The sequence below is a fragment of the Fopius arisanus genome, unplaced genomic scaffold (genome assembly GCF_000806365.1).
Source record: "Fopius arisanus strain USDA-PBARC FA_bdor unplaced genomic scaffold, ASM80636v1 scaffold00031, whole genome shotgun sequence".
NCBI classification, from domain to species: Eukaryota; Metazoa; Arthropoda; class Insecta; order Hymenoptera; family Braconidae; genus Fopius; species Fopius arisanus.
In genome coordinates, this window is record NW_011887770.1 from 255,246 (window position 1) to 388,719 (window position 133,474).

General features: G+C 41.2%; 22 protein-coding genes and 2 long non-coding RNA genes across 29 annotated transcripts in view; 10 read left to right on the plus strand and 14 right to left on the minus strand.

Annotated features, from left to right (window-relative positions):
- Window positions 1-1,816, plus strand: part of LOC105265605 (acidic mammalian chitinase) — a 2,566-nt gene extending 750 nt beyond the window's left edge. Inside the window, exons 3-4 of the mRNA XM_011303179.1 lie at window positions 325-1,318; window positions 1,389-1,816. Coding sequence (XP_011301481.1) covers window positions 325-1,318; window positions 1,389-1,547 — 1,153 coding nt within the window. The 3' untranslated portion in view covers window positions 1,548-1,816. The remainder of the gene's footprint in view (window positions 1-324; window positions 1,319-1,388) is intronic.
- Window positions 1,767-5,421, minus strand: LOC105265604 (protein FAM188A homolog). The gene is made up of 5 exons (XM_011303178.1): window positions 5,034-5,421; window positions 4,525-4,855; window positions 3,900-4,168; window positions 3,363-3,660; window positions 1,767-3,149 (listed from the first exon to the last, which is right to left on the minus strand). Exons 1-5 carry the CDS (start codon window positions 5,134-5,136, stop codon window positions 2,843-2,845), a joined length of 1,308 nt encoding a protein of 435 aa, XP_011301480.1. The 5' UTR covers window positions 5,137-5,421; the 3' UTR covers window positions 1,767-2,842.
- A 546-nt stretch (window positions 5,422-5,967) lies between these two features.
- Window positions 5,968-9,015, minus strand: fest (wurstfest). Its single transcript, XM_011303184.1, has 6 exons — window positions 8,814-9,015; window positions 7,924-8,118; window positions 7,058-7,348; window positions 6,662-6,786; window positions 6,489-6,606; window positions 5,968-6,419 (listed from the first exon to the last, which is right to left on the minus strand). The coding sequence occupies exons 2-6, from the start codon at window positions 8,107-8,109 to the stop codon at window positions 6,027-6,029; spliced, it is 1,113 nt and encodes a 370-aa protein (XP_011301486.1). The 5' UTR covers window positions 8,110-8,118; window positions 8,814-9,015; the 3' UTR covers window positions 5,968-6,026.
- LOC105265607 (venom acid phosphatase Acph-1) lies at window positions 8,073-14,227 on the plus strand. 3 transcript variants are annotated; one of them, XM_011303181.1, is made up of 8 exons: window positions 8,073-8,159; window positions 10,486-10,662; window positions 11,694-11,773; window positions 12,276-12,374; window positions 12,560-12,799; window positions 12,953-13,138; window positions 13,406-13,744; window positions 13,827-14,227. In XM_011303181.1, the coding sequence occupies exons 2-8, from the start codon at window positions 10,518-10,520 to the stop codon at window positions 14,004-14,006; spliced, it is 1,269 nt and encodes a 422-aa protein (XP_011301483.1). In that variant the 5' UTR covers window positions 8,073-8,159; window positions 10,486-10,517; the 3' UTR covers window positions 14,007-14,227. The 3 variants fall into 3 exon arrangements, with proteins under 3 accessions (XP_011301483.1, XP_011301484.1, XP_011301485.1); XM_011303182.1 differs by lacking the exon at window positions 8,073-8,159 and adding an exon at window positions 10,181-10,358; XM_011303183.1 differs by lacking the exons at window positions 8,073-8,159; window positions 10,486-10,662 and having other exon boundaries at window positions 11,691-11,773; window positions 12,244-12,374.
- LOC105265606 (probable ATP-dependent RNA helicase DDX23) lies at window positions 12,731-16,944 on the minus strand. The gene is made up of 2 exons (XM_011303180.1): window positions 14,229-16,944; window positions 12,731-12,819 (listed from the first exon to the last, which is right to left on the minus strand). Exon 1 carries the CDS (start codon window positions 16,626-16,628, stop codon window positions 14,241-14,243), a length of 2,388 nt encoding a protein of 795 aa, XP_011301482.1. The 5' UTR covers window positions 16,629-16,944; the 3' UTR covers window positions 12,731-12,819; window positions 14,229-14,240.
- Window positions 16,945-17,007: 63 nt separating this feature from the next.
- On the minus strand, window positions 17,008-21,671 carry LOC105265612 (serine/threonine-protein phosphatase 6 regulatory ankyrin repeat subunit A). The gene is made up of 4 exons (XM_011303187.1): window positions 21,392-21,671; window positions 17,906-20,836; window positions 17,703-17,832; window positions 17,008-17,568 (listed from the first exon to the last, which is right to left on the minus strand). The coding sequence occupies exons 1-4, from the start codon at window positions 21,464-21,466 to the stop codon at window positions 17,462-17,464; spliced, it is 3,243 nt and encodes a 1,080-aa protein (XP_011301489.1). The 5' UTR covers window positions 21,467-21,671; the 3' UTR covers window positions 17,008-17,461.
- Window positions 21,672-21,745: 74 nt separating this feature from the next.
- LOC105265611 (protein MMS22-like) lies at window positions 21,746-25,736 on the plus strand. Its single transcript, XM_011303186.1, has 2 exons — window positions 21,746-21,848; window positions 21,992-25,736. Exon 2 carries the CDS (start codon window positions 21,997-21,999, stop codon window positions 25,336-25,338), a length of 3,342 nt encoding a protein of 1,113 aa, XP_011301488.1. The 5' UTR covers window positions 21,746-21,848; window positions 21,992-21,996; the 3' UTR covers window positions 25,339-25,736.
- Window positions 25,590-27,121, minus strand: Hmg-2 (High mobility group protein 2). The gene is made up of 4 exons (XM_011303185.1): window positions 26,924-27,121; window positions 26,456-26,858; window positions 26,077-26,377; window positions 25,590-25,991 (listed from the first exon to the last, which is right to left on the minus strand). The coding sequence occupies exons 1-4, from the start codon at window positions 27,049-27,051 to the stop codon at window positions 25,855-25,857; spliced, it is 969 nt and encodes a 322-aa protein (XP_011301487.1). The 5' UTR covers window positions 27,052-27,121; the 3' UTR covers window positions 25,590-25,854.
- Window positions 27,122-27,404: 283 nt separating this feature from the next.
- LOC105265613 (DET1- and DDB1-associated protein 1) lies at window positions 27,405-28,810 on the minus strand. Of its 2 annotated transcripts, XR_892089.1 has the most exons (5): window positions 28,493-28,810; window positions 28,186-28,324; window positions 27,949-28,010; window positions 27,704-27,871; window positions 27,405-27,619 (listed from the first exon to the last, which is right to left on the minus strand). XR_892089.1 is itself a non-coding variant. In XM_011303189.1 (4 exons), exons 1-4 carry the CDS (start codon window positions 28,493-28,495, stop codon window positions 27,764-27,766), a joined length of 312 nt encoding a protein of 103 aa, XP_011301491.1. In that variant the 5' UTR covers window positions 28,496-28,810; the 3' UTR covers window positions 27,405-27,763. The 2 variants fall into 2 exon arrangements, 1 of the variants encoding a protein (XP_011301491.1); XM_011303189.1 differs by having other exon boundaries at window positions 27,405-27,871.
- A 92-nt stretch (window positions 28,811-28,902) lies between these two features.
- Window positions 28,903-30,939, minus strand: LOC105265614 (UDP-glucuronosyltransferase 2A3-like). Its single transcript, XM_011303190.1, has 5 exons — window positions 30,444-30,939; window positions 29,919-30,338; window positions 29,629-29,860; window positions 29,339-29,564; window positions 28,903-29,284 (listed from the first exon to the last, which is right to left on the minus strand). The coding sequence occupies exons 1-5, from the start codon at window positions 30,849-30,851 to the stop codon at window positions 29,002-29,004; spliced, it is 1,569 nt and encodes a 522-aa protein (XP_011301492.1). The 5' UTR covers window positions 30,852-30,939; the 3' UTR covers window positions 28,903-29,001.
- An 894-nt stretch (window positions 30,940-31,833) lies between these two features.
- Window positions 31,834-43,158, minus strand: LOC105265617 (zinc finger CCCH domain-containing protein 18). The gene is made up of 9 exons (XM_011303192.1): window positions 43,043-43,158; window positions 41,792-42,322; window positions 37,690-37,737; window positions 36,322-36,431; window positions 35,623-35,835; window positions 34,340-34,977; window positions 33,946-34,145; window positions 33,707-33,878; window positions 31,834-33,560 (listed from the first exon to the last, which is right to left on the minus strand). Exons 3-9 carry the CDS (start codon window positions 37,724-37,726, stop codon window positions 32,273-32,275), a joined length of 2,658 nt encoding a protein of 885 aa, XP_011301494.1. The 5' UTR covers window positions 37,727-37,737; window positions 41,792-42,322; window positions 43,043-43,158; the 3' UTR covers window positions 31,834-32,272.
- LOC105265616 (uncharacterized) lies at window positions 34,988-36,392 on the plus strand. Its single transcript, XR_892091.1, has 3 exons — window positions 34,988-35,099; window positions 35,183-35,342; window positions 36,307-36,392. It is a non-coding gene; the product is annotated as an uncharacterized lncRNA (long non-coding RNA).
- LOC105265615 (uncharacterized) lies at window positions 36,438-37,875 on the plus strand. Its single transcript, XR_892090.1, has 3 exons — window positions 36,438-36,622; window positions 36,965-37,152; window positions 37,527-37,875. It is a non-coding gene; the product is annotated as an uncharacterized lncRNA (long non-coding RNA).
- Window positions 43,159-44,158: 1,000 nt separating the features above from the next.
- Tgt (tRNA-guanine transglycosylase) lies at window positions 44,159-45,597 on the plus strand. Its single transcript, XM_011303196.1, has 3 exons — window positions 44,159-44,365; window positions 44,472-44,561; window positions 44,621-45,597. Exons 1-3 carry the CDS (start codon window positions 44,192-44,194, stop codon window positions 45,581-45,583), a joined length of 1,227 nt encoding a protein of 408 aa, XP_011301498.1. The 5' UTR covers window positions 44,159-44,191; the 3' UTR covers window positions 45,584-45,597.
- On the minus strand, window positions 45,539-46,901 carry LOC105265618 (coiled-coil domain-containing protein 25). 2 transcript variants are annotated; one of them, XM_011303194.1, is made up of 6 exons: window positions 46,767-46,901; window positions 46,568-46,615; window positions 46,398-46,489; window positions 45,911-46,293; window positions 45,704-45,815; window positions 45,539-45,615 (listed from the first exon to the last, which is right to left on the minus strand). In XM_011303194.1, the coding sequence occupies exons 1-5, from the start codon at window positions 46,789-46,791 to the stop codon at window positions 45,734-45,736; spliced, it is 630 nt and encodes a 209-aa protein (XP_011301496.1). In that variant the 5' UTR covers window positions 46,792-46,901; the 3' UTR covers window positions 45,539-45,615; window positions 45,704-45,733. The 2 variants fall into 2 exon arrangements, with proteins under 2 accessions (XP_011301496.1, XP_011301495.1); XM_011303193.1 differs by lacking the exon at window positions 45,539-45,615 and having other exon boundaries at window positions 45,688-45,815.
- A 195-nt stretch (window positions 46,902-47,096) lies between these two features.
- Window positions 47,097-49,700, minus strand: Kpc2 (Kip1 ubiquitination-promoting complex subunit 2). Its single transcript, XM_011303199.1, has 3 exons — window positions 49,623-49,700; window positions 49,284-49,468; window positions 47,097-49,198 (listed from the first exon to the last, which is right to left on the minus strand). The coding sequence occupies exons 2-3, from the start codon at window positions 49,457-49,459 to the stop codon at window positions 47,974-47,976; spliced, it is 1,401 nt and encodes a 466-aa protein (XP_011301501.1). The 5' UTR covers window positions 49,460-49,468; window positions 49,623-49,700; the 3' UTR covers window positions 47,097-47,973.
- Window positions 49,701-49,948: 248 nt separating this feature from the next.
- On the plus strand, window positions 49,949-51,180 carry LOC105265620 (coiled-coil domain-containing protein 28B). 2 transcript variants are annotated; one of them, XM_011303197.1, is made up of 4 exons: window positions 49,949-50,117; window positions 50,216-50,432; window positions 50,627-50,749; window positions 50,961-51,180. In XM_011303197.1, the coding sequence occupies exons 1-4, from the start codon at window positions 49,962-49,964 to the stop codon at window positions 51,161-51,163; spliced, it is 699 nt and encodes a 232-aa protein (XP_011301499.1). In that variant the 5' UTR covers window positions 49,949-49,961; the 3' UTR covers window positions 51,164-51,180. The 2 variants fall into 2 exon arrangements, with proteins under 2 accessions (XP_011301499.1, XP_011301500.1); XM_011303198.1 differs by having other exon boundaries at window positions 50,669-50,749.
- A 44-nt stretch (window positions 51,181-51,224) lies between these two features.
- c11.1 (maestro heat like repeat family protein c11.1) lies at window positions 51,225-56,658 on the minus strand. The gene is made up of 3 exons (XM_011303202.1): window positions 56,582-56,658; window positions 56,304-56,451; window positions 51,225-56,220 (listed from the first exon to the last, which is right to left on the minus strand). The coding sequence occupies exons 2-3, from the start codon at window positions 56,344-56,346 to the stop codon at window positions 51,545-51,547; spliced, it is 4,719 nt and encodes a 1,572-aa protein (XP_011301504.1). The 5' UTR covers window positions 56,347-56,451; window positions 56,582-56,658; the 3' UTR covers window positions 51,225-51,544.
- Window positions 56,659-56,715: 57 nt separating this feature from the next.
- Window positions 56,716-58,251, plus strand: Txl (Thioredoxin-like). The gene is made up of 4 exons (XM_011303201.1): window positions 56,716-56,917; window positions 57,105-57,369; window positions 57,602-57,885; window positions 57,972-58,251. The coding sequence occupies exons 1-4, from the start codon at window positions 56,820-56,822 to the stop codon at window positions 58,183-58,185; spliced, it is 861 nt and encodes a 286-aa protein (XP_011301503.1). The 5' UTR covers window positions 56,716-56,819; the 3' UTR covers window positions 58,186-58,251.
- Window positions 58,252-58,390: 139 nt separating this feature from the next.
- Window positions 58,391-63,552, minus strand: MED16 (mediator complex subunit 16). Its single transcript, XM_011303200.1, has 3 exons — window positions 61,093-63,552; window positions 58,613-58,868; window positions 58,391-58,529 (listed from the first exon to the last, which is right to left on the minus strand). Exons 1-3 carry the CDS (start codon window positions 63,146-63,148, stop codon window positions 58,406-58,408), a joined length of 2,436 nt encoding a protein of 811 aa, XP_011301502.1. The 5' UTR covers window positions 63,149-63,552; the 3' UTR covers window positions 58,391-58,405.
- Window positions 63,553-64,170: 618 nt separating this feature from the next.
- LOC105265625 (centrosomal protein of 162 kDa) lies at window positions 64,171-69,702 on the plus strand. The gene is made up of 4 exons (XM_011303203.1): window positions 64,171-64,331; window positions 64,475-64,741; window positions 64,946-65,045; window positions 65,160-69,702. The coding sequence occupies exons 1-4, from the start codon at window positions 64,293-64,295 to the stop codon at window positions 69,029-69,031; spliced, it is 4,278 nt and encodes a 1,425-aa protein (XP_011301505.1). The 5' UTR covers window positions 64,171-64,292; the 3' UTR covers window positions 69,032-69,702.
- Window positions 69,703-69,752: 50 nt separating this feature from the next.
- Window positions 69,753-72,491, minus strand: LOC105265627 (micronuclear linker histone polyprotein). Its single transcript, XM_011303204.1, has 4 exons — window positions 72,326-72,491; window positions 72,071-72,249; window positions 70,146-71,639; window positions 69,753-70,055 (listed from the first exon to the last, which is right to left on the minus strand). The coding sequence occupies exons 2-4, from the start codon at window positions 72,232-72,234 to the stop codon at window positions 70,016-70,018; spliced, it is 1,698 nt and encodes a 565-aa protein (XP_011301506.1). The 5' UTR covers window positions 72,235-72,249; window positions 72,326-72,491; the 3' UTR covers window positions 69,753-70,015.
- Window positions 72,492-72,965: 474 nt separating this feature from the next.
- LOC105265628 (MOXD1 homolog 1) lies at window positions 72,966-82,790 on the minus strand. Its single transcript, XM_011303205.1, has 9 exons — window positions 81,805-82,790; window positions 76,862-77,014; window positions 76,085-76,258; window positions 75,913-75,999; window positions 75,615-75,804; window positions 75,184-75,446; window positions 74,649-75,067; window positions 73,859-74,189; window positions 72,966-73,527 (listed from the first exon to the last, which is right to left on the minus strand). The coding sequence occupies exons 1-9, from the start codon at window positions 82,561-82,563 to the stop codon at window positions 73,375-73,377; spliced, it is 2,529 nt and encodes an 842-aa protein (XP_011301507.1). The 5' UTR covers window positions 82,564-82,790; the 3' UTR covers window positions 72,966-73,374.
- A 17,818-nt stretch (window positions 82,791-100,608) lies between these two features.
- Window positions 100,609-117,155, plus strand: LOC105265629 (runt-related transcription factor 3-like). The gene is made up of 7 exons (XM_011303206.1): window positions 100,609-101,624; window positions 102,010-102,240; window positions 109,303-109,416; window positions 109,885-109,971; window positions 115,553-115,762; window positions 115,831-116,010; window positions 116,080-117,155. The coding sequence occupies exons 1-7, from the start codon at window positions 101,318-101,320 to the stop codon at window positions 116,787-116,789; spliced, it is 1,839 nt and encodes a 612-aa protein (XP_011301508.1). The 5' UTR covers window positions 100,609-101,317; the 3' UTR covers window positions 116,790-117,155.
- The last annotated feature ends 16,319 nt before the right edge of the window (window positions 117,156-133,474 follow it).

Below are 133,474 nucleotides of genomic sequence, written 5' to 3' on the forward strand. Positions count from 1 at the left end.
GGGAACAAGAGCTACAAAAAAGGTCATAACCAAAATTCGGCTATCCCTCGAAAATTCCTCGCTATTGCCGTTAATCTTATCTTATAATAAAAACGAGATAAGTGAGCCCAAGTCCCCGACGAGTTCTTGGGGAATACCTCCGGAAGGGACGGAGATAGTGAGATTTTTATAATAACCTTTTTTGTAATTGTGACTTAGGTCTTCAAAAAAGATTTTCATGAAAATTCCGCTATCTGCCTTAATTTCGGAGATATTTTTGATACACTCTCTGGAGACTCCAGAATTTTTCCAGAGAGGTTGTTATTTTGATTATGTTCGCTCTAGGAACTCAACCCTTGACGCAATGCCGAACATCTCACCCCACAGCCCCTCTGACCCGCTCGTCGTCTGCTACTACACATTACCGAGATTCCTGAACGCGTCGGGAGATCTCCGTCCGTCGGACCTTGACCCTCGTATTTGTACGCATATTATCGTGGGTTTTGCGAGCGTGGTGAACAGCAGATTGTCCCCAGGTCCCTTTCCCAGTATCTACACCGAGATATCTGCCCTGAAGAAGCAATTTCCGAAGCTCAAGACGATGATATCAGCCGGTGGCATCAACGAAATTGACTCTGGCTTCCCCGAGATGGTGAAGACCCACGCAAATCGAAAGATCTTCATCAATTCGATCCTCAACATCACCAGGATGTACAACCTGGATGGGCTCGACGTCGATTGGGAATTCCCTGCATGGCTAGGGGGCAAGGAACGAGAGAGAATTTATTTCGTTCAGCTTCTGCAGGAGCTGAGACGAGCTTTTGACAAAAGTGGTAGAGAATTAATTCTCTCGGTAGCAGTTGCTGCACCTGCAGCAATCATCGACGAGAGCTACAATGTACCCCAGATCGCAGAACACGTGGACTTCATCAACTTGATGTCTTATGATTATCATTATTATGTATGGTATCTTCCAATAACTGGGCTGAATGCTCCTCTGTACGCTAATCCCCTGGAGATGGGATACTCTGCTACCCTGAACGTCAATTACTCGGCGTTTTACTGGATCTCCAAGGGAATGCCCCGGGAGAAAATTGTGATGGGCATTCCCACGTATGGCCACTCATTCCAGCTGGATAACGAGCAGAATCACGGGATAATGGCACCTGCTAAGGGTTTTGGAAGCCTCGGGGAAATGGGATTTACCAATTACCGAGAAGTTTGTGAGTTCATCAGGAAAGGGGGCTCCAAAGTTTTTGATGAGGACAGCAGAACTCCTTATGCATATGGCAAGCATGACTGGGTCAGCTTTGATGATCAAGTCAGCGTCATGGAGAAGGTGAGATAATTGAATAAATTATTCATGAATTTATGAACTAGTATTTGAATTATTATCAATTTTATTCTAGGTGGAATGGATTAAGCTGAACGGCTTCAGGGGAGCGATGATCCTCTCCCTGAATACTGACGACTGGAATGGCACGTGCCACGATAACGAAACATTCCCATTGACGAGAGTTGTAGCGAATAATCTTCTGAGCTCTCGAGAATTGCCTCTAGATAATTAAAAACATATTATTGATTGTTAAAGTTTTAGGCGAATGACGAAGAGCTTTTGCCGAATGTTACCAAAGATCTTTCTCTAGGTAATACGTATACGATACCTCGTTCAATAGTTCCTGATGATTTCGAGTGAATAATTGCACTGTTGAGTAAAAGATGAGGAATTTTAATTAATTTATCGCTGAGCAAAAACCATTCCAGGGTGAATAATCACACAAAAAGCATTGATATTAAACTAGTTTTAATAACTTTCTCATCATGACAATTCCAAAAACAATTAACAAAATACGAGATTAATCTCGTCTTCATCCTCTGAATGTGCAATAGACCCACTAACTACTGAATTAAGCACTGAATGTTCAAATAATTAAACCAAAATGGTGATCAGTTAATACCTCGATATATGAAAATAAAGAAAATGTACACGAGAGTTGAATAAATAAACTACGAGGAGAGTTTGATCCTTGAAAGCTACGATCCGACACTGGTTCAAAACATGGAATAGCATGTTCTCGTATTATTTAAATAATTCAGTGAATAATTGATCATTTACTTAACGATAATTATCAATTACGAAGGCTCCCTTTCATATTTTTTCTATTCTTTATGTACTATATGTATATTTATCATGTATGTATTAATTAATTTATTAATTTAATAAATCTATGCAATTAAGCATTCGACGATATTCACAGTTCATTATTTTCCATCGATTTTTTTCTATCGTTCTCAGCGAAAGTAAAATTCTTAAATGTGTCTTTTCGTGAATTAATCAGGGAGTAGAACTGTTTATTTTCTGTTCCACTGAATATTCAATTGTCCATGAATTATTGCAATTTCGATGCGTGATTTTTTAATTTTCAAAAAATATCCTCCAGTCCACCGAGTGAAGAAAACATTCCTCAATTCGATTTATGCAATTTGATTTATGCAAGATTTTCGTTAATATCCAGTAAACACTCGGTTTTGTCAAAAAAATGTGGAGAAACTTTCCGGAGAAAATAGATTTCCAATTAAAAGATATTCAACACGTTCCCCAATTGGAATCCTCGGTACTGAGGTAATATTGAAATCAATTGAACGTCATATACACGAAATCGATAAGTTTTCGTCAATTATCTCAGAAAAGGATGGATAAGAGAATAAAAATGAAGATTAAAATTCCCACAAGAAATCATCAATATTTTTTTCATCTTAATCCATCGATTTCCGAGACAATGACACATATCAGGATATGTAAAAACAAATTGAATCAGTCAAACGAACAAAAAAAAAGATGAAACCTCCTGGATTAATCGAATTAATTAAGACTTGGTGTTCTACCGATGTCCCACTGGACCTCGATGCTCGGCCACTTGGTCTGGAGGACTGTGAGCATGGGATTGCTGTCCAGAATGCACTTCACTGTGCACTCGAGGAGTACAGCATCGCCAGTGTGGTAACGTACACGATTATCTGGGTTTGAACGAGGTAAACCATTGTAGTGATAGAGTGTGAAGGTGTCTGGACACGTGCGAGGCTCTTCAGGGAAAAATTCGTCCATGAACGAGGCAAGGAGGATAATCCCAAGGGACTCATTGTCCAGTTTTTTCTTCATTATGTCAACACTGAAGTCAAAAAAATATTCATTGCATTAAAACATTTCCACAACCATTAAAAAATTATTTCTACCATCCAATTAGCCAATTATCCATCAATTTCCCATGAATTGAATGGATAATTGAAAATAATTAAAGGTCGAATGATAATCAACGATTGAATGAAAAGGAAATAATTTTCAGTTTTATCGAAATTGAATGAAGTGAAATGAGAATACGCACTATTCGTCATCAGCAACGAGTTCTAGGTCAGCCAGAACGTCCTGGAGTAGATTAGCGGGTATGAAATTATTCCCCTCAGGGTCGTACTTCTTGAAGACTCTCCTGGCGTACTCTGCTAGTGTCTCAGGGCTCACAAGCCTTCGGTCCGATGAGAACAGAACTGTGAGGTGTGTCTCAGATCCCAGCACCCAGACTGGGTGGGACGGGGATTTGAGGAATGCTCCAACTTCGCAGTAGCGGAGGTGCTCCAGGAGGGCCAGAAAACCCACCGTATTTTGCTTGTCAATCCCTCGTAATTCTACAGAACATCAAATCAAACAAAATCATTTCTATAAGATATTACCATTTCTCCCCCATTTTATTTTATATTACATTAATTATAATTTCATATCATTTTATATCATTTGATTTAATAGGAAAAAGTTGTACCGAAGGCCTTTGGATTCAATTTTGTCATGCGTGAGACAAAATGTGGGTTAATTTTTAAAAATTCTGATTAATTGAATGATTTTAATTATTTGGATTTTGTGGACTCACGTAGTCCTCCAATATCTTGATCATGATCCCAGACATAACTGACAGCCCTTCCTGTGAGCATCAGATTGATGAGACTCTGACTGCCATACCCATAAATCGAATCAATCACTGGTTCAGTGGGATCTGACATTTCACCCTTCATCCCATTGATTCCTTTGGTACAAACGACAGTATAAAGCAGGAGTAACACCCCGAACGGCTCCTTGAGGCTCTCTATCCTCTGGGACAAGTATTTTTTCACTTCGTCGAGGGAAACTACTGCGGATATCCTGAAAGAGCCACCAAAAACCCCCAGAAATTCAGTAACGAAAGAATAAAGTGTAACAGATCGATTCCCCAATTACTCAAGTACAAATATATCTTCATCCATCAGAAATACCGAAATTTTCATAAAGACATCTTCCATAGTCCTCATTCCACTTTACAAAATAGGTCATAAGAACAATTTCGATATTTCCATTAGATCCAGAGATATCCCTCGAAAACTAACTGAAGAACGAATCGAATCGTCAATCTTTATTTCTTTGCTCCTGAATTGTACAAAAGAGGTAAAAAAAAAATTGGAGGAAGGAATTCTTGTTGTACTGAGGACTTGAGGACTTTAGTGGACTTTCCATGGTTTTACCTGAGGCGAGAGTGGAAATAATCTGCGTTAAAGGGTTGTGCCTCCTCAGTCGATACCTCTCCATTAACCATTGGGTTGTCCCCATTATCATTATCAAGATAAATCAGAGAGTAGGATTGATTGATAGGATCTGCTGCCTGTCCGATGATCTCGGTGGCAGCTCTGACGAGCAGACGATTCTGTTTCTCAGTCGTTATATTTTTCCACGTGTCTAGAGGCCCCTCCAGCAACAGATCCTTGAGAATGAAGGCCTGAACAGGTGCTATAACTGCACAGGGTCCTCCCTCCACCTGAACAAGGGCGGTTGGCTCGTCCTGGGAGAATTGAAAACCTGAAATCAACAAAAGCCCATGAATACCAAATAAATATAATCAGAGTAATTTATGGTGGGGTTGAATGGAGACGCTCAATAATTTCGGAGGAATTTTAATGGAAAAAGGCTGGATGATGGAAGGATGATGGGTGAACATTTTTTTTTTCTCAGCCGAAGCCCCAGCCCAACCTCTCACCTTGTGCCCATCTCTGAAAAACATCATCTTTGGGGCAATTTCCCCACAGCAGTGTCCTGATCTCCTTGACAACCTCTTCCTGGAAATTTTTCTGCTGTGCCATGATGATGACTCTCCTCGATACCGCCCTCAACACCAAAAGTCCACCGCAAATAACCCCAAATCTACTCTCCACTTGTCATACTACCTCGACACCTCAGAAATCACAGGAATAAAATTCCCCCGATTTGTTTTAATCCTCGGAATGCCTCCCCTGACCTTTAACAATACTTTATTATTGGTATACTCCCCTAAAACTTCATGTATCGAGGATTATGAACACAATTGTGCGGGGAACTGGATAAATAACAAACGGACAAGTCGATTTAACCTTAAAATTTTGTTGACCATTTGAAGACAACTTCAGGGGGTACCATTGTCCTAGTTGTTGTTGAAATTGTTTTTTTTTTCTTGTTGGTTTTTGTTTTGTGGATTGCTCAGAATTTCTGCCACTACCATCGGAGATTTTACCGGATATCTGTAATTTGTAGACAATTTGTTGATATTTTTTTGTCTAGGTATTTAGTAGTTGTTTTTTATCATTTTTTTTTTAAATTTCGCATTTTGTAGTTTTAATTTTTTGTATTGAATATTTTAACACAGAGTTTGTATTTGAGAAATAAAATGAAAAGTTGATAGAACAAAATTAGTTTATTGATAATCCCTCATCCGTAATATTAATTAACATTTTCAGAAAAATCTAGAGGTCCAGTAATGCATAATTCACGATAATTTCTTCGTACAATTATAATATTTTTCTTATTTTTCCCGTAGAGAATAAAATAGCCAAAAATTGAACAGAAAATTTCACTGCAATTTTCATAAGAATTCCACTAAAAGATTCCCTTTGTGAGAAATTTCTATAGAAATCCAGTAAAATTTCTAATAAAAATTCTCTAGGTTTCAGTGAATCTTTTCAGAGAGAGGATGGGTTGACCACTGAGCCCTGGGGCCTCAATAAACCTTGAGCTGATTGTTGTCATCGAAGCCGGCACTGTGGCCAGCATTTCTGACGATGAAGCTCGTGCCATCGTAATGCATTCTCCTTTCACCCCTTCTGACGAAGAGATGAGATGTCTGACCGAGGGATGCTGTGCAGTGGAGGAAAGGCGTCGTCAAGGAAGCAGTTCCATTGCTGGGAGAAGTTCTCAGTTGATACTTGTTGCTGTTACGAGCGATCCTGACGAGACCATCAGGTGTCTGAGAGATCCTCACGTTATTTATCATCCAATTCTCGACACCCTCATCTGTCAGCCAGTACTGGGCCGCACCCAGGGCTGCTGTCGCCTCCTGAAGACATCCTGGACCATGACGAGACTCTGAGTAGAAGACACTCAGGGAGAAATCCTGGAGAAAAAATTGATAAATTGAAGTCCAACGCCTTCACCACGAAATTCGTTTCCGTTTCCATTTTACCTGACTCATATCGGAGAAGGAATCAGTGGTTGTCCTCGTGCCTGCAGAATCCACGAGGTAGACCAGAGCGCACTGTTCAGAGGTAAAACTCACACCCTTGTACCACATCTTCGCGTACCTGGATAATCAAATCGATTAGAATCGATGGAATTTGATAATTGAGGGTAACGAACTTGTTGTTCCCGTGGGAATCGTGTGCCAATATCTCCACACGTGATCCGTACTGATAGATTCGTCCATTCGGATGCAGCAAAGCTGCTGCGGAACCCGAACCGTTCAGGGACAGCACGATGTTGTTCTGAAGATAATCCACTGTTACTCGAACAATCAATCATCGACAATATCCCGATTATCTCAGAAACAATCATTTCTACAAAAAGTATTATTCCACCTTTTTTGTGACTGGCGAAATTTCCTAATTAAAATTTTTTATCACTTTTTATCCTAGAGTCATTCCTTCATCAGGAAAATCTCGTTGAAAATGAGAAATTGAGGATGACTACTTGAGTTTTTGATATTTTTCTCAGGGAAGTGGATAGATTTTTTTTCTCATGTTTCCTGATGATTACCTTGAAGTTGATGACCCTGACAGCTCTATCAATGGTCATATCCACTCGGATCCTGTTATGAAGTCGAAGGGAAATGGTTCCATGTGGCGTGGCAACAGCTCCAACAGTTCCTTCGGACGTCTCAGGATCCCTCCAGTTCTCCTGGTAATTATCCTCCGGGTAATACTGCGACGTCTTGGAGTTCCTGGAACGCCAAGGAAGTGCATTGGGGTACGACCCCACACCCCCAGGTACATTGTGCCACTGCTCCCCAGGAGGCGTCTCCAGGAACTTGGAGAACTCTGGATAACGCTGGAGAACAAATTTTTAAAAAATTCCTAAGATTCAGATATACTCGGAAAACAAATTCCCCCAATTAATCCATCAACAACAAATCCATTAACAAAAGAGATAAAAACAAATCGAAAGGAACTAGTAAAAAAAATAATTGCAAGGAAATTTATTCAATTCGTCATTTCCGTTGAAATAATTCCTCCCACCTGTAATTTCCCCGAATTCATCCTACCCCAGATCCATAATAAATCCATAAATAATTCCTTGACACGATGATAAACAAAGATAAACAACAATCGCGGCAGGTGCCGTTGACCACCCGACAAAAACGTGATTTCCTCGCTACTATTTACTCCAGATGATAGCACGCAGCGATAAGTTATCATTCAATTATCCACGTCTTTACGTAATTCTCGAGTGATTAATGATGATCCTGATAAACATCAATTCCCTGAATCGATCAATTACGAATAATAGATTAATTCCCCGGAGATGACGCGTTCCTCAGACTTAATCTCCCTCTTGAATTTTTGGGAGCCACTGGGGGGGGTGAGATAAATGATAAATGTATAAATAAATAAATTGGCACTAACTTGAAAATTAGTATTATCCGCTTGTGGTGTAAAGCTGTGAGTGGTGTACAGGGATCTGGGTCGCATCGTGGTATGTCCATAGGTAGTGCTGTTTCGTGTCTGTATGTGATGAGCTGAATTGGAGATCGCTGGATGATCACTCGATTTCGATGTCTCACGAACACCTTCCCCTGAGGAATTCGTCATTGCTCGGGCCTGGATCCAATTGACGTCATTTATCAATCAATTTTTTTCAGGTAATATTTATTTACATTTTTATTTAATTTTAGGTCTTCGAAAAATTCATTTTCGTCACATGAATGCATGAATATTTTTTTTAAATTAGTTTTATCGCATGATTTTTAGGATTTGATTAATTAATTAATTGGAGTAAATTAAGAAAAATGTGTATTGTTTATTTATTTTAAATATTCTGGGGAGGGAGAGGTATTTATATTTTTTTTATGAAATATAATATATTCAGTTTTTTAAATCCAATTTTAATTAGTTTTAAGTTATTTTATTCATTTTTAAATCCGATTTTTTTTGTTAGTTAAGTGGAAAATTGAGGACATTAATTAAACTAATTCATCTGTATCGATTCGATTTTTAAATTGATAATAAAATAAAAATTTTAATTCCCTTTCGGGTGATTGAGGCAATTCTCTAGATCCATTTTAACTCAAGGTTTTCCGTGATTTAATTGGAGTAATCAATTAATTACTTTTGATAAAGAATAATAATTGCCGTCAATTAATGTTTTTTCGTCGCAATTTCCTCCAGATTTAATCCAATCCTCTAAATCCGCGGGACGACGTGTGCAATTGCCAGAGAATTTCATAATTGAAATGGGGAAAAATCATGAAAAAATCAATTTTTAATTAATGCTATGATAAAATCGTTGGATTGACCTTGGAGCTGGTGCTGCGAGGTTTGCGTCGTCGCGATTTCCTGGTGGTCTTGGAGGCCAAGTTCTGACCTCCTGTATCACTCGGCCGATCCACGATTGATGGATTTAATGAACTACCCCTCAATTTGTAATCAATTAATTGGGGAGTGAGATTATTCGATTGAAATTAATCGACTGGTGTGCGGATGCCTCGTGTTGCCAGGGCAATTAATAGACAAGTGAGGATCGAATTTTCTCTGTGGAATTGACGATCGCATCGATTTTTTTTAAATATTAATAATAACATTTCGATTCCATCGAACACTAACAATAATTCTTCCATAAATGAATGAATCATTAATCAATGATTCATTAATTATTTTCTCCTATTCACTAGATTACTTGATAACTAAAATGAATTGTTAATAATTAATTGATTAGTAATGAAATTATCTGCGAAATTCTGTTGGAATTTTCGGGGAAACTGAATTTTTATCAAATGTTTATAGTTTTTTAGAAATATTATTTGACTCTGAATTATTTAAATAAAAATCAACATTTACAGACACTTTTTTTATAAATAAATATTCGTTTCAACACTCGGGGTGAATTAATTAATTTCGCGATTGAAAATCATTCCAACCGCGATTTTCCTCTGATAATTTTCGTAATGATTAAAATTTTTAATGTCGGAATAAACGGAGAATAAGATTTTTTCTTGAATCCAGACTCGACGCGATTAATCAATCTCTGAATAACAATTCCAGTTATAAATATTTAAAAAGATGTGGGAAGTGTCTTGTCTCATCCTCTCGTAAATAGAAATTTTTATTTGTCTCACGTCCCATATTTCATTTAACCATTCATATTCACGTGTCCGATGACCAAATAATTTATAGTCAATAAACAATTAAAAAACCGGAATTTTTTCCACTTTTACCGCAATTTTTATGTTTATTTTTACGCCGTTTATCAATTTTTTTATCCACAAAGACAAATTTATATTTCAATTAAAAATTACTCCATTTATTTCTACATCTCCACTATCTTTAATTAATAACAAAGATAAATTTTCTTTTCACAATAATAATTTAATCATAAACAATGATACAATTAATAAATTGAAGAAATGTATGAAATTGTTTGATATTGAGTATTTATTTATATTTTTTAATTGAATTATTATCCAGAGACAATTACCCTCTGGAGAAAAAAAATTCAAGTACTGTGCAATTACCCCCACAGCGAGTGCTGGTAATTGTCCCAGTCACGAGTACTTGTCCACGTGCTCATGAACCGAACTGACACGATGACTCGAATATGTCCATTGAAAAAAATATTGACAATTATCATTGAATTATGTCCATTGAATAATTCATCGAGATATTTCTGGTCGAGCAGTCGAGATGAATGAGTTCTTTGTGCATCACTTTAAAAATCCCAGGCAATTCAGACATGAGCTGAAAATATACAAATTCTCCATACATTTATACATTCTTGTTTACGATAAGAACAATTTTACTTGCATAACTGTTGTTACGTCAGATGGGATTGTTTATTAAAAATGGTGAGTGCAGGAAAGACTCGGTTCAGTGGAATCGTTTTGTTGTCAGTTTTCATTTTTATTTCGCTCTTCGGATTAGAATTTATTCGATCTCTCAAGATTTATTGATTCTGGATATTCTCCCCTCCAGGGATAGACTGGTGATAAATACTGGAAGGAATAATGGAGAAGTCTGATTGTCGTACCAGTGGATTTTGCGGGAAAAAGATTCATTCTGAGGGTAAGAGGATCATGTACAGGGGCCTCTCGTCGCTTTGGGGGGCTGGGGTTGTCTACACGTGGCTTGCAGTTATTAATATTGCTGAAGGTCAGTGATTTTTTATTTATTTAAATGAATTTCAAAACTCAGAGATTAAAAAACTGTCGCACACCCAAGTGTCTCGGCTCCTTCACCGCTCCCTCACCGCTTTTTTCAAAATATCTGCGAAACCAAGGGAGGTAGCGAAAAAATAGTTATCACAGTTTTTCTAGCTCTCGATTGGCTCTACAAAAAAGAATTTAACGAAAATTTCGGTATCTGGAGTAGTTCCGGAGATATTTCCCTCTGAACTTGACGATTTTTAATACTTACCTACAGATTTCGATTTGTAAAATCAATTGATGGAATTGAATAATAAATTAATTAATTGTTTCATTAATAGATCGGAATCTCTCTGGGAATTCTGGAGAATTAGAAATTTAAATAATAGAATTTTATTGACAAATTACGTTTATTTATTAAATTTTTGTTTTTAATTAAAAGTCGTCACATCGAGAGTTTAAATTTTGATTTTTTAATAAGAATTCTTTGGAGTCGTTTATCGGTTTTTCTTCGGATTATGTTATGAGAAGCGGATGAAAATACAGTAGGAGAACTCAGCAAAAATAAATAACGAATTGTTGGCACTCCAGAAGTGCAATGATTTCTTATCCAATTAGCAATGATTATTCGGTTTCAGAGTATTCCCTTATAATTTATTCACAAACAATCATCTACCACTCGTTCAAGTATCGAATCTCGACCCCAGTGAACTTTTTATCGAATCCCCGGCGTCATTGAATGCGGAAAATCGCAATTTTTTTTGGCTTTCAATTATTGGCGATTGCACTCGTCTCCAGAGTCCATCAGAGGCATAATTATTGATAAAGTTCGCTGAAGCTCCGGCTGCGCCGATTTCTCCCATTTATTAATAAATTTTCGAATGAAAATTGTGTTTTCATGTTCAAAAAATTCGAAAAACTCTATTTCGCAGTTTTTGGTACTACCTGCGGGCAATTCCAGACACTTTTAGTCAAAATAATTAAGAAATTGACACTTAAAATAGAATAATTAAGACAATAATTAATTAATCACTTCAGGGGCTCCAGCAGCGGTTTCTCGAGACCCAGACCCTCGAGGGGGTTCGGTAGACCAAGAAACATTGCGACAAGTGACAATTGTAAGTAAAAAATCATTAATCTCGAGGATATAATTAATTACCGAACAGGTGCGAGTAACAACATGACATTTCGAGGATTATCTCTGAATCTATTAGAGATAGGAGAATTTTTCATAAGATCATTTTTATGGAGCAGATCCAGAGCTGCCGAAAAGGTGATAACGAAAATTTCGGTATCTCTCTTAGATCCAGAGATATCCCGCGACAACTTCCCGATCAGGCGAATCGACTCGTCATCTTTCAGATTTGTGTTGCTGTTTTATTAATGAAACAACGTCCACTCATTGTTTATTCAATTGGGGCAATATTCGCAGTATTGGAGGGACTATAAACCGAAATGTTTTTCCTGTTACTGGGATTCGCTCGTTATATTATCCTGACCGTTTTGATAGTAGTTGTGATAACTGTTGTGATATATTACGTCGTCCACTTGTTTAACTGATTATTTCATGTTCTTTGATTTTTTGAAGAAAATGCAAAAATGCAGAAATTTTGATTAAAGCTGATGCGACATGGGGAGAGGGCACCTGTCGATACTTATCCCGAGGATCCTTACATCAATAATTCCATGGCACCTTATGGATGGGGTCAATTAACTAATGTAAGTCAATTAATTACCAAATTCCATGAATTTTTCTATAAAATTTATTCAAATGCCTTTTTTTGAAAATCAAATTCATTGGAGTTAGTGATTTTTAAGGATTTTCAAGCAGTTTTTTACTTTTGGAAGAATCATTGAGGTATAATTGAATTTATTGAATGTAATTAATGATTTACACATTGCAGAAAGGTAGATTAAACGTATACAACAGTGGTGCGTTTCTCCGCCACCGTTACGACCACTTCCTGGGTGAATCCTACAGTCCAAATAAATTCTGGCTGCAAAGTACATCATCAGACCGAACGATCATGACAGCAATGATTTTGTCCTCTGCCCTCTGGAAGCCCTCAGAGAAGCAGATGTTCAAGCCAGAGCTGTCCTGGCAGCCAGTGGTCCTCCATTACTGGACAAGGATCGATGATCAGGTGATTAATCATCGAATTTTCTACAAATAATTCCAAAAATGTAAAAGGAACTATCAGTTTTCGCCTCAAAAAAAATGTTCAACTGCTGAATTCATGAAATACGTTAATTAACATAATTATTAACATTATCAACAATTTATCGATCATCTGTAGTTATTAATAATCTGGAACGCGTGTCCAAAATTGACATTGGAACGATTGCGAGTGGACAATTCCACGAAAGTTCGTCAATTCAACGAGAAAAATCGAGAAATGTACGAGGAAATCGAGATCTTGACAGGAAAATCTATAAAAACAGCTGAGGATATCGCTGATCTGTACGGCACATTGCACGCTGAGGTGAGAAAATCCTCATCAATTCGATAATTAATCATTCCACAATTAATTAAATCACCAACTAAATGAAACACCGAAAACTACAATTTTCCACTGACCCCAAACTTCACTGGATTTCGAAAACTATCGACTCCACCGAAAAACCGTAAGAGACCCTTTTTCCCAGAAATTTAATCATCTCCAAAAAAGTTCTCTTGCGTTTTCCTGTGAAATCGATGGTTTTCGAGATAAAGTCACAGATTCAATTTTCCAAATTTTTTGATTTGGAAGGAGCAAATGGACAATCTGGTGCTCCCCCCGTGGACTGAAGAGTACTTCCCCGACAGAATGCTGCCTGCAGTGATCATGAGTTACGGAATGAATGTATTCACCGAGGAATTGCAAAAACTGGCTGGTGGACCCTTCGTTAAAAAAGTCCTGAGGACGATGGAGCAGAAACGAGATGGCACCCTGACCCCAGCAGACAGGAGAATGTTCGCTTATGTGGCTCACGACAGTACAGTCGTCAATGTCCTGAGTGCTCTGGAGTTATGGGATGGAAAAGCACCCGGATATTCCTGCATGATTATCCTGGAACTCCACGAGGAGAACAACAGATGGAATGTCCAGGTAAAATCCAAAAAATGCCTCCCCAAAATCCACAAAAGAGCTCCAACCCCGTTCCCTACAAAATTAATTCCTCTTCTACCAGATATTCCAGAGAAACGCCCCCGACTACGAGACCCAGCCCCTGAAGCTGAGAAACTGTGATATCGCCTGTCCACTGGAGAAATTCGCCAAAATAGTGGCAAATGTCCTACCGGGAGATTACTCCGAGGACTGCAGAGTACCTGACCCCAACTACATCATCCCACCACCTCCACCAGCCTAACTAAACCAAAGAAAATCTTAAAATAGATCTAGTAACCAAATCCCATCCAAATAACCCTTGAATTCTTTACCTCAAGTGAATTTAATCTAGAGCAGTAATCAACAGCAAGAGTTGACGACAAAACGCAACGAATTATTAAATTATTCATGAAACGTGTAAGATTTATAATTAAGTTTCATTAATTAATTGAATAATTAAATAAAAAGAAAACTATAAACTCACTAAGGAACAAGCTCACGCGAATATCTTCTCCTCCCTCCTCTTCTTGGTGACGACAGTGCCAGGTTTGTGCTGTGCATCAGGATGATTGAGCAATTCAGGTGGACACGTGCTGATGGGACTGCTGAGGATGGTCTGCTTGAGATCGTAGAACAGATGGCTGTCGTCCTTAGTGCAAAATGATATAGCAAGTCCAGCCTTTCCAGCTCTCCCAGTCCTTCCAATTCTGTGTGTGTAATCCTCGATTGTCTTGGCCATATCATAATTAATAACCATAGACACATCTTTGATGTCAATACCCCTTCCAGCGACATCAGTAGCAACGAGAATGTCCTTGCTTCCTCCCTTGAGACTAGCCAGTGCATATTCTCTCTGCTCCTGTCCCTTGCCACCATGAAGTGTGCATGCATTGTACCCAAGTTTCTCAAGACCTCTTGCCAACACATCAGCTCCTTTCTTCTGATTAACAAAAATGATAATTGGTGGTTCAACACCCCTCGACAATATCTCCATGAGTTTTCTCCTCTTGTCAGCCTCTCCCATTATATGGACGATCTGCTCAGTCCTCTCTGTTGGCTTTCCAACACTTCCAATGTAGACAACAGCTGGTCTTCTCAGATAAGTTCTGGCGAGTCTCTCGACAGCTGCTGGCATTGTTGCTGTGAACATGACTGTTTGTCGGAATTTTTTTTTAGTGTTGTAGTTAGCTAGGAGCTTCTCCTCGTTCTCTGCATCCTCGTTGTCTGGTTTTAAATTTGTAACAGGCATGTACTCGAGGATCTTCTGGACGTCTGGCTCGAAACCCATGTCGATCATTCTGTCGGCCTCGTCGAGGACGATGTATGTGCATTGATTGAGAACGAGATATCGGTTCTCGAGAACGTCGATGAGACGTCCTGGGGTTGCAATCACAATTTCACATCCCATACGCAGGCGAAATCCCTGTTCCTCCCTGGAGAGACCACCAACAACGACTACTGTTCGAATACCCAGGGGTTGACCGAATTTATTTGTCTCCTCCTCGATTTGTTGGGCGAGTTCACGTGTTGGTGCCAGGATTATGCTGTAAGGGCCCTGATCTGCCTCCTCGAGGCGTTCAATTTTGGGGAGAGAGGTGATCCAGAGGAGTAAAGGAATGAGAAAGGCCAGAGTTTTTCCAGAGCCTGTCTCAGCTACTCCAATGATATCGCGATTCTGGAGGCCTATGGGTATGGCCTGACGCTGAATTGGCGTAAGATCCTTGTACCCGACCTTATCGATGATATCAAGTATCTCCTTGGGGAATCCTGACTCCTTCCACGATCGTATTGGATCTGGAATCCTTCCACCTTTGATGGTGATGTTGTAGTCCTCCCTGAATATTCTCCAATCCCTCTCTGTCATCTCCTCGATTCCCTTCTCAGACCAGTGCCTGTCGTCCCACTTTTGCTTCTCCTCCTTCCTCTTGACTTTCTTCAGTCGCATCTTCTCCTGCTCCTTCTCAGCCTCTGTCCTCCTCTTCTCGAGGAGCTCCCCATAGAATTTACTCTGGTCCCTCTTCTGGGCCTTGATGTCAATCCCCGCTAGATTTCCACGACCGAAAAACTGCACCTGGTGGCGCTCCTTGTAGATGTTGTTGTAGTCCACTGATGTGTCCTCCGACGTATCCCAATCGAAGACAAATTTGCGATCATTCAGACGACGAACTCGCCTCTTCTTCTTGATCAGCCCCAGGTACCTCTCCTTGATCGCCTCAACCTCTTTCTCCTTGTCCTTGTCCTTCACCTCATCGTTGTCCCGTTTTTCCCTTCGTTTCTCCCGATTTTCTTCCCAGTCTCGGTCTTTACTTGGGGTTGACGACGACCCAGATGGGTGTGAGGCCATCTCCGTGGAGGGACTCTGAGATGTAAAAAGGGCTTTTCGTTCTGATTCCTGTGCCTGACGCAGAGCGTTCACCTCCTGCTGTCGTTTCTCGAGTGCTTGGGCAGCTCTCTCCTCTTTCGTCAGGAACTTGGGCTTCGCCCTGGCCTCTTCCTCCGCCTTCTTCTTCGCCAGAATCTCCTCGAGACTCAACGGCTCCTTCTTCGGGGTCTTCTTGTCGACCTCTTGCTCATTATCCTCAGGACTCTGCTGCAAATTTTTCGTCTTATCATCTTTTTTCTCCTTTTCCCTGTCCTCCAAGTTGAAAATTGGACTCTGCTTTCGTTTCTTGGAGTCGTGAGGCGCTGATGATGACTTGGAGGCATTAGTGGAAGTCCTGGTGTCGTGGGTTCGATCACGAGATCTCGATCTAGATCTCTTCCTCGAGGGCTTTCTCTCTTTAGATCGACTTCTCGATCGTCGACGATCTCGACGATCCCTGTGAGGATCTCGTTCACGCTCTCGAGATCTACTCCGACGAGCTGCTTTCTTATCGTGTGCCATTATCACTCAGTAATCACCGGGTAATCCCCCGAAAAAAGTACTTATCCTAATTTCCTTCTTAACAATGGAATTTTTACAAATAATATTAAATGCTAATTCAACCCATTTAACCACAAAAATTCAAATTGCAGGTTAAGTTTGAATGCTCTTCAATATTTTTGTTCATCTCTCACATTTTGGGGAATTTAATAGGTCAAGGCCTTTTAAGACCTTTAAATACAGTAATTAAATTAAATTCTTAATTATTTATCGATATTTAATAACTTTTTGGTTTTCACTTTGTGACAAAACGTTTTCCTCCGTTTTTTGTATTTACTCGACTGAAAATTTCTGATGAAATGCGCATGACGGGAGAGTGGCGGGAAAAAAAAAAATCATGAATTTTCAAAATGTTTTATTCATAAAGCCAATCGTTACGACATGAAACGATACAACCACTGATTGCAGTCATCCTCTCGATAAAAATTAAACAATCGAAGAGCCTTCATTGAGCACGCCGGTGTCGTCAATTAAGTATCAATAATTATTTTGATTCATATAAAAAATTTAACCGGCTATTTAAATTCCACATTATTCACATTGCTACGACGATTATTCATTCGTGCTCTAGTATAGAAAATTATTAAAACGAGAAAACAAAATAATTGTCATTACCTTATAGAAAATATCTCCATTCTTACATATTTACGTTAAAAAACATACCAATTCCATCCGCACAAATGGCAGGCGTCGAAAGCACTTAGACCGATTACAAAGCTAAGAGCTGAATCTCCAATTATCTCAATTGTCTCATTTACTCATAAAAAATCAGCGTGTGAACGCATTAGTTGGCGTCAGTAGAATTCCGAGTCTGAACTGTGTTGTGAATCACCAACTCGACCATTTACCTCAGACGTTTGCTGGATGGATGGAGTTTGCTGGGTTGCTTCCGAATTTTTTCCTTCAAATAAATGAAATGTCATATTCGAACATCAAATATTCAGTCCTAACAAGAAAACCATTCTGAACCATTCAGAATTATGAAAATATAAAAAGTGAAAAATAAAATTGATTAAAATAAAATTCGCAACTCACCATGTGCGATTAAAATGGTCTCTAAACACTTGGCAACAGCGAGATTAGGAGCACATGCAAGTGCAGGTGTGAGGCCCTCAGAATCCACAGCGAAAACACTGGCCCCGAACTGAATAAGTCTCCTGGTCACCTATAGAATGATTAAAAAAAGGATAAAAAAAATGTTAACAAACAGTGCTGAGAGTCCAACTTCATGAACTCACCCCAACAAGTCCATTCCTCGCAGCGAGATGCAGAGGAGTCTTCATCTGCTTATTAACCATATTAACAATCTGCATCATCTGCACGACCTGTCCAGTCTGATTCTCCTTGACCATTGCCTCAATTCTATCAAGGAGCAACGAAGCCACAGTGTAGTGTCGCCTCTGACAAGCGAGATGAAGTGCAGTATTACCCCCGGAATCGACAGCCCTGACATCAGATCCTCTGCTGAGTAGCATTTCCACAGTTGCATTTTGTCCAGCAACAGCAGCACTGAGGAGAGGTGTCCTACCAGCATAATCCTGTGCCTCGAGGCCTCCAGCATCAGGCCCAAAAGACGTAAGAATGAATTTAACACAAGCCACAGAACCAGCAGCAGCTGCAATATGGAGAGGTAGTCTACCCCCAGGTGTATCCCTGAGTGCAGCTACTTGTTCGCCAAATTTTTTAATCAATAGCTCGAGGCAATACGCCGATCCTTGATGCGCTGCACAGTGAACTGGTGAAAATGGATTGCCCTCGAGGGTGTCAATGAGGCCAGACTCAAGAAGAAATTCCACACAGAGATGATTGTCATTGTAACAAGCCCAGTGAAGTACATTGCATCCCTGATCGTCCTTGAGGGCAACAGCTGTGGGATCAGCCTTGACGAGGGCAGCTAGTGCAGCAACATTGCCACACGCTGCTGCCAAATGCATGGGAGTTTTTCCATTGGAGTCCTGGGGGGATACCCTGGCACCGTGCTGCAGTAGCATCTCCATAACTGATAAATCCACGTCGTGAATAACAGCCCTGAAGAGGGGTGTGTGCTTGTTGACATCTGGCAGATTGCAATCGGCCTTATACTTGAGGAGGAGAAACGAGCACTCGGTGTAGTGATTGGCGACAGCTAGAGTCAGTGGTGTTCTCTGTTTGGCGTCACATCTGTCCACTACTGAAGTATCCTCTGATGATTTTAAAAGTAATCGCAGACACTCAGCGTGTCCCATCGCTGCTGCACAGTGAACGGGTGTTCTACGTGTTACATTGTCCTGCACTGATACGAGTGCTGCATACCTCAGCAGCAGGCGAACGCACTGCTCGTGTCCTCGGTAGCTAGCAAGGTCCAGAGGTGTTTTACCAGTGTCCTCGCGGATATTTGTGCTGGGGAATAGAGGAAGCAGTTGACGGAGGATCTCTGCGTGTCCATGGTAGGCTGCAAGATGGAGGGGAGTTAGAGCAGGAGCTGGGGGATTGAGGGATGTCTGGGGTGGCAGCACGGGCTGAGGTGGCAGGAGGCTTCCCAGGGGTGGTAAAGAGGGCGAGGGAACTGAGGATGGAGAAGACGAGGTAGCACCTCCCACTGTTGGACACAGGTTTGAATCGTGGAGGAGAGCCTCCAGAGCTGGCTGATTGCCACCTGCCACTGCATAATGAATCGACGTGAAACCACGTTTGTCGCGCACCTGGGGATCAGCTCGATGGTCCAGGAGATACCTGACACACTGGCCAGAGTTATTGGCAGGATTGGTAGCAGCAGCAGCGAGATGAAGACAAGTGGCTCCATTGACGTCCTGGGCATTGGGATCACTGCCGTACCCCACGAGAGTAAAAACACATGGATAATGCCCCTGACTAGCAGCATAATGCAGAGGAAGTCTATTATCATTATCCGACAGCCTGAAATTAGCACCACTGGAGAGCAAAAGATCCAGACAATCGACTGAACCCTTGAAAGCAGCAGAGTGAAGAGGAGTTCTGCCCCCAATATCCCTCGAGTCGATTTTCCTGCTGTCGACCTGGAGTAGCTTCCGACATACTTCGATGTGTCCAGCGAGACAGCTGAGATGCAGTGGAGTCCTCTGCTCTGCATTCCTAGCACCAGGTGATGCTCCGCACTCAAGTAAAGTCGTTGTCAGACACTCGTGGCCAAACCATGCAGCAATGTGAAGAGCAGTATTGCCATTTTTGTCGCGAGTGTCTGGTGATGCGCCAGCATCGAGAAGACTCTTTGATCGAGTGAAACGACCGTGAATGGCTGTCATGTGGAGTGGAGTTCTTCCATCCTCGGATTGTACATTGATACCAGCACCAGCACGAAGAAGACTCTCCAGACAGTCGACACCTTGTGTACTGGCAGCTGCAACGTGCAGTGGTGTCTCACCCCTGTAATTGGCAGCTTCTATGTTTGATCCACATCTGACGAGTTCAGCAACAGCGTCCACGTGGCCATTGAGACAGGCAACGTGCAACGGTGTATTCCCGTAGACATTCTGCGCTTCGATGTCAGATCCAGCTTCAATCAATATCCTGATGCTCTCAACTTTTCCTGCTGCCACAGCAGCGTGCAGAGGTGTGTACAAATCACGATCCCCAACCCCTACCTCAGCACCCTTCTGGAGGAGGAGTTTTACGATGCCATCGTGGCCCATGTGGCTGGCATAGTGCAGGGCTCGACGATCTTTTTTATCAGTGGCATCCACAACGCAGTTGTGATGGGACAGAAATAATTTTGTCATCTCCACGTGACCATTGAATGCTGCATGATGCCAGCACGTTCTACCACCCCTGTCTGTCAGATTTATGTTCACTAGGCGTGGCATTATCAGCTTTGCACACTGCACTGCATTGTTGGCTGCTGCAATGTGCAGGGGTGTCTGCCAATTTCTATCGCGTGCGTTCACTGCTGCTTTGTGCTTCAGCAGTACCTCCACCACTAATTCATTCCCGGAACAGCACGCACGGTGGAGAGGTGTCAGCCAACGTCTGTCTTTTTTATTGACACCCGCACCATTTTCGATGAGGGTTTTTACGATATCTGGGTCACCGATGAATGCTGCTGCGTGCAGGAGGGTACGTTGTTGGTCGTCTTGCCAGTGGATGTCCTCCTGGTGGGACAACAGGGCACGAATCTCCTGCACATTACCCAGGAATATCGCTTGCAGCAACGGAGGCTGGGAATTAATATTGACTATTATTTTATGAAAATTCTCAGGGAATGTTTTTCTCAAGTTTTACACTGCAATCAATTAATTCTCGAGTTGCACCACGTGGTTGATAAATGTATTTTTAATTCAATTAGGTAATGATTATTCTCTTTCGTAACTTCGAATCAATCGCAATCAATGATGAATCATTAAAAAATATCGGAAAAAAATCCCAAGGCACGAGGAAAATTGCTGCATAATTCCTAAAGCTTTTCATTTTCTTCCCTGTTTTCCTTGACTCAAGGGTACAATCAGGACGATCAAAAGAATCAAGAGGGTCATCTCCTGGACAACAATTCCGCACACTTGTCCCCCCTAAAGTCAAAGAAAACGGGAATAAATAATTTCGTGGAAGTAATTCGCTCTAATAAAAACCAACAGCCGAATATTAAACGGATAAATTTTTTTATTCGAAAAGAATTTTTCCGAAGGACCTCTCCACCGGGAATCTAACCTCACTCTCTCCCTTGGATCCCCGAAATCCCAAGAGGAAGATGAAAAAAATGAATTCCAAAGGTTTACCTCGCTGAGGAGCTCCCGGAGGTTCATCATGCTGTCATCGACCTCCTGGTGTTCGCCCCCGAATTTCTGCTGCATCAGAATGACGTTGAGATGACGACTGGCAATTCAATCTGTCATTCTCAGGTGCCACTTGACGCCACAACAAGACACATCCAATTAATATTTAAATCTACCAATCGAGACTTCTTCTCATTGTCTTGAGATTTTTTTATTGTTGGAACACGTGCAGTTATTTATTTGTTAATTGTTACGAGGGGTGGAATAGGGACCCAGCACTCACACACACACACACACACATTGGAATTTGAGGGAATATGTGGACAACTTCATGGATAAATAGACCTCCCGCCGAAATTTCTGTCATGTCTGCCAACAAATAGGTATTTGCAGGTTATTGTTTGTTGTCAAAGGCGACATTAATTGGCATGGGAATTAATTGATCCTGTCGATCCAACAGGTGATTACTTCACTTTTCTGTCATTATTTTTTTACCAATTGGGAAAAAGATGAATTCATTACTTTAATTATTCGTCGAGGAAATAGTCGTGATGAATTTTCGATTGGCTCATCAAAAAACTCCTATGGAAAAATTGTTTTCAGAGCCAATGGAGAAGAATACCTTCATGTGCCTGGGGAAGGTGTCCCCGAATGATTCAGACCTTCCAGAATCCAGTCTAGTGTATCAGCACCACCTGAATCCCATTCTGCATCCATCCTCAGATTCCACATTCCCCACCTCGAGGCCAGTGCTCTTCGGGTGTCAACATCCTGCGTCCTCAGCGATTCTTCACCTGAAACACCTGCTGAAACAGCTGGAGATGAATCTGCGAATTCTGATTCGTTTCGAGAATCCAGAGATTATCAATTCAGAGATTTCTCCACAGCTAGATTATTTTCTCCTACGGAAGGAAGTCGTGGATTTTGTCTGCTACATCCGCAAGTACTTTCTCTCGATTCAGCCACAGCTGTCAGATCTGCAGCATCCCCTGGTGACTGAACTTAAGGCTGGGTACGACGAGGTGCTGTTCACTCTTCGTAAATTTCACTCACGCCTGAAGAATATCTCGTTTCACTCGGCCTCGATCCTGGGGAACAGAACACCTCAGCCAGTGTTTCACCTGTTTCATGTGCACCTGGAGCTTCGCTGGCAGATGCTGTGTCTGGTGCACCAGCAGATTCTCCAGGATCAGAGCCAGGAGCAAAATGATCGGTTTAATCGAGCCCTGGAATTGCTGATCCAGGATCTCGTTTTCATATCTCTGAAGGCCTTTCAACGAATTGATCCCCCAGATCTCATGCTGAAGACCCCCTTCAGCTGCTCGTGTCTTCGAGACCTCTGGCTCGCCCTCCAGCTGACGATCCCCAGGATATCCGAGCACCTGGACAATCGCACCTTCTGGAGCTATGTAAACCCCAGCCTGGACAGAGTAATTCACGCGAATGGAGGAAATACCACCGAGAAAGTCCTGTCCTGGAGCAGTTCAGAGAAATCTCCTTACAAACTCGACACGAAGAGCCCAGAGATCTTCTGCCTGTGGATGATTTTTCACCTGACTCTTCTCCAGAGCACCTTCAGCCCCTCGACGTTAAAATCCAACTGCCAACAGTCTGAGAAGATTCTAAAATCATTTCTGGAAAGGGGAGGAAAGGAAGGGGAACGCGATGAGATTGACGAGGAGCTGAAGATCATGATTCCAATCCTGAAGATTATGATTCTGGAATTCTGGAAGGAGAGGGACTCCTCTGTGAGGATTCTCAGTTATTTATGGGACTGTTTCCACAGACGACTGGATCAGCCATTTCTCGTTCAAACTGGGGGCCCCTGGAGTCTCTCCCTGGAGAAGAAGACCCCTAGGGACATCCTCAGACAGACTAGGGAAAGAATATTCGGAGATAATCCCAAGGAGTCGAGCTTTGGGATGTTCCTGAAACTCCTGGGGATTGTTCTCAAGGAGAATCACGAGAAGGGTGAGATGAAGGTGTGGAATCAGATCCGAGGAAAGATTTACTCCAAGTTCTCCAAGAGTAAAGTGAAGGAATTCTCGGAGGTGAGGCTCTTCAATCTGATATCATTGCTGCTGACGATGGGGATCACAGCTGATCCTGAGGGTGTCGTCAAGGTGATGATGGAGTTGCTCCCCAGTGCTCTTGGTGGTGGGGAAGAGAGTGTTCGAAGGGCGAGTCTGTCTTTCAAGGGGCAATTGTGTGGCGCTGTTCTGCTGATGGAGAAGGGCCTGGACATGAGTGCCACTGGAGAAGAACTGAAGGAAGTGGTGGGTGTTCTCAGTACCAGGAGGGACGAGGCTACCAGGGGTATGATGAGTATCTTTGTGGAGACGATAAAGGAGTCACTCGAAAAATCAAAACTCCTGAACAATGAGCACCACCTCATCGGGGGTTGGGTTGATCGTTATCTACTGGAGTGCCCCAAGAGCCGGGCTGGGACTGTCCTGAAGATGCTGCTAGTTCTTCTCCAGGGCTCACGCGCCCTCGACATTCAAAATACCGGTGGAAAAGAGATGCTCGAGGTGCTGTGGTCGTCAGCAGCTGCCAGGGTGCGAGCCCTCGTATATGACAACGACCTGACAGTGGAAAATTGCGAGGACATTGGAAAATTGGCAGCTGACTTCACCCTGGAGGCTCTCAGGCGTCCCAGAATGGCTGAGAGCCATAAACACTCAGCCCTGTCCCTCTTCAGGCACTTCACATCAACGATTTATGTCAAAGACGTCAACATCTCCAGGACTTATTTGTCGATAATTCTGGAGGATAAAGCAGCAGTCAATGATTTGAAGCAACTCCTGGAGAACTTTGATCACCTGATGATCCAGGTGTGGCTGAAGTGCTCCATCTCCGATCTGGACTCATCCTCGAAGACCTTGAAGTCGTATTTAGTGGACGTCGAGCCTATCCGCACGCTCTTCCCTTCCTGGCGTGAGTCTGTGGACTTTAAAACATCGAACACATCTTTTCTTCTCTTTCTTAATACTCTGAACACCTATCGGGCATCCCTGGCTCCCTCGGAGCTTCCACCTCTGGACAAACAGATTTGGGGAATGTTCCTGACACTCGACAAATGGGTCCTCAACCCCATTAAACCCTCCACCGTGGACTCACCCCTTTCTCTCCTGATCTATCGTTGCCTGGGGACGATTATTCTCACGTGTGCACCAATCCTCTACACCTCGACCCCGAGTAATCCCCTCCGCATCCTCATCACCAAGATGATGCTACCTGGAGACGAGAATTTCCACCTGAAGCAACTGGGGAAAAAAGTATTTTCGATGATTCTTCTGGGGCTGCAAACCATCCCCTACAGACAGGACCGAATCCTTCAGAAGATCATCGTCGATCTCTTTGACGTCTACCTTCCCCTCCTCATTACCGAACACAAGAGCTTCAGAGTCGCTGATCAGCTGATAAATCTCTTCAGAGAGGTAACAGACGACTTCTTGGACGTAATTTTTGACAAGTTGTCTGGGAATTATCTGGTCGTCGAGGGTAACGAGTTGAGGAAAAATTCCTACCTGCTGATGGAGATGATGAGGGGACTCTTGAGAGAGGGCGGAAAAAAATCGTTGGTGGAGGTTATTGCGGGTAAAGTGCTGAGGGCGGTAATCGAGGGTTTCCTCAGGGTTCACGATCTTCATCCTCACAGGAAGCAGACCCTCGACCTCCTCCAGGAGCTCAGGGCCAATAACTTTTACAGCGAGGAGGTGGTGAGGCGAGTTATTTGTGGGGTGATTTGTGGGAGGGTGAGGGAAATGACGAAAGGATGTTTCGAATTTTTGCGCGAATTGCTCAAGGTCGATAGGGCACTGGCCCTGAAGATTAAGGACGGGGTGGAGGACGTTGTTGCTGAGGCTGAGAGAGGTGGAATGATTCATGCTGGGGCACTGAGATATGCCCTGGCGAGATTCAACGAAACATTGGCCTTAAACCTGTGAATAATTTTAATATATTAAAGAAAATCTACAGCAAAACACTAAAAAGATAATTCTATTGAATTAATCTATAGAAAATATTCTGTACAAATAGAATCCAATTTTTATGTACATCACATTTTTGCTACTTTTTTATGTATCGACATTTTCGGGGTTTTGCTATGAAATTTTCAATTTATGTAGATTTTAATTTGAGAAAATGGTTTAGTCATAAGCATTGAATTTATTGGCTCTTATATAACTGATTGACTCGATGAAATCGAAGAAATCGTTTATTCATCTGTACTAAATTAATTGAGTCCTGTGTAAGTAATTGAATTAATGTACGTGGAAGAAGTCTGAAGTTCCAAATATTTTTTATAGAACACTGTTTTTACAATTAAATGTGTCTGGCTGTTTAATTAATACCCAAAAGAGGGGCATTTATATTTAATTAACTCGCGAATGATGAGTGATTTATTTACGATGGGAATGACGAGAACGATGTTTGGGAGGTGGACTAGCACCTGTGGGTGAATGTCATCCCAGCAGCTCCAGTCGTGAAACAGCTGATCGAAGAGCGTTTCGTAGAGAAGGCTCTGCATTTCCATTCAGCAGAGTCTCCAGTTTTTCCACATAATTATCGATATTCTGCGGTGTTGCTCCTTCGTTGGTGCCTGACAATCAGTGAAAAATGTTTCAATTCAAAATGAAACGCGTTGATAAAAATCGGAATTGACATTCTCAAAAGAGTATCAATACCTGGCAGGGGAACAGTAGCAAAACACCCAGCAAGCTGACCCCTGAGGGCATCCAGGTGCCGCTGCAATGACTGATTAGTTGTCCTTTGCTGATTAGTCTCAGACTCCAGTCTATTAACAGCAGCATGAAGACTGTCCACATGTCGCTGGAGGACAGCATTCTGGGCTTCATAATCAGAAGTGGCTTTCCTGAGCTGACGCAGCTCAGACTCGCAGGCTTTATTATGATCGAGAAATTCCTCAGTGAATATTGGAATATCGAATCCAGAGAAATCCGTGTCTTTCTCAGTTACCGGTGGTTCCTGAATCACGAAATAATCACTAAAGAGTAAAAAATAATTCCAATTTTTAAAGAGAATTCTAACTGAAGAGAGACCCACCACAGGCTCGTTATTCTCAGCAGTTCCATTCCTCTCCTTCTTGCCCTCAGTGCTCTGCCTCTCAGTGAACAATTTGTAGGCCTCAGTCTGCTTGTAATCGCTGAACTCCTTATTGTACCTCTCCTTGTCTTGTTCAGCAGCATCTAGGTACAGCTGTTTCTGTTCGGCAGGAAGAGAACTCCACTCGGAGGCCAGGAGTTTCGTCAGTTCAGCAAACGACATATTTGGATTTTCTGCTCTGACCTTCTCCCTCCTGTCATTTAGAAATCGAAAATACCCGGTGAGAGGCTGTTTAGGGGCTGTTGCATCCCTTGGGGCTTTCTTCCTCTTCTTCGAACGATTTCCACTTCCTGGGGTCGACTTCTTCGAGGCATTCTCTGATACAGAGTCTGGGCCGATTCGTCTGCAAATAAATAGGCATTGAATTAATAGAAAATTCATTTGAAGTAATTTGCAGTTGGGACTGACTCTGTGGTCTTGTCTTCAGCACTTCCTGGTGACTTCTGGAGATGCTCGTCAGCTTCTCCATTGAAGGAGGGTTGTCCTCCATCTCCATTCGTCTCCGTAGCCTCGGAAACACCAGCAGATTCACTCATATTCACTCCGAGAAGATAATTAATAACTCTCTATCGTTTCTTTGAGGTTAACTCTTAGGTTTTTGTTTTTGAGGCGAACAAACTGAAGTTGACGACAGTCGAATATAATCGATCACTGGCATTTCGTTGCTGATAATTCGGCGGTTCGTTTGAAATTATTGTAGGGGAATTAATTTTTAAAGGCGTAAATCATAGAATTTTATCATTTCATTACACAATTTTATTAATCAGTAAATTCAATGGAAAAAAAATTAAACGAGAGATCCCGAGAGGTCTTCAAGGATTCACACGGAATGTATTTAAAAAAAAATCCAGAAAATAAATTCCAGAATCATTAAAGACGAATGCACAAGCTCGAAAAGATCTCAATTCTTGGAGAAGAAAAATTCCAATAATTAGTCGTTAAAAAACAGTTTTAAGCCAATCAAAGGCTTCAGTACACTCATACGTCATACTCCAAAAAAAAAATCTTAACTAACGATATCATCGATTTCGTTGATAGTCTCATTCTTACGACAAACGATAATTTTCAATCCAAACGAAATGAAATGAAATAGACGTCAAATACCTGAAACGAAATATTTACACGTTTATGATTATCGAAGAGGAAAATAACTGATTAGATGTACTCGAATGATGGACAAATAATTACGATGAGGTAATTGTGATTCTTTCGTTCGTTTCGGTACTTATTTTCTTTTATTTATTTGGTTTAGATTGTGTTGTTAAGATCAAGACGTGGCCTCTTGCAGCGTCTCACTGCTACATCGTCTGGGGAATCACCATTGACGGACAGGAGCTCTCGTTTTCTTTCAGAGTTCTGGTAAAAACAAATAAATAGAATCATTTGCCCTTTCTCCAAATTCTCCTCTTCCCATGTAACTTTTTAATTCTCACTTTTTTGTCCCACTGCTGGTGAAGGTACCTCAGCAGTATCGTCGTCTTTTCGGTCACAATAACTGGAAGTATAATTTTTTTGAATAATCGAATCTCTTAACTATTTACTCTTCAACTAAGAAACTTGGATTTACATTTGGATCAGGCCAATAGACTAGGTCTCATTTAATATGAAAATAATCAAATGTCTCTGGTATATTTCTTATAAATATTCTTATAAATATTTAAAATACGTACTTTGCTCGGAGGGATAGTCTTTCGTAGGTAAATACACAGAAGGTCTCTTGACACAGGTACGATTCCCATTGTCCGTATGAAAATTGGCGAAATTATTTTCATTGTGGGAGGGCAGACCCTTCAGAAATTCCGCAACAGACTGGAAAGAAAAAAACAATTACCCCATGACTCAGTGAAAAAATTAAAAAAATCCTACAAGAGATAATTCAACGGACAAACGAGCACGAAAATCTCCAAACAAAATAGATAACCTAGAAATTTTTTCCCAAGACAATCATATCTCTCTTTATTATTCATTGCCACTTACCATTGCAAATCGATGGAAATAGAAAATTCTACTTTATTATTACAAATGTTGGATGTCAGGAATACGTTAGTGAGGGCCTGATAAAATAATTTCAATGGAGTGAGTGACGATAACTCAAACAGACTGAAGAAAAATATGTCATTTATAGTTTTCAGTGCACCACCCTTTTTTTGTTTGGTTAATCGTAATTGATTACAGGGGATGATTGCAGATGGCGTTTGGTATTTCTCCGAAGTAATTCCGAATTGAAGTCGTGGAGTCTCGGTTATTTGAAAGTCGCAAAAAGCCAGACAACAACGACATACGATAATAATAATAAAATCAAGAGATCATTGCATGAAATAAGAGTAATCAACCCACAACTCCCACTCATCGAGATCTCATCAACTCCTAGACTATACGTTCAAAAATTATCTCCACAATTTCTATTTTATTCAATTCTTCTAGTAAAAATGATTCTATGAGTCACAGAAGAGAAGGGGACATGTCACTCAATCGATTTGATAACGTCAATTTTTTTTCTTAATATCCAAATGCTTTTCGTCAGGTTTTTTATAGAGTGATCTCCCCAGGAGTCTTAAAATCTTGAAGACGAGGAAGAGAGTCAAGAGGAGACAAACGAGGAGAAAGCCATAAACATCTAAAAGATAAAATTGCCACCAGGATAAACTCTTCACTGGATGTTTGAGAATTGTTGGATGTCTTGCTGTGTGTTCAACCCAGTAGACAGCAGTGTCCATGGCACTCATTGGTCGATCCAAAAATAGATCATGCAGTTCATCCATGTTCTGTCTAAAATCACAAAAAAATAATAGCAATAAAGGAATGATTGATAGAATTACGTACCTGTAACTCGGGTCATTGAGAACAGTCTTAACAGCAGACGTCAACGAATCCGCAGTGATACTATCAAGATCCAAATTAATAGCAACTCCCTTGCTGACATAGCCTTCCATATTCGAGGGTTGATCAATAAAAACAGGCAGTCCCACCATAGGCACCTTAAATACCACAGCCTCCTGAGTCCCCATGAGACCCCCATGAGTGATAAATAATCTTACGTTCCTGTGCTCTGGAAAAAACCATCAAAGACCAAAAATTAATCTGTCAATTTCACGCAGATGAGATTGACTCACTCAAAACAGCAATTTGTGGCATCCAACGAGCTGTCTTAACGTTCTCTGGAAGACCAGGAACAAGTGCCTGAGGATTCATTATTTTAACGAGAACCCTGACAGGAGCAATTCTCCGGAACATTTCGTAGAATATTTTCACGGTTTTTGTCGGAAATGTTTCGATCTGTATCATCGATCCAAACGTGAAATAGACACAGCCATGAGTGCTCTCGTCCAACCACTTTTGCAATTCCTGAAGAGATCGATGGGTCAGATTGATTAATTGATCAGATTATTTATGAATAACTCACTGGAGTCAATTGGTCCCCGTCGTCTATCACGTGGAGTCCACCAACTCCAATGACATTAGGTGGTGTAGGTCTTATATCGTTCATGGTGAAGTACTCATTGACGAGCAATAAAGACACATCATCACGCAGCTCTCGGATGGATGCCAATTTTCGATTGAAATGCTTCTCCACGTACGGTAATTCAGCCTCGAGGTTATAATGCACCTGAGCAGTTAGGTAATGTGTTATCAGAGTGTTCTTCAGTCTCTCCCAGAAGGTCATGTACTGACTGGCCCTTGAATATATACTGGGTATGTACGAGGGATTCATTGGGAGGCCGAAATCCTCGAGTATCCAATCAAGAGCACGGAGGGATATTATCCCAACAACCGGTGCATCGATGTATTTTCCAATGGCTGTAAAGCAATCAGCGAGGAACACCTAGATGTCAACGGAATATTCAATTAACTCATCCCTAAAAATGTCTTTTCAGTAAAATAATTAATTAATATACGAAATATAAAATTATATTTAATGAAGACTTACCTCGACAATCATAACGTCGTATGATCCCTTTTTTGTCTTGAAAAATTTCTGCATATTTGGATGATTCAATGAATTGCAGAGTGGAGCTGCACAGAGTTCTATCAGATGAGTTACTGTCAGTCTTCGGAGCTCCATGGCTTCGGGGTAACTCATATTGTTGAAGAGATAGGATTGTTTTGTTGCTCTGATGTCAATATCCGTGTAGTTGGGCATTGGTTTTTCCAGGGGGAACATACCAATGACATCAACCTGATGCCCTCGTCTCGCTAATTCTCTCATGAGAGCTCCAAACATGGCGAAATGACTTCTTCCTGGGAATGGAAATACCCCCAGAATCTTCAGGGAGCTTGATACCTCACTCTGACAATACAGAACAATAAAAAACAATGTTAAAGCCTTGAGGTGCATGTTGGTGATGACGGGATTTGAGTTTTACACTCAAATTCTCGTATCAAAACTCGTGTTTTTATAGTTTTAACCTGCGTTATTTAGACTAACTGAAATTCCAGCTCATTTATAAATGTTATCGTCTGTTAATTTGAGGTAATTTATTCACTCACGAGACAAGTTAAGAGATTATAATTTTTAGAGATAGCAATTTGGAATTTGAAATGAATCAACAGCCTTCACAACTTCGCAGATGTACTACATATACATTATGTATTGTCAATGGAAAGTACGACCAGATGGATATTATTGTCATCTGTACGTGAGCATTACAGTAATTAAATATTTTAGCAACAAACATTGAATATTTATTCACGAAAATTCGGGAGACATTACGATTGCAATAATTAGGAATCAGTACTCGTTTTTTTTTATCCCACAGGAAGACTTCAGTTATTTCTCTGATGCGTGACTGAATTTATCCTGGGGTACAGTAATTGGAGGATTTTTTTGGTCGTGTAGGGACGAGGAGACGACAAATTAACGAAAATTAATAAACAATTAGGAGGTAAAATTGCTATCAGGTGAATTTTTGCAAAACTCATTGGTCGATCCAATCAGGAATTCTCATCGATGTCTCCATCAGAGATGCCTCAAGATATTCAAAGGACAGGTGCTAAAAATGAATTTTTATTCCCAATGGAAATACTACCCCGAGAATTTTTCGATTTCTTCAATTTTTTCGATTTTTTCGATTCGATTGCATAGACACGAGTGTAACGACAAAATTGTTATTCATATTGAATTGAATTATAATATAAAAATGAATGATAAAAAAAAATGAACACCATTAATATGTTCAAGAGTCGTTGGTTTACTGAAATACTAGGATTAACCCACCAATATCTCAATCTAATTTGCAGTCGTTATCGCCACGTGTTAACCAATACATGATAATTTAATTTGACAGTCCAAGATACTCACAAATCAAAAGACGCAACTGTAGAGACGATATTAAATTTTATTATCATATTAACATAATTTACATGGATAAATTGACATACATCATGACAGTGCTCTCGAGGAGCAAGAGGAGTAAAAATAATTTAAGCGAGGAAGAGAAAGGTGACAGAAATAAGAGAGAACTAATAATTAATCATCGGATGATTGAGTATTTACAAGGATTCAATTTCCTTCCACAAGTTGTCACTGGAGGTATCTCTCAAAGAAATTGAAAATAAAAAGAGAAAAAATCTTCAAAAAGACAGACCTTAAGAACTTATCAACTAGAAGTCGAAGGAAAAAAAATTATCACCGATAGTATTTCACTTTAAAATGAGAATAGATGAGTGCCAAATGCTCCAACGCAATACTTTTTCCCCAGTAGTTTCACTCACGATTCATTTAGAACGAATTAATAAAGATTAATCAAGTTATTCCAATCAGTATCCAGTGTAGTCTTGCCAGGATGTCCTGGACTGCCTGTAGACATTTCCAACGGGTTCAGGTGTTCTATAGTACTGGACAGATCCAGATCTCTCATTGTTTTCAGGGATCCTGGGAAGAGGAATAAACTGAGGGCTTGGAACAAAACTCTTTTGCTGATTTCCCTGTGGATTATAGGGCCCCGATACTTTGTAATTATTCTCAGACGACTGGATAATGGGCTCTCGATTCAACTGTCGATGAAGTGGCAGAACAAAACCACTGGGAAGACTCGATTCCTGATTGAATGATGGTGTCAGCGCCTCATTGAGTGTCACATCGTACTCACTCTCTGGAATATCCTGCAGTCTATGAGATACTTCATTGATCCTCTGCTTTCCAGGTCCACTGGGTCCAGTGACATCAACTCTATTGGCCTCTGTCGTAAAACTCTCGTGTCCAATCTCCTCTGCATTCCAAGGTACCGCAGGTTTCTTCTCACTCTCGTCGTCATCAGGTCTCCTCTGTAGCCCATTGAATCCTGCACTGTCCACCTGAATATTATCAGGAGCTTCACCAGGTCTTCTTATTGAACCCGCATCAGGCCTCTTCTGGACATCAGTCTGAATGACCTTGTATGCGTCGTAAACTCGTTTATCATCGACTCCTGCATTTGATTCCTGTAAATTCGTTGTGTAAATCTCTTTTCGAATGTCCGGTGATTTACCACCGACTGAATACAATCCTCGGGGATTTGGATTACCACCACGAGACGGTAGGAATGGACGTTTTACTATTCTAACGGCAGTCCTGGGTGGTGGAGAGGGTGGATACTCCGGCTCATCGTAGTAATCATCGTACTCAGCCTCTGGTTTTCCACCAGGTGCTTTACCTCGATCATCACTTGATGTATCTAATTTCTGAGGATTTTTTTTCACTGTAAATTCATGATCCTCTATGATAGGATGGGTCACACGTTTCTCAGACTCTTCAGGCGGTCTCGTACTTTCTGGACGAGATGTTGTAGACGTTGTCGTGGTAGTTGTGGTGGTCTCCACCGATTTATAATTTTTCCTGAGTTCTTTAACTTCGTCTAGGACATCTTTATCCCCTAGTGGTGGCCCACGATCATCTTTCTCGTCTCTGTCCAGGGGACGTCTTCCCAGTGGTCTAGATTCTCGCTCTGGCAGTCTATCTTTACCCCTGTCCAGTGCTCGATCTCTGCTTCTCTCGTAATATCTGTCCCTGGGGCGTTCCTGGTGCTTCCTCGGTCTTATCTCCTCCTCCTCGTCTCGGTATCGACTCCTTTTAGACACATTTGAAAGAATAAAATAATGACCATTCATTTGATTTTAATCTGACACTTGAAGCATGAGTCGTGATGTGTCTTCGTGTTCGAATGGATTTAGATGATTTCTCTTTCTCTGTGTATTGTGTGTACGTTACCTTACCTGAAGGGTCGGTCACGTTCACGATCTCGCATGTCCCTAGGTGAATCGTAGAATGTTCTCTCTCTGTAGGGTCTTCTGGGTCGCATTGGTCGACGTGGACGGATATCTTCCAGGTCATCGTCGTAGTAATCGTCATCGAGAGATCCATCGCTCGGTCGCTTACGGGATTCCCCTGATTATTCATTACATTACAATTAGATTATAATAATCGTTAAGGGTGAATTAATAGCCATGATTACCAGTGCTTGGTTGCATCGATGTTGCTTTGTAAGCGAATCTGTCTTGTTCCGACAATGGAACGGGCCGTCGGATTTTCGGTGGTGTCCGTGGACGTCCGTAGACTGAGGATAATGGAGCTGCTGGTTTCACTAAACTGTCTCCAGAGGATGGACCCGTTGGGGCCGTCGGCGGCTCCTCGTCGTAATCATCTTTAGTGGGACTGAAAATCAAAAGAAACATTTCTTATTTCGTTTTTATAATTCCCTCGTACCTTGTGATTTTTCAGGATTTGACTCATAAATCGTCCCCTGGGACTGGGGATCTATCAATGACAGAATAAAAATGAACTTGCAGTTCCTGGAGTTATTGGTACTCATAAAAAAAATATTAATTCTCTCAATGAATAATTTGTACCGGCGATCCTCGAGACGTCTGTCATCTTCTTGATCGTCAGGATCTCGACCTGGTCGATTGGGTTCCCTCCTGTTACTCCTGGGATGAAATCGCTCCCTGGGGCTGATCACCGGGGGCTCTCGTTCATCCCTAGGTGGTCTATCAGGTCTATCAGGTCTATCAGATCTATCAGAATCTCTACGTGGCACATCGCGCTCCCTGTACTCCCTCTCACGTTCCCTGAACTCACGATCACGATCTCTATCTCGTCTCATGTACTTTCGTTCCTCATACTCGTAATCGTCTCGCCTGTCGTAACTACCACGACCCCTGGGCCGTTCAAAATCATCATCGTAGTACTCATCCTCGTAGTAATCGTAAGCCGGACGTCTCCTGAATGGACGTCTTCTTCTCGTTGGACGGATCGCTTCAATCGTCGATGATGTGGTCGTCGTTGTTCTCACGGTTGTCGTCGAGGATGTGGGCGGTGGTGTGGTACTCGCTGCTTTGTAAAGGGCATCATTCCTGTGCCAGTACTTCTTGGAATTGGCGCAGTCAACCTCCGATGCAAAATGACATATGAATGTCTTCTGATCGAATGCCGTGAAGTTCGCGCAGAGGAAGTCATAGCGCGTACCGTAAAGACAATGGTGATACACCTGAAAACAATAGGATTTTTCAAATGAATATTTTAATGTCGGGGATTCCTGGGGGAAAATGAACAAAAGAGAATTTCAACACACTTTTCACTCGTTTAGCTTTCACACTGGCATTTGCTGGGGTAATTGCACATACTATAACACATATTGTTCCTTTCGTGAATGGTTACGGTGGAGAATTAATTTTTTTCTCTTTTCTTTTCAGGCCGAATACCAGAAGTGCGTGTGTGATAGGTTGTGGTGCTTATGGCATTCAGAGCGCGTCGAAATGTAACTGAGTAAAAGGGATTTCTTGGGGAGAAAATTGGTCTTCGGAATGTTTTTAATTGCTCTTAACATTTTTGGTGTTTCTACCCACGCACTAGGTATTTTGCATGTAATTCAATTTAATTACTTTTACATTCGTGAAATATCGATTGGCGATTTTTATCTATTATTATTGTTATCGCTTTGCGGTTTTCAGTGACGGATTTTATGGGTTTGTCGGTAGAAAAAAAAATAATCTAGAAATATAATTTATTTATGCAGTTTTCCTGAAGCTATTAGCTGTTCTCGCTATTAAGAGTTCTGAACTCTTTGATATTTCTTTATTATTTAAAATTCATTTAAATACCTGTCGATGAATTTCTCAATCAATGGAATTACCTGGCACTTGTGTGGAACACTAGCGTAAAATCCGTCATGCAATCCGTCACACTTGAAGTCAATTTCCTTGGGGATACTATCGTAGAATGGATATTCACTGAGATTGTAACCATTTAGTTCGCGCGGTAAATTTGGATCCCATATGTAATCAATCTGTGGTATACCAGTCAAGGTGTGACCAGTCGTTGCATTAACATCTGACAGTGTTGTTGCCTGTTAAACCATTAATATTAATTATTATCATCAAACGTCGGAAAACCAGTTGGTTACGTCTTCATCAAGGATGACCCTGACATATTGAAATTTTTCAACTGACAATTCATTTCAATCTTTCCGGTGGCTCTTCATGTTGAGAATCAAAATTTTTTTTTCCAAATATCATCCACTCTTCATTAGTTTTTAATTACGATAATTACCTCTCGAATATGATTTTATTCATTACAGGTTTCAGTTAATCATCTTTATAATTAGTTATATTTAAATAATTTTGGTTTTTTTTAATGAAAACATTGAAAATTAATAATTAATGGAGAGTCCACACAAGGTCATATCCAGTTTAATCATCCTCGAGAGCAATATGATCATGATAATTAAAATCTCGTCAGATAATTCGACCTGTTTCGTCACTTGAAAAATTAATTGACTGTGAAATGTCTGTCTGTATTTTTTTTTTTTCATTTACAGAAGGGGATTTTTCACCTCTACATCATCGCTCTCCGGTTCTTCAGTCGTTGTGCTAGTTGTTGCAATTTTAAATTTTTGCCTGCTTGCCTTCACAGCGTCTGACACAGCGAAGACCAGGGAAATACCTTTTGAAAGAAAAAAAAAAATCATCAATCGTGAATTCACGTGGGGAAAATCTTCTCCGGGGTATTGCGAAAATAGTGAAGAAGAGTCTATTGCAAAATCAGAGCTAGAAGGCATTAATGATGTAACCTGTCTCGGGAAGAGGAAGGAAAATGTTGGAAGGGAGAGTCTGAGAGTTTAGAAAATCCATTGGGTAATTGTATGAAAATCGGATCAAGGCTGTATCCTCAATGTATATAACTTTGACATTACGTGAAAGACTCGCGTTAATATTGCATTACATACTCTCACGATAATCCCGCGAATTTTCCTTGAATTTTAAATTATTTTGCAATTATTTATTTTATCATTTTATTGATATTCACATTAATCTTCATTTATCGTTTTTACGTTTATTCTTTTTACTCAATTCATTCATCTTGTAAAGAGGAACTGCAGATGAAAAATAGCCTAATTATTTAAATAAATGACAATTCCGGTGAAATTAATTGATAATTAAAAAATGGAAATCACGAATAGAAATATATTCTTCCAGAATGAGAACGGCACCAGATGCGAAGAGAAAGAAACGGGATAAACCCTGAGGCTTTGAGTTTTAATCGACATCTCGATGAATCAAGAACCCCATAAAAATCCATCACCCAACGAGAAAGCGATCACCATCTTCATTCTGGCGAACAAGTCCAACCACTCGTGACGGATGACAAATAGAATAAAAAAAAGGTATTTATTGTTTTCGAAAAAAGCGACAAAACGTGAAAAATAAAAGGCAATGGCGAAGGCTCGGGTGAGTGGATGGCCTCGAATGAAAAACACGTTCACAAGTTTTGTCGGCTCTTGTAACGGGATCATGTTTCAAATTTATCTATTTTTCTTCCAGTCGTAGGCGATAAGCCACATAAAATTGCACTCATAGCGCACAGAGGTAAATGAAAAAAAAAAAAATCATACGCCTTGGAATGAGTGGGCAATAACGAGAAGTTTGTTACGATATGGGCGTGTCGGTTAAACAAGAAATGTACCTTTCGCATCGGTCAATTGCCAAATCCCCTCCCCTCATTTTGTTTTATCATGTTAATTTTTTTATTTGTTTGCAGTTTTTTTTCAACTGGGAGAGGACAAGAAGGCGGATTTTAGTATGCCCCGGGAGTTGACGATTTATGCAAAGTGCACTGCGTTCCAGGGGAAGTGTTGACCTTCGTATCGACGAGGGACATCCGAACAAAGAATAAACATCGTGTACAGGGATTTTTTATTTACCGTAGAGTGTCAGCAGGAGCCATCGCCTCTCGAGCATGTTTGGAACTTCTGCAATTTAAAAAATTGTGATTAATATCGATTAATATCGATTCTAGAACTCTTATATGCAATACCACAAGTTCTAACGAAATATCTGTACAAATTGTAATAAACAAATTGCACATTAAATTATTATAACATTGTAAATCGTACCATTAATACTGTAAGTTGTAAAAATAAAAATTTTATGTACTCTGCACAAATCTTTTTTATCCAATTTGATTTATTTATTAGATTTTTAATGCAAATCTTGTTACTTTATGATCAAACTTTAGAAAATAGCAGCTTTTATTAAATGCAACTATCATCATTTTGTAATCTTCTGCATGAAAAAGCGGAAATTGAAAGATAGCGGATGATTTGAATAATAAACAACTGCAAATAAACAATATCAACATTCACGTTGACCTTCTCTAATTAATTAATGGATGAAAACAAAACGTAAAATATGAATCTAATGGCCATGACATGTAAATTCTTGTAAATATAATAATAATATTCCCACAGATTCATACATCTGAAAAAATGATGATGTAATTATATTGTCATTATTGCTATTATTATTATGTATTGGATCGTTCCCCATTGATTCACCGTGGGTTGAATCGAAATAATTAAGTCTGATTAACCCGATGTGCATCAATAACAAAAGCTGCACAAAAAAATACATTCGCCACTTAATTATTCATCAAATGCAATAGACCAAGACGATTTTATAACCGACACTTTGAAGATGAATAGGAGATTTAATGACCAATTCAGCATCTCCAGCTCGTACGTTACCGCAATAATGAGCTGTTGGATGCGACCTAGACAAGAGGTTTTTTTTTTTAAACTCCACACCAGTAACTGGTGATACCCCAAGCTATAATCCACCAATGGGAATAGGTGAAAACTTTCTCTGGTGCTGTCACCACTGCTAACCATATAATGCAAAAGGATAATGTGGGTGTTATATAAATCGCGATATCACGTAATAACGGGCGTGACTTTGGATTAATTTTTTTCCCAATTAGTTCAATAATTTTATGATTGATGTATTAATTCTGTAATTAATTCTGCAACAGCTGTAGCTGCATGTGCTAAAGGTGTTGATGATACTGATGGTCTTGATGATGCTGATGGTCTTGATGATGCTGATGGTCTTGATGATGCTGATGGTCTTGATGATGTTGGACAAATCTCCGCGGATTGTGGCCTTGTTTATTTATTTTATGGAGTAATCCAGATAAATTTTCATTTACTTCCGCATTACGACAGTTGATCAGACGCGTTTTTAACATCCGAAACGAATGCTGGATATACAGTTTACCCAGCACCTTCCACGGTGTGGTCAATGGTGAAAGTAACCTTGCGGACAGGCCGCATGTATCCGATTTATTTCTATCCAATGGACAAACAAACCAGAATTGTACTAATCAAACTGTCAATTTGCGAAGAACTTTTTCAGATTGCATTCTTCAAAATCCTACTTTGTCGGCTTTTTCTTTGTCAAATTCTCCATTGATGTTCACTGGGAATTCCTCTAGCAATCTTTCCACTCTTCCTCTAGAGATCTTCATTCAAATTGACTCCAAAGTATTTTTATTTATTTATTCATCCTCCAAAATCCTTTATTCAACATCCTGCAGTGGAAAATTCCTTCTCTCTAATTGTAAATCATAAATTACTTTTATTTTCATGACTTTTACATCATAAATTGATGAATTAACTCTATCTCCTGTTTTCAATAATATAATCTCATAAATTGTTCTCCATTTATTTATTCATCACCATATCTCCCCCAGTCTTGCCCATCCATAAATAAAAAATTGCTTCAATATTTATATCTCAATAAATCGATAAATCGATGGATTGATAAATTAGGTTTAACAACGCATGTCTTAAATTCCTGTTTAAACATTATTATTGTTAATTAATTAAGGTATCATCCAAATGTATCGCCCGTTGATTTCATAAACAAAATAAATCCCATGATTTTCCGTTACATTTTTCAATTGCAGCTGTCCCGTTACCCCAAAACGTGACATGCGACATGAATCAATTGGGACGTAAAAAATAAAAGAAAAACGAGGAAGTGGCATTACCGTTGATGATTTTATGCTGATTGGTTACCTCACTGTTCGTTACATTACGTCTTGGAAGTAGCGGTACCCATCAGTCTTCAAAGGTCAAATGTTGTGTAAGAATTTATAAATATTATCTTAAAAAACTGAATTTTCGGTGAAACGGTTAATTATCCATTCTAGGTGATGACTTTTCGTGTCAAGGCGCCATCATTAGCGGATATTAAGGACGTGGGGTACCAAATCGACGAGTGATTTCTTTCCTTTTTCCGACGATCATCTGGGCATTTAGTTTTTGATGTCCGCCGGAAATTGCACGCCACGTGAAATCGCTGCGGATTTTTCTCTCTCTTCCTGTCTCGATCCTCGGGATTATAGAGAGTTCTTTTTTTTTTATGGACTTCATGTTTGATGCAGAACATTGTGCTCGACGTGCCGAGACGCTGAGTGCATTGAACCGTGGATTACACGCTAATTTGTTGAATAAATTTTACAGTTTTGGGTTGAATGGTGATTTAATAATTTTCTGCAGTTCGATTTGTCAATTTTTTAATGAGAATTTTCATCTCGAAATTGTGGAATTGATATCAAATGTGGGGGAACGATTGAATATATTTTCACTCTCGATAGTCTACAGTCGTTCAACCACAACCGTGGGCTTATGCTGATCCTGGGATTTTATTGTGTAAGGTACATTGCAACAGCGTTACTACGTCATGTTGATTTTTATCAATTTATTTCATTTCTCCAGTTGTTTTTATCGACAAGATCTGATCAATATCCCAGCGATTTTCAATTATCTCGAATGATTTCAAATGATTTCGAATAATTTCAAATACTTTCAAATAATTTCAAATAATTTCAAATAATTTCAAATAATTTCAAATAATTTCAAATAATTTCAAATAATTTCAAATAATTTCAAAATTCTTCTCCACCAGTTAAATTCAATCTGAACTCATTATTTCATCTTTTAATAATTAATACTAATAATGAATTAATCAATTAATATTTAACTAAAACGAATATTTTGCTCCACAAATGATTGAATAATTATTATCGTATAATTTGATAATCAATTCCATTAAGAAAATTTCTAATTGCCCTTCCGCTATCGATTGGTAATTAATCCCTGGGGAGTGATTGACTCCTATTACTCAATGCTATAATTATTTTTCAGGTGGTGGAGGTTCTGGAGATGCTTCTGGTGATTTTTGAATCTGGATTCAATTGCGAAGATACGGATATCAAAATGGAGACGTCCCTCGAGAAACGAATAGACTCGAGAATGAAAAGTAAAAAATAGAAGAGAATTATGTCAATTGGAATCTCTGGATGGACTGATGGAGCGAGTCTTTATGGCCCGCGGCGTTTCAGCATGTCGAGGCCGGAATGCCGCATGTAACGTAATGCCCTGTTGAAAAATCATATCCTCCCCCTCGTCACACCCCTCAAACAGATAAAATCCAAGAATTTATCATTTTGAAAGTGAACGCGAACCCATTAGAATACGCATACTGGTTTGCAACAACTTGTCGCTGATTAATTCCACTGACATGCCTAAATGAATGGTGAGACCCAACGAGACACTTTTCCAGATTGAAAATCAATTGGATATCCGAGAAATTTTCTTTTCCTCATTCACCAAATTATTGACGATTTCCATTAACTTTTTGATCGCCATTACCTCCATAAGTGGGACAAAATGAAAGTTTTTTTTTTCAACAGAAAACTGTTACATTTCTTCTCTCCCCAAAATATCATCATCATAATCTCCCACAACTCTCTGGCTTTCCCGTTTCGATTTTTATATTAAAAAATCCACGAGTTCAGAACTCATAATAATTTTTCCATTACTTAATTTCACCTTCTCCAATTGACAAACTCTTCACGTGACCAATGGGCTGTCAACTTTCCCAAGAAACCGAGGATTTCCTCGTGAAAAATCAGGAAACAATTATTTAAAAAACCCAAACAACATTGAAATAACAATTTACCGTCTAATGAAAATTCCGCCGAGATCTCCTCCAGAATTCCCAAAAGTTTACATGAATCCTCACTTGATTCCACTATTAGCACAATCTCCGGAGGAACTGACGATTTAAAAAAAAATCACCACCTGTCAATCACCACAATGACAATTATTAAAACAACAGACACACAGACTGAATGAACAAATGAATCATGAGGTAGTGTTTAGAAAATATATTGGATAAATTGGTGTTTGGGTCCGGCTGTGGAACTGAACAAGTGGAAGTGGGGAAAACACCAGGAGCACTTGTCCCCCTCCGTCGGCTCTTCAACTACCACTTGAGAGCTTTCTACAACGATGGATTCGAGAGAAGTTGTTATAGTGGGGATAAAGAAACCCCATTGGCGTATTTCAACATCTTTTGTATCTCTGTTGGACTTCTGGCCTTTCTCTCGTGTTGTATATCAGCAATAGCGTAGAGTTGTTGAACAATTTTTTTACCAACACGAGCTTTTCAGGGAAGATCATCCTCTGGCGTTCCACTCTCCACCAGGATCTGAAAATTAATCCATCATCAAACAAAATAGCACATGATGACGCAGGTGTTCCTGAAGATGAGGGGACAGGATTCCATGAATAATTTACATCCACAAATACACATCCACTCATGGCACAAGATGTTCATAAATATTTGCTGTTGAAATAGCTGAATTTTCTTGGCAGTTGGGGATTTTATTTGGCAGATCTGATGATTATTCCCGGTGCAATATCGATTCTTGAATAATTTCCTTGGAAATGTCACAATGGAGTAGTTATAAGTGGCTTTGAATTTATAATTAACTGGAGAATGAAAAGAGAAAGGTTCTCGCTTTTAAAATTATTTATGGATAAAAAAATTAAAAAAGGTAATATCTTATTACGAAATGTGTATATGATTACCGAGAGATTCACTAATGTTCGATATTATAGTGAAAAATTGAGTAAAAAGGTGGGACATCCTGTTTTTACCAACGACACGACTTTCTTCCAGTGCCTTTGGCCTCCAAAGGACGTCGAGTCCTTTTTTTCTTTCATTACGCGTTTTTTTCCGCTTCACGATTGACTTTTTGCTGGAGTTGTCAAGGCTGTTGGGGGAAGACCTGTCTTGAGGGGTTTTTCTGGGAGAGATTGAGAAAGAATTTCACGAAGTGGATAATTTATGGTCCCCAGGAATTCCCCAAAAATAATCTCTACTTTATCCCCTCGTGATGGAGATTCATTGGAATTCTCTTCTCACCTCCAGCTGTCAATGACAGCTCTCCCAGACAGGACGTGACTGAAATCCTCGAGGCGATTTTAAATGTCCGAAGCGAACGCGCCCCGTCTTGAGATAAAATCCCCCGCATCCTTATCGACAAAAATAAATAAATCGATGAAAAACATTTTATTTTATCGAATTTACAATTTTCTTACGATTTTCCCACAATTTTTAATGGATGAACAATCAACCGTTAAACACAAAAAAAAACCTCCAATTACGTGTCGCGAGTTAATCGAACGAGTGCGCAGGCGCGTGTGCGAGTGTCGCGCGTTTGAAAATTTGAATCGGTGGAATCGATGTGTCTCGATCATTTTTTTTCCGCTTCGGGAAAAAGACTTTCACTATGATTGACCGTTGGGTGAGAGGGAGGAGTGGATCAGCGTAACAAATGGCGCATGTAAAACATGTACCGAGAGCCTAAACGGAAAGTGTAGCGAACGGGAGAGGTTTCGGTTTTGAACACTGGGGCGAGGCGAACCGATCACTTAACATCGAGCTGGGCCACTCACTTTCTATTGCCCAATCATGCCAAGAAATCGCCAACATCACAACAGGGATACACATTATACTGTACAATACGACCTCGATCGACATTCACGATTTCATTTACACTTAATGTCACCCTAGCAGCCATTTTCAGTATTTATCATCATTACCTAATTATTATTGCAAATATCCTTGCTATCTCTCCTTATCGATCATCTCTATCGATATTTCATAATCGCTCCATCGCCCGGAGAATCTCGCGCGAAATCCCGACGAGAAAAATGAAACGGAAGTTGCGCAATCGATCGGTGCGCAGGGGCGGGGTATCCCCGGAAGAATCGAATATTAATTGTAATTGTAAATGATTTATAATAAAAAAAAAACGAATTTGACAATCCGTTTAATCGATCAGAGGTAATTTTTATAATAATTATTACCATTATAATAGACCGCCCTTTTTTGAATTCGAAATTGAATTTTTTAAGTATTTAAAAAATGTATTTATTTATTGCTGAGGCTTTAGGGGGGAAATTTATGAAACGATTTCATACTTCAATTCAGACGTTGAGTCTCTTCTCTTCCCCTTCTCCCTCGCCAACTCCCTCCATTTTCTGGTGCTTCCAATCAGCTGTTGACGGCATGGCACATGCTTTACCACGAAACATACAAAAGACAACAAAAATGTCAGGCATGCTGAAACCTCTCACCTTCGAGGTGATAACAGAGTGCAAAACAACAAAAGCGAGGACCGGAAAAATGGTACTGGTACATCATCACGTTGACACACCAGTCTTCATGCCTGTTGGCACTCAAGTACGTTCACTCTCAATTAAACTATTACAATTTTTTATTTTGGTAGGATCAATACTTCGACGGGACTCATCACCCACATATATGTTTATTTATGATAAATTTTCAGGGAACCCTCAAGGGATTACTGCCACAACAATTAGAAGATTTGAATTGCCAGATAATGTTGAGCAATACTTATCACTTGGGGACACGTCCAGTGAGTCTAATGAAATATTTCGAATGAATGAGAATGAGGATTATATTTGAAAATTCCAGGGGCCAGAGATCCTGAAGAAAGCCGGAGGCCTCCACAAATTCATGAACTGGAAGAGAGCCCTGTTGACGGATTCTGGAGGTTTTCAGATGGTGTCTCTCCTGAAATTAGCTGAAATAACAGAGGAAGGTGTGAAATTCAGTTCACCTTACGATGGATCGGAGTGCATGCTGACCCCTGAGCACTCGATAGAGATTCAAAATGCTATTGGTGCTGACATAATAATGCAGCTTGATGATGTGGTAGCGAGTACCACCACTGGTCCAAGAGTTGAGGAGGCAATGCATCGAACAACGAGATGGTTGGATCGATGTTTGAGTGCCCATCAACGACCCACAGAGCAGAGTGTCTTTCCAATAGTCCAGGGAGCTCTGGATTCAAACCTGCGTAGTCAAAGTGCACAGAAGCAATCGCAGAGGGAAGTCAATGGATTTGCTGTTGGTGGTCTGAGCGGTGGCGAGAGTAAAGATAATTTCTGGAAAATGGTGCATTTATCCACTGACATTCTACCCAAAGACAAGCCGAGGTACCTCATGGGTGTGGGATTTGCTGTTGATCTAGTAGTATGCACTGCACTGGGGATTGACATGTATGATTGTGTATTTCCATCGAGAACAGCTAGATTTGGATGTGCATTAGTGAGATCTGGACAGCTGCCTCTTCGTCAGAGAATTTACAAATACGACAAACGCCCAATCGATGACAACTGCAACTGCACCACCTGTAGTACTTACACCAGAGCCTATCTCCATCATCTCGTGACGATGGAGACTGTCGCCTGTCATTCATTAACTGTTCACAATATTGCATTCCAAATGAGACTCATGGGGGACATCCGGGAGAGTATTAACAATCAAAAATTTCCAGAGTTCATTCGAGAATTCATGCTCAATGTTTATCCTGATAAAAATTATCCAGAGTGGATTGTCAGTTCTCTCAGAGCTGTCAACGTCGAGCTGTCGTGATTCTGGGCTGAATTTTCAACCAAAAATTAATCCTACGCATTAATTATTTATTTTAGTATTCAATATTCAATACTTAATGGTCAGTCAATGGGGGGATCGATTAGTAAATAAAAAATGTACATTTATTCCGGATTTATTCACCAGGTGACATCACATGAAGTCGTCTGAGTCATAGCCCGATGCCTCTGTGTTCGTCGTCATTTTACTCTCTTGGAATAGAGAAGAGTAATTCCTGAAAGTAAAGTTTTTCAGTTTGTATTTGAGTACTTGAGACTTACGATTTGGCATTTTTGGAATATATAGTATTGATTTTTGAATGTTGATTACTTTATTTCAGCTTCTTCCTCTCGTCTCTTCACCTCCGCCTTCTCCTGCTCCTTCTGGAGTCGCAGTAATTTTTTCTTGTCCTCACGTTCACGTCTGTCTCTGTCCTCCTTTTCAAGTCTAAAATTCGGCTCGGCAGATCTCTTGGTCTTGTTCAAACGATTCACTACAGCGTTAATCCGTTTTGACACGTGAATTTTACGCACTTCCTTCTCCTTGTGAAAACCAACTTGACCCACTTCCATACCCTGAGTCTTCTTCAGATTTGCCCACATCGTGTAGACGACGTCCACGTCGTTTACTTTGTTTCCCTCGATGCTGTTGGCTTTCACCAGTTGGGCTGCGTCCTCCAGGACTGATCCTGGAATGTCATCGATTGTCTGACCCTGGAAAGATCATTAGTCATCATTTCTGACTTGAATAAATTTGCCAGACGTAAAATTCGAAAATCAATCAACCACTGGCACTTTTTACTCAGCATTTTACTCACTGGACGGAGTCGCAGGTAAACATGAGCCGACGAGAACTTGTCGACGTGAAACCAGACGTCCTCAGGCCATCCCCATTTTATCAAATCCTCATCTGCACAGAAAATTAACATTTAACATTCGAAAAAATTTGATAGATTTCATTGTTATCAAAATTAATGCAAAAACTCACTCTCGTGTTTGTCGATTCCCATGAATAAAGTCACCGGTGGCTGTACCACTGCAAGAATTTTAAAACAATTCAATTATAACAACAATTGCATTTAACATAACCTAAAAGACAGGGAATGGAAAGGGAAATCGGTTTAATGAATGGGTTTTGTTTATTGGTGAACTAGGAGGTGATGGCTGTTGGTTAATGAAATAATTACCGTCACTCTCGAAATAAAACACCATTTTTCAGGAGAACCTGGGGAAAACACGTGGGTCAAGACGTTCTTGTGCTGTCAAAAAAACAGATTGTTAAGTCGGCAAGATAGCATTTGGCATTTTTTAAATTCTGAATATTCTGTGATGAACATCGTCAGAGTCGAAATTAATCGAAATATCTCGAAGCGCTGAATACTATTTTCTGATTGGTTAATCATGGGTACATGTTCACATTTTAAATATCAATATTTGAATTTTTCTGAATTTATCGAGAGTCTAATGGTTTTATTATCGTCCACCAATTGAATAAATAGAAAAAATCCATCTTCAGATCATGGGAAAAATATTTTATTTTTTCTTTCACTTTCTAAATTCATCTCTACAATTTCGATACAAGTGAGTAACATCTTTTAATGTGCGTCTCTGCACGGAGAATTTTTACAAATAAAAGAGAAATAATAAAAAATTACAGTTTCGCTTCAGAAAAAGAACAATTCTTCCACTAATCGATATTTCTACTTTCATTTGAGATCGTAATTTTTATAATCCTCCCGGTGCATATTACCCAGAAAATTATTCAATCGGAAATAAAATTCTCCCTGTCAACCAAAATATCGAACGTATATGAAAGCCTCGAAGCACAATCAAATCCCCGACTCCATTTCCACCCCAGACACTCCCTCAATCACGCAAACGGAAAATCTGATAAATCAATGCAATCAATCCAGTAAAAACAGAAAGCCCTGAATTTTCATGCAACACGAAAACTCGTGTTGCCCTTCGAAAATCCTCTCCTCATTCCTAAAAAAATGTATTAATCAATACCGTACAATATTCTTCACAATATTCTTCACATCGACGTTTAACAAGCAATCAATTTATCTAATTTTCATATAATAGCATCAACTTTCAACATTGCGATAAGCAATAAATTCTTAATTTTTAATCTCTACTATTGATCTATTTCGATTGAACTGGGCAATCCTAGACCAGATTCTCCTCCAAAATTCGTAAGAAAATATGTCAGCTTCATCCCCTAGTTATCCACCCAACTCGCCTACCCCAGATGCTGGACCTGCGAAATGTATCCCACCTCCTGCCGTTACCCAATCCCCTGGCCTCACCATCGCCCATAAATTCCTCAATATCTTCACCATCCCAAATCCTATCAAGATCCCCATTGTCCCATCCAACATCCTCACCCCTTCGCTAGCTATTTTCATACCGATTCATATGAATCACATGTTTCTCCGAGTGATAAGTCTTAAAAATTTGACTCAACACCGGCGATACCTCAGGATCATTGATCCAAATACTGGTAGACGATGGTGTCTCCAAAATCGACAAATAAGCCATCATCATCTTTGGATTAGTCAAGCTCAACTGTATGTGTGGATTCATCATGATAGCCTGATAAATTGGCCCAGTCTCATCGAGCCCCTCATCGAGATCCTGGAGACTCCGTCTCCTGGCCCCAAGAAGCCACTCGCAGGCGCTGTTTTGATTATTTCCCGTTATTTTCAGGGTCTCCACTACCTTCTTCTCCTCGAAGCCCATCTCCACGAGGCTCTCCTTGATTCTGGAGCTGGGCCTGAACTCCAGGCGTTTGTACTGCCTGAAACTCTGGAGAAGAACACTAACCAGAGTCACAAGATTCTCCCTGGAACCCTCTGGGGTCTTGATTTTGAAGAAATCACTGAAGCCAGATTTGAAGGATTTCCTCCGCTCCGTCGATGGGCCGGACCCTGACGGCTCATGTGAGCCCTCTGGTGGATTCTCCACGGGTGCAGGCAGCCCCAAATCCTCTTCCTCGTCGTCCTCTTCGTCTTGATGATCTATCAACCAATCCAGGGCCTCGGAGGTGTTCATCTTCTTGATTTTCAGGGCCTTGAGGACTTGCCCTTCTGGAAATCCAATGTCTGTCAGGTATTTAACGGTTTTTGGATCGTTCGGTGGTTGTGATCGTTGCTGCAATTTTTCTCGGATTATTTCCGAGAGCTTTGGTGCCTCCGGCGATTGACTCAGAATTTTCGCTGACGCCTGGACGAGGGTTATCAGGATCTTTCGAATTTCCGTTTGGAAATCGGCGGGACAGTCGGTGGATGGTGAGGGTCTTGGAGGGGCTGGTGGTGGCAGGTGGGAAGTCGCTTTGTTTATGGCCTCGAGGCTGGGCCCCTTGAGGAGCTCCTCGGGATGATCTTCCGAGGGTGGAGGGCGAATTAACGTCAGCAGGAGCTCATCGGAAGGCTTTATCTCCTCCTCAAGCAACTGTTTTGAATCTAGAAGGGGCTTTGAGTCACGTGGACGGACCAGACGGAGAGTAGAAGGTGAATGGGTGTGTTCGACCCCGTAGAAGTGCCTCGTGGCGAGCAATTTGAGTTTATCAATCGTGTACCATGGCTTCGACGGTATCTGCAGAATTTCACCTTCGAGGCTGTCATTTCAAGGACAATTGATGATAATAAGTAATTAAATTGATTGTTTATGAGAGTCAAATAATACCCAGTGCTGAGATTCACCTGATGACGTTGACGTTGAATGTATCCGATGATGTTGATGGGGCCATAAACATTGGTATATCACTCTTGCTATCACTTCCAGGAGTAGAAAGAGCCAAGGACCCCCTTTCGGATGTCCTTGAGCTCTTTCTGCTATGCCAGGCCTCCGCAATCTGCTCTCGCACCCATGGGATCATCAATCTCACCTGAAATCCATTATAGGTTATTCAAATACTCAATGAAAGTTAATAAAAAATTAATCTCCCTGAGAGTTATTGGCAATTTCAATAAAAAACATCAGTAAAGAGGAATTAAATGAAGCTTCAGGTATTTTTATGGTGCACAAAATCCTGAATTCACCTTTTTTATGACTTTCGGAGTGATTTTGAGGTAGAATTCACCCGATGGCGATCTGCCAGTTAATTTCTGACGTTTCCCCCGTCACCAACAGCTGATACCACAAATCTCGGGACAGTTTCCATAATATCAATCACAAATCATTACTGGAAGCGAGGGAATTCGTTTATTTCACTGGAGATTTTATTGTTTTGGGGATGAGTTGACGGGTTGATTTTTTTTTTTGGTGGATGTGGGGTCAAACGAATTGCGCAGGCTTTTTATTGGTCGAGCATAACCTCCGATGTTTGACAAGGGATTTTGTTGATTTGTTTTTCTTGTTTTTCACGTGAATTTTTGGGAATGAATGTGGAGGCTGGGTGCGGGGAACTTCAACAGCTCGTGCAAGAGGAAGAGGGCGAGGAACCCCTCAGTCGTGGTGGAGAGGCAACTCCACCTTTGACACCTGCCAGGTCACACAGGACAAGTAAAGTTGAGGGAAATGCCTCCCAGAATTCTGTAAGATCATTAATTATTCTCAATCAGCTGTTCTCTGCTCACTTCAATTTGATTATGAAAACAAATTGTTTATGGGATTATTTGTTTTATTTTTTCAGCAACAAGTTTTGTGGGGCAGCAATGCCCAGACGTCTCCCATCATCAGCAAGGCGAGTTCTGGACAGGGGACTGCAAGTCAGGGCTCGATGGTCTCGGGAAGGGCCCAGAATTCATCGGCTGGATATGGAGTCAATCACGCTAGACATGTTTATCTGAATGAGAAGGAAAAACACAAACCGACTAGACCAGATCCACCGAGACGAGGACAACACAGAGGTACATATCAGATTTAATTTTTAAATAATTAATATCTCGTCAATTTGCACATTTCAGTTATTCTGTTTGAATCGTTCTATTATTTATGTTCCATTTATTTTTTGAGCACTGGTTTTTTATTTGTTGGTGTTTTATTTTATTTCGTTTATTTTCTTCATTTTCGTTTTTTTTTCTGCACTTTTTTTGAATAATAGTGGTCACAGCACCTCCATGCAGGCATCATTGCTTTTTGTCAGAGGTACCTGATGTTAGGAGAATGGAACAAGCGCTATTGCAGCTATTGAAGGATTTTCACAGTGGAAATCTTCAAGCTTTTGGTAATTACTGAATTACATTTTCCCCGGCTTCAAATCGATGAATATCTTACGAATTAGGAGAGATGGCGAAATTTTTATAGATACCTTTTTTTTAGTGCGCCTATTGCTCTACAAAAAAGGTATTCATAAAAATTTCTGTATCTGTCTTCATTTACGAGATGTCCATGAATGAAGGAAATGAAAAAAAAATTTTTTACGTGAAAAAATTCAGGAAAAGACTGTACAATGGAGCAGATGATAGAAATTCGGGAGCAGCAGGAGAAACTCGCGAGATTGCATTTTGAATTGGGCCAGCGTCAGGATGGGGTTGGAAATGAAACAGCAGGTTTGAGACAGTCCAGTGCCAACATGCGGCATCTTCTCCACAAGCTCCAGCAGCTGAGTGTCTGCATAGAGAAACTCCACAGCAAATAAATTCCCTCTCGACAAAAGTTCAACGAATTGTCAATTTAATAATCTAGCTGTAAGCAATAAATTGATTACTAAAATCCAGTCTTTATTCTTTCACGGCTAGAAAAATACAACCAATTCGCATTCATTCAGTCAAAATAGAATCTCTAAAAAACACTTCATTATCCACAACTTCACATCCACCCCATTCCCCAATAATCAATTTTTCAAATATAAATCGTTCCTAAAAACAAAACACATCATCATCACTTGGATCAATTACTAACAATAATAACAGGAAGGAATAACATAAAATAAAGCTATCAATATTTCAATCATTTGTAAAAGTGAAAATTATTGCACACAATAAAATTGATTTTTGATTCAGTGATTAATTTCTGATGACTAACTAGTAAATCCAAGAGCAAGAGCTTCAGCAGCCCTAGCTCTGACTTCTCCCTCTTTGTCCCTCAGCAACTGGAGCATTCTTTGTACATCCTCAGCCCTGGGTTTCCCAAAGAGCCCGAGGATGAGAACAGCTGTGGCCCTGGTAAAATGTACCTCCGACCTGGAGTAGCCCCTGACAACAGCATTTCTCAATTCCTCAGCCCTCTGCGGCAATTCGCCCATCAAACAGGCGACCAAATCCTTCAGAAAGCCCTCAACATTGACCTGAACCCCCGGTGCCAGATGTCCCCTCAACACCTGAGCCAACCCCTCACTCTGGAGAAGATTTGCAGCCTCGAAGAGAGTCTCCCTGGCAGCTTTAGCCACCAGAGAATTATTGTCCTCAATTTTAATAGTCAGGCACGGTAGACACCCCAGGAGATGATCACTGACGTCATCATCAGGGTCCCTAATGGACTTGATCCAGCCTCTGACCAGAGCCCCCAGTGCAGAGATAGCTGCAAGCCTTATCTCCCAGTTTTCCTTCTCCACAAAAGGTTTCAGTGCTAAAACAACCCTGGGACTCACTGGTTTCTCTGTTCTCATGCCAAGAAGAAGGGAGAGACCTCTGAGAGACTCAAGGACAACGTCGTGACCCCCTTCCCCAGAGGATGGCTCCTCCAGGCCCTCTAGTAGAGCCCCTGTGCAATTATCGAAGTATTCGTCCACCTGTCTCTGCTCCAAATACGCTATTCTAGTGAGTCCAATGGTCGCTAGCTTCCGCACAAGCCCTGAGGAGTCTGCCTTGGCCTCATGCAGAGTATTGATGATAGCATCCAGCCAAACCTCTCCACAATCTACTCTGCCAATTAATTCAGCATAAAAAGCAGCAGCCACTGCTCTCTGGGCAGATATGGGACTGGTGATCATCTTTCCCAGGGTCTGAGCAATATTAGCCAGTAGTTCGTTTTTATTTCCGAGGCATCGTATCACTGACCTCACGGTGGATACGAGATTCTCGTCGGCTTGGCTCTCAGAGGCTGTGGAGACTTCATTCAAGAGACTGGATGCCACGTGAATATTCACGACAGTCAAGACATTTGTTAGGACTGAGTAGACTTCCCCGTGGGGATCGAGTTTGCACGCCTCTCTGTTCGGTACAAAACCAAATTTCGTTGATATAACAGACACAGGGGCGTCCACGTGCAGCCAACCAGCGAGATACTTCAACAAGACACTCAGGATCACCGCCAGCCGTTTTTCAATCAATTCCTCGGCATTGGGGCACTGCAGAAGATGCCGAAGAGCTACGACAGCTGCCAGTGATGGAAATGAAGCTGTGAAATTCATCGATGAATGCCTTCCATCTTTGCTAACAGCTGACTCCGCCAGCAGCTGATTATTCTCAAGTCGATTCAGAAGAAAATCCAGTGTTCTGATCCCAAAATCATCAACTCCAAGTTTTTTCCAACACTCTTCGGTCCCTCGGTCCAAAGGGAGCGGTTGATGCAGCAGATGCTCGAATACTTCCTCTGGATGATGAATAGTCAGGATTTTGATGGCTTCGGCGGAGGTCTGTCGACAGCTGGAGTTCTCCATCTGTCTCATCTGGGTGATGATGTTGTCGACGAGGTAGAGGTCAGACCGAGGGATATCTGCTCCACGTGTTTTGAATAGTTGAATGAGAGAGACTCCTGCTGCTACACTTTCTCCCCGAAATAATAATCCCTCGATGAGGCCCTCGGCGAGACTGGGCACTTCCCCAGATGAGATTCTCTCGCAAGCAGCAGTGGCTAATGTCCTCACACCTTCATAAAGCGTATTGTCATCACCGGACGTGAGAATCTTTTTGGAATCGGTTAAATCCTGATTGAGATTATTGTCTGGTAGAGTGGATCGATGTCTGGCGTTGATACCGAGGGCCAGAGCAACGCAGTCCACCACCAGAGGTCTGAGGACTTTCTCTCCATCAGCTGACCACGACAGGATCCTTCCAAGCAGTCGTCCAGGCTCCAGCTTACCACCGGGATAAGTGTACTTCAATGAATCATGATATGACCGCAAACTGTACCGAAGAACCAGTAGAGTCATTCGTCTCTCGATAGCTGATTTGGACTGCATCCAGGGGATGAGAACGTCAACGAGTTCTGCCAGAGCATCTGCCGAGTCACCGATGACCTCACCACAGATAACACCCAGTCCATCAACGACTCGTTGCATTCCTTCGACCTGAAGTATAAGATCAACTTCACAACTTGCGCCAATGACTTTATCGAGGATTGTGCTGAGGAGGACGAATCTCTCCTCAGGGTTGAGGGCCGGTGGTATCCTCAGGAGGGAGATCATGGCGTCGAGGAGATTTGGATATATCTGCAGAGGTCGATACCCACTGTGTGACTGCAGAAGATTGAGTAGAGACGCTAGACAACTGGCTCTGGCTTTCAATCCTGAAGAATTTGCCAGACGATTTGGATGAACTGCCCCTCCAACCTGCTCCAGGGCGATCAGGCCGGCCTCCTTTGTGGTCGTTTCTCTGGAGTCGTTCAGGTGTTTGATGATCCAGGGGAGAATGTGCCGTTCGATGTGGGGGAATAGAATGAGAGAATCAGATCTCTTACTGATCTCTGCGTAGCATCTCAGGAGAGCGGCTTTCGAGGCTTCTGCAGAGGCAGCAGCTTTGCTGTCACGAACGAGTCCTAGGAGACGTGTTGGGTGCTTTCGAGAGTCCTCTACCTCGCAGGCAGCCTCCATCAGGGAGAGAATCACTGAGAGATGCCTCTTGGAAGCGATACCGATGGATCTTGGATACTCATCAACAAATGGTTGAGATCTGGCGGAATGAATTAACAGTGTCAAGTGCTCTGGCTCCTCAGTGACTGCTGCCAGATAGGCGGCCACCTTGGGAGAGCACTCCAGGATCAACTCCTTCGACAATTTCGATGCCCACTCCTTTCCCTCGAGATCCACAGATTTCTCCAAAAACTCCACCATCTGCTCCTCCCAAATAATCAACTTGGTTTGATGATTCTGGGGTCCTTCCTCGTCCTCCAGGAGTCTGGAGATATCCAGGAGTCGACCATCCCACTCTGGCTTCAACTGATGTCCAAGTAATGGTGCAGAGGATCTCAAGAATATGACAACAGCCAATCGATTCTTCTCGTCGCCACACAGCTCCAAGCATTTCGCCAGGATCTTCGTTCCAGAGAACTCCTTGAAGGGATTCCCCGAGTCCGCTCGTATGATTTTCACAGCTAGGGCTGACAATGATCTGAGAATTGGTACAGCTGAGGCTGAGAATGTGGAGTCCAGGAGGGATCTCAGGAGTGCAGGCCACAGCCACGTCTCAGCCCCATCAACAGTTGTTGCGAGGAGAAACAAGGCCTCCTCGTAGGCCTGTGGCTCCTCACTAGAGGCTCCACACCTGATGACAAGGTACCTGATGAAAGTGGCTCTCTGTGAGGGCAGGAGGGGAAGAGTTTGGTGGGCAGCCAGGGCTACGATAGCTCCGACCATCTGCTTTGCATTGCCGTCACTCAGTGAATTCTGAAGACTCAGGGCAATTCTCTGGAGGGACGCGTCATCATCCGATGGCAGAGTATTGATCAAATGCCTCAGGACGACTAGGGATCGAGCCCGATAAGTCCCCGATGGATTCTTCAAGTGCTGGAGTATCCTGTCAAGTCCCTCCTCAGGGTACAGGACGACCAGACTCCTGAAGCACTGAAGGACCTCGTAATGAGTCAGTAGTGCGTCCCTGAATGCCTCAAAAGGTGTAACATTGACGAGATCAAAGAGAATCGTCTGCAGTTGCTCGAGGAAGGGCCTTAGGGCCTCTCTGTTCTCCTCTAATGTGTTATTCAGTAATATCGCGATGGCTCTTGCTCCTGCCAGTCGACAATTCGGGTACTTGCAGAGCTGGAGAAGCATTGGAATTAATTTGACAGCTCTCTGTCCACAATTCTGCTCAGGGAGGAGTGACAAAATCGGACAAAGAGCACTGACACTCGCCTCCAGGAGTTTCACGTTTCTCGAGGTCTTCATCCAGTTGTTCGTGAGAATATCAAAGGACTTGGACATCTCCTCGGTGAAGCTGTCCTTGGAGATGGCGGGATCTGGGGCCTCATCGAGATTCATAATGTAATCGTTGATGGCCTCTGCAAATTTACCAAGGAGAAAGCAGAAGGCGAGCTTCTGCGTGTCCTCGTGGACCTGGGGAAGAAGGGGAAGGACTATCGAGAGGGTGAGCTTGATGAAGGGAACCATTCCGAAGGGATTGCAGGAGGCAATGAGACCCATTGCCCTTACAACTGGGGGAGGTGGAATGAGACTCGGTTGGAATTTCGACAGAAGACCTCCCATCGATTGCGTGCAGTGGAGACGACTCAGGGAGACGAGCAGCTCCGAGGACTCTTGTTCTGATTCCTGAGTCAGATGTGACACTGATAATTCAGCGACGGAGGTCGCCAGGTCCTCAGCCAGGGGTGAGGACGAATCACGAAGGGTTTCTGACATTGTGCGAAGAACCGACGAAGTGTGTACCTGTGGCAGCTTGCGATGGAGCTCCAGGAAATAAACTGCTGCGTGGATGAGGGTCGAGGGTGAGTGATGGGAAATACTCCGGAGGGCTGAGAGGATCGAGGATTGGGCAGCTGGGGATCGGTCTTCGAGGGAGTCCAGAAGGGCTCCTATCACCGCTGGAAAAAATAATGATAAGAGGTTTCAAAAATTTTACCAAAATAAAATCCGATTTTACTCAATTATTCAAATGCTGTCGTACCTGACAATTCATCGCTACCACTGGACTCCATATCTTCCTTCATTGTGGGAAACAATAGTTCATTCAATTATTTCAATAATTAAAACAATCATTATCTCCTCATCGTCATTATTGTGAGAATTAGGATGTCTCTGATAAACGGCAGCATCTGGTGATAATGATAAAATGTGATTAGTGCGGTGAATAATGATTCAGTAGTGGAATGTTGATTGAATATTTAATGTACATCAAACCTCCGATTTTTATTTTTTACATTTACTGGTGATAATTGTACTTACGATTTGACAATTGTTTCAGGTTAGCTGCGGATTATCTGACAGTTTACAATTTTCCAGAGATTTCCAGAATATCTTTTTACCCCCTCCTCAGTATAATTTCACAGAGAGGGGCGGCAGCCATGTAAATGCATGCAAACTGCCAGTCATTCGTTCGTGAGCATTTCCTCCGCATTTCCGAAGTTTACTCCATTTTTTTTTTGTATTTCAATTGATAATTTTAAGGATTTGAGGGATAATTATGGGTCTAGTACGCGTTGTGAATGATGACAGAGGATTTCCCGGGGAATTGTCGAGTGCTGGAACAAAACTCGTCGTTGTTGACTTCACAGCTACTTGGTGAGTGATTTCTAGGTTAAAAGATGCTTGAAAATTTCGAGAACCCGTGAGGCTTTTCTGGAAAACTTCAATTTTCCCATTCAAATGCGCACCAATGGCATTTCAATGAGATCGCCATTTCCAAAATATAAAAAACACTGAAATATCTGGAGAAATATTATTCGATATCTTGAATTATCACCTCCAGGTGCGGTCCCTGCCAGAGAATAGCCCCGATATTCGAGCAGTTATCAACAAAATACCCAAACGCAGTTTTCCTGAAGGTGGACGTTGACAAAAGCCCAGAGACAGCCGCTGGCGAGGGTGTGAGTGCCATGCCGACGTTTATATTCTACCGAAATCAGACAAAACTGGCGATGTGCAGAGGTGCAAATGCCGAGGCCCTTGAGAATAAAATAATCGAGTATTATGGAGCTGGTGATGGAGACGACGAGGGACCTGTTGCTGGACATGTACGAGAATCCAAAGATAACGCATATTACCACATAATCGGCATGATTTTACTAGCTATCATCCTCTACATCTGGACTAAGAATGAGAACGCATGATTAATGATTTTTTCACGGCTGAGATGTGTTATCGCTCGATTAATAAACAAGAATTCCAACCGATAAAATATAAATTTATTAATTCAATCAATCAAGCAGATTGAGTCCTCTCAAAAATGAATTCCTGTTATTTCAGATGGATCTGAACAGTTTCATCATGAAGGGCCAGTGCGAGTCCTTGAACGAGTCCGACGACCACTGCCTCGAGCACTGTTTAACCGCTGAAGGTGGATACCTGGAGAGTGACTGTGACGAACAGCTGATAATGTCAATAACATTCAGACAAGCCGTCAAAGTGCACTCGCTGAAATTCAAGGGACCCAGTGACAAGGGCCCGAAGAATATAAAGATTTTCATCAATCAACCGAGAACCATTGACTTCGATATGGCTGACTCCAACACCAGTGTTCAAGATATTGAGTAATAACAATGATAAATTGTTACTAGAAGATATTGAGAAGTAATTACAATTAATTACAATTAGTAATGATTAATTATAATTGCAGATTATCAGGGAAAGACGTGGAGGAGGGTAATCCAGTGCCCCTGCGTTACGTCAAGTTCCAAAATGTCCTAAACCTCCAAATATTCGTCAAGGACAATCAAGGGGGCACTGAAACCACCCAGATCGATCATCTAGCCATCATCGGTTCTCCAATTTCCACCACCAACATGGGAGATTTCAGAAGAGTAGCGGGAAAAAAGGGAGAGAGCCACTGACACCTTCCCTCCACTATTATTCACTATTTTCCATTCTATTAATTAAATATTATTTGTCCATCGAAATAGTCAATGATTTATCCTTCACCCTCGTTTATTTTTCCTCAATATTAATTATTCTTGAATAATAAATTCAAAGTATTCAGTTTCTTGTCATTTACATAAAAATTGATATTTCCCAAGTTTTTCACGGAACCGATCGTACGAGTCTCGGGATATCTCAGGAAATTGCTTTTGAGATTCTCCAGATGCCACCGCATCTGCAGGTACGTGTCCATCGTTGGTCCCAGGCTCTTATCGCTGCTGTTCTCGTCATATTTTGGATTTGAGCTTTTCCTCCGCATCTGGAGAGATAAGAGATTATTTAATGTCTTTGATTTTTATGGGAATGTATTTATGAGATTTGAAAATTATTCGCGGAAATTACCTGGTGCATTGTTTGAATACTGATGGATCTTTTCCCAAGTAAACGTGCCTTATTTTATCGACTACTTGACCTGAGTGCATGCATCCCTCCACGGGATTCAACTCAGGAACAAAAAACAAATGATCAGGACTCATTCCGTATTCAAACTGTTGTGGAAGATTTTGCCAGTGAAGAATAGGAGTTGCCACTGCTGTGAATCCATTCGCCTGATGCAATTGTGGAATTATTATCTGATTTGGCAAGAGGCAGCAATCATCTGAGAAGAAAAAAAAATTCATTTTCATCATGACAGAGAAAATTCCATACAAAATAATAAATCTGAATGAAGAAATTATTACTTCGCTCGATTCCTCAATTCTCCTGAATTTTTCAGACTACTAAAACCCTTTTATTCATTTCCGATTAATTATTTCGAATTTATTATTCAAGTGTTTTCAATCGATTTCTTAATTTCTGATTTTTCTAGATTTAGAGTTATTATCTAAAATAATATTAAACGACTGTTAGAAGATTTTTTCGTTTTAATTTGAATTTCTGGGTGTTTCTTCTTTTTCGGATATCTGGGGAAGAGTTGTCTCGGATTTCGACAGTCTCCTGCTGTTCGATTGTCCCAGAAGATCCTTGAAAGCCGCTGATCCCAACGTATATCTCCTGGTGTCGCTCTTATTCCTCAGAATGTCCTCCTCCCCCCTCGATGTCGAGTAATCCCGATCAAAATTCGGATTTCTTCTCGCGGCAATTTCTCCATAAGTCGCTCTATGCGGAGATGAATGCGGTTTACGTGGTCTCACTTCCGGTACCTCTGGAAATTCTCCACCGATTTTTTTTTTACTCGAGACAATCTTCAAGTTTTCTATTCTCTCCATTTCTTCTCTGATGTCTTCACCCTCAGGCGTTTCCTTCTCATTATCACCTGTTTCATCAGGTGAATCATCTTCGAGAGCTGTAGATCCATCAGAGCTCTCAGATTTTCTATCAATTTCTTTCCCTGAGGTTTCACCTGCCCCTTGGATTTCTTCCTCCGAAGATGATTCACTTCTTCGCGACTGCAATCCATAAAAATCCCCGGATTTCTGTTTCCGTTTCATTTCATCAATCAAATCGCTCTCCAATTTCGACATTTTCACCAGTTTCGCCTTCTTATCCTCACGTTCTCGAATCTCCTCATTATTTCTTCGTTCCGTCCCCCCAGGGCTTTCAGATTTCTCATCCTCATCTCCTCGACTCTCTCCCCCAACGTCATCATACTTGAAGACATTTCCACTGTCTTCTGCTCTGAGTCCCTTTTCTTCCGCTTTCTCCGCATTTTTAATTAAATCTATGAAGAAGAGGTCCCTAGGAGTCATCGGTGTTCCACAGGTTTTCCCAGGAGATGGTGTCTCCACAGTAACAATTTTCAAATACTCCTTGATGGAGCTTCTATTAATTTCCTGCGACACCCTCGATAGACTATCCCCTCTCACCTCAATGGGATCCTCTTCATCGGTTTTCTTCTCCTTCTCGATGACAAGAGGTGGTGGAGGTTTTTTCAAGGTCGCTGGATCGGTCTCTTCCTCGATGGAGTCCAGTGATTTCAGATTTTTGCTCCTCTCTAGGGCCATTCCCTCGGGATTTCCGAGTTCCTGACCTCTTTTAGCTTTTCTCCTCCTCCAAAGGATCAGGAAGATCATCATAGTGACGATATAAAGGAACAGAGCAGTCATCCAGAATAACTGGGGCCAGTACTGGGGCCAATTCTTCGAGTAGATCGTACGGTAGAGCATCCCGAAGGTCAAGGGACAGATGATGATCCAGTGACCAACGAAAATGCCGAAGCAAATTGGAAGGAAGAACGAACACTTCGGGGATTTCTCCATGCTCCTCTGGGAGGCAAAACTTTCCGAGTATTTTCGCTTTGCGAAGGAATTTTTAATTCGCGATTTTTCCGACATTTTACTGATTTCTATGAATTAAATTATTTGTTTCATGTCTCTAAACACTTGATGAACATCAAGCTCGTTAATTATTAATTGATTTTTGATATTGTCAAGATTTTTTTACATTCATTTTCACTCATTACGATTTATTTTCAGTGAATTGAGGACTTCGAGTCTCGAGGAGCATTTTAAAACTGAATGTAAAACCCGTGTAAACCAGAAGGAAGTGGCGACTCTTATCAAATCCTGTACGATAGCCTGAACGGAACAGAGCAAAAGCCCTCGAGGAAAAATTCAACGCAGCGGTAAAAGATCTAGATTAAAAAGAGAAATAGCAAAAACTCGTTTCTGTGATGAAGTGCTGAAACGCTGTAAATTAATGGCAAATATCACCGTAATTAAAAGAGATAGCGAAATTTCTACTGAAATCTTTTTTATAGAATGAAGAGAGACCTACAAAAATGATTTTTACCGAAATTTCCCTATCTCCATCGGCTACCGAGATATTTCCAAAAAATCCAGGCAAATCACTTCATCACTACAGAATAAATTTCTTCAACTCACCAATGACTCCATCATCGATTTGCTGTCCTGCATCGCCCTTTCCCTGCACCAGCTTCGAGAGCAGTCGAAATAAAAGCGCGAGTACATCAACACTGTCGACAGTTCTCTGAAAAGCCGGAAGACATGTCGGCCTGAGAAGTCCCCAAATCCTGATGATAACGAGAAGTTCTCTGACGATATTGAGAGCCTTGTGATCCTTGAGGAGTTCATACCCCCCAGGTTTCATCTGCATCCTCTGCTCAGGGAGTCTCGCCAGTAGATTGAGAGCGAGATCAGCCACCCACTGGATGAGCTGATGAAGACTCTGCAGAGTGCTGGGTTCCACAGTGAACTCCTTGGGATCAAGATGAAGCAATACTTTATCAACATCAGTAATATTGAGATTGACATCATTGATAGCAGCACTGAGGCTCTCAGCAGGGCCTTTATCATGACTGATAAGATCACTGGGCCTGAGGAGTCCTTTGAAGGCAGTTGCAACCGAGTGAATCATGAGGAGAGCACTGAGATCTGCAGCTCTTCCCTGTCCATTGCCCAGCATTCTGTACAGAGAGGTTTTTATGCAGAGAAATTGAATATAATGATACTGCTGAGTTGCTAGACTCTGTCTGCTGTATGATGCATCGAGCCTCTCGCACAGTGTCTCGATCATCGATGTTCTTATGCATAATAGAAGATCCAGCCAATCTAGACCGGTTACGAGACAGTACTCCAGCATCGTGCAGGCGTAGTTGAGCGTGATCTGAGTGCCACCATCAGGGAGTAATTTATAGACGTAAAAATTACCCTGGGTGTCCACAGCCATCATGACAAAACCCAGCCATGATAAATCGATGTGGGAGATTGTGACGGATCTCTTGGAGTATTTAGCGGAAGGCTCGTGTCCCCAGCCTCTTGATAATGATGAGGAATTTATCTCCTTGAGGCCCTCTCGACTCAGACAGTGCACCGAAGAGTCCGCCAGCGTTACAATGACGAAGCTAGGAGGTGGTAATGTTGTCACTAGGGAGACTTTAGTCGTGCCAATGGCAGTGACAGCTGCAGAACATCTGTACTGCGACTGATGCTGCCAGACAACAGTCTTGAAAGGATCAGAGGACTTGAGCTGGAAGAGCTTGTGAACCGGTTGGGTTTTTTCCCTGAGTTCCCACACGTCGACGAAACCCTCGCCCTCGCCGGAGGCTGCCACCACCAGGGAATCTGCATCCTCTCGAACTACGAATTTCAGGTGTGTTATGTCGGTGCAGTTCTCCCTGAGCTGCCCATCCTGAAGGAAAAAACTTGGCAGAGCGAGGGATTTTATGGAACATTTGTCGTCTTTTTTGGTGACTAGAACTCGGTAGCAACGAATGGGGGCGGCTGTTGTACCACTGGACACTGCAACCAGGAAGTGACCATTTTTCCCATAGCAGAGGTCGACTGAGGAGATTCTCTGACGAATTGAGGAGAGACTCTCGGTTGCTATGCAGATCGGCGAGGTGATATCACGGGTAATCAGAATTGCACCGATCATTCCCGTGGAGGACACAACTAGCACTCCCTCAGCAGCTGTTCCCCCGAATTGTCTGACAGATGGTGCAAACAGCAGATTAGTGAATTTATCGGAGTAATGAATGCTGTCCTTTTTGTCAGTGACTAGGGCAGTCTTCTTTCCATTGTGAAACCACGCAGCACCCAGGATGTGCTCACCAGGGAAAGTCGTGGATCCCAGGAGAGTCCAGTCATTGAGGATGTGCTCCTTGAACATCCAGAGTTGAACAGTCCCTGAACGATCTGCAACAACCAGTCTGTCACCAGGTAGATCCCATTCCAGGGCTGTTATTGGAGAAGATCGGTTCGACGTGACCCTGTGGGGATGCCAGGGCATGTTCAGGTCGCAGACGTAGACGTGAGAGCCCCAGGTTTTCCCAACAGGATCATCGAAGAGAACTGTCGTTGTGAAAGCTGCGATATTTCTCGAGGAAAGGGAACATAGACAGTAACCCTCCAGCAATGTTTCATTCGAGGGGAAGAACCTCGACGAAGACTTCCTGTTGATCGTGTACAGAAGGTCCATCTCTTCCGTTTATAATAACATAAATAATTCTAACTAGATCAAATATCCGATAGTTGATTATCCCCGGAGGGTCTGGCACCAGACACGAATGACAGGGAGTCAATCCGCGATGGTATCGAAGACAATTTATCAGTTGATACCATAAAAATGCACTTGTCCCCGATTCTCTTCACTCCTTTTGTTATAAACAAATAAACAAACCACTGTAAACACTAGGTTTTAGGTTAAGAACACAAACTTTAATTGTTCTATTGAGTTCTCAACTTCTTTAATGATTAGGACACAGTCTTATTCACTTCTCCTGGAATGTTGGCACTTTGACATTTTGCATTAACCACTACCTGCCATTTTGCATTAACTACAACATCAGTATTTACATTCGATGCATTCAATGTAATGTGCAATCAGAGATTATAGAGGGAATACGTGTGCTTCTTCGAAACTTCGAGATTGCGGTGGCGTGGGAAGCAATTGAGAAAAATATTTCCTGTAGATAAGGAAAAGTACGAGAATGCAGCCGTCGATAACGATTTTCAACAGGTGATTTTTCCTCCCGGTGGAAAGTTTTCGTGCTCAGACGCATAGGAAACGAGATAATTCCAATTTTTTCTTTTGTCAATGGTTAATCAATGGAAATATCGTTTAAAAACTGAATACTTGAAAATTGACGAGATATCTAGTGCAATTGAAAAATGAGAAATTTTTGAAAACGGTACTTTTTCAAAATATATACTTCTAATGAAAATACATTTTTATAGTGAGCGCGTTATCTATACTAAAGTTACCATAAGTTTTTACTTCTCTGGGTGCCCCCACTCCACGTAGTTACCACTTGTAACCATGTCCCCCACTCCTAAAATCAATGTTAAAACTTATGCTGACTTCAGTATAGTCGGTAACGTGATGGACACCCCAGCATTGCGTGGGACGCCCTCTCCTGGGGTGCAGTACTACGATGCCGTTGGGGTCACTCAAACCCCCAGAACTGAGCCTCTACTTCAGTCAATCCTCCTTGGTCTCAACCGTTTTTTCTGTACTTACCTCTCACCGCAAAAAAACAAACAAACAAGTAGGTGATGTCAACTGACGCCGTGACGATGATCCCTCGATCGTTGACTCCTAGTGTTTTTAATAATAATTGAGCATGACGGAGGATAATGAGGACGCGGGGCCGACCGAGGACGTAAGTTCTCCGATAATCTCTATTCCTCTATAACCTCAATCACTGGAATTCTGTACTAGTCTCAGATCACAAATAGTATTAATTTTGTAATTAATACCATTTACAAATTCTTCTAAAAAAATTATTGGAATTTGTTTGGGTAGGTGACAATCAGTGAAGAAGACACTGTGCCGTCATCCTTGAGTCGTAGCCCGGGCGAATGTTCGGTTCTTCTGAAAGAATCTTGGAAACCCCTTGAGGATGTGGGTACAGGGGCTCGTGTCGAGCATCCTGAGAGGCAGTGGTGGTTGAAACGTCCGGAAACTCGACTTGGTTCCTCTTCGTCTAGAAAATCGAGAGTTAAATCTGTCCACTCGCCAGAAGGCACTTCGTCCATGAGAGAGTTCCTAGAGAAGGAGAGATACTGCAGGGTAAAGCCACAAAATATAATTATAAAATTCATGGAACTACCACTGATTTCATATTATAAACATTTAATAATTTGAAACGAAACCAATTTAATGATTCTTTAATTTTTATCTGATTATTTTATCTATTAGACTATTTTCAATTTTTAGAAATGATTGGAATAATTTTTTTATAGTGTCAGGAGAAATATTTGTCTTGGGTTTCAGGTGGTGCACAAAAATGAGGCCGAGGGGAGAGATAAAGACGACACTCTCTGTGATATTTTGGCATCGGCTGCATTCGACAAGTACCCAGAGGATTTCGAGAGTACGTAGTGACGTAATTCAACCCGTAAAATTCAATTAATTACATCCCCCACCGAAAATTGGAGTAAGGGCGATTTTCTCAATACTGACTTAAATAAATTATCGATTCTTCCAGACGCTACAGACGAGGACATCGGGAGTTTCCTCGAGGAGATGAGTAAAATCGCCGGTGCCCTCTCTCCGAATTCCACCCGTGAGCGCTCAAAGTCCCTTTCCTCGAAGAATCCCACCGAGGAGGAAAAATCCGTCGAGGAGTTGCTGCAAGAAGCTGAGAAATTAGTCCGCGAAAATGTAAGCCTATCAAAAAGTTCCTCTCGCTCCGAAACTCTAATTCCATCCCCAGACAATTCCAAAATCTCTAAAGCCTTAAAACCCCCGAAATCGCGAGCGCAAAATCTCGAAGACGACATATTCGATCTGATTCAACAAGAGGTCTACAAAGAGACTGAGAAAATTCGAAAGAGTCCGAGAAATGAGAAACGTCCCGTGAGTCCGGACCATAATGCGTACAATATTTTGAAACCGACGCCCTTGGAACTTCAGAAGAAACACTTCGAGGAGGAAAAAGTGGAAGTTTCGAGTAGTTCGGACCTGGACGATCCTATCGAGCGTCACTCGAACTCGGAGGATCTCAAGTCCCTGAAGAAGGCTCAGGAGGACAAAGTCAATCTCCAAAAAGAGATAACAGATGTCGACAAAGACTTTTTCGACGACTTGTTAAAGAAATCGCGAGAGAAAATGGAGGGAGGAATATCTGGAAGCTCGAGCTTCGGTCAGGAGGACTTTTCTCACTTCCTTAAGCTTCTCCAGGGAAAGTCTGACCCCGAGGGCTCCAAAAATTTCTCTCACCAGATTGACGTCATTGTCGGTGTTCCAAACGATCCGAGCGCCACCCGCGGCTTTTCAACCGATTCTAGTGCGATCCGGGACTTTCCAGGCAACACTGGCACCATTCGGGGCTTCCCGGGTGATCCTAGTCCGATTTTCCCCGAGAGAGAGATCGCAGAGATTCTCGAAAAAGAATTCCCTAAGATACAGAAATCTCCCAGATCAAAAAACACTCACGAGATAGTAGATTCCGACTCTAGCGCCAGTAATGAACAGTCAAAGCCACATGAGGCCGAATCGAGACGAGACGCAGCGCTATCTCGGAACTCAAGTCGAGATAGATCGAACAAAGCGGAAATCCGAAAAGTTCCGAATTCGGAGACTGAATTGTACACAGTTGGTCTCACACCGAGACTCGAATTATTTGCTGACGCGATTCCGAAACTTCTGGCGGAGAGATCCGAAGTCATTTCTCAGAAGTCTCCCCAGGTGACTCCGCGAAAGTCCGGCGAATCACCAGGAGATGATAAGAAGCTTCCAAAAGAGCCCGAACCCCTCGAAGATCGTGAGACCTGTGACCTGCCTCCGAAGCCTCTAAGGCCCCCAGAGAGGAAGGTCCCCACCCGCACTAGCACTATAGGGCCTTCGCGTAGCTGTGATCAACTCTCGCGACCAACAGCGTCTTTTCGTTCGTCTCTGGACGACGTTAGGAAGCCGAAGTCACCTGAGACCGCGAAAAAACCGCCCCTCGGTGTAAGAGCCGGCCCAAAAAATCCTAAGGCTCCCCTGAGGTCTCAGGCGCCTTCTCCAAAAGTCAAATTGTCTTTGAAACCGACGGTTCAGAAGCAGCCGTTGACCTCTCGTGGTAGAACACCTGAGAATATCCTGAAACGGACCTTAGCTGGTGGTGACAACCGTCGAAACTTCTCGAAGAACGACTTCGAGACGCTCTACCTGGAGGAAAAGCATAAAACAGCACTCATGCGCGATCAGATCGAATCCGAGGCGAAATTGTACAAGCAACAGATTCACAACATGCGTGAATGCTTCGAGAAGGAGCTTTTCGCCTTGAAGAAGCAGAACATCATTCTGACGGCCAGAGTCGACGAACTTACTCTCAAGGAAGCGAGCGAAAGACGAATAGAGGTGCCTGGATCAAGAGTGGAGACGAGGGTTGGTCTGTTGGAGAAGGAGCTGGAGAAGCAGGAGAGCTTGATAAGAACTTATGAGACTGAGAACAAAAAGCTGATGATCGAAACAAAACGTCAGCAAGAAGAGATCAGGAGTCTTGAGCAGAAGCACAAGATCAAGGATGTTCCTACGTCGTCTGAAGAAGTTCAGAAACTCAATGACATCATCAAGGATCTGCGTGAGGAGATCCTGACGATTAATTTGGAAGTTTCCGATCTTCGGCAGAAGAATTCTGATTTGGTTTTGAAGCACGATGATGTTGTCCAGCAGAACAGTCTTCTGGAGGACGAGCTCAGCTTGTTCAAGAAGCAATTGAAGTCTAAAGACAAGTTCATCACTGATAGGCTGCAGTCCATGAGGACCGAGGAAGTCGATATGCGGAGGAAGATGGAGGAGATGAGGCTCGAGCTTTCGTCGAAGACGGAGAAGCTTAGAATCACGAATGAAGAATTCGACAAGTTCCAGGAGGCGATAGCACCACTTGAGCGGGAGCTCCTAGAGCTTCGAGTTAAGGAGCAGAACTTGCAGGAGAAGCTCCAGGTGGCGAGGAGTCACGTGGAGCGTGAAAAAGTGCTGACGCTAAAACTCAAAGATCAAGTGATTCTGGATAACAAGAAGATTTTGGATTTAAATCGTCAAGTTCGCGAGATGGAGAGAATTCTTAAACGAAAGAACCCGGATTCGGTATCCGCTTTGATCCTCACCGCCAAGTCTGATCACGAGAGAGTGAATTTGGAGAAAATCAAGCTCCTGGAGGACAGGATTGCATCGTTGGAGGGCGAGTTGCGAGCAAAGGAAGAGATCGGGCAAGAAAAGTTGTCGGATTTGCAGCAGAAGTTCGCGGAGATGAAGGACAAGTACTCGTTGCAAGTGTCCGAGCTCGAGCAGAAACTTCAAGACGCTTTGGCCAGGGTCCACAAGAGCCTGTCCACGGTTTCCACGCAGACAATGACTAAAAGCGTGGAGAATAAAAGCGTCGAGGCGAAACGAGACGAGGAGAGGCTACAGAAGTCTTCAGACAAAGAGATTAGAAATGGAAAGCCTAATCTGAAGTCTCAGAATCCTAAAGAGGATGCTCACTTGATCGCCACGATAAGAGGGTTGAAGCTCGAGCTTGCGACCAAAGACAAGAGTGTCCAGAAGTTCACGAAGGAGCTGCAGGAGCTCCAGAAGACCAACCGCCGCCTGCAGAAGGAGCGGGAGAGGCTTCTGAATGATCGTCGAAGCTTTCGAACGGGTGATGAGAGAATTAAGAGCTCGAAGTCGGAAGCAAGTGATCAGAATTCTAATGTATGTCAGAATGGGCATTTGACCAATGGACAGAAGCTCTCCGGTTCGGCGCAGAGACTTTACGATCCTCTGCAGTTCTCGGAGGACGGTGAGGGCTCTGTTGTCAAGCGATTGACGGGTGAGAACGAGATCCTGAAGGAAGAGTTGAGTAAAATGAACAAGGACTACATGACGCTGAAGAACAAGCGGTTGCACGATTTGAATCTGCTACAGGAGGAGCACGAACGAGAGATAGCGGCTCTCGTTAAAGAGTACAGCGTCAAATTTGGGGATTCCAAGGTTGTCAAGCTTCAGGGACAGATCAACACGCAGGGAGCGATCATCGCGCACCTGAAGGAGCAGATCGATAAGCTGCAAGATTACAAGGAACAGGTGATTGTTCTCAAAGTGGAGCGTGAACATCTGGAGAACAAGGTGAAGATTCTGAATGAAAAGGTTAAGTATTTAAGCACACCGGGGACTGAGCAGCTACAACTACTTCAGGACAAGATAACGATTCTTCAGCAGAGGCACGAGAGCAGGGAGATGACACTTCAGAATCTGGTGAGGGATCTGCTGAGGAACAAGACATTGTGCCGCGACTGCAAAGGGGAAAAAGGAAAGAACAAACAGCTCTGCTATTTCAGACAGGAGTTAGATCATATTTTGGGAATGCTACAGGAGATTGCCAATGTCTAGAGTACTTTTTTTAGAATTCTGTGATGTGGTCTCGACAGTTCATTTGGTAGCGGCTATCGCAGTCTTTTTATCGAGATTTTACCTGAGTTTCCGTATATTTGGAGGCATTATCTCCTTCGATTTGTACAAATAGCCAAATACTGATGTCCAATCGATCTTCCTCAGTAGTTATCGAAATATCAATTACAAGTTATTTTAAATGATTGATAGTTGATCGATTGGGATCACTGCCAAAGATATTACCGCTGGAGTTGAACCAAAAACTTTAGCATTTATTTTAATGAATTTGTCTCTCTAAATGTCGCTGAGATCTTGCCAGACGAAAGGAACAAAGAAATCTTCCGTGAAATGAGGAGAGGCCTCAGAACCCTCGAACGTATTTTTTCGCTGATATTGCTCGTTGTAAATAGATTATACTCATTCTGATAATTATAGCGTGTATTCACGGTAGGCATCACAGTCAACGAATTCTTTTGTATAGATTAAAATATGTACGTCATAATCATCATTTATTTATTGATATACTTCGGGGAAGATATCGTCTTGAGATAATTCCATTGGATACAGTATTGCACGAAAAATGTACTCATTTTTTACATGACACTTTTTAGCTTTAAACTGCAAGACAATGTACAAAATAATCTTGAATAAATCGATCTCTTTCGTCCAGAGTTCCGTTGTCTTTCGTTTTGTGACTGGTCGACTAAGTGAAACTACGGAGTGCCACGAAAAATAGTTTTTATTGAATGAACATCTTTAACAACATCAGGATAAGGTAATGAGGCAGCGCACATCAAGTAACAGGTAAGTACATATTTAGTTCTACACTATTTTAAAACTTTTCTACTCTATTTACCAGGCAGAGTGCACGGTTCTACAAAGCTACAGGAAAATTTCACGAGAAGTTAACTAGAGCTACTTGCAGATTGCAATTGGATTATTCAATTAGGACTGCCATTGAGTGTCAGTAAATAACTGCTGATTTTACCAGACGAGGAGACGAGCTGCGTGAGCGAAAGTGTTTCTGCAACAGAGGAAAGAAAGAAGATTGTTTATTTGATTCAAATGGAGACCGAGTCATTTTTTCAGGAAATAACTCTTGAGAAAAACTTACTTGATAAATCCGCTTTTCTGTTTGAAAAGGGATGCGGTATATACTGTGCAGAGCGCCAACACGAAAATTTGTCGCAAAGTCTCGTAATTAGGGCTTCTTGCGATTATTTTGTTGTCGATTACATTAGGTACTGTTGCGAGGTAGTTTTGGTTGCGTTTGCTCTGATCCGTCCTCTTCTCCCTCACAATTCTTCGCTCCTCCGCGTTTTCCAGACGCGATGTTCTGCGCCGGTCTTCCGGTTCGATTTTCTCGCGCTTGTCGTGACGGTTGGTATCAGGAATAGATCGCCTTTCGTCGTGGGAACGAGTGCGACGGATGTGACTGCGTTCGGATCGTCGATCGTCGGTTCGAATGTTGATTCTCTCAGTGACGAGACGATCTGACGATCGTCGGCTGGAGTCCCGGCGGTTTTGAGGATCTAGAGTTCGCTCTGATGATCTCCGATCATTCGATCGATCGCTGGATCGTCGAGTGTCGACGCGGTCCACAGATCGTCGGTCGTTTGAACGGATAGATCGTCGCGACTCGATCCTCGCGTCCGTCGATCGCTCGCGATTATTAGATCGTTGAGCGGCGCTCGATCGTTTCTCTTCCAGGCGGTTTTCCATGGTTCTGCGTTCTCGGGCATCTACTCCAGGAGCAGTACGATGTTCTGTTCTCGATCTTTGAAGCCGTTCCGTTGATTTCCGATCTTCGGACCGGATACTGGATCGTCGAACGTCGAATCTCGAATCTGCAACACGCGCCCGACGCTCTGAACTCCTGATATCGTCCCGTTCCACAGATCGTCGCTCGTCAGACCTGATGCTTCTCCTAGTCTCAATCCTCGCGTCCGCCGATCGCTCGCGATTATGAAATCGCAGGCCGGCATTCGATTTTCTCCCCTCCACATCTCGAACTCGATTCTCCGCGATTCTCCGCTCTCGGGCGTCTACTTCCGGTGCTGTACGCTCCACGCGCCTTCGCTCGACGGACCGAAGATTTCTATCGATAGGATGGACTCGTCGATCGGCAGAATCGATAGATCGAGATCGGATCGTGCGGTCGACACGTCTCAAATCCCGTCTCTCCTGATTCTCGCGGTTAGAGGATCGTCTCTCCGCAATTTCGCGGTGCAACAGTCGCGACGGATCGGTCCGTCGAATCAGAACCTCTCGCACTCGCTCCGACCTCGAAATGCGATCGAGGGACATAGATCGACGATCGCCGGAACGATTACTTAATTGTCGTCGCTCCGATCTCGCGTCGCGTGATGGCATCAGTCTTTCACTCTCCAGAGCTCGATGGTCTCTAGTTTCTCCGCGACGTTCGGTGCGCGAATCTCGGACGATTCGACGATCTCCCGATCGATCGAGGGTCCTTCTCGATTCTCGCTGACGCGGATGGTCCAGGGATTTCGAGGCTCGTGTCATCGGATCAAACCCTACGGGTGCCATGTCGTCAGCGGAAGGCAATCGGTGAGCGAATGGAGTGTCGTTAGGACATGCGTCCACTCTAAATGAAGAAAAAAAGAATTTTAATTTATAGTTAAGCCTCTACATATCGAATGTGCAGGTTCTGCGAACAATCTTCGATTGTTCAATGAACGATTAGTCGTAAAAGGACCGGCCCCTTTCCTGACGGTCAAAATGGCGGAAAAAATCGGGCACGTCTTCAATTTCTCTGTGATCCTGTTAAATATTTAATAAAATTGACGAAAAAATAAAGTATATTTCGTTAAATTTGAATTATCCGCCATTTTATGAACCATTCTAGCAACCAAAATGGCGGGAAAACAACGTAACTCTTCAATTCAATTATATTATGACCGATTTTCAACGCTAAAGCCCTAATTATTCATGGACATGTACAACTGCATACATCTCAAAATTAATTTCTATTATCTAGAATTAATTTTTTATCTCAGTGAAAAAATTTGTATTCACTCGTGGGGAGCAGTATGCTTCAACTCCGGTCCGGCGAGACTGCCAGCTCTTCCTTCTCGATCTCGAGAGACAAGTCCAAGGGTTAGACAAGCTAATGAGACAATCATCAAGCCGATGTACTGCCAGGACTTGACAGGCAGCACCATGTGCCTAGTGCGTCTCATGATCCTGACAAAATCCTGGGGAAAAATATGAATTCCTCCACCGTTCCGTTTCAATTGCACAATAATAAATCATTAGATCTTTATTACTTACCGGAAGCGCCTGAGATGTTGGAAAAGAGCGAAAGATTACTGGTAATTGGATTTATCTTGTGATCGCTGATGGATTAGGAACTCTTCACCTCCGGTTTGGACCGCACAATTTCTTTTTCTTTGAGATAAAGGTACTCCGGAGCACTTCTGGACCCTGCGGTGTCTCCAGCGAGTCTGGTACCGCACCCTCGCGACTCCCGTTTTATACAGCCTAGGCTGAACTCGAGATAATTCGATTCGAGTGCAATCTGTGGTTATCAGCAACCGCCACATGGGCACCTCCTCGGTCTGACGTACGTCGGTAAATTCGAAGCGCAGGGATGTGTAATGTCCTGGGGGTTGAAGAGAAAAAGTGTGACCGCAACTCCTCGAATGAAGCATTCAACTGAGTGGAAAATTAAACTGTAACTGAATCGTTCGTGATAACACGAGATGAATCGTATGAAAGAAGAAATCAATAGAAAAAAAATCACCGCATTTTATTAAAATTCTATTTCAAATTACAATCGCGATAAAACGAGAAAAATACACAAATCTTTTGACTTTTGAACATCCAGTGAAATTGCGACAACAAATGATTCAAGTTTAATGAGAATTGAGTATTTAATTTTGGGTCGGGGTGGGGGGAATAAAAAGACAAATTCCTGAATGATTTCTTTATACACAAATTAAAAATATGCTCCGCAAAAGCTCTCAGTTCTCAATCCATAAAAAATTACAAAATACATCTTATAAATATTATGTACATCGTTCAATTTCTCCGTTATATTATCTCATAGAAATTTCGGCACCACACGTGTTCTCAAAATTTCAAAAAAAACTGCGTAACGTTACATTAAAATAATAACTAGACAAGGAATAATTATTCTCACTACGTGACGATCAATGTCCAACGGTCGATCGATGGATAACGTGTGAAAAACGGAGTAGAAAAATATTTGAAAACAGTTGTTGATAAATAAATAATTTGAGCCAATTAATACAACTTCTTTTTTTTTGCAGTAGATTCCGAATGTACAGCTTTGGAGAAGCTTCGGGGATTTATTTCCATCAGCAGAGGGAAATGCTCAAAGCGATAATGTAAAGAGCAGCTGTGAGGGTGACTGAGATCGCTCCAGAGGACATCGTTCTTCTTTCACGACAGACTGTCTGATTCTTCTCGGGTAATCTCGTGAAGTTTGGAAAGCTCTGGATGTCCGAAGGCTGCAATTAAAATATAAAAACGCATTTATCAACCTGTAGATGATGGACAATTTATAAAACGTTCATCGTCATAACGTCATAGGGAATCGGATAGAATTTTTAATTAGGTAAAAAAACAATTCCCGATTTCTAATTCTCGATATAATTTGACTATAAAAATTTAGTGAAGAAATGGAGTGTCCAGACCGGGATTTGAACCCGGGACCTTCCAGTTCATCATTCCCTCCGAGAATTATGTCTTTAGATATTTCTTTAATACTTGCGATTGTTTTTATGATAGATTTTGAAAGGATTTAATGAAGATTTGGAATTAATATGAAAATAATCTTACAATCGCCAATTTGTCGTCCCTCTTTCTGCAGAAAGTCATGTGCCTCCCATGGTAGAGTGTATTCTCGATGGGTCTCGTAAGCAACTCGTCAGTCCAGGCTAACGCCGACATATGTTCTGCCAGAGTTCGCCCCTTAAATTCCTTCGGCTCCTCGATAACAAGCCTCGCGAAGACATTGTCATCCGTAACCTGTTCCGTGAATTCTTTTATAGCTTTTATCGCGGTCTCAGTTTCTTTTATGACCGTCTCGTCGATCTCCTCGCTGGGTCTCGTTGCTGGATACACCGGAAGTTGCTGTTGCACTATCGTAGGAAGAGTTACAGCCTCCACCCTAAAACAATTTAAAAAAAACTCTGAAGATCTCTCATTCCCGATAACAATGCTGTGTATCTTTCCTTTTCACATTCTACTAAATTCACGCGCGAATTGTCTTTCTGGAAATTGTCATTCTTTCATTTTGCGTCTCCGGTCTTATCGTATTCGCTTTAAAAAATTCCCCTGAATGAATTAATTTAATAAGAAACTAATAAACTAAGAGAAGTCAAGAAAGAACTGGGTCGAATTCAATGACGTGAATTTGTGGGGTTCACACTAGCTGAATTATTTAACGCGCCCTTATTCAACAATTTTTTGACAATAGCCCAGTAGGGGTTCGGTGACAAGAGGGCAGCAAATGCCTATCCGTATTTTTAACCATAACCATAACCATATTCAACAATTTTGTTTGTTATTCCCCAATGGGAGAAGAATAAAAAAAGGGAAGAAATTCATTAGAATAGATGATTCTCACCCTGTGGTCAGGAAGAGCTTCTCCAGGTTATCGAGACTGACCCCTTTGAAATTTGAGACCCCAAGGGTTTTGAAGAGATCAGTAGCTGGTGTCATTGAATAGCATCCAGCAAGTTCTGTCCTCGGATAATAAACAACGAAGGATAGACACATTTCTTGTGATGCGGCGTAACCACCGAGCGTTGGATTCGGCCGGTCGTGAGTGTCGTAGACGCACTCGGTTACGAGCTCATCGCCTGGGAGGATTTTCACTTCCTCTGCGAGACTGTGCGACTGCTGATAATCAAAGTCAAAGTGATTCTCGTGGGCGATGTGTGGGAGCTCCTGGCCGTTACGAATGTGTTTCAAACTCAGTCGGCGACCCGCCAGGTGAGAGTGAAGGACCACTGATATCACGTTGACACCGTCCTCAGGGAGAAGCTGCAGGGGTAAATAACAAGCGTGAAGAACTGTTGCAACATTTTTTTACCCGTAACTATTGTAACCCCAGAGGAAGGTATTGGAGTTCAGAATTCTCTTGATTATCCTGGATTTACCTTTTCGGTGCAATCCGGACTGCAGTACCCCGCAGTGGCGTACTCCCTTTGTCGCGGGGGTATGAGGTGTAGAGGACTGACGGCTACACCAGCGACGAAAATGCCGGCTTCGTTGGGCCTCAGGACGGGTGTCAGGTGGAGTCGAATTCCACTGCTGTCGATTGCCTTTTTGAGGGTCGGATTGTTGTAGTGGACCTCCAGCATGTAGGACCCCTCCTTGTGCTCAGCTACAGGAATCCCCACGTGCTCTGCAAACCACTCCCCTGGAAATGGAACATCAACATAAAAATCTAGTCAGTCCTCGAATTATTGAGATTTAATTTATTTATTCGAGAAGAATGACTTATTTCGAATGGATAATTGTCACGGGTGGATTATCCTGGAAGGAATGATTTTTTCGTGAGTCAAGGTGAGTCAGGGTGGAGACGAACCTTTACTTCCTCGGGCCCATGCGACGATCGGGCGAATGCACGTTTCCCACTCCTTCGGCATCGTTGGATCATAGCAGTAGCTTCCAACAATTCTCGAGTATTTTCCTAGCTCCGAAGACGTGGAGGCACATTCGTAGAGGATCATATGATGCACCAATCCCTCATTGCCCTTCTCCACCAGCGGCTCGTACTGGTCAGTAAATAAATAATTATTATTGTTGATTAATTTGGAAAATTTACTGGGAACATATCTTAGGATATATATTTTGTTGATTTATTCATTTATCTTCATAATTACCCCGATCATGTGATGCTTCTTGTTGAATGGTGGGGCCTTGAATATTTTGCACCAGTAAATTGTGTCCTGCTTATCATCGACAGCGAACTGCAATCAAGATTGCAAATGAAGACGTTTTATCTCGAATTTTTCGTGTTAATTGTCGATTTTGTTGGGTTAATTGATTGCAAACCTGATTTAATTTGACGTCCCAGTGTCTGATGTCGGGGTTATGGGGTGGTGGGGGCTTTGGGACTGCTCCACCGAGTCTTAGGGGCCTTGCTCCCCTCCTTTCGCCATGCCAGAGAGGGGTATTTAGTTCTGGGTCGGTATCTTGTAAGGCCCAGAGCACCCGCACGTTGTCTTCCTGCGGATAATTCATTGGAAAATTTTCTATTAAGACCCAATAATTCATTTTTAGGACCCGAAGGCTCTATAAAATTCTAGCGATAGATAGGCTGCAATCATTTATTTCTGATCACAGAATGAACAAGAGGGGTGATTTTCAGAGATGTGTAAGGCCCATGAGGCCCTGTTTTAGGTCTCGGTATTTATTTTAAGGGATTACTTGAGATAGTGCAGATGATGCGGCGAAGTGTGGCGAAAAATTCAGCTAAAATGGGTAGAAATGCAAGGCCTGAGATTATAAGTATTTTAATGGGCCCAGTGGACCCAAAGGCGGCATGCTAAACGCCTAAATGCCACCAGGTATCCCGAGAATCTCAAATGGGTCTCGCTGCGAAACACGAATGACGATTTTTCGGCGCGGAAAGAGAGAATGAACGGACCCACCTCCTGAGAAATGGTTTCGGGACTTATAGGTGTCCCAGAACCATCTCTTGAATCAATAGAATTTCACGTGGCGGTTTCTGTAAAGGGAGAATTTCTATGGCCGTCACGGCTCGACAATTTTTCTCGAGATACTGGGGAATTGCTGCACTGAATTGTGAAAATAGTTTTTGGGACTCACGTTTAAGTGACGATCCTCGGGATCACAGGTCTGCCAACGTCGCGAGAATGTTATAATCGTGTGGGTGTCGTTTTGAGAACCACCGAGAATATCAATATCCTGGGACTCGTCGGCAACCGGTGCTGCATTGTCGTCTTCCAGTCCGTGCGAATCCTGAAAAAAAAGAAAGGTCCTTTAACTATCGGGCCCAAATATTTTGGGAGCATCGGGGGCATCAAGTCCATCTCAACAATTATTCCCCGAATTTTTCTCATCGCACCTCTCAGTGAGCCATCATTTTTCCCACGACGCTAGTCATAAGGCCCAATTATTTGTCCAATCATTATTATTCCAATAGAACTTTTAAAGTGCGCAGGGAAATAATTTTAAGCGTCAGGCCCAGAAATTTAACAGACCTTTAGTGATCAAGTGTGAGAACTATCTTCCGTGGGACTTTTTGGGCCAGGCGAGGAGAAGGGCTGGGGGGTTTAATGAAAGGAAAGGGTACATGTTTTGTGACAGACAATGAATGAACGGAAAAGCACCCCTCGGCTTCTTTTTTTCTTTTTCTCCGAAGGAGAGGCAATCGAGTACACGTCTGAAAAAGAGAATGGTGGCAGGCTTAGGCGCACGGTTGCCGCGGTAAAGGGGGGCCTTTTTTTCTTCCCTCCCAGAAGGGAAGTACCTTTCCTGTACAGCGTAATGAATCCAAATAATTGCCAACCGTTGGTCGTCATGCTCAACGGTTCGCAGGGCGGTTCTGGGCTGTGGATACGAGTGTATGTTGCGGATTGCTATCTCCGAGGTTAGGGTATTTGTACCGGGGCCTTGTTAGGGCCTCACCGGATTCTCATTACCAATCTCTCGGTAATTATTTCGTTTTTCATATTGAAACTTCAGCATTCTTGTCGGTTTATGAAGACTCACTGGGACTTCTCCACGGACGTTCACCAGCTCCTCTAATGAGTCTTCTGCACTGATTAAAACCATTTTTACTATTCTCGAATCAACGATTTTTTATCGAGACATCTGTCATTAATTTGCGCGAGGCAATCAATCGAATCAATCCTTCATTTTATTTTTAATTTTTTTTTTAATACCGATAACTCTACGATCGCGTCAATTATTTTTTGCGACTACCCTATTCTAAAAAGGAGAAATATCGAGACAATCGATATCTCGAAAGTCTGTCACGCTTATTCCCCATTGGTTCAGTTGTCTGAGGCGGCTAATTTGAATTTGAAACTCATTCAAATTAACAATTTTTAATCACGATTTTTATAATTACAGCTCGCTGTACCGCGAGTTCGTTCTCGTCTTTTTAAATTGCGCGGTTAATCCTCGAAATTTAATTGCACAAAATGGTGGAGCATTCGGGTAGGATAAAATGAAGAATTCCTTTATAGTGGTGATATATTTTACGGTTCAATCATCCTCTCGTTATTTTTAGGCGCACTTCTGGTGGAATAACCACGCCATGAGAATTTAAAACGGGCCTTATTTTTTATTCCACGATTAAAGTGTATGAACATGGGAATGGCGTTGTGACCGACGTTCCTCGGTGGTTTTTCAACCTGATTGGAATAACCGACGAGAACGCACCACGTGAAACATTCGCAGGAAATGGAGTCTACCGATCCGTGATGTCACATCCGTTCTATTAATTGTCTTGGTGTAATATCGTTTAAAAATAGAGAGAGGTCATTTCGATTGCAATATCTCAGTGATAGTATCTCTGAGAACTCGGCATCTTCTCAGTGGCCGACCGGTTCGCATCACTAAACTCGAAGAATCGTAAATCATACACATCGTGGATTATGTCAGGAGAATGTCGTTACGGGTATGGTAATGAGCAATTCTCTGTTTATCCTTCATATCCTCTGCTCGTGTTTCTTGCAGGTTGAAAAAAGAACAAAATAAATGGCGAAACACCAGCCAGAACTTCTTCATCGATTCCCGATTTTTCCCTTTTTTACATAAAAAATATTGAAAAATAAAATTAAAATAAATAAATGTTTAAGAACGTGAGAAATTTCTTTCGCGAGACGATCGAAACGAACATCTCACCAGGAATAAAACTGTACGGACAACAAAAGGACAATAGGAGAGAAAAAAAATCGGTAACGATTCTTCGGGATCTCGTAGATGTGATGAAAAAATTAAAATAAAATAACGAGTCCTAAAAAGAAATCGAGGTGAGGATGAAGAGACTTGGGGAGGGGTGCCAGGACTCGTTGGTGCATGGCCCTTTGCATTCGTGAGGTTTTTACGTTTTGGGGCCCAAGGGGGGGAGGATAAAGACCCCCTAACACAACAGGGGGCCGTGTCTGGAGGCCTTGGAGAAACACCAGCCGATACAGATGCCCACGAAAACTGACAAATTTTTCATAAAATTTATCCCGACGTTTTCATTACTCAGAAATCGGAGTAAAAATTACCCACCGTCGATTGAAAATTGTCGGACAAATAACAATCCCAATTTTTCAATGAAAACCGTTAAAAAAGCCCGTCATCTCCAAAGGTATATCAGAAAATCAATTTGTTCATTAAATTATCAACAAGAAATTGAAATTTCTGAAGAGAACAGACTTCTTAAATCTTCTGCGTTCGAAATTAAAATTTTTTGATTAATTGGGAATTGACAAATTAAATCCGCGCCACCAGTTTTACAAAAACAATAAATTTCAGGGACAAAAAAAGGAATATAATACCTGATTGTTGATTAAAACGTTGAGATTTACATTTTCTATTGATTTTTTCACCAGATATTAAAATTTCAATCGCATAATTTCCTTGAATTCCACCTAAACCACGACATCCCTCCAAAATTCTCACAACCCTGATAAAATCAAAGTCGAATCCGTGAAATCTCTGATTCCCCACAATCAACTGATGCCATAAAATATTGAATATGTAATGAGCCTGTACAAATATCTCCAACAAATTCGCAGTAAGAATTCGACTCGGGTGAATCGATCGTCTCGATCGAAAAATGTGCCTCTCCGGTTGCCCGGGTCAGACGTAAATTTATCGTGACGTTATCTCAACCCGACAGGGACTTCGTTAATTTTATCCTCTCATTTTCTTACATCCCAGTGTATCCTCACCCTCTTTTCTTCTTTTTCTCTCTCTTCTCCCCTTCTCCCTCTCCCCCTCTTCACCAGCACTCTCCCTCTTCCCCCTCTTCACCCGCACTCTCCCTCTCCCCCTCTTCACCCGCACTCTCCCTCTCCCCCTCTTCACCCGCACTCTCCCTCTCCCCCTCTTCACCCGCACTCTCCCTCTTCTCCCTCTTCCCCCTCTTCTCCCTCTTCTCCCTTTTCTCCCTCTTCCCCCTTTTCTCCCTCTTCTCCCTCTTCCCCCTTTTATCCTAAGCGGTGATGCCTGTCTGTCACCGAAACGAGATGATATCCCATTCCGATTGATCCCCCGAAAATTCACCCATCGATTGACGTAAATCGAGATATATCGCAAACACATCCATCACTCCACAGAGTTTTGAATGAGCTGAGGATAAAAATTAAGGAAAAGAAAAAATAAAAATAAACTTGCCAGATCATTATCGACAACAAGTCAACTCGAACTAGTTTTTTTACACCGGTGATTTTATTTTCTCATCGCAACCATCCGACGAATTATGCGCTGGGCTTTTAAGACGTCGAGAAGTTGAAATAAATTTAATTAAGATTAAGGAATTCTCGGAAGGTTTTGGCTACGGGGGGGAATAAACGAGGGAACCAGGTACTTCATTCCTCTGCGGTTCTGTCCACTCGGTCTTTTCATTTTCTGTCCTCATTTATCTCACTCTAGTCTTCTATCCGGTTCCATTCTAGTTTCATACTGTTCCCACAGTAGTTAACGCATTTTCATTATTTCATTATTTCATTATTTCATTATTTCATTATTCCATTTATCCATTCTCTCTACAACTTTCAGAGACTCGGATTTTTTGCGCAATGAATCTCCCTCGATATTCCTCTCCCTCTCATTTTCTATTGCTCAACTATTTACTTATTCACTGATTAATTAATTGGTATTTTAACTCGATCTAACTTTTAATTATCAATCCTGGAAATTCTTCAAGTCTTGATCATGTTCTATTCTCTGTATCGACAGCGAAGATACATGTGGACTTGAATCTGTCACCAAAGACTCTCCAAAGGGACTAAAAAAATTTTCTCCCAGATATTTCTCCAATTCTATTAAGACCTGATCCTCATAGATATTTTTCTCCAATCATCCCGCGCACATAAAAAATTTCCACTGTCAAAAATATTTACTAACAAATAACAACAAAATCTATTAGATATTAATAAATCTCATGAGAATATTTACACAGCGATTACCAGATTTACTGGTGGGAAGAAAATATATTTGGCAAAAGAATATTTACATCATCGGATTCTGGATTAAAAAATTCTCGATTATTTAATCAATCAAGCCTAATCACTTCCGTCGATCCGATATTTGGGAGTTAAAAATGTAGAAGTGACAGACAACGGAGGGAATAATTCAAGTCGAACAAAGAAACTGGAGAGAATCGAAACGGCTTCATTGTCACCGAGGGCCAATTAACCGAACCTCATTAATACAATCGATCGTACCGATCTCCCCGACGAATTCGACTGAGAGGAATAGAATAATTTTTGCCGAACCGATGGGGCCCACCCTTTGTTTCGTCAATCGTTTACCCCCGTCTCTTTGCCACCGTCGCCATAATCTCTCTTTAATTCCCGTAGGTTTTTCCTTTCTCCCTTTTGCCCCTTTTGTCTACCTCTCATTCCCCATTTCTTCAATTCTCACATGTCCTTTTGCGAGGGCAGGTTCCAAAGGGATCGCTCCACAGAAAATCTCAGCATCAAGATGTAACCAGAAGACACCACAGACACTCAACTTATTGTTCCCACCGGAATGCCCATCTTGTTAATAATTACGATTATTAATTATCATAATTGATTACTTACCAGAACATTCACGGAGTTATCGTGATCGTCAATCCAGGCGAGGAGCAAATCCGCTCCCTTCATGTGATTCTTATCGTTGAATCCGATACCAACGTATCCTAAGGTCCTTGCGGTGACCTTGAACGTGATAATGACCTCGTCGGAGGGATCCCACTCGAGGATGACATCGCCGACCTCATCAAGGACCTCATGCCTCGTGAAATTGAGTTTGCTTGCGCTTCGCTTTTGCTTTGGAGATCTGAAATCCTTCAGAGCCCCTGCTTCCTTCTGAAGGTGGTATTTCTTCGGGATCCTGGTGTGATTCCTCTTCAGAACCTGCATCACCTCGTCTCCGGGGGCAATCGACACTTCATCAATGGACTCAGTATCACCAGCTATTCGATCAATATCAAATCCTTCAGACGCCTGAAACAGCTGCTTCTTCCTCACGATCTCGTGATCATCATTCCGATTCGTCTCCTTGAGATTGGGAAAGTCGAGACCATCTGGCTTTGAAATTGGAAGCTTTGGCAGAGGCTTCTTGAGGACTCTCTTATCAATCCACCAGTCATCCTCGACGTCCAGTCGTTGCTTTCGAAAATGTCCGTATCGCATTGCACCCTTGAGGTACCGCTTGCTGCGAGTCTTTGATACCGTATCCTTTGGATGTTTCTTAATATTATTCGTACCCATCGTCTCGTCCATGTGCTGGACGTACAGGTCCAGGAGATCAGCCTCCACCATGAGGAAGAGGGTCAACAACAGTCCTAGGATCTTCATCTTTCAGGTTTCTGTTTTAGGTATCACTGGGGGAAAACCAATAATTTTGAACGCTTAGAATTTTCACCAGGTTTCACTCATTATCACTGACTGTCACTTTTGATCACTGATTTTTTGGTAAATATTTGTTGATTGTTAGCATTTCGATGTGACCATTGCCCGGTGGTTAACGGTGGCGTATAGCATGTTGCTTGCACGACAGTTGTGCCGGGACTAATTTAAACACGCGTCTGTCCCTTCTGCTTCTGCTTTACGTTATGGATTCTCCAGTGTTCGTCTCACTTCTATATTCAATTTGAACTCTGTCTGTCTCACAGCCCCTGGCGGATACGCTAGCAGCTGCTTACCTGCTCTCGCTTCGGGCCCCTCGGGCGGACTCGGCTCCCCTTCGGCCCCGGCACATCCCGAGTTATTTAGTCTCATTTTTTTTAAGGATTCAGTCCTCCTGGTCTTCGATGCACCTCTTCAGGACTCTCATGCCCTCCGGCATGGGAAAATCCACCGAGATCCTGCTAAATCTTCCTCCCAATATCTTTCAGGCCCAAACTAAAAATCCAAACAAAACGGCATTTTAGATATATATATTTTTTTTTTTGAAAATGAACTAGTTTTTGGGGTTCTGGGGAAAATACTGGGATTCATCAGGTACTTCTTGAAATTCTCAGCCAGGGGTCCAGGCCCCGCCCAAATAATAGGGAACCCCCGGTAATCGGAGGCTTTCCCGGAAACCTAGAAACTCAGACTCAATTTTTTTTTTTCTTCAACTTGAAAATTCACGGTGCATTTCAATATTGATTATCTGTATTCCAACGGAAATTGGTGCTTCATCGGTTGAGATTACGAATATGGTTTATTAAACAGCCGTTGGGCTGGGGGTTGAAGGCCCTGGAACGGCTTCCTCCGGAAGTGTTTTTGTAACCGGAGATTCAAAAACGATAGAGCAACACGTTGATAGTGGTGGTAGGGAATTGGTGTACCATCATTCTTGAAAATGACGGTGGAACTCAAAGAGGGTCTGAAAAACCAACTGCGGCAGATGTTAGCCCTTGGCACGCGCCCTTCTGTTAACCATAACCAGTGGTACTCACTCCATCTGAAAAAAAAAAAAAATCTTCCAGAAATTTCCCTTAAATTTAATAAAACAGGTGATGACGTCAATAAGTTTATGTAAAATTACATACCACACTCGGAAAAATAATTATTCCCTCCCCCTTTTTTTATTATTTATATTAATTATTATGTATATAAAATATAAATAATGGGGAAAGGCGCGCGAAACCTAGCAACAATTTTCGTTACAAATAAATTAAATAATTCTTTATAATAATGTTAGAAATAAATAATATAATAATAATATATTTGATATCTTGAGATTTTTATGTAATTCAAATTTTATTTACATCCTTTGAAAATAAGAAAAAATTATCTTTCTGAATTTTTAATTAATAAAACGATTAATTTTTTAAATTCTCGTCTGCTCTCCAGGCGGATGATGTCTTCTTAATTAATAAATAAGTTTTAATTGATGATTATTAAATGATTATTGTTGTATTAAATTAATTGAGTATCTAGTGAATATTCAGAATTGAGACCGTGAAAATTTCCAATGGAAAAATTACCCGTTACTTTGTCGCAGGTAATTGTATAAAGGAGAAACGAGTTGTTTAATTTTTGCAATAACTTTTTCAAGGGACGAATAACCTTGAATCAGCATGAATCAGGACTGATACGTGGCACTTAATTTTTCATCTCCTGGAGGTAAACGGTATGGGGATGCTGGTCAGTTAATATCCATTGCCAGGAATTATAGGCTTATCGGCGAGGGCTTCCTCGACGGTTTCTCATTCGTCGACGGGTCTTCGGTAGCCGTTTTATCGGACATGAGAAAAACTTTTCGCACGCGTGCCCAACACGAGTGTATCATCTTACCCCATCCCTTTGGCTTCACTGATCTCATTTGTTGCACTAGGATTCCCCCGATCATTGAAATCGGAAACCTCAATGAGATCTAGATCAATTTCCCCAAAAAGGGGTCTCAAATCGCTGACACGACCCCAAATTCCGCTAAATTTCTCACCTATCATCGATATTTATCCGTTTACTCTGATATAAATAATTATAAAACAATTAATCAATGGAATTTAACAACGGAATATTTTTTCTATTTTATCAATTGTTAATCAGAAATTTTTAAGAACTTTGAAAAGTTGGAGGATGTCGGCGAAAATGAATTTATTAAATTAGGAGATAAAAAATGGCGGTGGTATCTTCGAAGGTTAATGTTGTTTACGATTTTTTATTTATCGGATTGCCTGTAATTTCGGGTTAATGACGGAAAAAAGAGGAATTTCGACATGCAACCGGTGGTGAAGATTTACGATTCGATCTCCACATGATATCCGATTATTAGAGCAATATCGATATGGGTTTCTTAATGAAATACAAATGGGTTTCTCCTCTTTCATGATTGTACCTCAACCAGAGGAGTTGTATATCTCTGTCCTCCACTTTAGATCGAATTAATTGGCCGCGCGAAAAAACCTGTTTTGGATGGAGAGAAAACGAAAGGCTCGGGAGAACGTACCATAACACCCCGATTTCGAGTTTTTGTTGCGAGTTTGAATTTCGGGGGGATCTTCCGTAGTCTCCAGATATCAACTGAACAGCAATTGAATCACGGGGAATTCAGTCACTTGGGATTGGGATTTTTATTTTTTTTTTTTTCAGTGAAAAAATCGGGGGGTTCCGGGGGGATGAATGGAATTTTCGAGGGGATTTTCGGCATTCGGTCTACGCAACGGCTCTCAGTTTTCTAGTTCACGACCTGCGTGAAATCGTGGTCCTCTTTTGCGGCAAGGACGTGTACATAACCGACCAGCTGTCTTCACAATCGACATCCTTCCCTTTGTCCCTTAAAACCTACCCGGAGGTCTCCCTTCGCCGGGGGAAATTTTCTGTTAAAATTACGGATCCTAATTTCACAAATATTTTAATTCCATGATTTTCACTGGGAATTCAAGTAAAATGGAAAAATACAATTGCAAATTCCAATTTTCACAGCAGAAAGTAAAAACTTGAATTTTTTAATAGATTCTAGAATGTACAAGTAACTCGCATTTCGATAAACCGAAAAATTAAATTTGATTTAATTAATTAGAATTTTCATTAGGAAAATTCAAAAATAATTTATAATTTATATTTTATATTTTATTTTATATAAATATAATAATAAATATAATAATAAAATAAAATAATATAATAATAAAATAAATATAAAATATAAATATTTTATATTTATTTTTATTTATATAATAGACGAAATATTTAATTAATCATAATAATTCTATATAGTGATGGTAAAATCGATTAAAATTTTTCGATAGATGTAAATTTTATCGCACGTTTCTCAGAAATTCGTAAAAAATGATAAAAAATGAGAAGGAATGGGGAATAACTCCTTAAGACGATGTTGAAGATTTAGTAGCGATGCAGAGGATCGACTTCTTCATGAAAAGCATTAGGTGAGCATAAATAGACGACGATATCCCTTTATAGAAATACCCGGGGTGTTGGTCTCCTTGGTATTCACCCGGCGAAATTATTCTCACATGTCACTCGTCTCCGTCTCCACCGCTTGCTGTTCATGAGTACATGATTCCAAGTGGCAATATCAATTGAAAATCCCAGCCAGATCTGTGGGAAAAACCTGAGTTAGTCATCGGTATCTCCCATCGCGAACATGATTGCAATTTCTAATTGCATTTTACAATGTACGTCCTACTACTTCAATGTTTATTGCTGATATTATTTATTCTGACGTATCCAAGGAGTCATGACATCACTTTATCCAGTCGAATAATCGGGAATCGAAATCGGCCGCTTGGAATCGACTAGAATTCAAATTAAATCAATTGGCATTTTGAGTCAATTAAAAACCCGGGTGGACTATCTATCGAACAACGACTTCTGTTTAAATTTTATCTTTTTATCCTAAAATACATTAAAATTTGGGATCAATTTTGTGTGGCGGGAAACACTTGAATGAACATGAAAAAATATTTTTAAAATAATGAAAAAAAAGAGGGAAAATTATCGAAGGGCGTTAAAGATCGATATTATTCAAAAGGGATTTACCAAGTTTGCTAAAAAATAATAATATCGTCCTTCAATAATTTTCCATCTTTTATTTAATTATTTTTTTATAACCATTCGAGTAGCTCCCGCAACACAAATGTGATCCCAAACTTTAATGTAGTTTACGCTAAAAAGATAAAATTTAAACAAAAGATGACATTTGATAGATAGTCTACCCGGGCCTTAATGAAAAATTTGAATCAATTCGGTTTAATGGCGATTTTAATTTCATCTTTTGATTTCATTTTTTAACATTAATTAGCGGAGGAGTTATCAATCCTTAAGTGGCAGGGGGTCGATTGCTGATTTTTTTTTTCCGGCCCCTTCTGCCGCTTAGACCACATCAAAGAAGACTTTTCGATCCAGAATTCCACCCCCAACGTTGAACGTTGGGTTCTAAGACACATACACCAAAATTAGTTAGAGTTATGAATTAATTTTTTGATTCACTCATGTGTCCAGACATTTTTTGGTTGATCCAAGTTAAAAACAAAGAATCCACCTGTCATGCCATACCGCTCAGCACCTGCTACAAATACAGAGTAACCTCGATCATGAGCCCGCATTTATTTTCAAAGTTAGCATCTGCCGATTCCTCCGTGTTCTCCAACTCCTTCCGTTTCTCAACATGAGAACAATTCGCGGGACTAACGGTTCTCATTGTGCCCAAAATGAGGAACAATGGTGGCCTCAAACGTTTAGATTTAAAATGGTCAACCTCTTCAATGATCATTTTGAAAACATTAGAAAGGTTGTCACTCTGAATAAAACATTTTAACCAAGTTTTGGGACCCTCGGGGGTCATCCAGGACATGACGTTGAATATTCAAGACTGGTTCGGATATTTTGCAGGCACCCGGTGTGTGACACCATTTTATAGACACAGGATAACAAAATGGAATTTTTTGTGTCCTAGACTTTTTGGGGAAGAAATTTTGGAAATAAAAATTTATATTTATGCTGTAAATAATATCCAAATATTTGAAAAGTCTGCGAATGTAAAAATTATAAGAAAATAATTAATCATTTTGATTTAGGATTTTGGGAGGAGAAAAATCGATTTTCAAATTTTAAAGAACGAAAAATATTTGAGATGGTGAACATAGAAAAATTCTTCTCCTGAAGGGTCCTAAGGCCCGATTTAAGACTCGGAGTTGAAGAGGAATTTAATTTAAAATTATAAGAAAATAATTAATCATTATGATTTAGGATTTTGGGAGGAGAAAAATCGATTTTCAAATGTTAAAGAACGAAAAATATTTGAGATAGTTAACATGGAAAAATTCGTCTCCTAAAGGGTCCTAAGGCCCGATTTAAGACTCGAAGTTGAAGAGGAATTTTCTCAAAAATTAAATTTTTTTACCATCAGCCGATTTCACTGATATTCACGTACTGAATACCTAGAATTCATACCGTAGGTAATACCGATTCTAAATATTCTAGTAATACCTCGCAGAACATCAGCTGTCAGTCAATGATAACGACTTAACCATCCGACGTTACTCACCCTCAGTAGATAAAATAGAAATCTCCCCTCCAAATGGTGAGTGAAATTCGCGAGTTCATCGTCAGGTGTGATACAATTTTCAAATTCCTAGATCCCACTTGTGAAATTAAAAATATAATTCACGAAAGTCACAAGAAAAAAAATCACAAGCACCATCAATTTATCAACCGATCAAACCCGAGAGAGATACAAATACAGCAATCAATTTTCGTTCAACACCTCTTCTACCCTCAACCGTTAAAAATAAAAATAAACCAGTTTCAGCAAAGCGGATTTGCCATCGCAAACAAGCTTTTTCCTGTGCACGCCCACTATTTCCTTACCAACCCATTATTTGTTGAACGATAAAAAGAGCTGCTGAGATCAATTGCCGTCGACTCTATTTTATTTTCAGAAGAACTCCACGCGTCACAGCGATTGCATTTTTCATGGATAATCCCCTGCGATATTTCACCAAAATAATAATCAATCACCAGTCAACAACAATCGAATTCAATACCAATAACTATAATAATTACTACCCCAAATAATTAATCAATCACTTCTTTAACGAATGTAAATACCGATCTCCTCTTCGGACCGTTAATGAACCCTGAAATTAATCAATTGTTTAAAATTTTGCCATAACAATTCTCCGACTCCTACTCCACCTAATTACCACATCCAAATATTAATAGAAAATTAATTACAATGAATATACCGAATAATAAAAAGGCTCCTAAACTTTTGTTTCGACTGTACATGCAGAACATCCTTAACATCTGTTATTCCCCCCTCAAATCGGATAGAGTGCAATTTTTTGGTGAATTCAGTAATTTTATAAATAAACAGTGAACATCGAACCGCCGACGTATCAAGTCCACGTACATACGTCATCATACACATGTACTCACACCAGTATATTATGTCCCCGAGGGCTGTTAAATAATTCACCGCATCTGTAGGAGGAAGGGGGGGGGCGGTAAAAAGGGGGAGGGGGGTACTGAGCCGTTATGTATGGAGAGGTAAGCCAAGAGACGTCGGGGTGACGTTGAAGGACCGATTAAATATTCAGGTGTACCTGCACGCAGTCATTGTGAGCGAATACGAAAGAGAGCGAAAAGCTCGAGTTGTCCCTTACATCAATGTCTGATGGTGAAATGGCATAAACATCGCTCTATGGGGCTACCGCCATTTTTATATATCTCGGTGAAGGATGGGGTACGTTTTGGAGCCATAAAAGCATAAAGCGGAGGTTGAAACACCGGGGGAGGAGATAGATGGAATAATTGGGTGTTGGCATAAGTCTTTTTTATGACCCCACGCGTATTTCCGGTTGAGTGTCTCCATGGGGTCCACTTGACCATCCAATCCTGCTATTATATCCGTGTCCCCGGTGCTCAAGCTACCCCACGGTCCTTCCGAGGGCTTGTTCAACAAAATATTTGGATTGTTAAACTTCTCGGATGATTTTTCATTCCTCTACTTCAAGGCTGCACTCCTTATTGGAGAACTGGAATTAGCCTAACCTATTTGCTGCGCGTGTCGCTTCATGAGGACTGTGCGGTGTTGTGACGTCATATTATATTATCATATTGCGAGGTCATATTATGAGTTGAAGTCTGTTGATTCAGTCCGCTAGGATTCAATTCGATTTAATCGAGTGAAATCTCTTAATTTTATTTAAAGAAGTTTTTTTTTAATTGGAACATGACACCCCGCGGTCTTAACACCTATCAATTTAATTTGACCTCAAGCCTCACTCCTCACAATAAAAGACTACATGGTCAAGGATAGTCTTTCCCCATTTTCATCCTAATCATCATTCTAATTATCTCGGTAACCGAATCCCCATTGCTAAGGGTGAATTCACTAGCGTCTTTGGCTTCCCCAACCTCACCATCTCATTCTATCTGGTTTCACTTTGCTACCAGCTGTCGCCGACTACTCTACACCCCCGAAAACGAACCGCCAATGCCATATCCAACCTCTCGGTCTCACCAGGTTCCTCAAGGAATAGCTCCCCTCCTTTCTCCTTTTCACGTTTGCCAGTAATTTCGAATTTCTCTTTCTCCCCTCGACCCACTATTTCAAGTCTGATTTTACTTGCCATGTGGGTTTTACCCAAGACAACCGCCCATCTAAGTTTAACAATTAACGCTGTCTGGGGAAAAATTCATTAATTGCCAGACGAACTGCCTCTAGATTTCAACGACATTCCCAGTTGCCGTTGATAATCAGGTGGTTATCCAGATCCTCGTCGAAGCTCTTACGATTCATTTAAATTGGATGATTTGTAGGTCAGGCTGCCCATGTGGAAAAAATATATATCAATTCGTCTCATGAATCGTTCAGAAAATTCGATGGAAAAAAGGAAAATATTATTATTTGTTAGTGATAATATTAGTGTTGTACAATTATATTTTATTCATCATTTTAATTTATCATTAATTAATCCTATTCTCAAGGGGACACGCTTGACACAATCGATTATCTCGAAAATCTCGAAATTATGAAGACACGATTCCTTATTGGTTCGCCTAAAGTGGCGCGAGATTACAAAGTCGTAATTCTCCTACAAAAATCGTTTCATACCCATACAAATTCTCGTAATTCAATAAAAAATTATGGAACGCCGCAGAAAAATTTTGTGACTCTACAAAAAATGACGTGTCAGTTCCGTAAAATTTCTTATGACATTTGACTTGAGAATTACGGAGACGTAATTATTACTGAATATTTCTCTTCGTGTGTCACATATTTACCAACAATTCATTGCAGTCGGTGAAAATGGACCGGAAGTTGTGGAAATTGGCGGAAAAATAGTCAAGAATTGAGTGGTAACATTGTTGACAGGATTCACCATGAAATCTGAAGTAATACAGCCCTCCTTTTATCTTTTTCGCTCCCTCCGTCAAGTCGGCGACACGGGGTATTTGTCATCCGTCGATTGGCGTCAGAAGTATGAGACGTCGGTGGTGTGACAAAGGCGTTCAGTCTAGGCTGAATAGAATAAAATAAAACCAGGGAAAAGGGAAGCAGACGAAGAAGTGATGGGAGATAAATATTTGAGGAATTTGTCGTGGCATGAGGGCGACCTATCGCTTGTTTGGTGGAACGATAAAGGGATTCGAGTCAATTTGCATCCCTTTTTTTTTTCTCTCTCAGTATTTCACCCACTGACAGCATTTCAATTCAACGTGGGATTTTCTCAACCCTTTTCACAAACATTCAAATGACCTGAGAGAAAAGTTTGCGTTTTGATGACGGGGGGACCTTTTTCACCCGACGAATTGCCAATTCCTCTGAATTTTTTAAACATTCAGGAGTGAATCCCAAATTTTTTCCAGTCCACCGCGGTAATCATACTTATTCATATTTTTAATTGTTATTAAACAAAGAAATGATAATTACGTTTTCTTCTTCAGCTTCGAGTCATGGGAAATATGTTCTCGAATAAATTTTCTAGTGAAGACTTTTTCATCGCAGAGTGAAAATTGAATGTGTTGGCGGAAATTCGGATAAAATGGTACAGTGGGGGTTCAAGTTCATTAATGGATTAAGACTGCACCAGATCGATACGATTAACCGTCCAAAAGGCTCGGGAACTGTCGGCCCACGGCAGGAGATTTACCGATTCTCCCAGTGACACAGCATTTACTATTTCAAATAAAACTAGACTCCGCGCCAAATAACTTCATACTCTACCCTTAAAAAATACACTACCCTCATCCCTTCACCCCGACATAAAAAAATTTCAGTAAACAAATTACAAGATTACTTCTCCCCACTTGACTCACTCAAACCAGTAATTCGAAAATTCCCTAAAATTTCCGTTCAATTTGAATTTAAATTAAACCGTAATTCTAATTTGAATTGAATTTCAAGTGAAATTTATCCCGTAAGTGCAGTGTTTTATCCAAAAAATGATTTATTATCAGGGGGTGGGTAGGGGAGGACCACATGATTTATTATAAATAATGAAAAGACTGAAATGAAGTGATCCCTCAGCAGTCATCTCCATACCTAATGCAATTCTCATTGGCTTCATCAGTTTGTGATCCTCAGTGCGGAACTAACTACTAAATACCAGCATGTTACAGCACCTATTTTTTCTCCCTCATTCCATCCCGTGGATTTTACGTTCTCTCGAGTTATGACCCGTACAAATTTGCATGTAAACGAGTGCGGAGGAAACCCCAGTCGAGCTCTCTTTATTCATCCCTCTAAAATGTGCCTAAAATGTCATATCCCACCGGCAATAATATACCACCATTACTCCAGTGGCTAAATCTGAGGAGATTGTTTTCACCCCCTCCACTTGAACCCTACAAGATCGTTTTTGTGAACAGATTAGATCGCGTGGGATTTTACGTTTACGTCTCAACGGTTTATCAAATTGTTGGGCGTCCAAGGATGATCTAGGGTGTCAGCATCCTGACAATCACATCAGGACATCAATTTTTTACCTGGGGATGGTATTCGTGTCGATAATTCCTTGGAAGGGATGGAAAAATTGAGGGACTGGGGATTGAGCCTGAGGACAACGGAAATTATACCAGACCATGAGACTACGGGACATTTCCATTCGGCGCTCGCAAAGTGGAATCATTTCCCTGGAGACTCGGTGAGGGGTCCGTGGACACCAGCTGGCCGATAGCCAGTCCGACTCCAATGTACATAATACCGATCCTAAACCTATAGATGTCGGACATTCGGTCAAGTTGTGCTGATCGGCCTCCCCAGATGATAATCAAAGTCCTTCACGAGGATCAGGCACTTATTCGCTCTCCATTGACCCGTGTCCGATGATATCGTCGGATTAAATTAGTCAGTGCCTTCTGGTAGAACCTAGTGAATATTATTTGTTTATTGGCTTTGATCACTAGTAGTCTCATTTTTTTAAATGTTTTTTAAAGAACAATTCTAAACAACAAGGTCGTAATTGCATTAACATTTATTGAATACCAGAGTTTTCGGTGTTTCTTTTTTTTTCAAAATACTTTCGCTTTTTTTTTAATGATTTTTTCATTAAGGGATAGATAATCACCGGATGTGATGTAATTATTACCTGTGTAAATGTGACAATTGGTTTTTTTTTTCACTGGAATGTGCACGGAGCGAAATGTGGGTGTGAGAAATTTTCTGAACTGTCCCACAATTTTTATCTCAAATCCGATAATTTTTCTGGGGGAATTCCGTAATTTATGCCTGCGTAACCTATGATAATTAAAATGGCCGATACCGTAACTTAAATTTCTAGTCATTCCGATAATCGGTAATCAGTAATCGGTAATCGGTAATCGGTAATGGGTAATCAAACAGAATTTTCGATTGTTTAACCTAGGTATTTCTCTCCATGTGATGTATCGGAGTGATAATTGATAAAATATATCTGTCAGATCGGTATATAGAGCGGATGTTCAAGGCTAAGGGTAAACGGTAACTGGGACACGGGGTGGAAGAAAAATATAGGGATGTTTAACTAACCGCGATTGACATGCACTTCACATCGAGCAACGACGGAGTAACATGTAGGTTTGAATGTGAGGTTGTCCCAGGGGATGTGTAGCTACTACCCCACGCAAGTACCGAAGAGAACGTTACCGTAGCCTGATTTCGTGTGAGATGCCGCACCGGTGGCTCTCCAGGGGGTAGTTTTAAAATTCAACCCCCATATGAAGGACCACCGGGAGCCCGGGACATGTCGTTCATATCAATCTCGTCACATCGATCCAACAAAATTGCTCCCGTAAAGTGAATATTCTTTCACGAACATCTCTATATTCTATATTCTCTAAAAAATTCCTCCCTTAACCCTTGTGTACCCCAATAATGATTGTTTATTTATTTTTATCGCTATTTTAATTAAAGAATTTATTCATTTTATTTATTTATTTACAAGATTTTACCTGATGGATTAACAGTGAAAACGATTTTTCACTCAATTCTCTAGTTTTTAGGTCTGGAAAAGAGTCGAGGGTGGAAAATACGTCTCAACGTTTCTTTTTAATTCACAAATAAATTATGCACTCAAATTTAACGTGTGCCCCTATTTTATAGCACTTCGCCAACTCTCGAGAATTTCCTGACTCGGTAAATCTTGATCTCCGTCAACGAATTAAAAACGGAGATTAATGCTGGACACCTGACCCCTCGCTTGGGAAAAATCTTGGGATTTTTGGAAAATTCTATTAGAATTTTATTGGGAACGGAAATCTGTGCGAGGAAATATAAATACAATTGAGAAAATAAATCATTCATCATCATTATTACTCTCGTTTTCATTTTGTTTCTATTATTTATGTTATAATAAATGATATTATTATTATATCTAATACAATGTACAGTAGATTTCAAATTTTAATTTTTCAAAATTTCAAGAATTGCGATGAATTCCAGGAAAATCCAGAGGAATTCCAAAAATTCCACAGAAATTAATATTCTTCTCGTTTCCCTTTGTTGATTATTTAATTCCTCTAAATTCTCCTTGATTGCCCCATTTGTTTATAAATTCGAAATGCAATTCACAAATTTCTCCTCAAAATTTCTTTCGAATACCAAAAAAATTCAGACATTACCTGTAATCACAAGATTAATTACCTCTCGTTATCAATTATTCTTGAAGATGCATCCGTTAAAAATGTCATGTTCCCCTGCGTAATAGTGCGGATTTGAAAATGGGAGCTGAAGATTTAGCGTCATCTCGTTACTTTAAAACAAGACGGCAAGCCCGCAGAATTCGGGAGGGGAAAAGCCGAGAAAGGAGGTAAGGAGAGAATCTTTAATTATACTAAGTAACGTCTTTGGTAGGCAAACGCGTCTAGCTGTGCTGCAACGGTCATAATATTTAATCACTACTCGTTTATTCCCCCCTGAAAAGGCCGTCCTCGAAGAGGTTGGCGCACGTCTCAGCGAAATAATCGTCACTCCTGCTATTTCATTTCACCCTCATAATAGTTCCATCCCCGGGACAATTGTTCCCTGCACTTTCCAGGTATTGGAAAAATATCTGACTCAATGTGACAGTGAAAGAATTCCATCGGTGTTTCGATAGATTATTTTTTCCACCCTCAATTCAACTTTTTTCTGTGGACAATTTATTTACCGTCGTGGACCCTCTCCTTAGCTCCAACCCTTCCGATCTTAAAGATTACGCAACAAACGAGAGAGCGGAGCCTGTAAATGGGGTGCCAACAGGGGCCCCTTGAGCTACACTCATCCCCCTATTTTAAAATACCCCAGTCTACTTCCATGCCAGGAACACAACCAAGATTTTCCTAGTTGTCACTTGGATCGAAGTTAATGCTCTAGGATTTCTCAATGGCCTTTACGCTTGTTGATGGGCCTTTCACGATCCTTTTGTGCTCACGTGCATTTTCGAGACTTCATTCTTCAACATCTGAGTTGCTATTGAAAATTTGAAAATTATCAAGTGAGGAGAGGAAAGATCAAAGTTATTTTTATTTTCTCTTGGAACGTAGCCTCAGTCTTTTATCAATTGATTTTTATGAGACTATGATTTTAGAAATTAATCAACATGGAGAGAGATTTTGGGACTAAACATAAAAAATATTTAAATAATCTTTTAGATCATGTCTATAAAAATGAAATTTTGAGAATTCATTTTTATAGAATAAAAAATAAATAAGGGAAATTTATTAAAAATCGGAAATTATAACTCATGACCCGATCGGTCTAGTAGTTCCTGAGGTACAGCAACATTTTTTAAATAAAAAAATACCATACTAATACCACAATAAATATACTCCACAATTTATATTTTTAATTTCTTTTAATATTGATTGGATATATTTTTCGTGAGTTTTTCCGATATAAAATACAGCGATATTTTTTCTGTTTATGATCAATGGTAGCTTCCGCCAACTCCTCATAAACTTTCCCCCCAGCCAATGTATTCTCTCCCCGAGAAAGAAAAAAAAAAAGTACTCCGAAGAATCGCACAGGGAGGACATTCTTTATTTTTTGTTGGTACAGCCTGAGAATTTCATTTTTTGACACCCGGTGTATTTGATTCCACCCTTGTAATAAACCCCAGGGGTTGCCTCGGAACAATTTCACCCTACATGTCATATCGACACCTCACCACCTCTTAAAACGAGGGGTAGTCTGACTGCTAGGTAATTTGCTTTCGTATTATATATTTTTCCTCGTTTTTCAACAGCCGAGATATCTCATCTCTCACCCAGAATTTTTTCTTGTTGTCTATTTGCTGATTGGTAGAGAGGAAATACATCGGGTGGATAAGCCTCTGTGATTTTTCCTTCTGGAAATTTTTGACTTATTTAACTATAGACGGTCCTCGAGGGGAGGAGTGCACAATTATTCTTGCGGCCATTTTGCAACTTCTGGGAATTATCCACCGAATTATGGGAGAGATAAATGTCTGATTGTTTAATTCGATTGAACTTTCTTATTCAGTATTTACGGTTGGTGCCACCTGAAGAAGCCTTGACGATGACAACAAAGACTTTCCCGGCCCTTCTGCTGTCGGGCTTAATCTGATTTAGCAGTATCTTTAGACCAGAAACTCCTCGACGTATACTCCTTTGGTTTCACTCTATTGGCAATCTTATTAGGGTGAAGAGTGATATAAGATCGGTGGAAAGAATTGCCCGAAATTTTTTAATTCGTTCTGCTATTTAGGAAAAAAAAAATCATTTAAACATGATCAACGCGGTTTCAGGGAGATCCAAATCGACTCAAGACCTGATTATTTCAACTTGAATCAAGTTCGAGACATCATTAAAGTAGTCCTGTCGACTTGAAATGACTCGATCCATTTCATAATAAACGACTCGACTTCAACTTGACTCAAGTCTTTCGTCTATGACTCCCCAATTAATTTTTATTTAATCTTAAATGAAAATAATTCAAGTGATTAACCAATTCGAAATCTATATTTAGTCTAAACGACTAGACTTGAATGAAGTCTCAAGAACTTATTTGACTGGCCCTGATTCAAGTCCACTAAAACTGCATTAAATTCCGCGATTCGATCTTAAAAAATCCGAAATGACTGGGAATGACTCAATGGCCCCAAAAGTACCATCCCCATCATCCGACATCCCCCAACATCCCCCAACTTGACTCAACTCACTTCGTCCTTGAAATCCCCATCCACTGGCCCATAACATTCCCCGTCGTCAATTCCACCGGAGATTCTTCTCAAAGAAAAATGCAATTATGTGATCCACATAGTGATGCATGTGAAATTCAATAGAAGATGCAGATTCATCTCATTGAATCCCTTTTTCACGGTATCTGTCCTCCCACGGTCTCTCTCACCGATAGGTAAGAAAGCCATCCCTCATTCCACCTTCTCCTCCACTTTTAGTGGTGGGACTTGGGTTGACACGTACCAAGGGACAAAACTCACCCTAAGAAGCCTTTAAGAACACCCAACCTAAGGTGGTGCACGTGGTGGGGTTATAAAAGTTAACGCATGCGCTTTAAACGTAAAAAGTGACGATCCGCCCCCGGGTTACCGCCCCCCGTTGTCCTCTACCTCATCTGATACCCCCCGTCCACCACCCGTTCACCCTCTAACCACCCCCTGTTCACCCCCTTCTATTTCCCCTCACCTTTAATCCGAGTCTGTCCTCTTCGTTCTGTTTTCACTAGATTTCGTTTATGCTTTTCTTCTTGCTCCTGAGGCCATTGCCATCTCCGTCGGTAGCCCCCCAAGACGTCGGGCTCGGAGACACCTTTTTCAGGGAAAATACTCCGGTAAACTTGGCTTCTGCCTTCACCAGAATTCACGGTCTCATTCGAGTTGTCGCCATCTTTTTTTTCTACTTTTTTTTTTCGGCTTGAAGGAGAAAGAGTCGCTGGGGGCTGGAGGTCCTCTCGAGTGCTCTCTGGTCATTGGTGTACGTTCGCCCGGAATTCTCAAGGTTGTGGCAGTTTTTTTTTTCTTTCTTTTTTTCCCTTTTTTAGTCACCATTTTTTGGGGCATTAATGAGATTTTTTTGACAGCTCCTTCGGTCCCTCTGCGGTTTGTAAACACAAATGGTGCCAATCATTGCTGATCATCGTGGACTATCTGTCGTGTTTCGTGTTCAGTGGATAGACCGTATGGCGTCTCCCCCAGTATCCAGCTATCCTAATTGGTTCACCAACAGGTAATTGTTGGACCATCGATAATTGGTCCAATTAATTTTTCAATGTAAAAGTACAGCGATTATTATTGCACATTCAGATCCACTTGGGTAATCAACTTGACATTTCAGTTGGTCTTTTTTTTTTCGGGTGGCAAATTCTGTCAAAAATATCGAGAACAATTTAATCTCTGGTGAATGCAGCTTCAATGAAATGTACAGAGGGATTTGTTTTCATCGTCATTTGGACGATCCAGTGATTTTACGTCGGAGATATTACATTAATTATTCCTACAAGTGTCAAAATTCTCATGAATCGCGCATTTTATAAATGAACAACAAATTCCATCCAACACGCGTCAATTTGAATTAATCAATACTTTTCTCAAGTATCTGAAATATCCAATAAACAAATCAACTAGTTTTTCAATTCTCTAATTAATAAATATAATTTACCCAGAATTTAGAAAAAAAAAATGGAAAAATGAAAAAATGGATTGATTCGTATGGGATGAATAATTTGAGTGGCAATTTTGGAAAAAAATGATTCATTCAAATGGGATCGGTGAAAATAGGAGGAAAATAAAGAGAATTACTGTGCGCTGATGTACAGCTGATGCATGACGAAACGCAATGGAAAAATGAGGGGTTGAATGGTAGGGGGTGAATTGGGGGTGGCAGTGGCCCCTCATTGTTAGCCATAGGGGCTTAGGATTATAAAGGGGTTCACTCGTATTTGGCAGCTCGTCGGCACCAGATATCCCCGTGATCGATAGTTGCCCCTAGCGCGGAAGATATCACTGAATTTTGTCACTCATCTTGATCAATAGTTTTTATTGGTAGCAATAAAAAATATTCAACTACTCCATTTATTTTTTTCAGTTATTCACCGATATTCTCACCCCCTCATTCATTTGGCAATCACTCCGTTTCTTCACTGTTTTCAACCCCTACAAAACTCCTACCCCTGTTCTCACCCCCTGGGGCCAGCTGATGGGGATTCCCCCTTTTCTCTGGTCTTTGTTTTCCCTTCTTACATCGCGCCAGTGTCGTTTCGTTCCTGTCCGCGAGACGTTCGTCCAAAATTATCCAAAAATTCTCCCGATCGTTTAAAAATATTTTGACAATTCGTACGAGTTTTGTGGAGAAAATTCCATATTCATTTTTTTTTGTTTACGTTTTACGGGAAAAACGTGTCTATTTTATTATTCGAATGTTTATTCATGTGGAATGCAATTACGGGAATGGAAGAATAATACTTTATTGTTTTCGGGGGATTTTGCTTTTGGAAATTCATTTTTTGGGGAGGGGCGGTGGAAACTTTGATTTTTAGCGGTAATTCGAATTTTTGAATTTTTCTCAATGTCGGTTTATCTCGAGGAATATTGAGTTTAGGAGGAAATAGTAGATAATCTTTTTTCTTGGAAATTTAATGACCTGTTAAAAAGTCCTTTGACGATTCTGCCTGAAATCGATCGTTCTCGCGATAATCGATGATTAATACCCGCAAAAATCGATGGAAGTCCGGAAAATCGAGGAAACTGGCGAGTGAATCTGCTATATATCGAGAAAAAATATATTTCCACGATTTAAACATTACAATTATATCTAACAATCCAACAATTACTTCCCGAACTCCAGATTTTCGCCAGTTGAATCAATTAAAAAGATTCGTGTAATTCTCTGAAAATTCCAAAATGACCGATCGAATTTTGTTCAGCAATCGCCCAAGGCCGTCAGCCACTCATTCCCATTTGCCACCCCCAAAAATGAATCCCCAAAATATTCCATTATTCATCCCAAAACTACCAGTGTGATAATACACTTAATCCGTAAAAAGGCGTTCCTGAAAGGAGTAATAAGCGTAATAATAATTTTTTTCAGTGATAAATAACGAGTCTCATTATCGAGATCGAGATGGGTGAGATGTGGAGGTGGAAAGAAGTGATCGAGGATGAAGAAGCCGTGAATTCGTGGGATGGTGGCCGATGGTGAAATGATAGAGGGACAGATTGAACGTTAATCGGTAGTCAAGTCGAGGCAGAGGGCTGCACCCCGTTGAGGGAACGAAAGAGGAAGTGGTGAGGGCAACGTGGTGCGATACTGGTGGAATTGGAGGGAGGGGGATGAAAATAAAGGGGATTGTTGAGTGCGTTGAAGAAAGACAGTGATACTTTTTCCCCACCGCTTGGGAAAAACCCATTCTCCCCCCTGACGTACAGCTGAGTCGTGCGCCGGTTACTGGGTATCAGAGCAGTACAAAAATACATGGTGGTATCTCACTCTGACTGTTGGGATGTGAAAATGGTTTGGTGGGAGGGACGGTGGTGGTGTGGCCTCAAAAATACACCGCAACCACACCGCGCGGCTCCACCGCAGAAGCCACCACCACCTTTCCACCGCCCAAACGAGACCGCGTTTTCCAGTTTAACATCCTGACTATCAGTTGAGATCATCCCAGTTGTCCTGAGAAACATCATCATTCATCAAGAATATCTCCACTGGTTGACGCTTGTTCAAACAATTCTCACAGCGATTTTCAATCAGTGATCAGTGATGATAGCTGACAGTACTTGTGATTATCTTGTGGTGATTATGATGAGTACTAGTGATTAGTCCACGTGAAGTATTTATTTATTGTCTGTGATATCATTGACTTGGAGGAAGGGTGAAGTGGATGGAGAAGGTTCACAGGATTCGATGGCAATTCACTTGGAAAACGGAGAAAAATACGAGCGGTGACGAGGGGAAATAAGAATTTGCAAACAGATCTGGGGGCTGTCCTTGTCGGGATAATGAAATAAGGATCAAAGGGAAGAACGTATTTGGGTCTGGATGTGGAGTGGGAGTGTGGGGGTAATAGAAGTCGGGGAAAGAATCTGGGAAACAAATTCAATTGTTGGATTTTATTCTTTTTCTTGGGGAAGAGGCTACGGATATTTGGTGAATTCTCGGTGACTCTTGGACGGCGGTTGGAGATTTATTTCGAGGGGCTGTCAATGATCTTGAGCTCATGACGAATCCTTTGAGAGATGTTCGTCCTGAGGAACGGCCTCATGGAATTGATTATCAGGAATCCAGGATACCTCGCAATCAGTCGTTAACTGGCATCAATCCTGCTGGACATATTTTTACCTCGAGGCTCAGGAAGGCTAGGGTTTCTTCTAGTAGGAGGAGAATGCATATCTCTGATGAGGCTAATGCTCAGGGAAATGCCAGTGGAAATCAGGGAAATGATTATGCACTCACTGCTGATCTCCTCGCTGAGAGAACACTCGATGGACTTCTCGCTGAACATCCTGGAGAGCTCATTCGAACTGGTGAGATATCTATTTTAGATTTAGTGCACAAATCTCATCCCAATGATTCCAGCTAAATTTATCACAATCAGATAGTTTAAATAATTTTGGATGAAAGAATATGGGAGTATAATCTACCAGATCACAGCGAGAAAAATTATTTGGGAAAATTTGTTGTGCTGTCGATGAAAATGATTGATAATTTTGGTGAAAGTGCGAGACAATTGGATGATTTTAAGTGGAATTTTGAATCTGTTAATTTTTCAAATATCTGAGTAATTTTCGGTTTGAAAATTGAGTATTAAATGCAATTCAATCGTTGACAGAAAGAAAAATTGGGAAAATTTTGGGAAATTTAATAAAATAGCAGCAGTGAATAGTGATATCTGTTTTTGGTCTGTCGTAGGCTGTCCCCACGTCGTCTGCACAGTTCTTCCTAACCACTGGAGATCGAACAAGACTCTTCCAGTGGCGTTCAAGGTAGTTGCCCTCGGGGAAGTCGGTGATGGCACCCTGGTGACAATTCGTGCAGGAAACGACGAAAATTGCTGCGCAGAATTGCGCAACTCAACGGCCCTGATGAAGAACCAAGTCGCCAAGTTCAACGATTTGAGGTTCGTCGGTAGAAGTGGAAGAGGTGAGTGGTGAAGTTCACGATAAAGAATTTTAAATGTGCAAAGTACTTTGACATCTACGTTTTTTTTCGTAAAAGGACCCGGGACTGTTGATTCAATCCCTAAATCATTCAACTTTCCGAAATTGTGTACATTAGCGTTAGGTCTCTTTTATCACTGGGACAGGACCACTCCGTCTCTCCCTGAATTAAGGATTCGAGAGGTCCTTATTTCGTCCTCATTTTTTATTCAAAGACTTCACCTTTTTTTTGCCTCCATTTATCGTGCGATTCGGCGTCTTTTGGCATTCAGATGCCAGCGGACACCGGGGATTTTTAATTCTTCTCGATTATGTCAATTATTCAGAGGTCTGAGAGGTTTGTTTCAATCTCTCATAAATCTTTACTTCCATTTTTGCCGTTTACTTCAAAGATTTTAGCTATTTCATCGCGAAGTGGTAAACTGGCGTAGTTATGTTCTGTCGAGACCCCTCTTTCGCCGATTTCTCGGGATTGAAGAAATAAATCGAATTTTTTGTCAAAACATTTTTTATTGAAAAATCTGAGAGCTATAAAAAAGGTATCAATGAAAATATCGGTATCTCCCTTCAATTCCGAGATATTCGCTGAAAACTGGTCTCGACATAAACACACTTCTCCAAGCTCAAAGTTTTATTGAATTTATTTATTTAAAATTGACAGTTTTTTATTTTAAAACATCAAATTGTTCTGGATTTCTGGTAATTAAAAGACAATTGTCAAATTCAAGAGATTATTTATTATAATATAAAAGGGGATGAAAATTTGTATATTTTTGGGATTGAAGGAAATAATTTGTAAGAGCTGATTTGCTGGGAGTGAATTTTTTTTTCGCGGTTAATACTAAAGAGTAATTGCTATCATTACCGATTTTCGAAGGGTTCCGTTGGTTTTTATCAAGTTTTCCGTGTCTCAGGACCGGGGAGGAGACAGGGTAACGAGACGTTCTTTAATTCTTTTAATTCCCACTGAACGAGCAAACTCGAGATCCCCCGGACTGACAAACACAAATACCACTGGCAAGATGAGTAACGAAAAGCGGATCCCTCCCCGGGTTCTGCGTTCTGGAGACATTCCAAGGAACTCTCGCAATCGGAAAATAGGAGAGGGAAAAAGGAGTGGAGGAACGCAAGTTTCAAGGAGTCACGGACGTACGCGTTTAACGAGGGGGCGTTCGACTTGTTTATGGCAAATTGGAAAAGGAAATTGCGGACTCGTGGATATTCACTCGTTCTTCTCTGATGGGTTGTGAATTTTTTCCCCTTCCACGCGGTTAATATTGACTTTTTTTTATCCATTTCATCCGCGACTGTCAAACGGCTAAATTTTTTTTCATCAACAATACGTAAACATTCATTTGTCTACATTTTCCTATTATTTTTTCATTTCCATTCAAAAATATTTAGAATATAATCCGTACCATTTAATTTGAAACTTAAAAAATATTTAATTAATCGGTTAATGTAGATTTAATCTGATAAATTATTGTGTTGTAAAATTATTTCAGTCGTCCGGAGAATTTTGGAAGAATCTTGATAATTGACAGTTGTCAATTGGACTTGACAACTTGATTTATCTAATCGATTTTAAATATTGAATACATCAGTCGTGAAAGATATTTTCTCTCAGTGAAATTCTTTGGAAAAATCAGAAAACTCTAGGTGAAGATTTTTTTGTTCCCCAGTAAATCGCGGATGAGGAGCACATTTCCAGTTGACGAGGGGGTGGAGGGGGTGGAGGGGGTGGATATCAAGAGGGGGCAAAAGCGAGTGGTTGGCTGTAAGCGGCTTTGGTTTCCATGGCAGTAAGCCCTCATTACTGTATTACGGCGAGCCCCAACTACCACCCGTGGGTAAATGCACCAGGAAATCCCCCCAACGGGCCCCATCTTCACCTGGGGGGCACGAGCAAAAATTGGCCTTAAAAAAAAAATCCACCCCCATCTCTCAGTCCCTGTGGAAACGAGTGGAATAATCTTTCGGTTATGAACAAAATGGGGGATGATGGCGATATGAAAAATTATATGGGAAATTTTTTTCGTCAGAGAAACACTGAAAATAGTTTCGGGTACATCCACGGGGTAAATCTCGATTTATAATGTTTACGTTGTAACCGAGGGCCATTCTCATGGGGTGCACAGGTGCTTCACGGTTTATAAAGCCATCCGGGGGCTGCGGTGTTGACCACGAAAACCCAACGGAAAATGGAAATTGTTGGGATTCACTAAATTAACGGATAGCGCTGAGGTGCTCTGAATTCTGAGTTCAGAATTTGTCGCGCCATTTGTCTTGATGATTATTCTGATTTCAAATTCCAATCACTCGATGCAAAGAATTAATTAATTTCCATTTAAACAAATGGTAATTCAATTTTTTTTATAAAATAAATTGTAATCAATTATTTGTCAGACAACAATTCTCCAAAAATTTTGATATATTGTTGTAGATTTTAGTTGTTCAATAAATTTTATTTATCCAATAAATTTTTTTACATATGCCCATATAATTATTATGGGCACACGTAAAAAAAATGGAAAAATTAGTGGAAGAGATGGAAAAAGGGAGATGAAAGGGCAGAGTCCAGTCGTAATTTTCAGGAATACTCTTTGTAAACTAATAAATCCATCGTTAATAACCAGAATGATTGATCTACTCCGAAATACAATGAAAGATATTCAACCCTTCCTCCGTGAGGATTCGATACCATCCGAGTATTAAGAGGGGTGGACTCTCATAGTTCAGGATCTAACTGTCGATACATCTGGATAGCGACTTTTTTCCTTCGAATTCAAATGCACTCTCATCCCCTTGCTCCGTATTTTTAACCCCCGTATTTCATGGCGCTCCTTTCCTCAGGCTTTTATTATTTTTTTTTCCAGAGCCCACGATAAAACACAGGTAACTCCGGTATTTATGCGATGTGCACGGGATTTTTATGCGTACAGGGGGTCAGGGTTGAGGCGCATCAGATTTTTTTTTCAACTGGAAAACTTGAGGGGGTGGGAACTGTGACTCCTAGCACCGGGGGGTTGACGCTAATCCGCCGTCGAGGATGCTGAGAGCTCGGAGACAGGGAAAATCTGACGAGGATGATAATGTTACAGAGAACTCTCTTGTTGGTTATCTTTTATCTGTTGGACTTACAGGGGGTGAAAATTTTCCGCATTTCCCGGGACGTCTCAACCCCCTGCATGCGTAAAAATTATATTTTCAGATTTATCTGAATAATATCCAGATATATGAATATATTTTATATATTTTATATATATATTCAAGATATATGTCTAACGCTCATATCCTATCCTATTATAATCCTATTATAAAAAGGGCAAACATCGAGACTATCGATATCTCGAAACTCTGTCACGCTTACTCCTCATTGGTTCAGTCATCTGAGGCGGCTAATTTGAATTTGGAACTCATTTAGATTAACAATTTTTAATCGCGATTTTTATAATTACAGCGCGCGGTGGCGCGTTCGTTCTCGTAATTTAAATATTTGATATACAAGTAGAATATATGAGATATATCTTTGGGGTACTTGTCCCGCGCGGCGTGACTAATCCGCTGATTAATAATTAATATTATCACGATATTTAATTAGGTCGATAGGTCGGGAGTGAGGAATGCCGTGCATTCAGAAGCTTCTCCACGGTACAATAAAAATCTAAGCAAGATGGTAGGAGCATCTTTCCAAGGCCACAGTTTACTGCCATGGGGGTGATGCCATCCAACTATCCGTATAACTCGTGAACGATGTCAGGCATTTTAGGGGTTGGTGTTTATGAGGCATTATGTGTAACTCCCTGGAAGAACCATCTCCAAACGATCCCCATTCCTCGCCTTATTTCGTCCCTTAACTAGACGTACAGCATCTGCATCACACGTTGTTGCCAGATGATATTCATCTGAGCTTGGTATTTATTTTTTTATTTACGTCGTACCAGGGAAACGATTGGAAATTTATATTAGATTGTCTTCAATAGTTGTGTTTATATTTTGAATTTTTATGAGATTACCAGAAAAATGGATATAATCCAAGAATTATAATTGTGGTATAGTTTATTTACTGGAATTATATCGTTAATATACCCAATTTATATTTATATATTTATATATTTATATATATATTTTTTCTGGGAAATTTACGATTGAATTAAAAAATGAAAAATATTAAATTTCTCTGAATTATCATTATCATTAAAATAATTATAAACGAAGGAGTATTAATTAAGATTTGAAGTCATCATATAAATCTTCTTCGATGTCAGTTCTTTTTTTTTCTCTCTGTGTACATGATATCAAAACATTGAGGCGTTTACATAAGAATCACCTGTTAAAAATTCCCCTGTTTGCGAAAACGCGCACACATATCGTCAAGCCGACGGAGGGAATCGTCGGGATCGCTCCTTCCAATGTTTGTCCTGTTTTATAATTCTGACATTTTGACTACTGACGTGTGCGAACTCAACGAGTTTGCAGAGGCCTTATTTGAGGACACATCGCGTGCGGAGAATTCGCCTGAATTTTATTACGGATCAATTATCCCCATTAAATAACGATTAATCTCATGATAATTATATTATATATTATATATCTATATCCATCTGATAATAATTATTATATTATTAACTATGTATTATATTTACATTGGCTAAAAATTGATTTCGATAAGTCGAACTTATCCGAGTATTTATCATTTCGCAACCGCAAATTAGATTGTCTCTTTAATAATTAGATAATTAGATAATTATATAATTGGTTAATCATTTTACTATATTAGAGATTGAGATGATTGAATTATTAAGATTGAAAGATACAGGGAGACGTGATAAATATGAATAAAACCAAAAATAGTGGGCAGTCCGGGAAGTTGTGAACAAGTAGAAACGGAAGGTATGAAGTCAGACGGTCCGATATGTCCGGCTTTCGTTAATGGATAATCGCAACTGTCGTTCACGTGTCCGTAAAAGTTTTTCAAATAAATGACGACGAATGGGCATGAAGGGTGATTAAAATCTGAGCGGATTCACGGATGTGCGCGGAGCCAGAAAACGAGACGTTCTAATATGCGAGAGACTTCAGAAGACTGAAAACGCGATAAAAAAAAAAAAGAAAAATACTGGAAAAAAAAAACAGTGATATTAACATATGTTGAAAAAAAGAACAGACGAAAGTACAGGAGATGGACAATATTCCGAACTTGATCACGGGAGAAGGTGGAGGGCTAAAAATAATGTTTAATCGGTAGAAAAACTCAGGGTGGATTCAGTGATCCGGGGAAAAACAATGGCACTTCCCTCGTTCCTCTCTCTACCATCCCTTAGCACTCTCACGGCCACTTGGGAGGGTGGATTTTTTAATTTTTAATTGGAAGAAGGAGGGGGAGGAAAATAAACGAATGCACGATGGGAAAGAAACACTGAAATGCCAGACTGAGATAACGCGTGCGGTCGTAATGGGACGCTCATGTTGACATCGGATTTACGTATCTTGAATAAATCCTTTCTTTTTCATTTAGTTTTTGATTCCCAGCTCAGCCGATTTTTCCTCATTTTTCTCATCACGAAAATCCAGCTAAAGGAATCTAAAACTTCTTCACGAATTTAGTTTACAATTCCGCAATTTATTTTATTTTAATAGCACATGGAAAAAATTATATTATCTCTCATAAATAAAATTTATAACAATATATTCAATAATTCTCATGCAGCATATACATATATTATAATTATTTTCAAAAAATTGTTTAGGGAATTATATTGTTATATTATTAAATAAATTGTATTATATATTATAATTATAATTAACAAAAGTTGTTTTGTTTTCAAGCTATACCTTTTTTATTTATGAAAAAAAATGGTCAAGAAGTGCATCGATTTTCCAAGCACCGAGCATTCTTGAAAGTACAGTAGAAATAAATTTCCCTCTCTTAAAACTGCAGACAGGCGACGTATGCTCTGCAACTTAAATGTCGTGGTTCACCATAAAAAAGCCCGGAAACAGCCGCCCCCCACGTTCCACGAAAGAGCCTCTGGTCATAAAATAAAAACATGCAACAATAACACGAGCACGAGTGCGTTATGAATTTCAATGGTGTAAAAGGGCCGACGGTTCGGCATTTATCTTGATGGTTCACACGTTGCAGAAGTTCCACCTCCAGATTTCCCTCACAATTCCACCGATCGCCAATTTTAATCGAGAGCTATCGAAAAAAACAACATGGAATTAAAAAGAAAAATTCCCATCGAATTAATTCGATCAATAAAACACACGCATGTACCGGAATATTTTCTCCCGATTGGCGAACGAATAAAAAAAAAATGTAAAGTTATTTAAATAGTTGGGGTAAACATCGCCGCAGCGGCGCCATTCAGTTTTCACCCCTTACTTCCGGCACATTTGTGTTTTGCGCCCATCGATCCCACGCGACATTGGCCATTATGCGAATTCCCCCTCATCATCTCCAAAATTCATCCGACGAGAAGAAAGTATCCATCAGAGCCAGTCCAAAAAGTACAACAAGCGGAAAAACGTAAATAAAAGCCGTCAGACTGAAAATAGCGTTCAAGTGTAACGAACTGTTTATAAAACATAACATTTGCCTAGTCTGATGTTTCGCATGACTATGACGCCTCCGGATCGTGCGAAAGTAGTAAAAACATGAAAAAAAAAAAAAAAATGTGTGAAATGGGGTGGGACGGGAGAATGGTTGGATAAAAAATAACACGATGCCCCGACAGAATTGGATTTGAATAATGAAAGCGTGAAAAAACCGTAGAAACCAAAGCTCTACCCGCACCTTTATGGTTTTTCATTCGTTTTCGCGGTTGAGCTATCGTCCCACTGGGGTAGGAAAAGCGTTTTCCATTTTTTTTTCCCCTCTCTGAATATCAAGTTGATGCCAGCGCGGAAACGAGCCATTTTTTTATGATTCGTTGCGATCGTTAATTGGATTGACAAAGTGGTGATGAAGGAGTGGATTCGCGTGATTTGTTGGATCGTTGGAGTAGATTGAGGGTTGATCAGTCGATGTTATTGTTCTCAGGTAAAAGCTTCACTCTGACGATTATGCTGCAGACTCAACCGCCGCAAGTCGCTACATTATCTAAAGCAATCAAAGTGACTGTTGACGGACCCAGAGAGCCCAGGTCGAAGACGAGTAAGTAGAGCTGAGACTTTAACTTCAAACTTGAGACTTTAAAATGTCTTGATGAGAATCTTCTGAAAGTTTTGGCTTGGGGCTGCAAGTTAAATCTTTGAGAAGTCATAATTTCAAACTTGTCAAGTACAAATTTAAAGACCTTGAAGACTCTAAAGTCTTTAAAGTCTTTGAAAACTTTGAAGACTTTAATGTTCAACTTGAGATTGTCTGACTCATTCTGAGTCCTCTTCCAAGTCCTTCCTTCAATCTTCTGGAAGCGTCGAGTTGAGTTGAGTTGAGTTGAGTTGAGTCTCAAGTTCGGACTTTTAAAGCTTCGAGTCAAGACTTGAATTGTCCTTGAACGACTGCGTGATGTCAGGACTGGTTGAAATGAACGTGTGAGAAATGACCAGGAATTTTTGATAGGACTGTAGAAATTTCTGAAATTGTTTACGACCGCCTAAAGAAACCAGCTCACGTTTTCAGGACAGCAGGCCTTTCATCCCTACCACTATGGACCACGGCCATTTCCCTTCGGACACCCTCAGGACCCGTTGGGATTCAAGCTGTCCGGTAAGCTCTCCTACTCCACAGGAAAATACCAATTTTCATCACCAAGAAGTTCACCCTCTTCATCATTCCCAAAATACATGTCCTTTTCGGTGGAGACTTCAGCTACCCTCACGTCGATAGTGTAACGAAGTTTACTGCCTTAACCACCCTCTTGCACTCAGATTAGACTCACCCCCGTACTCCTCAATTGAAACACTCCGTCCTTTGACACCACATCCCTGTCCCTCCTCAGCACCACTTGCCTCTCTGTCGTCTGATGATTCAACGCCATCACCTTTGCAAGGTGGAGTGTCAAAATTGGGTGACAGAATCGAGTTTTCCTGCTGCTCCTGGGGGAAAATACTGATTAACCAAAGCATATCGCAAGATCGCACGTCCAAACAACTCGAGTCAATTCGAATCAGGTGTCACAGTCTGTCTGACTCAACCAAATGTCGAGCTGTCGATTTTTTGACCCGCTTCAACTCCACCTTTCACCTTGAGTCAAATCTTCTGATTGATTCAAGTCGCATTGTCCTTGATTTACCCCCCCCCCCCCCCCTCCTCGACTTTATTCAAATTCATTCAAATTGATTCAATCCCGATTCAAGTCGGACTCAAGTCTTTCCACATCTGTTCTACCCATCCAAATGAATAACCTCCAAGTCCTTCAAGTCATCTTCTGCCCCAACCAATTAAAATCAATGCTGTTTGGTGTGCGATCTGCAAGTAAAAAATCCTCGATTCCCATTCGCGAATCATCTGCTTGATCCCCGAATTTTCAATTGTCGGATTTATAAGGGAAAAATTGGAATGACGAACAAATCGGTACCGAAGTCCGCAATTTTGACGGGGGACTAAAATTCCACCAAACTGCCCCGTGGCGAGGGGGCGGGCAGGGGTGAGCGCGGAGGAGTGCAGGGGTTGGTGAGAGGGAGGGGGAGGGAGGGCTTAGACTGAAGAGGGGACAAACTGATACTGGTGCACCGACAGTGTATTGTTTCGGCATGATAAGCAGCTTAACGGAAGTTCCCTCTGCCTCCGCAACTCCTCCACCAATCTCTCCACCAACTCCCACGCATTTTACCAACTGTGTACCACCCTCCTACCACCCCACCGCCCCCCCCAACGATCTTTTTCAACGAGACTACTGATGGAGCTGTCCCATTCCCATGGGATTGGTATGTTGGAAATTCACCCTTCGATCTCTGTTACTAACCCATTCTGTTGGAACTTCCCTTTTCTTTTTTTACGAATGTTGAATCATCTTTCGGGGATGGAGGCGGGAGGGTGGAGGAGGGTAGCATGATTTTTCATGACTTGTCATGACTTGTCATAGTGGTTTACATGATAAACAATTTTTTCACATAATCTTCGGAATCTTGGAAAGTTTTAATTGGGCGAGGTCAAAGCGGAAGGAAGAGGGGGATGAGGAGGAAAGGGGGTGGTATTGAATGGTTTAGGGCAGATTTTTTTGACTTTATTGAAATTGATTAAAGTAATTGTTTAGGATGATGTTTGGAATTGAAATTATTTTTTTTTTTTCGGATCAGGGTAAATTATCTATTTCATTTTTACTCGCGGCATTACCATCAGATCCCCGAGTCTAATGAAACGTTCATTCAAATTATTTGCCGCCACGTACCGATTCAACCCTTTCACTGGAGTCTTCTGGATTTTGTCCAGAGATTGCGCCACTGGTCAGTCCGGTCAGTGTGAATCCCGGATGTTCATACACCGACGAACACGTGAAAATCAGTAGGTGTATCGCTGGCACGTCGAGGGTGGATTTTCCAGGGGTGGTTTATTAGATATCCTCTGAGAAAAAAAAAGTAGGTATGAGGGGGAGGCGTTTGATAAGGAGCGAATGCGTCAGTGGAGGGTGTCAAATGCTCGATGAAACGAACCCGAAGGATGAAGACCTCTAGGGGTTGTTAAGGTGCCCATTGAGGTGTAACTAGGGGGATGTTATTAAATTTCGTTCGGCCTACCTCAGCAAGTTGGGGGAGAAGCCAGTATTTTCGGGTGTGGGTGGGGGGATTTACGAGGGGGGGGAGAATATGCCGAGGGTGGAATACAATGAGGTCCAGTGAGAAGTGCACTTACACTCGAAAAAATTACTTTCACCAAAAAATCACAAAATATAATACGAAAAATCAAAAGAAAATTATAAACATTGAAATGACAATTGAAATAGTAAATGAACTTGAGTTTTAAAATAATATAATTTAAAACAAAATAAATATAATCTGAAATAAATTGATTCTTTCTGGAAATGCGAGATCTCTCGCGAGCCGACGGTTTCACCTATAAATTGAATCGCGTAAGAATGAACTCGAGAATGACTGGGGAACTTTAAGGATTGGAATTTCCCGGTCGGTGATTAAGACGGAATGACTGAAAAACTCAGAGAGAAAATAGAGACGAGAGGAGACAGAGTTCTGTGAAGATCATTCTCAAGATTGTCCAAGAAAGCACCCTCATCACCAGCGGCACATCCCTCCCGCGCTCGTTTCCGTTTTTTTTTCTTTTTTTTAAAAAAAAAAACCAACCCTGCTCACTTTTCTATCTCGTCAGTTTCATTCCCGCGGAGTTGAAGGGGATGAAAAATCGCGAGAACCCTGGGATTCGAGTTAACAAGAACACCGCGTACTTCCTCTTACTCCTCTCTCCCTCCACCTTTTTGTCAGGCTTCCTTTTTTTTTTATCACAATCCACCCCGTGTCAATTAACCCGCCCCCGAAGGGCGGTTGGAACCGGAAAAATCGCAGCCCCTGTTTCAATAAGGTGGCCTTTACCTCATTTGGGGGAGATTGTTAGGAGCGTTCAGTTTAAAACTGTCGTGGCCCCTTTACCGTTTCCTCCTTTTAAGTTGCGATCGCTTTCCAGTAAATTCACGTGGCAATTTTTACTCGCCTGGATGTCAGAGGGGTTGATCCTCACTGGAGAATTCATTGTTAATTAATTCGTAAGATTTTTTTTTTTGAGGATCTTTTCTTTGCACTCTACTGGGTCTTGTCACCTTTGTTGTTTTGGCTCCTCTAACTTCTCGTTGGACTGGTACATGGCTTGGTTTAATCAGCTCGGCTGACCAGACCTCGTCCAGTTTGTTGAACAACTCTAATGACACTTCGTGAACTTTACAGCCCTATAGGTTACCGGATTATCTGCTGAGAATAAATAGCAAGGGTCGCAGCAATATGTCACTCGAGAGACGTCAGATCAAAGTTCATCGAAGAATATTTAAAGGAGAAACTCCACACGACAAAATAGCTAGCATATGCGTTCTCTATATTCTCAACTATATTCTGCCTGACTGCCCGACCTTTTTATCGTAATTTATTCATTCAAATAATTAAAATATTTATAGATTAAAATTGTTAAAATTGGTAATAGATCTTCAAGTGATTAATTTTGTTGTTTCTTTATTGACTTGTTTTTGGTAGTTTCTCCAGCTGTTGGGATGATATTCTGAGGAAAAAGTTGATTCTCCAGAATTTTTTTTATCATCCGCGGAATGGATGGTATCCAGGGTAAGGTACAGACGCGATAATGAGACTGGGCATAAAAGGCTAGGGGAGAGGGTACCGCTCGGCAAAGACACCAAAGACTACGACCAACTGGTAAAATAGAAGGGAGAATAGTAGACCAAGGCAAAAGGAAGAATAGATGGGTTGAAAGAAACAAGGGATGGGGTCTGTAGATACTAGAGAAGGGTTTTCACCCCTCCGACAAGGGGTTAACGCCTGGAATAGGAGGACCATTCGTTTTGCATAGATTTGAATAGCTAAAGAAAACGCGTAACCATTTCAAATTACTTTATTACCTCAAGTACCTCGATAAGATTAACCGACATATTTTCCATTTTCCCGATCTTGTAATCAGTCTCTTTCATCCTCGACCGGTCAATTTCTTAGAGTCTCTTATACGAGGGGCTTTTACACAGCAAAATCCAATGCAAGCTCGTACATCACTCTACATTCTTCCCGACTTCGATACGCGGAATAAGGGAAAGGGATGGCTTGGGGGGTAGCTCCACTGAAACCCCACAAAAGCCGTAACATTTAAGCTCAACATTTCTCACTCCCTCAAAGGGGTTAAACTTTGGCCTCCTTGAATCCCCTTTTCCAACCTCTTTCCAAGAGCCCCACTCTCATTAGTCTCCATTTGTTTTCGAAATTATCACCCCCATTTTCACCCTGCATTCATCTCATCCATCCTTACCGAGCGCGTATTAAACTTCATTAAATAATGATTAACGAAGAGGTCAATCGTACTTTCATTTTGTATTTTATTTTTGATGCGCCTGTCGAAAAATGTCAAGTTGATAGTGAGACTTGACTTGTTCGTGATTCATGAAATTTTCAACAAAAATCCCTGTAAAATTCTACATCCTTCACCATCTCTTCACTGGCAATGCCTTAATCCTCTCATAACCCTTCCTCCGCTATAACGCAATCTAAAATCCAGCATAAATACAGCGGAAATGGTTTGCCAGTAATAGTGAATGTGACTATCACGGCTGCACTCGTGGCTTCAGTGTGCGGTGGTACGCGAGAGATAGTGGTGTCCTCTGTCTGCCATCGTGCGCAGCTTAAACGAGAGCTTAAAAATTCACTGCCCCCCCTCTAGGGTATGGGCACTCGGTGTTGCTCTTTCATTCTCTTCCATTCTCCTCCATTCTCTTTCACTCTCTTTCACTCTCTTTCACACTCTTTCACCCGTTTATCCGTCGATGCTCTGGTGGCCGATGGCGCCGGTAGCTCCCTCATGCGGAGTTTTTATTAATTATTTGAGCGTCTCTCCCTGTTCCTCTCATCCCTCTCGCCCACGGAGTTTTCAACATCCATCCCCCTGTCACCCTCCCCCCTTCCCCACCACTTCCCCACTTACTCACCTTTCCCAAAAGCTCGTTGCAGGGGTTTGCGGCCAGCCAATCCGGCCGGCCGCAATCTCCGCGAGGTACGCCCACGCGCCAGTGACTCGGTTTCCTACCCCACCCCAAATATCAAACCTTCCCCTTCTTTTTAACTTCTAACCCCACCTGTATACCACCTTTTCCTACTCTTCATCCACCCCCACTCTTAAAAGCTCCCACTACCGTGTATTCTTCTGTCCTTCAGTGCTACCCCTTCGTTACCATCATCACTGGAAATACCAGTGGAAGGGACAGTATTGGTGAGGACACACGTGAAACTGGTGAGAAGGTGGGAGTTCTCTCATATTGTCCCACTCCACTTGGGAATCAATTCCACCACACACTGCGCTTTGGTACAGAGTCGCCAACAGCCACCGCTCGCTGGATTTTCAGGAGCTTTTCCGGATTTTTTCTTTCTCTTTCATTTTTCTTCTTTTGCTCCAACTGGGCCACACAGATGACGATATAATCTCCTATTGATCATTTCACTTTCCACCTCTTCTGTCTTTCAACTTCACTGACCCTTCCAGCACATTGTTCTCGTATTCCTTTTGCAGAGTCAATTCCAGTTTCAATATCAATGAATTTTCCGATAGTCATGACAGCCATCAGAGGCATTCATTTGTGGTTCCGAATCTTGAATGAAAAGATAATGGTGTTGATGATGGTTGATGTTGATAACAGGACTGCCACATCTCGGTCTTGAGCAGGCTGGTGGGCAAGGGTGGGGTGGTCTTCCTAGAGGGTCTCTACCCCCTCACTGTCTTCCGCCACCACCGGGTCACCTATCGCAGCCACATCCGCCACCGGGCGCCGGTGGCACAGTCTCTGCCTTCAACCCCTTCCATCACGCCATCGAGCAAAGATCACCTCGACTGCCAGTTTCTAATAGCGGTAAGAATGAAACTCAATTCCAATGAAGCAGAATTATGGTCATTACGTTCTTTTGTTCCGTAATGCAGAATCAGCGAGGAACGACTTGGGGCCGATAAGCGTTGCTGTGCGGGAATCAGGGCAAGCAGACTCGCCGGCCAATTCTGGTCCTGGATTACTGACAACTGCATCAGTCACAGTACCAACACCACCTGCCGAGTCGACGACAAATAACACCACTTCAAATTCACCTGGACATCACTTGCAAGGTATCCAATATCTTCCATTGCAGAAGACCGCCTGATTAATGAGAGAACTGAAAGGCTGAATTTTTTCAGGTCTTCATTTCCTTCGAGCACATCCGCTATTTGGATCGATATTTGCGCCACTGCTGCCTCAAACCCCTTGGCTGTACAATCCGCTGTCCTATCATCCACCTCAGTACATGGTGGAATCAGAGTGGCATAAACTCGCTGTTCACATGCAGCAACGTCTGCAGAGGCCGGACCACGCGAGCTTGGAGGATCTCAAGCAGTTGAGAAGTACGAGCGGCAGTCCAAGTGTGAGTTCCAGGGATGAGAGACGGAGGGAGGACGGTGATCCGGACGGCTTGAGGGACACCGAGAGTCCAGACGGCAGCATCGAAGTCGACGATAGAAATGATCAGGATCCCATATTCGAAGGCCGAAGCGAGGACTCATTGCAGGAACAGGAATCACCTCGTATTTCACCGGTGAGAAGTGACATGGAAGATAGTGTGAAAGAGGACTTCAGAGATACTGAGAAACGCTTGAGACCGAGTATTGAGAATTTGAATGACATTGATAGTCAGAATGAGGATCAGGCCGCACGTAGAAGCGATTTAGCCGTGAAAATACGGCTGGAAGGTACCGTTGATCTCAGTACCAAGAGGGGCCAAGATAAGGAGAATGTTGGTCAGGATTTGACGACGAGGAGAAAGGATGACGATGTTGATGTTGAGAGGGAGTCTGCTAGACCGAGAAAGGATAGAAGCCCGAAGCCCAGGCACGTCTGGAGACCCTATTGATGTTCGAAAATGAGCTTTCGCCTTTCAATGGACATCAATCAGCAATCAATTATTTGGTGGAGACATCTGGAGAATCTATGATTGGTTGGTGAGGGTGAATTTTATCAGATATGGGGGACTTCGAGGACTAACCAGGGTTTCATTGTTTTTTCATTCGGCATGTACAGAGAAATGCTTCTTTAATTTAATTTATTATGAGAAGGCTAAGCTATCAGGAATGATCATCGGTAATCTGATATCTCAATCGTCAACTTCATATAGAATGATCTCTAATTGTCATCTGTAAATAACTTAAGGTGTAAGAAAAATCCCGAATATTATGAATGAATTTAGTGTAATTATGATCATCTTGATGTTCTTTGGAGATAAAAGCCACAGAATGGAGCATCTTTATTTGGCAGAGTAATTAGGTTTTATCATGTTTAGGTAATGCCATCGAATAAATATCATTTGTTCCATCAACTTTACCTGATGATCCGTTTCTCATCCATTAGTCATCCTTTGTTTGGAGGAAGGTATCTCGTTATAAGCAACGATAACCTGCCATGATAGCGATCCTATTGGCAATGCTCTCCGTTCCAATCCAATAATTTCCTCGGTATTGCAATATAGGGTGGGAAAATATCTCCTCAACCCACAATCCTTATATCAGTCTATACATTCGAAAACAGTTCAACACAAGTTGATTCGTTTTTGGACGAATAGGCTAGGAAGCTATTTGTGATTGATGGAAATACAAAGCGAATGTGGCCGCACACATTGGAAGATAGCGGTGGTATGGGGTAGAAAATCGGGAGATAAAAAGCCCGCAATAACCAGTTTTCCCAAGCATTATTTTCCGATTGAGTTACGGATGTACGAATAAGCAATTACCCACTCGGTTGATACGTAATGTCTTTCGAAAGCTGAACCACTGTCCAATACCCAATCGAACACCAAATGTTATTCATGTCGGTCAACACGGAAAAACATTTATTCTCCAAATATATCTTGAAATATCTGAAATTGGTCGAGTTCGCATTAAAAAAATCGATAAAACAATCGTTTTTCGACGGGCGGCGGAGGCCGATCAATCCGTCGATTCGGCTACTCCAAAAGTAATCCATTCTAATCTCTGCCATCCTGAGGGTAGGACAAAAAATATTTCGTCAAAAAGTCGATCGAATGACCAATTCACCAGATGGTAAGTAAATTTTTTGATTTTCATTGAGTACTACTGAAAAATCCGTGTCGTCATTAAATCCATCAATACCCAAGACTTCAGCCAATTAACCCGGGTCTCGTTTTCGAATGAGTCAGTTAATGGATTTATTTCAATACCAGAGCTGGGGGGGAACACGAAAAGTGAGGTTATGTTGGCAAATCGATCGTATCGGACGGACGAGCACGGGACACTATTTTTTTTACCTCTATTTTTTTCCCTCCTTTTTTTTTACCCCCAATCCGCGGGTACACGCTGCTGGTCGGGTTATCGCAACAAACTACCCCAATGACGACACGATTAAAATTTCACGGGTAGGGGGACACGATAGAGACAGAGAACAAGGGTGAACAGCGACGAGTGCATAGTGGCGCAGCAACGCGGATATGTTCGGAACAAACCTGTCTCATAGCGTGTTCACTCGGTAGGTTCGTGTATATGCCTACCTCACACCAGTTGAAAATATTTTGGCCTTCCCCATACTATCCTTTTTGGTATTCCCCTTTCGCCTCCAACGTTTCAAGGGAGGGGGGGGGGGGGGGGGGGGGGTGATTGGTACGCGACCGCAGCCACCCACAGTTTTTAATACACCCGCACCTGCACACATGGTGAGAGTGGACAACAGAGTGAGAGTCGCATGCAACTCGTCTCCGTCGCTCTCGTGTCCGGTCCAACTATCGACCCCTCAATTCACCCTCCTTTGCATCAACGTCACGACAAAACTGGATTGATTCATCGATTGTACATCCGCTCTAAATGTCCAGCCAAAATGCCGACAAAGAGTCTATTATACAATGATACACCGAAAAAATAAAATACAACTCATTCCCTCATTTTGGAGAACTTGACGTGGGACTTTAAGTGTTGACTTGACTGACGTGTGACGGGTCAAGTCTTGATTCAAGTTATTGAATTCTCAAGTTGAAGTGAGGGTTAAATAAATTTTATTTCCGCTGCACGATTGTCCTTCATCAGCGAAACACTTGTTTCCATTTATATAATCTTCGAACTGGATGTGACTGGTGGATTAAAAATAATTTGAATGCCACGAAGAGCTGAGGCTGCCCGAAGAACCTAGACAATCATCAGTGTAATCCGATTAACTGAGAGAGTGGATATTTCTCCCCCTCACGGTAAAAAGGGTTGCAAGGATAAGAGTAAAGAAAAGGAAGTCGGGTTAAAATATCTGGCGCGTAAATAAATTATAGCGGGTGGAAAAAAAAAATATATATACGAAGAAAAAAAAATCGGGGGAGAAGCGGCATCTCTCGACAGGGTGGAACGTAGTTCCGGCTAGTGTACAGAGGCGTCTGAAAGAGGAAAGGGGTGAAAAGAACGGGATCTCAACCGTTTTTTTTCACCCCCTTTTTTTCACCCTGATTTTTTTTCACTTCCTCCGCATTACTCCAGCACCTTTCATCCTTCTTCCATTTTTCTCACCCTTTTTTCGTTCGGCTTCTCCCGTTTTTGAATTTTCTCCTTTTTTTTATCATCCCCCACTTACCTCCAACTCAACCCGCCAGAGCACTTTAGATAATAAGGCCACGATGCGAACGAAGGGGTAAATTGGGTATTCGTCCGAGGAATTATCTCACTAATTTCTTTAACGTAAGCGCCATTGCCATCATTATTAATAACACCACTTGACGATCCTCAACATTTCATAACCACGCAGCGCATAATTAATGTTTGGGAGAAGTGGAAAATAGATTAGGCCTGGAGTGATCAAGTCTGGCTAGATCCGGGGTTCAACCACTGGCGGTGAATTCTCCGGTGTCTCAAATTCCACTTAATGTCTTCTATTAAACGTCTCAAGTACTTTATCTCAAATTAAAATTAATACAATAATTAACTCTCACGTTGACACTTCAAAGTTTAAATAAAATTTCTACTATATACACGGAGAGAAATATTTAGTAAAAATTACGGAACTTTCAGTTCACTTACCGATTACGGAGTTGACTCGAAAAATTTAAGTGACGGTATCGTTATTTTTCACCGATAATTCAGATAAAAATTACGGAACACCGCGGAAAAATTCCGTGACCTTGGATAAAAATTACGTGACAGTTCCGTAAAATTTCCGACAACCACATTTTGCTCCAGAATTACGGAAAATCCACGTAATTTTTATTGAATATTTCTCCCAGTGTAAAATCATAAAAACCGAGTCTTTCAAGTCTCATATTGACACTGTAGCTTTTCACGATTAAAAGTCTCAAGTGAGTCTCAAGATAAAATTTGTAATCAATTTGAATTAATTCTGTGTCTCGGGAAAAAGTAATAGATCATTATATTAAAGTTGTAGACCTTCTCAGGAAGTTTTGCCGGGAGTTCCCAAGGTCTGCCACCTGACCGTAGGGTGTCATGTCCACCCCAAATTAGATTAAAGCCACCTCGGACCCTCGACATCGAACTTGTGAGCTGAGGCGAAAGGCGACACTTGGTCGGATCAAACCGGATATTGCCTCATACCATTTAACATCACATATTAAGACTCCGGATGACCCTGACACCTTCAATTCCCCAGAGTCCAAGGATTTTGTTAACCATTCCTCAAAATTTCGTCCACTCAATCCTCAAATGATTCGATCTATCAATTAAAAATAAATTTCATTCAATCAACGAATTAAAAATCAAATAGCTAGATCCCAAGAATCGACTCCAATCAAGAAGAAAAAATCCTTGAGTTCCGAGTCTCTTGATGTACCTCAGATAGACTCGGATCGATCATCAATTTAAAGTGGACTCTCTCGATTTGATTTATAATTAATAAATGAGTGAATGATTAATTATTCAATCGATGAATTAAAAATCGCAGGTCATGAGAGGATTTAATCTGGAGTCTTGAATTCAGGGATTCCCAAAATCTGGATTCTGCGCAAGGACTTGAATCAATCTTATTATTTTTAAATCCAACGCATTCCCCGGGATATTACAAGACCGTTAAAGGTCCTACCATTCCACTTGGGAACTAATAATAACAAACGATCGGACTATCTCTGTGTGAGTGAAAGGGGGTGAGTGGATCGTAATTCGTATAAATGATAGCGCGGCCGATCGACTAGGTCGAGGGGGTAGTGTAGCTAACACAGACACGTATCTATCGAAATGGCTCTGAAATTAGATCCCACCCCTCGAAAGGTCCGAGTTCGACAAATTCGGTTAGCCGTTTGTAGTCAAATGGGGGATGGGTGTGTTAGTATGGGGTGCAGTGAAAAATGAAGCCTGAGGTAATGCTCGAGAGGATACGCCCGACGGAGATTGTCTCAGATTCTTGCCCTTTCTCGGACAATCTTTCACCCCCCCTTCCCCAGAACATCTCAAATATATTTCAAAAATATACATATATAATAAATACTCCCAGTATCTCCAATTGCATTCATTGAAAATTTTTTTATTTATAAATAATAGAAAATATTCTACCGACAGTTTTTTAAATAAATTTCAATTCCTTCCTGATGTTTATTCTCGATACATCTTCATTCCCAAAATTTTGGATAGAAAAACTTTGATGCAGTTGTATTTTTTTATGAATAAATTAAACGATTGGTTTATTTAAGAATATTTTAAATTGCTGGCCTGTTCAGGCATCAACGGATAAATTTAATATGCGAGTATTCCTCCGTGAGTTTTTCCCAATTTTCGATTCACCGAAAAGTCCTTCATTTCCCGTGTCTGAACAGAGAAAGAGAAAGAGAAAGAGAAAGAGAAAGAGAGAAAGAGAAAGAGAAAGAGAAAGAGAAAGAGAAAGAGAAAGAAAAAGAGAAAGAGAAAGAAAAAGAGAAAGAGAAAGAGAAAGAACGACTGAAGCCTTTATTCTATCTCCTGAGACTATCAACTTCCACCATTCAATATTTTAATGTTACGGCTTTATGAGTCTTTGTCCTTAGCGCTCCCTTCCAGGCAGATATTTTTTTTTTTTTCCGTGTGTTTCCGATGCAAGCCCTTACCCAACCCTCTCGCGCCCTGAAGCTTTATTTAGCAGATGATATTTATGACTTTCAATCTCAATCGTGAGACATCTCCCCTCATCGCGTAAAAGTTCATTGTCTTTGAGGGACGACTGGGGGGTTATGATTTTTGTGGGTCATTGTCAACAACTCTGGGTTTCAATTATATCATGAATTTACTCGATACACCGGGGGATGTGCCTCCGATTGAATACGTAAAATCATCTCAAGATGTACACAGGAAGCAGCTGTAAACAACAGGAGCAAACATAATATGACTGATGTCCCCAGGCAGTGTGCACCCTCTCTTTCAGTTACAAACCAGCTTCACCATACATCCTCTATCATCAGCTTCAACTTATCCCCTTCAATCTTCACGTCCATCAAATACGGCGCGACGTATGGAAAAAATTCTTCTCGATTCTCTATAGTTACAAGATATTTTCGTAATCCCACATATTTTTAAGTTGTACGTAATATTTATTGCGTATCATTCTCATGGAATTGGGAATAATTGGGAAATGATAATAATGATAACAATAATAATAATGGGGGGATATAATTGTGTATAATTTTGAAATTACATGGAGAGAAATATTTAGGAAAAATTACGGAAGTTTCTGGACGATTACCGATTACGGAATTGATTCGAAAAATTTCAATTGCGGTATTTTTTTTTGGGATAATTCAGGTAAAAATTACGGAACACCGCGGAAAAATTCCGTGAATTGAGGGAAAAATGACGTGACAGTTCCGGAAAATTTCCTACAAATAGATTTCACTCTGGAATTACGGAAAAGACACGTCATTTTAATTGGATATTTTCTCTACGTGTACGAGAAAAAGTTATTTTCTATATTTATGTATTTTTTATAAACATAAATTTAAATCTATTTCCTATATTTATATATTTCTTATAAACATAAATTTAAATCTATTTTCTATATTGATATATTTTTTATAAATATAAATTCAAGAGAAAAAATTCAGAATCATTGATAACTTGAAGTTTTGTCAATTGAAATTTCAGGACTAGATTTTTTATTTGGAATGAAAAATTTATGCCATCATCTGCGGTATTCAAATGTGAGGTCTTCTTGGACATGTTGAACCCCTTCCGCATGGTTCCCCCTTTCGATCCCATCCCAATAACTTTTCTTTTCCATCCACCCCCATCCCCAAAACCACCCTCTTGAGAGACCAAACAAATGACGCTTGAAACAAACGAAAAGCTCAGAACGTACCCCCCACCTTGGTAGTTTGTCTTTTGACCCTCCACCTTCATCTTTCTTTTTTTTCTGGGTACATGATGCTGTGGAGTGAAAGAAAACAGCGTGGAGGAACGTCTGGAATTCCTCAGCACTCGATGCGAAAAAAATTCAATGTCCCAGAATTTTTCGTCTCGGCCGTAGTTTTGCTCAATGGCTCGACTGAAATAATTCGTAATCGCCATTTTTCAATCTCAAGACGGGAAGAGTAAAACATCTACATTGCGTCATTGCAAAAATCCATCATTTATTTATTTATTATATTTATTTATTATATTTACTTATTATATTTATTTATTATATTTATTTATTATATTTATTTATTATATTTATTAATTTCTCTCTTTGTTCTCAAAGAAATCCTGAGAAAGGTATCGTCAACCCCTGAGTTGAAAAAAAAAATATAACTTTTAATTCTGGTTAAAAAAATAATCGGAATACCAAAATTCCCGGTGATTTTAATTTCTCGTAAAAATGACGACAGTACCTGACCCCAGGTTGTTCCCAGGTGAAGAGGGCGTTGTCTAGGACTCGTAAAAACGGTAATTGGTAAAAGCTATTCGATAGAAAGTACCTGAAATGGGTAAAAAAAAATGGAGTAAACAGGATTCAACGGAATAGTTGACAAGTGCGTATTGAGGGTGAAACAGAAAAAAAAAAGAGGTTTACCGAGGGGTGAGTAACCGACTGGTTGACAATAGTGCGACAGTAGAATCTCCGGATGTCGAGTTTCTGGCGTTTACAGTGCACAAAGTGGGTGGAGGGTGGGAAGTGGGTGGTATTATTCCAAGCCATTTGTCACTTGGAGGAGCTCAACGCGAGAACCCCTTTCGCTTCTTGGCTTGCGTCGACTAGAAAGCGTTAGAATAGAAGAATAAAGGGAGGAAAGAGGAAAAAAAAGGAAGAGTAAAGGCCTCAAGCGTCTCTTATTCCCTGTGAGAAGGTTTTTATAGCCGCGAATCGTCGCAATATGCCGACAAGGGGCTCACAATTCCACCTCTCCCATCCTCCAAAACTTTTCGTACACGTCCGGAGGAGAAGGACAGATTAAGAGGGTGTGCAAGGATTTTCTCAAGCTCTTTTTCCACTCGTTCCCTTCACCCCTTTTTTTTTACGGGGCCCTCTTTCTGACTGACGAACGAATTAAACGTCCCGAAGAGGAGTTTAAAGGATGGATCCTTCAGGACAGATTGAATTCCTCGCTGAATGCCACTTTTAAGGATAATCTGAAAAAATTGTTTATTTTAATCAGAGAAGATGTCTGAGGGGTAAATTAATTCATTCATTATTTCAGGATCATTTTTATCGGATATTCAGCAATTGCTATTAAGAAAATTTATTTATTGATTTTATTTTTGAGAATTTTCGAGCGAAAGGGCGAAATTTGGAGATGATTCGATAAATTGAGGAGATCTTCTGTGAGTTCTGCGAAAATAACGCCGAACCTGAGGCAGATAATGGGATTTTGGTAAGAACCTTTTTTGTAGAGAGAACTGAGATCGAGTGAAAAGGTTATTACAAAAGTTTCACTATTTTCTTTATTTTCGGAGATATTTAGGGAATAGTGAGATTTTAATCGATTATACGTGAATAAAAAATTGAAAAAAAATGATTATTTTATTGAAATAAGTAGATAAAAAATGGCGGATGTGCAGGTATCTCGTGCTATCAATAGTCATCTCTTCAAGTATAAATTCTGGTGAATCATGATGGGATGGAGCTGAAGAATCGAAAATGAGAGGCTTTTTCTTGATTCCCGTACCCCTCAGAGGACTGGTGTGAGAGAAAGAAATCAACGAGGACACAAAGCTATTTTAAATAAAGGAACGTTCCATCCATTGAGCCCATTGTCGACCTCTGACGTTGACTGAACGAATCCCAGCAACTCCCAAATCCATCATCGTCCATAGAAAACCTTAATTATTTTCTGATGAAAGAAACCTTACCTCCCACCCCCGGTCTCATCCGTTTTATCGGTATCCCTAGAATTGCTTCCCTTTCTTCCACCCATCCCCATTTTCCTCCATTCAATCGCATTAATTCGGCCAAACTCCATCCAATCACCTGATTTACCTGATTTACCTGATTTACCTGATTCATCCACCTCCGCCCCGGGAAAAATTATTCATTCCAATTTTATTACTCATTCATTTTACTACAATCAGGTGGAATTCCAGAATTTATTTGTTTATTTATATTATATTTACGTGTATCTAATATTTATTATTATATAGTAATAATAATAATTGCTTTATTGAAATGAGAAAAAAATTCAAGAATTTTTCTGTTCCTTTAAAATTCTAGATTTTTGTGGAAAAAGTTGTTAGAATAATTGAAAAAAATAATCGATTATCAACAAATTAAATCGATTTTGTTACGATTATTTATTGATGCAATTATAGAACAACAGAGTAATTATAGGAGAATCATTGAGCAGCAGTCGGGAGTGATAGAAAAATGTTAAAATAAATTCTGGAATGATCTGGAGCGTAATCAGACTAAGAGACTTAATTGTGAACGAATAGGACGTGCACGGGAGAGACTTGAAAAAGACGAGACGATAAATAAAGAGGAGTTATCAAAAAATTGTGAGAAAAAGAGAGAGACAGAGAGAGAGAGAGAGTGAACATTGGACGGTGGTGTATGCCTCTGTTTTTCGGACTTTTCCATTAGCCGAATGAATCGTTAGTCTTTTGTTGACTTTTATTGGTGATAGTGGAAGAGGGAAATGCACACTAGAATTCTCCAGTGGTTCCAGTGTGCGAACTGGAGAGAGGAGTTTCAGGGATAAAAGAAAATAACGAGAATGGGATGGTGTCCGTGCGGGGGACAAGCGTTCTGATTAATAAAGTAAGAGCTGTCTTGTTTCCAGTGGTAGCCGATCGATCACGAACGTAAAATTTTTCCAAAACTTAATAGATCTCATTTCTCCAGGAAATTCTCCAAGCAACACTTGCCATTCCTCTATTTTTTTTTATCTACCGATCTCGCGATTATATCCGGATTATAATTATCGGTTAATTCATTTTTAATGCGTATTTGGAGATCTAGGGGTTAATCACTCAGGGTATCGGTCTAAGTGAAGCGAATTCGAAGGGAGTTTGGTTGTAACCATCCTGAAATCGGTACGGAGGGTTAATTTTCTGGTCAGTTGGTCGCTTCTGGCCTCTCCAGGGTTATAACCCCCCCGACGATCTCGTAACACCATCCTCTTCATCCTCCCTGGCTACCCCCGAACATAAATATCCGGAATTAGCCATTTCTCCTGTTTTCTCTTTACCAACAGTCCAGTTCCCGGGATCGCTGTCTTTTATCGTTCGACTTCTTCGATAGTTGTGCCGATACTGGTGAAGTACGATGGGATAACTGCGGGGGAGTGAGACTGTTTGGGGAAGCACTGGAGAGAATAGGGTACTCTGTATGATCACTTGACCGATTAAGGACTCCCCAAGCCGAGGGCTTCGATTCTCGCTGGCCACTTGTGAGCCCGAAGACGAGAACATCCGAAGGGGAAATACAAGTGGATTGGCGTAATTGAGGAGAATAATGCCTGATCTCATCATATCTGAATATTACCGCGGGAATGGAAAAAAAAATTGCGTCTATTAAAGTTGGGAGTCGAGTCATGTGATTCGACTTGATTTAAATCGAATTAAATTGTGTTGGGAGGTGAGTCATTTCAAGTTTTGAGTCGAGTCAAGTGATTCGACTTGATTTAAATCGAATTAAATTGTGTTGGGAGGTGAGTCATTTCAAGTTTTGAGTCGAGTCGAGTCGACTTGATTTAAATCGAATTAAATCGTGTTGGGAGGTGAGTCAATTCAAATTTTGAGTCGAGTCGAGTCGATTTGATTTAAATCGAATTAAATCGTGTTGGGAGGTGAGTCATTTCAAGTTTTGAGTCAAGTCGAGTGATTGGACTTGATTTAAATCGAATTAAATCGTGTTGGGAAGTGAGTCATTTCAAATTTCGAGTCGAGTCGAGTCGACTTGATTTAAATCGAATTAAATTGTGTTGGAAGGTGAATCATTTCAAGTTTTAAGTCAAGTCGAGAGATTAGACGTGATTTAAATCGAATTAAATTGTGTTTGAAGGTGAATCATTTCAAGTTTTGAGTCAAGTCGAGAGATTAGACGTGATTTAAATCGAATTAAATTGTGTTGGGAGGTGAGTCATTTCAAGTTTTGAGTCAAGCGAGAGATTAGACTTGATTTAAATCGAATTAAATCGTGTTGGAAGGTGAGTCATTTCAAGTTTTGAGTCAAGTCGAGAGATTAGACTTGATTTAAATCGAATTAAATCGTGTTGGGAGGTGAGTCAATTCAAGTTTTGAGTCGAGACGAGTTCAACTTGACTCAAGTCGGCTAATTTTTCCATTCGACTTGATTCAATCACTTGAAGTAAGTCAACCATGAGCTTGAATGAATACTTTGTCAGACTCCCATGGAACGCCCGTCTAAAGTGGAATCAGTGGATTCACTAGATTCCCGCGCGATATCAATATCGGTTGGGATCGATAAAGACCAGGAGTTGCTTGATTAATGCAGAATGAAATGCCATAAAATGGTAGGAGTGTTGAGCAAACGAGCACGATCGAGCTGCATCTTGATAAATAAAGCAGCCGATGCCTTGGTACAGGATGGATGAAGAAGGGATGTAGGAGGAGCTCGTCGTAACAAAAGATCGATGGCAGTGGGTTGGGGGTTGAGTATGAGGGCTCGCTGGAAGGGCAAGAGTTCAGTAGCCAAGCGGATAAAAGCTCGTTGTGGAATGATTAAGAACTGAGGAAAAACTAAATGCATCTGGATTGACTTGTTGTTCTTACAGGGAGGTCCGAGGTGAGGATTCCAGGGGACACAGGGCATCAGGCAATCCGAGGATAGTGGATATCAGACCTTTTTAGTCACTGAAGGAGGGATTAAGAAGAGACCAAAGCTCCTTAAACTGCGGTGTGAGTTAAGCTGGATACATGTCTGGCCATTCCGTTGGAGACTTAACTGTCCACTATTTTGTCTGGATATACCCGGCTGAAGGCTTTCAGTTCATCCTCAGCCTTTCCTCCCATGCCTCCACTTGCCTCCCCTCGCCTCCACTCGTCTCCACTCATCTCCCTCTTACCTCTCCCCTTTTGCCCCACCTACTCTCAAATTCCGTCAATTCGAAATATTGATATGCAAATCTGCAGAGGGATTTTGCATTTTTATTGCGATCAGTGCTGGAGCAAGTGATATGCTAAGCCGATGCCCTGAATCAGATAGTGATGCAGAGGAAGTGTTATCCTTGCATCTGATCTGGCGATTTACACGAGAAGTCCGAGAGCATTTGGGAAGATTTTGGATGGAGAAGGGACAGCATCACGGAAACTCGTGTGGGAAAATTCAAGTCGAACTGCGGCCGGACGAGGCTAGAGGGATGGGTGCTGGTGGTGATAGACTCACTCCATTTTCATCGTATCCTCCTCATACTTTGACAAGACAAAGTTCTTGGAGAGGGTGAAATAGGGTGTGGGCAAGTTTTCCAGTGTCCGGGGGACTCGCGGATATCTCGTTGGGATCAGTATCCAGAGGTCGAAGCTGGATTTTGATCCTGTATTTGAATACGGGGACGATCTCTTACTCCCATCCTCGAGACGGGGAGTGGGAGAATACATGCATTTTAACTACCGGACAGATGCCACGAGTCTCACGACGTCCGTCTGGTGTCGCCAAGTTTCTCAACTATCGCAGCTCTTCTAACTGATAGAGGATGTAGGAGATCACGGGGGGTGAGAGGACAGCAGAAGAGTTCTAGAGATCAACGGGGTCCACCTGAAAGTCTTATGCAGTAGTGGGAATTATTTAATCTCAATGGATTTAATCAACAACTTGTCGAAGTCATTGCTCTCGGTTTTAGGGGAATTTGAGCGAGAAATTGATCTGCCACGTTCATCACGAAAAATTCCAAGTGCAAAAAGGCCTCATAAAATCATAAATGATACCTGAGAAAATTCACCTCAGAAAACTAAATACTCACAACTCCATTCCCCTATTAACCAAATACCGTAATTCCTATGAGCCTTCCAGTTTCCTCATTACCATATTTTTCCCGACGCCCATAAATACCTGGAACCGTATCATCATTAGAAAGATCAGCCTCTTCCCCTTCAGCATCACTCCCAATGTTCATCGATTTCAGGTGCATTGGCATCGAATTTGAAATGCGATTTTAACGATTTCCGATCGCATCAAGCTCTCCGTTAATAACTGAGGAAATCCGAGAAGCCACACGTCCGGATAGCGTCGGACTTGGTTATACCAAAAGGGTGTTCAACTCCTTATCTGGCACTTAATGTGTGAACCGTACTAAAAGGGATGAGGCAGGCTGGTGGAATGAGGATGACGTATAACGTGTACGAGAGTGAGAGAAGTGAGGAGGGTTTTGGTGGTGTTGGTGGTGGTGGTCGCAGCTCGTCGTACGTTCTCGTGGAAAAGTGGTATAGGGGTTGGGGTGGATGGGTGGGTGGTGGGTTTTGAAGTGAGGAGGTAGGGTATAGCCACACTCCAGTGGCGTTTTCTCGGATAGCGTTGTAGCCAAGTAGGTACCCACCAGAGGTGGATCTGGTTGGCCGCGGCGTCGGCGTCGGCAGCAACGGTAACGGCGGCTGCTGCTGTCTTGGACAAAATCAATACTGTGGCCACCCAAGCCCACCCCCTACCCTTACTATGCCAGAAGCCCCTAAGGTTGCGGGGCAAGTCGGTGAGACCGAGGTGGCGGGGGCTAGGCTGCAGATGCCGCGTAATTACCACCCTCAAGACACGTGTGGCGCTCACGCATCTGTCCTCACCCTCAGGACAAGGCTGGAGAATCAGTGGTGGTGAGAGGGATAGAGAGAGAGACCAGGCATTTCCAGCAGAGTGGATGCCATCCCCTTCTCTCAGACCCACCGGCGAACTACTGCCTTTTCTTACACATCTGCATGTGCATGTAGCAAAAGATTATCACGGTGGTGGTGGGCATCCAGGGTTGAGGAGGAAAGAGGGCTTTCGTAATGGGTGGGGTGCGCACTAACGGAGGTATCTCTTTATTAAAAGTATAACTTGTGATGGTCGCACCAGCCGGAGGGGATATCCTAGCTGCTTTGTGCTTTTTTCTTCCCTCTACCCTCAGCTCACCACCAAATTCCATTAATTGATTTCTGTACTTAGTTCTATACTCGATATTTCAGATTGAAATCGTTCGAATCATCATTGTCAATATCGCTGATTTTTTTACTAATCGAGTCGAATCGAAAAGCTGACTTGAGTCAAGTCTATGAATTGGCTTAACTCAAACTTGATTAAAGTCGATTTTCAAATCGTTCTTTGAGATAACATTTTTTATAAAACATCTGGTTGCTTCGGCATTACAAATATCGTGAGCAATTATTAAATCAAGGAATCTGGGCATCGCCGACGTACAAAGTTAACCGTCCGATCCCCTTCTCTACTTTCACTACTGGGGATGTACTTTTGTTGTGTATGGAGAGTATGAAAGTGGTGGTAGATGGTAGCCTCTAATAAATTAGCATTCTCGTTCCAACAAGGTCCAGACTTCATCCCTCAGGGCCAAACGGACCACCTACAACATACCACCCTTGCCGGACATTGCGAGCATAGCTCTTACCCTTGGCTGTCCCCCCTAAACCTCCACTCTTCATCCCAACTAAACTCACTTCTTCTTCTCTCACTTCTACTCGCTTTCGTCCTTATTTTGCCCTACTGTCGACTGTATTTCAGGCGAGAATGAAAGCCCTTATTAATACTGAAAGATAAAGTAAGGGGTGACGACCGGCATTCTTTATTGCGTACCAGCTGATTTGAGGGGAATGTGTACTCTCAGCATATAATAAAATTAATCTATATAATAATAATAATAATAATTATTGGAAATAATAATAATATATAGAAAAGAGAAATGGCAGAAGGTAAAAAGTCGACGGCTAAGTAACAGCAGTGTTCAGAGTTGGCAAGCTGGTAGCTAGTGTGAGGACAGTGAGGACGGGGATGCTTACCACGTCCGTGGGCTCCTGGTGGTCCGCGTACCAGGATAAGGATTTATAGTTTAATATCTCAGCCTGGCAGGGAGTCGTCGTCACATTTTCAACCCCCTCCCCAACAGAAACTACACGCATTCACCGAGTCAGCCTTTTACCCCTCTCACCCCCTTGGGAACCCTCTGGACTGTGTTCCCTGTCGCCGTGTTCCCCTCCACCCCCAAGGCTTTTCTATTCACCAGTGAAATTCTCCGTCTCATCCTGTGCGCTTCATCCCTCTTTATCCACCGGGTCTCATTCACACTTTCTCTTCTGTCTCCGTTCCTCACCCTCAGGTCAGATCTAGATTCTCTTTTTATCCCGTTTTTTTTTAGTCTCCAGCACATACTCCTGGCTTTTTTCTTTAGCGTCGTACCAAGCTAGGATCACGGTGGGATTCCGAAGAAGATTTGTTTCGGTTTGATGGGGCCATTTAAGCGTGTAGATCCGCTCGTTAGATTGAATACCCTATACTAACGCCATTCCTTAACACCTAAACATTGACGCCGCGAATTTGTTACCCCCCGTCGCTGGCCTCATTCGAATCCCACTGGGAGGGGATGAAGGGATGGACATTGTATTTTTTATTGAATGGCCATGGATTCAACGCTGTCTTATTCTTATTTTTATTTTGATTTTCTTCGTCATCAGATGGTCGTTTGGTTGGAATAATAAAGGGGTAGTTTGAGTTGTTTGAGACTTGAGTCGTCTGTTGGGACTTCCGAGTTGGGGTTCTGAAATTAAATTATTAAGGACTTCATGCGGCTTGGGACTTTAAAAACTTCAGGCGTTTCCACTGAAATAACAAATAAAAAATAGAAAATAGTAATAATAATAATTATTATTATTAGTATTAACTTTTTTATTCAAATTTTAATTAGAATGAAGAAGATGCTGAAGTCGTTAAAAGGGTTAAAAATCGAAAAATTTTAAGAAATTCGAGGGACTTGACTTGAGACTTTTCAGTCTCAACCTCCAACTTCGATCAATCGAACAAAAATTTGTTTTTCGTTTAATTTTATTTAGTATTTAATTTCCGTTTTTGTTTTAATTTTTTTACTGTCCATTTTACGTTAGTATATTTTTTGTTATAATCTGTTAAAGTTTTTCAGGATTTTTTTTTCCGATGAGAACAATCAGGTGCGGATCGTCCATTCCCGGAGTAGTCCATCTGGAGTTGGAGTGGAAGGGGTAGAAGTGTGATCAGACAGTCATTAGAGATATTGGTGGGGGTTGAACGTGTATCATGTACTGACCTTTTAGCTACATCCTTCTGCCTCTTTATTGGCCAAATCTAGTGTGACACACGCACATTGTTAGGGAATATCTCGGAGCCATCGATATAGGCTGGACACTATGGAGCAGTCGTGACAATACCGTAGATATTTTTATCGAAATTATCTCCAGTAGAATTTTCACCGACAATTAAGATTATCGAGTCCAGTGGATCTATTTTCCAGTACCACCATATCGAATAGTTATCAGGAAAAATTTTATTTATTTATTTCTTTTATTCTTTCAGAAGATTTCGATGATCTGAATAATTCAGGATAATTCAGGGACCGGTACAGATCCTCGAGGTGCAGCGCCATCCTTTTCACTTGTTTTCCGGCCCTCGAACTCCCGCCACTGAAACATTTAGACGCCGGATGCAGAGGGCCCCAGGGACGATCCGTTATAACCTCCACCGGAAGTCCCTAAGACTTGCATCAACCTACACTCGGTATATACCATTAAGCGTGAGGTGGACTCTCACCACGGATATTAAAGGAAATGGGGGTATGATTAGTCGGGTACGTGCTCCGGGTTTCGTTTTGAGGAATTCACTCATGTTTCCAGGGTCTAGCCTTCCGGACCCCAAATTCATCAAATCAATATCTTGATCGTATGAAATTTTCTTTAAAAAATCAAATTCTCGTTAACGAATTGATGATTTCAATAAATTCATCTGATACGCCACAATTAAATAATTATAAAGTTAATAAATATAAATAATAACGATAATAACAATTTGTAAATTAGACTTATAAAAAAGGAAAATATAAAAACCTAATTTGTTATTAATTAATAGTAGATTTTACATATCTTTATTATATCGTTGATAATAATAAAACTTTTTAAGATGCAGATTAGATATTATTATTATTATTATTATTATTATTATTATTATTATTATTATTATTATTATTATTATTATTATTATTATTATTAT

What these genes read in the sequence shown, in the direction of transcription:
- LOC105265604 (XM_011303178.1), bottom strand. Translation starts at nt 5,136, where the DNA reads ATGGCACAGCAGAAAAATTTCCAGGAAGAGGTTGTCAAGGAGATCAGG. An exon ending in TATTTCCACTCTCGCCTCAG is followed by an intron (nt 4,169 to 4,524) that starts GTAAAACCATGG and finishes TGGCTCTTTCAG; the next exon opens with GATATCCGCAGTAGTTTCCC. An exon ending in CTCGTTGCTGATGACGAATA is followed by an intron (nt 3,150 to 3,362) that starts GTGCGTATTCTC and finishes TTTTGACTTCAG; the next exon opens with TGTTGACATAATGAAGAAAA.
- fest (XM_011303184.1), bottom strand. Translation starts at nt 8,109, where the DNA reads ATGACGAATTCCTCAGGGGAAGGTGTTCGTGAGACATCGAAATCGAGT. An exon ending in CGGATAATACTAATTTTCAA is followed by an intron (nt 7,349 to 7,923) that starts GTTAGTGCCAAT and finishes TTTGTTCTCCAG; the next exon opens with CGTTATCCAGAGTTCTCCAA. An exon ending in TCAGGGTCATCAACTTCAAG is followed by an intron (nt 6,787 to 7,057) that starts GTAATCATCAGG and finishes GATTATCTTCAG; the next exon opens with AACAACATCGTGCTGTCCCT.
- LOC105265607 (XM_011303181.1), top strand. Translation starts at nt 10,518, where the DNA reads ATGGAGAAGTCTGATTGTCGTACCAGTGGATTTTGCGGGAAAAAGATT. An exon ending in CATTGCGACAAGTGACAATT is followed by an intron (nt 11,774 to 12,275) that starts GTAAGTAAAAAA and finishes TTTTGATTAAAG; the next exon opens with CTGATGCGACATGGGGAGAG. An exon ending in ACAACAGATGGAATGTCCAG is followed by an intron (nt 13,745 to 13,826) that starts GTAAAATCCAAA and finishes CTCTTCTACCAG; the next exon opens with ATATTCCAGAGAAACGCCCC.
- LOC105265606 (XM_011303180.1), bottom strand. Translation starts at nt 16,628, where the DNA reads ATGGCACACGATAAGAAAGCAGCTCGTCGGAGTAGATCTCGAGAGCGT.
- LOC105265612 (XM_011303187.1), bottom strand. Translation starts at nt 21,466, where the DNA reads ATGCAGCAGAAATTCGGGGGCGAACACCAGGAGGTCGATGACAGCATG. An exon ending in TCCGGGAGCTCCTCAGCGAG is followed by an intron (nt 20,837 to 21,391) that starts GTAAACCTTTGG and finishes ATTAATTCCCAG; the next exon opens with CCTCCGTTGCTGCAAGCGAT. An exon ending in GACCATTTTAATCGCACATG is followed by an intron (nt 17,569 to 17,702) that starts GTGAGTTGCGAA and finishes ATTTATTTGAAG; the next exon opens with GAAAAAATTCGGAAGCAACC.
- LOC105265611 (XM_011303186.1), top strand. Translation starts at nt 21,997, where the DNA reads ATGGAGAAGAATACCTTCATGTGCCTGGGGAAGGTGTCCCCGAATGAT.
- Hmg-2 (XM_011303185.1), bottom strand. Translation starts at nt 27,051, where the DNA reads ATGAGTGAATCTGCTGGTGTTTCCGAGGCTACGGAGACGAATGGAGAT. An exon ending in CTGAGAATAACGAGCCTGTG is followed by an intron (nt 26,378 to 26,455) that starts GTGGGTCTCTCT and finishes TTCGTGATTCAG; the next exon opens with GAACCACCGGTAACTGAGAA. An exon ending in TGCTACTGTTCCCCTGCCAG is followed by an intron (nt 25,992 to 26,076) that starts GTATTGATACTC and finishes ACTGATTGTCAG; the next exon opens with GCACCAACGAAGGAGCAACA.
- LOC105265613 (XM_011303189.1), bottom strand. An exon ending in AGACTATCCCTCCGAGCAAA is followed by an intron (nt 28,011 to 28,185) that starts GTACGTATTTTA and finishes TTATACTTCCAG; the next exon opens with TTATTGTGACCGAAAAGACG. An exon ending in ACCAGCAGTGGGACAAAAAA is followed by an intron (nt 27,872 to 27,948) that starts GTGAGAATTAAA and finishes TGTTTTTACCAG; the next exon opens with AACTCTGAAAGAAAACGAGA.
- LOC105265614 (XM_011303190.1), bottom strand. Translation starts at nt 30,851, where the DNA reads ATGCACCTCAAGGCTTTAACATTGTTTTTTATTGTTCTGTATTGTCAG. An exon ending in ACGGGGACCAATTGACTCCA is followed by an intron (nt 29,861 to 29,918) that starts GTGAGTTATTCA and finishes CGATCTCTTCAG; the next exon opens with GAATTGCAAAAGTGGTTGGA. An exon ending in CTCAATGACCCGAGTTACAG is followed by an intron (nt 29,285 to 29,338) that starts GTACGTAATTCT and finishes TTGTGATTTTAG; the next exon opens with ACAGAACATGGATGAACTGC.
- LOC105265617 (XM_011303192.1), bottom strand. Translation starts at nt 37,726, where the DNA reads ATGCTCGAGAGGCGATGGCTCCTGCTGACACTCTACG. An exon ending in CGGAGAGCGATGATGTAGAG is followed by an intron (nt 35,836 to 36,321) that starts GTGAAAAATCCC and finishes ATGGTTTAACAG; the next exon opens with GCAACAACACTGTCAGATGT. An exon ending in AGACGTCTCGAGGATCGCCG is followed by an intron (nt 34,146 to 34,339) that starts GTACAAATTATT and finishes TTTGATTTTCAG; the next exon opens with TCCCACTAAAGATGATTACG.
- Tgt (XM_011303196.1), top strand. Translation starts at nt 44,192, where the DNA reads ATGGCACATGCTTTACCACGAAACATACAAAAGACAACAAAAATGTCA. An exon ending in TCATGCCTGTTGGCACTCAA is followed by an intron (nt 44,366 to 44,471) that starts GTACGTTCACTC and finishes ATAAATTTTCAG; the next exon opens with GGAACCCTCAAGGGATTACT. An exon ending in ATCACTTGGGGACACGTCCA is followed by an intron (nt 44,562 to 44,620) that starts GTGAGTCTAATG and finishes TGAAAATTCCAG; the next exon opens with GGGCCAGAGATCCTGAAGAA.
- LOC105265618 (XM_011303194.1), bottom strand. Translation starts at nt 46,791, where the DNA reads ATGGTGTTTTATTTCGAGAGTGACG. An exon ending in GGGAATCGACAAACACGAGA is followed by an intron (nt 46,490 to 46,567) that starts GTGAGTTTTTGC and finishes TTTTCTGTGCAG; the next exon opens with ATGAGGATTTGATAAAATGG. An exon ending in TTTACCTGCGACTCCGTCCA is followed by an intron (nt 46,294 to 46,397) that starts GTGAGTAAAATG and finishes TGATCTTTCCAG; the next exon opens with GGTCAGACAATCGATGACAT.
- Kpc2 (XM_011303199.1), bottom strand. Translation starts at nt 49,459, where the DNA reads ATGATCCCATGGGTGCGAGAGCAGATTGCGGAGGCCTGGCATAGCAGA. An exon ending in TTCAACGTCAACGTCATCAG is followed by an intron (nt 49,199 to 49,283) that starts GTGAATCTCAGC and finishes TTGAAATGACAG; the next exon opens with CCTCGAAGGTGAAATTCTGC.
- LOC105265620 (XM_011303197.1), top strand. Translation starts at nt 49,962, where the DNA reads ATGAATGTGGAGGCTGGGTGCGGGGAACTTCAACAGCTCGTGCAAGAG. An exon ending in GAGACGAGGACAACACAGAG is followed by an intron (nt 50,433 to 50,626) that starts GTACATATCAGA and finishes TTTGAATAATAG; the next exon opens with TGGTCACAGCACCTCCATGC. An exon ending in TGGAAATCTTCAAGCTTTTG is followed by an intron (nt 50,750 to 50,960) that starts GTAATTACTGAA and finishes GAAAAAATTCAG; the next exon opens with GAAAAGACTGTACAATGGAG.
- c11.1 (XM_011303202.1), bottom strand. Translation starts at nt 56,346, where the DNA reads ATGAAGGAAGATATGGAGTCCAGTGGTAGCGATGAATTGTCAG. An exon ending in TGGTAGCGATGAATTGTCAG is followed by an intron (nt 56,221 to 56,303) that starts GTACGACAGCAT and finishes TATTTTTTCCAG; the next exon opens with CGGTGATAGGAGCCCTTCTG.
- Txl (XM_011303201.1), top strand. Translation starts at nt 56,820, where the DNA reads ATGGGTCTAGTACGCGTTGTGAATGATGACAGAGGATTTCCCGGGGAA. An exon ending in AGGGACCTGTTGCTGGACAT is followed by an intron (nt 57,370 to 57,601) that starts GTACGAGAATCC and finishes CTGTTATTTCAG; the next exon opens with ATGGATCTGAACAGTTTCAT. An exon ending in ACCAGTGTTCAAGATATTGA is followed by an intron (nt 57,886 to 57,971) that starts GTAATAACAATG and finishes TTATAATTGCAG; the next exon opens with ATTATCAGGGAAAGACGTGG.
- MED16 (XM_011303200.1), bottom strand. Translation starts at nt 63,148, where the DNA reads ATGGACCTTCTGTACACGATCAACAGGAAGTCTTCGTCGAGGTTCTTC. An exon ending in AATCGATGATGGAGTCATTG is followed by an intron (nt 58,869 to 61,092) that starts GTGAGTTGAAGA and finishes TTTTCTTCTCAG; the next exon opens with ATGATTGCTGCCTCTTGCCA. An exon ending in GTATTCAAACAATGCACCAG is followed by an intron (nt 58,530 to 58,612) that starts GTAATTTCCGCG and finishes TTATCTCTCCAG; the next exon opens with ATGCGGAGGAAAAGCTCAAA.
- LOC105265625 (XM_011303203.1), top strand. Translation starts at nt 64,293, where the DNA reads ATGACGGAGGATAATGAGGACGCGGGGCCGACCGAGGAC. An exon ending in ACGCGGGGCCGACCGAGGAC is followed by an intron (nt 64,332 to 64,474) that starts GTAAGTTCTCCG and finishes TTGTTTGGGTAG; the next exon opens with GTGACAATCAGTGAAGAAGA. An exon ending in AGAAGGAGAGATACTGCAGG is followed by an intron (nt 64,742 to 64,945) that starts GTAAAGCCACAA and finishes CTTGGGTTTCAG; the next exon opens with GTGGTGCACAAAAATGAGGC.
- LOC105265627 (XM_011303204.1), bottom strand. Translation starts at nt 72,234, where the DNA reads ATGAGACGCACTAGGCACATGGTGCTGCCTGTCAAGTCCTGGCAGTAC. An exon ending in AAGCATACTGCTCCCCACGA is followed by an intron (nt 71,640 to 72,070) that starts GTGAATACAAAT and finishes TTCTTCATTTAG; the next exon opens with AGTGGACGCATGTCCTAACG. An exon ending in CAGAAAAGCGGATTTATCAA is followed by an intron (nt 70,056 to 70,145) that starts GTAAGTTTTTCT and finishes CCTCTGTTGCAG; the next exon opens with AAACACTTTCGCTCACGCAG.
- LOC105265628 (XM_011303205.1), bottom strand. Translation starts at nt 82,563, where the DNA reads ATGAAGATCCTAGGACTGTTGTTGACCCTCTTCCTCATGGTGGAGGCT. An exon ending in AGAAGCATCACATGATCGGG is followed by an intron (nt 75,805 to 75,912) that starts GTAATTATGAAG and finishes TTTACTGACCAG; the next exon opens with TACGAGCCGCTGGTGGAGAA. An exon ending in AAGCTCTTCCTGACCACAGG is followed by an intron (nt 74,190 to 74,648) that starts GTGAGAATCATC and finishes AAATTGTTTTAG; the next exon opens with GGTGGAGGCTGTAACTCTTC.
- LOC105265629 (XM_011303206.1), top strand. Translation starts at nt 101,318, where the DNA reads ATGACGAATCCTTTGAGAGATGTTCGTCCTGAGGAACGGCCTCATGGA. An exon ending in CGTCGGTAGAAGTGGAAGAG is followed by an intron (nt 102,241 to 109,302) that starts GTGAGTGGTGAA and finishes TATTGTTCTCAG; the next exon opens with GTAAAAGCTTCACTCTGACG. An exon ending in GTTGGGATTCAAGCTGTCCG is followed by an intron (nt 109,972 to 115,552) that starts GTAAGCTCTCCT and finishes TGTTGATAACAG; the next exon opens with GACTGCCACATCTCGGTCTT.